Here is a 144,179-nt window from a genome sequence, read left to right as displayed (position 1 = left end):
CATATACATGCTGATCTTAGAGACCAATCCATAGGCCCAGAGGTCCCAGAGTTCGAGGTGCAGCCATGGACTTTGGACCATTTGAGATACTGCCCTCATACTCCCCTACTCATCTCTGAAAAGCTTTTCTCTTTATCACTCCTCCTTTGGAAATGAGAGAGGGGGAGAATGACCTGGGTGTATTGGTCAATCACAGGATGACTCTGAGCCACCAATGGGAGGGGGCTGTGAAAAAGATAAATGCAATCCCAGGATGGATCAGGCAAAGTATTTCCAGTAGAGATAGAGAAATGTTAATGCCATTGTACAAAGCAGTGCAACTGTGCACAGTTCTGGTCACTCTGACTCCAGGAAGATAAATTCAGACTTGAACAGGTTCAGAGAAGGGCTACTGAGATGATCTGGGGAATGGAGAGCTTCGCTTACACAGGAAGACCAAAAGGACTTGCCTTGTTTGGCCTAGCAAACAGCAAGGCGGAGAGGGGATTGAATTGCCGTCTATAATTACATCGGGGGGAGAAGAGCTATGTAAACTAAAAGACAATGTTGGTCCAAGAACAAATGGGGATAAACTGGCCATGAATAAATTGAGGGTGGAGCTTAGAAGAAGGTTTCTAACCATCAGAGGAGGGAGGGTCTGGAGCAGCCTCCCAATAGGAGTAGGCGGGCATGGAACCTAGCTAGTCTTAAGATGGAGCCTGATCAGTTCATGAATGGGATGATATGATGGGGCTGCCTGCAACAGCAGGGGACTGGACTCAGTAACTCAGGAGGTCTCTCCCAGTCCTATCTCCCTATGTTTGCTGGCTGCCTGTCAAAACTGAAACAGCCAATTTATCAGCATGATATTGTGCACATTGCGCTTGTATTTCTCTGCACTGTTTTCTATACTGGTACGGGTTTTTGAAGTGCTTTAGGAGTATGACCCATAGGTTTAGACCAAGGTATAAAAAGATTGGTTTGGTCCATATATGGTATAAAGAGGGGAAGCCAGTAGATGACAAGATAAGGAAAGGAAAGAAGGATGGAAAGAGATGAAGGAAGAAAGAAGAAAAGGAAAGAAAAAAGAGGGATGGAAGCAGATATGGGAAGAAATGGATAAAAGTAAACAAAAAAGGGATGGATGTAGACAAAGGGGGAAGAGATGAAAGAAAAGAGGGATGGCTGGAGACAAGGAAGGTGAAAAACAGCGTAAAGGCGTAATACAGAGATCTCCTGAGTGGCAGGTTTTGCAGGTGCATCTCAGCAGGTTGCCTACGAGCGGCTCTCTCAGGGACACAGCATGTTACCTGGACTAATTTATAAAGGAAATGAAAAGGAAATGGACTATTTATAATGAACGCCATTAATTCACCACTTCAGACTTCACTGTTTGAATTGAGTATCAAACGACTCAATTGTCATTTGTCTATTCCATCTTCTCTTTTGCCTGTTGAAAATGACCAGCGAGCAGATATTCACCCGAATGGCTGCACAGCCACTAATTAGCATATATATTGTTTGTCCTGGTATAAATTTATAGCAAACAGCAATATTTTACACTCCAGTAAAGTTAATAAATGAAGCTTTGGGCTATAAAAATTTCATGTTCTTTTGCGCAAAGGTCAATTATAAATAGTTAAGCACATATTCATCCAAAAGCTTGGGGATCCAACACTGGGTGAATGAAATATATTCTGGTCAATTTACACTCTAGCTGGACAGCCTCTTATTTCATAGCTCTCAAGAAGACAACCCTCTCCACCCAACCACTATGGACTGCAGAGCAAGTCTGAACATGAGACAGTTGAGGGTAGCGGAGGCTTCATCGTATCATTGGGCAGGGGGCAGGATAGGGCAGATAAGTCTTTAAAGATGAGAAATAGAGGGATTGGCCATGCTGTGTCGGCAGGAGGGCTGCAGTTAGAGAAACAGAGACACACATACCACTGACCCCCTACCCATCAAGAGACAAACGGACAGAAGGGCACTGAAGATTAGTGGAAGAGAGAATCCTCTTCCAGTGCAGGACAGAAAGGACTTTGGTTGTTAGAGTTTTATTTTAGTCTTTGTAATGTAGTAACACCTAGGAGCCTCCATCATGGACCAGGACCCCATTGTGCTAGGTGCTGTACAAACACAGAAAAAAAAGATGACCTTGCCCCCAAAAGCTTACAGCCTAAGTATGAGTTATATGGGAATGAAGCCTTGGAGCTGATAACTCCCTGACAGAAGCTGTGAGACATGTACATTACTATCGGGTTTGTCAGAATTCCATTTTCTTTTCTTTTCATTTTATGGATTATATGGACGTTTATTTTTAAGCATTTTCTTCACGTTTTACTGATTTCAATTTTCGCAGTTGCAAGAAATTATGGGGAGGGGCAAGACACTAAAAAGACGTCAGACAATAATTATTGTTGTTATCGATGTTGAGATCAAACAATGGAAGTTTGATAACCATTAAAACACAAACTGTCAACATGGCCTGTCACAATATAAAAGGTACAGATCCTTAAATCAAACCCCAGTAAGTTCTCAAACAGCACTCTCCTTATTTTGCCTATCTATACATGTTGATTATCGTTACTGGAGACATTTTTTCATCAGTTTGGGTGTGTACAGCGAAATCAGTGTTTACTGACATTCACTGATAAAAATCGAAGCCTTCCTATGATTATTATTCATTTCTATTACAGTAGTGACGAGGGACCCAATGAGGACGGGAGCCCGCCTGTTATGGGTGCTGTACGAACACAGATAAAAGACATGCCTTGCTCAGGAGTAGGAGGCCATTGTGTTGGGCCTCAGAGGTACCATGAGACAGCAGCAGGGGAGAAAAAGAAATCAGGTGCTCCAGAAGAACCCTCCTGCCATGAGACAACTGGGACCTGCAGTATTTGGGAGTGATCTAGTCCATGATACTGTGACCAGCCATTCAAGCCGAGGAAGGTGGAGGCCACAGAAACTACTTGACTCAACACATGAAGCAAGAGGCCAGTTGCAGGGAACATACTGGGAACAGAAGAGTCTGAAGACAATGCTGGGGAGATGAAAGGCAACAGGCTGGCCATGAGGAAAGCTAGAGACTGGATGTTGGGCGCAGCAGTTTTCAACCCACTGTCATCCAGCATTTGTCATCAATATGAACCTGGTAACCAGGCAACTGAAAGATTTGTAAAGAGCTCACAGCATCATCCAGAGTGAAGGGATGTGTTCGGAGGGGATGAGGATGGGTTTAAGAGCTCTGTGATTTACGGGATCAGCCGTTCGTCATTGGGCGCTGTCAGGCTCATGTCTCCAGAGAGAGACGGCCGTTAGAGGATAGATCGGGGGGGGGGGGCGGGCAGGTGGGAAGGTATGGAAATGAAGGAGCAATCAGCACAGATGGGAGCTGTAGCAAGGAGCCTAAGCTTTAATTATTACCATCCCTTGATACCTCTGAGAAATCCCGGGAGTTAGCCCAAAAGCTGTATCTCGCTGCAGCTTAATCCTGTCTGTCTGGGACCCAGGCATCCTGTATATCACTAAGACTCACACTCACACATAGGGTCAGACATAGCCTCCCTCAGCTGCCTGGGGACCATGTCAGAGAGTGCCAGCTTCCACAGAGGGGGAGGAGAGTCATCTAACTCCATCTGACTTTCCCAGATGGGCAGTGGGAGGTGAGATCGTGAGTTATCCCAGGGGACTGTGGGAGTCTGGAGACCTCTCCCTGTTTCGAGCTAACAGTTTTTGCTGGTCTGTAGCAAACACAAGGGTAAAGACCCATCTCTGTTTCACCCTTACTTTGGATACAGTCTGGGTTTTGTGGTGTTCGGGCAGTCCTTGAAACACAACCCATTGTGTATTCTGGGGCCAAGCTAAGATCAATGTTTGCCTGATACTCTGCCTGAGCCCTGTTACACCATCTAGCTAGGGGAAGAGATTGTCCCCACTGAAAACAGGGCTAGAGTAACTATTGTCAGGGGAAGAGGCTAGCATGGGGTGTTCTATGCAGGAGGGTTTGCTCATGTCCAAGGGGACGTGGGGCTGAGGAAGGGAGGCTGCAGGAGCTGAAAGCTAGGAGATGAGGCAAAAGGGGCTTGTCATACAGGGATGTGCAGAAGGGCTTTGGCAATGAAAGAGTGAAGAGGGGCCTGGCATGGGTAAAGGCTGATGTGTCTCAAGTGTCCTGCTCCGAATGGGCTAGGTTTTGGGTGAAACCTGACATGGAATTTTCAGGGACTGTGTTTCCTTTGGTTATCCTAAAGCCCCACCGGGATCTGTCCAGGACATTATGCTTCTGTCTTGTCTCACTGGGCACGCTCTCTCTCTGTGTTTCAATCGTCTCTCCATCACTATCTCCAGCTCCTCAACACTGAAAGCTTCGGGGAACGTCATGCTATGTAAAGGTTAATTTCAAGTCAATGCAAAATACTGGGATTCAGGCTCCTCCCCTCCCAACAATTTAAATAAAAACAGAGGGCCAAATTTGCATCGATCCTTTCCTCATCCATTGATGTCAATGGGAGTCTTTTCCTTTATTTCAATGGGCTTTGGGTCAGGCTGTATATGTGCACCCAGCATCTGTTGGCACGGGTAAAATGGCCAGCTGCGCATGCAAATAAGAGCGCGTGCACTTTCAACGAGAGGTGCTTACAAATGTAGCTAGTGCATTTAGGTGCAGGCGACAGGGGACACAGCTGGAAAAGCGGCTCGTCTGGTGTATGAATCCTTTGGACACCACAGGCCCAAATCTCCACTGCCCTGCACCTTGTATAGTCGTGAACACCGATGCAAAGTGGGAGTGACACTGCTACAACCCGGATTTGGCAACCTTTGCAATCAGCTTGCGCTGGGGTAAACAACCGCACAGGGGTCAGGGCTATACAGAAATACGCCCTACGCCTTTGCGAGAATCGAAGTCTTGAAGCATAAATGAAACTTCACACCCACACACACACACACACACACACCCACACACACACACACACTTTATTAACTATTTGCTTGGATTCACTAATCTCCATTCATTACATGAAGTAACGCACTCTAAACACATGTTGGTTGTGCAGAGCAGCGCACGTCCGAAGAAGGGAATGAAAATGAGTCACAGAGCACGAAGAGTTAATGCCATGCACAGCTGCAGGAGGAGACAGCTGGGATGTGGCATCATATACAGCATAAGCTATTGGGATTTTTCTTTCTCCACCCAGGGTAAAATGAGAAGGGGAGGGGAATATGGCTCACACCAAAGAGCGTTAATAATATTCTGCAGGGATCCAGGAGAGCCGTGTGGAGCAGCACTGCCTCCAACACGCAACCTGCAGAGTGAAATGGGAGGCTGAACGTGTCTCGGAGGGTGAAGAGTTAATAGCATGCCGCGCTCCAGAAGGAGAAATGGCGAGGAGGCCTCCCATATATACCACAGCCGCCTATTAAGGATTTAATGCTAAAGTTGACTGAAGTTAAACTATTTCCATTATAATAGCTTTGGAATTCATTTCCCTGCATTTCAGTGCAATCCATTTTTTTCTGCTTGACATTAAGGGAGTTTTGCTGCAGCAGGCAATCCAGCAGAGTGCGATAACGGGATTGGAAAGGAGAAGGCGTCGCCCAAGGTCAGCAGAGGCCTTCGGTTGCTAGTGCCAGGGTGGTTTGGCAAAAGTCACTGTCAAGTGGGCACAGACGTCTGCTCTGACAAGGGCCAGTTCGCATAAAAAAACAGCCTTGTTTGGAGCTGGATTATTGCATTGGGGGAGGGGGACATCAGGGAGGAGTCTGGCATCCAGAGAGGCAGGAGACGCTTATGTCAGCACTCCGCAAGGAGGAAAGGAGGCTCAGCGAGGAAGACAATCCAGCTGTGACTGTCATGTTGGGTTTGTGTCATTTACGGCTCCCGTCAGTTCCTTCCCATTGATGTTGTGAATTGGACTAGACTCCAGCTGGCTGAGTCCCTCCCCCCTATGTCCTTTGTCTGCATATGTTGGTTCTGGTGTGTGACCAAATAGCGCGTCTTCCCGGTATTAAGTTCCTCCCATTGAGCTAGAAGGGCAGCATAGACACTTATTTACTGATTCTTTCCTTGCAAGAATCTCACGTGTGTGTGTGTGTGTGTGTGTGTGTGTGTGCTGGAACTGGTTCTGATATGCAAGTATGAACCAGTACAGGGTCATGAGGTCCAAGAGAGGCTAGATGAGATGCGTGCCATCTGGCCTTTTCCTAACGGAGTGTTTTTGAGTGTGCTGGCACCAGTTCTGATTCTGACGGTGTGATCTATCAATTTTAGGTTTAGCTAATGAAACAATTTCATTCCATTTGCCACCAGGAAGGCACACCGCCCCCAGGAATGTGCAGAGATCATTTTCCGAGTCAAGACATTTTGCAGGTCCAGGAGTCTTGAAGAGCAGGAGTTTTCTAGATCCAGATGGTTTTAGATCCAGCTGTTCCCAGCTGCAGATGGTTTAGACTAGTATTGAGCTTCCTCATTTCTCAGTCATTATGAGTTTTCAACCCAGCGGGTGTGTCTACACTGCAAAGACAAACCACAGCACTGACTCTCAGAACCCTGTGTCAACTGATTCAGGCTTGCAGGGCTGGGGCAGTGGGGATAAAAATAGCAGTGTGGGTATTCAGGCTTGGGCTGGAGCCCAGGCTCTGAAACCCAGCGAGGGGAGAGATTCTCAGATGCCAAGCTCCAGCCTGAGACTCAACATCTACACTGGTATTTTTAGCTCTGCAGACCAAGCCCTGAGTCAATTGATTCAGGCTCCCAGACTTGGTGCTGCAGGTTTTTCTTTGCAGTGTAGACGTACTCTCCATGCTTGGGGTAAATGCCAAAGCTGCTCAGGACGGATGATGGAAGTGGCAGGAAAAGACACAGCTAGACCTATGTTACTCTACTTTCCCCTTCCTCAATGCTGCGCTCACTCAAACATCTGTCCCTATGCCTTTGGGGATCCTTTTGCCAACTCTTTCACTCCCCATCCAAATTAAAATTAATGGGTTAGAACATAAGAACAGCCATACTGGGTCAGACCAAAGGTCCATCTAGCCCAGTATCCTGTCTTCCAACAGTGGCCAGTTCCAGGTGCCCCAGGGGGAATGAACAGAACAGGTAATCATGAAGTGATCCATCCCCTGTCGCTCATTCCCAGCTTCTGGCAGACACAGGCTAGGGACACCATCCCTGCCCATCCTGGCTAATAGCCATTGATGGACCTACCCTCCATGAATTTATCTAGTTCTTTTTTGAACCCTGTTATAGTCTTGGCCTTCACAACATCCTCTGGCAAGGAGTTCCACAGGTCGACTGTGCATTGTGTGAAGAAATACTTCCTTTTGTTTGTTTTAAACCTGCTGCCAATTAATTTCATTTGGTGCCCCCTAGCTCTCGTGTTATGAGAAGGAGTAAATAACACTGAGAATCATAGAATATCAGGGTTGGAAGGGACCTCAGGAGGTCATCTAGTCCAACCCCCTGCTCAAAGCAGGACCAATTCCCAACTAAATCATCCCAGCCAGGGCTTTGTCAAGCCTGACCTTAAAAACCTCCAAGGAAGGAGATTCCATCACCTCCCTAGATAACACATTCCAGTGCTTCACCACCCTCCTAGTGAAAAAGTTTTTCCTAATATCCAACCTAAACCTCTCCAACTGCAACTTGAGACCATTACTCCTTGTTCTGTCATCAGGTACCACTGAGAACAGTCTAGATCCATCCTATTTGGAACCCCCTTTCAGGTAGTTGAAAGCAGCTATCAAATCCCCCCTCATTCTTCTCTTCTGCAGACTAAACAATGCCAGTTCCCTCAGCCTCTCCTCATAAGTCATGTGCTCCAGCCCCCTAATCAGTTTTGTTGCCCTCCGCTGGACTCTTTCCAATTTTTCCACATCCTTCTTGTAGTGTGGGGCCCAAAACTGGACACAGTACTCCAGATGAGGCCTCACCAATGTCGAATAGAGGGGAACGATCACGTCCCTCGATCTGCTGGCAATGCTCCTACTTATACAGCCCAAAATGCTGTTAGCCTTCTTGGCACAAGGGCACACTGTTGACTCATATCCAGCTTCTCGTCCACTGTATCCCCTAGGTCCTTTTCTGCAGAACTGTTTCCTAGCCATTCGGTCCCTAGTCTGTAGCAGTGCATGGGATTCTTCCGTCCTAAGTGCAGGACTCTGCACTTGTCCTTGTTGAACCTCATCAGGTTTCTTTTGACCCAATCCTCTAATTTGTCTAGGAACATCCTTATTTACTTTCTCCACACCAGTCATGATTTTATAGACCTCTATCATATCCCCGCTCAGTCGTCTCTTTTCCAAGCTGAAAAGTCCCAGTCTTATTAATCTCTCCTCATATGGAAGCCGTTCCATTCCCCTAAATCATTTTTGTTTAGTATCACCTTGCTGTGCCCACTGCGTTTTTCTAGCTGGAACCAGACAAGGCAGGTAATCTTTATCAGTGACAAAGATGGGGAGATGGACCAGGTGGGTTCATTAATCTGGGCCCACTGATCAAAGGTGAGATAAACAGAGTGAGATCCTATTCCCTCTGAGGTCACTAGCCAAGCTCTCGTTGACTTTGATGGGAGCAGAACAGGCTTTCAGACAGAAAATGTGCCACCATCTCAACGATCCAAAGGAAGTTCCTAATTTGGGGGTACAGCATCCTGCATCTCTGCAGCATGGTTAGTACTGCAACCCACTTAGGGTGACCAGACAGCAAATGTGAAAAATCGGGACAGGTTGTGGGGGCTAATAGGAGCCTATATAAGAAAAAAGATCCAAAAATCAGGACTGTCCCTATAAAATCGGGACATCTGGTCGCCCTATGCCCCTGGCACTGATCTGTTGTACTCCTTCACTGCTGATGCACAAATAACAAGAGCCTAGTCCGGAGGAAAAAAACAAGCCTTCTTGTGATTGGTCAGCCACTGGAAGCCAAGTCAAATACTGTGGTCTAGTGGCAAGGGATGGCCCACTGTAGCAATGTCAGCAAATGCTATTGGTTGCTGCTGTCCAGAGAAGGGATGGTATTGGATAGGGAAGTGTGCCAATCAAAGGCTGTATTACACATCTGTCATGGGTCAGCAGGCAAGATGAGGGGTCACCTGAGCCCCACAGGGAAGTGCCAATTGTCCTTTTGAGACGCTGATTATCACAGTTCCCCCTTCACATCCACCCGGACCTTGGCCAGGAGTAATGCTTTCCATCACCTCTGCTTGGCTTCATCCCATCCTGTTTGACGAAGACCTGGCCTCAGTTATACGTGCCTTTGTCACCTCTCGGCTGGACTACAGCAATGTGACCCACCTGGGCATGACACCTGGAGCGTTCAGAAGACTTCAACTAGTAGAGAACGCTGCAGTCCATCTCCTCGGCATCACAGGCTACCACAAGCACATCACACCTGTCCTCCCCTCCCTACACTGGCTTCCCATAGAATATCGAATCAAGTTCAAGGTTTTGGTCCTTACCTGCAAAGCACTTCCTGGCCTGGGCCCAGGATACCTAAAAGACTGTCTGCTGCTTTGGGGTAGGACTGTGGTTGGCAGCTTGGATCCTCTGGGCCCAGTGGAACTCTCAACAATAAGGGTAAAGATTGCCTGTGGGGCAGACAGGGGGTGGTCCCAGACTGTGGAATGAACTCCCCCAGGAACAAAGGACCATCACAAACCTCACCACTTTCCCTTCCAACTGCAAGGCGCATTTGCTTGACCTGTCCTTCTCTCATATAAACACAAGAGCAACAGATATGTTTAAAATACCCTCCAAAAAACAACAGCAATCAGCAACCCACACAAGCAAACAAAAAAACAAAACCCAACAAACCACAACCCTACCAAACCCAGACACTCCATTGCATACACTTCTCCTACTGGGGAGAGGATGGACGGACAAACAACCCAGGACCGGTGTGTAGTCACATTGCTTAATTCACTACTGGAAGGCGCTTAGTTACTATGGGGATGAGTATTGTATAAAAACCTATATACCATGGGATTGGATTCTGCTGCAGCTGCTGAAGTCAATGGCAAAACTCCCATTGATTCGGTGGAACAGGAGCAGGCCTGCGCTGGCTTATTTCCAACAGCTACATGCAGAGCAACAGCAGACTGTCTCAGAGCCTCAGGCATCTTTCAGTGCACTCAGGCCTCTTTGACCAGAGATGAAAGCAGCTAGAGACAGTTTCTATACTTAAACAGGCTTCCTTCCCCAGCAAGCAGCACTGGGATAACGTAGGAGGAATTTGGGATGAGGACCTGATCCAAGCCCCATAAAAGTCAACTGAGGGACGCCCATTGACTCCAATGGACTTTGGATCAGATCCGAAATAGCTACAGGTTTGTGTTTTCCCCCAGCTGCTCTTTGTAACTCAAAGCAACTAACCCCCCCTTTTGTGAGCCATTTAAATGAGCTGTTCTTGGAGGGTTGGTCTTTTTTTTTAAATTCACTTAAAAACAACTCTTTGCACTTCTCCAACACATTCCTGCTGAGGATCCTGAAGGGCTTCATCCAGGTTAATGAACTCCGCCTCCCCCATGTGACACAGAAGGGAGGTGCAGAGAAATTGCATGACTTGACTAAGGTCACCCAGCAAACCGGTGGCAGACTTAGAGCTAGGCCCCAGGTCTCCCATAGCCTATTGTCCTGCCCCAGATTCCCACATGGTGAAGAACAAACAGCCTGTAAAGGGATCTGTTTTATTCTTTATTCTGATTCTTAAGATATTGTGTTTTGAAACCTCCTTTCCTTGGGAATGAGACTATGGGTTTCCACCTCCCCCTACTCCAAAAGGCACTTCTTACCACTGGAAAAGGAGCCTAATTTTGAGCTAAAAAATTGTGAAATGTTTGACAAAATAAGCCTGGGGTGGAAGGGAAAATTCCAGTTTGGGCTTTTCCCCCTTAATATTATGTAAGCTGTATCATGGCAGCTTTTCCTATTTTAATGATGAACATATTGGGCAAGATTTAAACCTGGTATAAGCAGCTGGTACTTCTTTGTCTTCAGTGGAGCTGCACTCGCTTCCCCCAGCTCTGACGTTGGGCCATTATTTCCATATGCTGCAGCATGTATTCACTGTGAAGTACCTGGGTGCATGAAGGCCCTAGGACACCAGGTGCAGGCTAGAGGACGGCGTCTGGACCTGTGATGTAATTTATTGCCATCTATAGAGAGGGAGCGTCTCTCTGACCTCAATTTCATTCCTTGTTTTTATTGACCTATTTCATGCCACTGAAGTCAGTTTTCAAGGCCCGATAGGGGCAAGGGCAGTCCCTGGTCCTTGTGAAATAGCCACACTCAGGCAGCCTCTGAAGAGCACAATCGTACTTCAGCACCTAATGTTCAATATTCACTCTCATCAGCCGGGCTGCTTGTCACAGGGTCCCTTTAAGAGGGAGCAGTTCCAATTGGGCTTCAAAAAGGGGTTCCTGGGCCCTACAGGGAGAGAGCCTGTGAAAGAGAGACCTAGTGAGCCAGGGCTGCCTGGGAGCAAGGAGTGAAGTAGCAAGGACAGAGGCAGATGAGAGCTGCCTGGGAAAGACATATTCTGCAGAGTGGAAAGCTCTGCAGGCCCTGCCTTGGAAGAAGAAGGATATTGGTTTGGAGGCCCACTGAGGGGCTAGCTGTCTGTCCTGAGTTAGTGCCGAGCAGTGCAGGGAGGCTGAAAAGGACCAAGAGTTGGAAGCCAGCAGAAGGGGCCCACCTGCAGACCTTCCTGATCTGACACGTCCATGCCAAGAGGCGGAAAAGGTCTGAGTTGATGGACCATGTTTTAGGTAGAAGAGATGTGGGACTGATCTCTCTCAGGGGGCTGGCCTGGAGGATGGAGCCCTGGAACAAGGGCAGAAAGGAACTGGGAACGGAGTGCTGGTGGACTCATGGGTGAGGGGCATGGAAAATCGGTGTGCATTTCAAAGTCTTACTGTGGGAATCTTTTTACTGTGCAGGCTCTATGGATTATTGTAGGTGTAGCTGAATAATTTATGCCCAAAGGTGGGGTTTTGAGTGGGCACTGTGTTCTTTTTATGGCCGGACTGATGGGAAACTGAGGCAGGTGCATCTGTCATGCTGCAGCCTTCACACTCTTAAACTGCTGCTCTCCTGCTACTCAGAATCCAAACTGCAGGTTCCCCAAGCGGACACTAAGAGAACCGGTCTGACTAGAACAAAGAATGAATCTGAGGGGTGCCATGTACCCAATGGTGTGTTGGAGGGTGGAGGAGGGACAGAGACTGAGATAGGGGAGAAAAGGGAGAGGAGAATGAGACCAAAAGAAGGTGAGAGAATGATTAAGTATGGCAGAGCAACATGGTTTGGCCCAAAGGCAGAATAGGAGAGAAAAGAGGGAGTAGGGTACAAATCGGGAAGAAGAGAGACAAAGCCAGCGAGGTCGGGGAAGGGGGAATGAAAGAGGGACAGAGGGAAAGGAAATATCAAGAGGAAAGACGTGGGAAGAAAACCACAATGAAAAATGAATCCATGAATAACAGAGAGAGAGCAAAGGCTGGAAACATGGCAAAGAGATTATGCCTCCAGGAGCTCATGTGTCCAATCCGGATATACCTCCGGCAGCCTGGCCATGCCTTCAGGTTGGGACCATCTTCCCTGGAATCTGAGCATTATCTATTCACCCGCAACAGCCTTCTGAGCTCTGAGTTTTGATGGTGGCCTGAATGATGACACCAATTATCAGAATGGCCTCTCCTGCCTTGTCCTCCAGTGGCAAGATGTCCTCCTCACAGGGGTGAGCACTTCCTCATGAGCAGACTGAGAAACTGCTTTAAGCAGGAGTGGGAAGCTCTGTCTCTTAATGCTAGACCTCCTTCCTCCGGCGCAGTTGGTCCACTTCCAACTCTGAGTCCCACCAGCAACAGGCATCTGGCTTATCTCATTAAGGGCTCGGTCCTGCAAATTGCCAAGCAACCTGACCCCACTCCTGCATGGCTCTTAAGGATGTGTTTAAAGCTGAGTACATCCTTAAGTGTATTGCCGAATTGGGGCCAGAGTGTTACAGGATCAACTCCTAAAGTAGCAGTGGGCGGGGAGTTTCATGTATTTACCCAGAGCAAAGGTGTTTGCGTTACAGACACTGACGAGGAATGTAGATGTAAAACAGACAAACTCACTTCTGGGGGTCGGGGGGGAGGAGTAAAAATTATTTTTCAAATTGTTAATATTAGGTCAAATCCTGCAGTTCTTACTGAGTCATTACTCAGCCCTCATTTAGGCAAAACTGTCTTTGAGTCAATGGCGATTTTGTCTCAGGAAGGACTTCTGTGTTTGACCTATCAGATTCTGCAAAACTTTGGGGGTCGTTCTCTACTCCCTTTTATAGAATCATAGAATATCAGGGTTGGAAGGGACCTCAGGAGGTCATCTAGTCCAACCCCCTGCTCAAAGCAGGACCAATCCCCAACTAAATCATCCCAGTCAGGGCTTTGTCAAGCCTGACCTTAAAAACATCTAAAGAAGGAGATTCGCCACCACCTCTCTAGGTAACTCATTCGGGTGCTTCAACACCCTCCTAGTGAAAAAGTTTTTCCTAATATCCATCCTAAACCTCCTCCACTGCAACTTGAGACCATTACTCCTTGTTCTGTCATCTGCCACCACTGAGAACACTCTAGATCCATCTTCTTGGAACCCCCTTTCAGGTAGTTGAAAGCAGCTATCAAATCCCTCCTCATTCTTCTCTTCTGCAGAGTAAATAATCCCAGTTCCCTCAGCCTCTCCTCATAAGTCACGTGCTCCAGCCCCCTAATCATTTTTGTTGCCCTCCACTGGACTCTTCCCAATTTTTCCTCATCCTTCTTGTAGTGGGGGGCCCAAAACTGGACACAGTACTCCAGATGAAGCCTCACCAATGCCAAATAGAGGGGAATGATCACGTCCCTCGATCTGCTGGCAATGCTCCTACTTATACAGCCCAAAATGCCATTAGCCTTCTTAGTAACAAGGGCACACTGCTGACTCATATCCAGCTTCTTGTCCACTGTATCCCCTAGGTCCTTTTCTGCAGAACTGCTGCCTAGCCACTCGGTCCCTAGTCTGTAGCAGTGCATGGGATTCTTCCATCCTAAGTGCAGGACTCTGCACTTGTCCTTGTTGAACCTCATCAGATTTCTTTCGGCCCAATCCTCTAATTTGTCTAGGTCCCTCTGTATCCTATCCCTACCCTCCAGTGTAGCTACCACTCCTCCCAGTTTAGTGTCATCTGCAAACTTGCTGAGGGTGCAATCCACGCCATCCTCCAGATCATTAATGAAGATATTGAACAAAACCGGCCCCAGGACCGACCCTTGGGGGAATCCGCTTGATACCGGCTGTTGGCAGATGTGATTGCGGAGCCATTGGCCATCATCTTTGAAAACTCATGGCGATCGGGGGAGGTCCCGGATGACTGGAAAAAGGCTAATGTAGTGCCCATCTTTAAAAAAGGGAAGAAGGAGGATCCGGGGAACTACAGGCCAATCAGCCTCACCTCAGTCCCTGGAAAAATCATGGAGCAGGTCCTCAAGGAATCAATTATGAAGCACTTAGAGGAGAGGAAAGTGATCAGGAACAGTCAGCATGGATTCACCAAGGGGAAGTCGTGCCTGACTAACCTAATTGCCTTCTATGATGAGATAACTGGCTCTGTGGATGAGGGGAAAGCAGTGGATGTGTTATTCCTTGACTTTAGCAAAGCTTTTGATACGGTCTCCCACAGTATTCTTGCCGCCAAGTTAAAGACAAATGGGCTGGATGAATGGACTGTAAGGTGGATAGAAAGCTGGCTAGATTGTCGGGCTCAACGGGTAGTGATCAATGGCTCCATGTCTAGTTGGCAGCCGGTTTCAAGCGGAGTGCCCCAAGGGTTGGTCCTGGGGCTGGTTTTGTTTAATATCTTTATTAATGATCTGGAGGATGGTGTGGACTGCTCTCTCAGCAAGTTTGCAGATGACACTAAACTGGGAGGTGTGGTAGATACGCTGGAGGGTAGGGATCAGATACAGAGGGACCTAGACAAATTAGAGGATTGGGCCAAAAAAAACCTGATGAGGTTCAACAAGGACAAGTGCAGAGTCCTGCACTTAGGACGGAAGAATCCTATGCACTGCTACAGTCTAGAGACCGAATGGCTAGGTAGCAGTTCTGCAGAAAAGGACCTAGGGGTCACAGTGGACGAGAAGCTGGATATGAGTCAACAGTGTGCTCTTGTTGCCAAGAAGGCTAATGGCATTTTGGGCTGTATGAGTAGGGGCATTGCCAGCAGATCAAGGAACGTGATCGTTCCCATTTATTCGACATTGGTGAGGCCTCATATGGAGTACTGTGTCCAGTTTTGGGCCCCACACTACAAGAAGGATGAGGAAAAATTGGAAAGAGTCCAGCGGAGGGCAACAAAAATGATTAGGGGGCTGGAGCACATGACTGATGAGGAGAGGCTGAGGGAACTGGGATTGTTTAGTCTCCAGAAGAGAAGAATGAGGGGGGATTTGATAGCTGCTTTCAACTACCTGAGGGGGGTTCCAAAGAGGATGGAGCTCGGCTGTTCTCAGTGGTGGCAGATGACAGAACAAGGAGCAATGGTCTCAAGTTGCAGTGGGGGACATCTAAGTCAGATATTAGTAAACACCATTTCACTAGGAGGGTGGTGAAGCACTGGAATGCTTTACCTAGGGAGGTGGTGGAATCTCCTTCCTTGGAGGTTTTTAAAGCCCGGCTTGACAAAGCCCTGGCTGGGATGATTTAGTTGGGAATTGGTCCTGCTATGAGCAGGGGGTTGGACTAGATGACCTCCTGAGTTCCCTTCCAATCCTGATATTCTATGATTCTATGATTCTATGGCCTAGGGACAACTGAGTTTAGGTGCCAGACTCTCACCCAGTGTTCCATTGACTTTAATAGAGATTCACTGATTTACAGCCTCTGAGGAATTGGCCCTGGATCTAAAGGGTCCATAATACCTGAATAACCCATAACTCAGTTCATTGTGCAGTCACAGGAGCGTAGTTGTGGTAAACTAAACCTGGGCTGATGGTTTCATGAAGATGAAACTTACTCTTTTTGAGTGAATTTCGCTCTGAGTCACATTTGGTTCATCTGAGCTGTTAGACACACTGCTCTGCATATTAGATGTTTTCTTGTTTCCATTAACTGTCCGGAGGTGAATTTCACTCTGATGAGATTTTTACCCGCCATGAGACTGGATGAGCCTTAAAGAGGTGACTGGTGTGAACAGGTAGATACCTGAGTGCTTGTAGTGACATCAGTGCAAATCCTATTCATTGTCTTTATGGACATAACGGAGGATGTGTGTGGAATGGGAGGACTCCACCCTTTCCCTCTTGGATCTGGTTTCCTAGGATCTCACCAACTTGGCACAAGGAGATATAAAAGAAGACCCAACTTTGGGTGAAATTCTGTTCTCACTACTTTAAATCAGAATGGATTCCATTTAACCCAGTGTGGTCAAAATAAAACCTGGTGGCCTTTGCTCCTTATACTGTACAATAACATTTTTGCACAAATGACCTCTATGCTCTACAATGGCTTCTCCTAGTGCAGCAGTGTTAACAATGGCCTATAGAATAATGGTGTTCAAATATTTATTTCTTCCCCGAAAGGTAAAGGTCTTTTTTGTCTGAGTGATAAAATGTCATCTTGACTCTGCAAGTGTCAGTTTGGAGGTCTGCTAAAAAGTCAGGGATGGCGGTGAGATTGTTAGGCCGGGTCACCGGGCCACAGCGTTCAGCAGAAGGAACAAAGGAAAGATGAGAGAATACTTCAAAACATCTTCAAGAAATACTGACACAATTCATATTGAATCTGTCTGCACTCCTTTTGTGTCCTCTTTCTACCCATATTTCTACGAGTGAGTTTGCTGGCAGTAACGATGACTGAAACAGCATTTTTTAAGTGACTACTAGAAAATATTGGCAGGAAATGAGTTTTGTTTGTAAACAGGGATATTTGCACTGAAAACCTGCTTCAGAAGAGTAATGCTCATCCAATCAGGGGGAAAAGACACATACAACATGATCTACATGCTATATTGCTACTAACGAACACAACTTGAATTTAGGATACTGAATATTCACAAGCCGCCCACAGGGGAGCTGCTTCTTTATTACTTGCATTGCAGTAGAAACTAGGAGTCCCAGTTATAGCCCAGGACAGTGTTGCTAAGTGCTGTCCCAACACAGAAAAAGAAGTAGTTCCTGCCCCAAAGAGCATACAATCCAAATAAACTATGGACCAAAAATCATTCCTGGAAAATAGCTGACAAACAATTTCAAATAACAAATACTTTCAGTTATTGATGGACGATTTGCAAAGAGAAAGAGGCAGAATGAGTCCAAGGAACCATTTGCTCTGAAATAGCAATTCAGTTTCAGCACATAGGTACCATTCTGCTGTCCAGTGGATGAGCTCAAGCATATTGGGCTGTATTAGTAGGAGCATTGCCAACAGATTGAGGGAAGTGATTATTCCCCTCTATTCGGCACTACAGAAGGGATGTGGACAAATTGGAGCGAGTCCAGCAGAGGGTAAAGGAAATTATTAGGGGTTTGGGGCACATGATTTACGATGAGAGGCTGAGGGAACTTGGGTTATTTAGTCTGCAGAAGAGAAGAGTGAGGGGGGATTTGATAGTAGCCTTCAACTACCTGAAGGGGGGTTCCAAAGAGGATGGAGCTCGGCTGTTCTCAGTGGTGGCAGATGACAGAACAAGAAGCAATGGTCTCAAGTTGCAGTGGGGGAGGTCTAGGTCAGATATTAGGAAACACTATTTCACAGGGAGGGTGGTGAAGCACTGGAATGGGTTACCTAGGGAGGTGGTGGAATCTCCATCCTTATTGGTTTTTAAGGCCTGGCTTGACAAAGCCCTGGCTGGGATGATTTAGTTGTGGATTGGTCCTGCTTTGAGCAGGGGGTTGGACTAGATGACCTCCTGAGGTCTCTTCCAACCCTACTCTTCTATGATTCTATGAATATTGGTTCCATGTGGACATTTTGAACTTACTAGACAGGTTTTTCATTCATAAAGGAAACTATTGTAACCGTCTGGTCTGGTCTGCCTGTGTTACAGATCCCATCTGTGTCTGGTCCATTAAGGTTACGCATCTGTTACGTGTCTGTTACGCAGATATAGAGCCTGGCTCTTTAGGTCAAGATATTGAGATTCTCATGCTCATAGCACTGGAGGTCCCTGGTTCAATCTGTGGTGATGGCAGACAGCACACTATCATTTCTCTAGTGCTCTTCGGAGACCTCCAGTTACCCAACAGCTTGGATGCATGGTAATGTCATGGAACAGACCATATGCAAGCGGAGGTAGCACTGTGCTCAAAGAAACCATCCCCCCGTGCTGCTTACAGTATCAAAAAGCAGGACCCCACTTTTGCATCCCATAAAGCTAAACTTGTCCTTTTAGCAGCACAGCAATCCTGCAAAAACAGGCTGGGGTGTTGATACGTGGAGCAAGCCAAGGTTCCCAAAGGCAGAACTTGCAGTAGCACAGTTCCATCTGCTGCTGTGATGAGGGGTTAGCAAATAGAACATGTCAAGGTCAGCACCTGGGTTTTGAAGCTGAGACCTACTGAGTCTGTGGGAAGAACAATGTCCCCAGACATGTGCCCAGGTCTTATCAGCTCCTACAATAGGACGTTTTCTGTGTATCCTGAAAGCCAGGTGGGAAAGACTGAAGTGCCGTCAAACTCTGAGTTGCCTAACCCTCAGCAGCTGCCCAAGGACACTAGTTTGCTTAATTGCCGTTTCAGTACATCCAAACATACTCTCTATCTCACTATCAGCCCTAGCGAAACAATGTATTATCCATCTGTCCTTGAAGCCAGTGAGCTCCCTGCAAACTGATTAAAGCAGTCTCGTGCTGGATGAACTGCACACAGCCTTTTTCCGAAAGCCATCATCCCCCCGCCCCTGTCCTTACGAGTCACGGCAGAGCATCTCCGTTGCCATTTATTATGTTAGCACTCATTTGTTTTCCTCCAGACAATCTTTGAGACACTGTATCCAGTGACCTCTGGCAAAGAAATGGGAACAGCACACACTTTTTTCCTGGCATTATGCAGAGGCAGTGACAAATTGGTTTACTTTTTATGCCAGACAGTGGGGCTGGGGACGGGGTTGGGGAAGGGGGATTATTAGCTCAGAGAACCTCCTGCCATTGCATCCTGTAGTCTAGGATTTGGGGTTCTTTTTTAAGCTCTCTTCTCTGATGCTATTTGAAAATATTATTTCTGTCTCTCTAGAACAGAGAGGGAGGGTGGCAAGTTTCCCCAAAGGGATAGCCAATTCCAGTGGAAAAGAAATTCTCTTCATCCGGCAGTGCTGAAAATTCTCTTCTACAGACACAACTAACCCCATCCATGTACAGCCGCATATCCAATATTGCAAACACGCTTATCCAACATGAAAAAAAACCCAGCTGCAGTAACATGTAGAGCAAACACATTCACAGCCATGCTCTCACAAGCACAAAAACATATCGCCAGGAACAGATGAAAAGAGATTACCAAAGAAAGAGGCATGCACAGCCATAAATGTTAACTAAAAGTACTTCGAGATCTTTGGCTATAAAGTGCCATATATAGGCCCAAACTTGCTCCCATTAAAGTAAATGGAAAGAATCCTATAGACTTAAAAGATTGATATTTAAAAGTGCATACTAAAATAGTGATTGCTGTTTGAGTCTTACATGCCATCCTATCCCTACCAGCACTGTATACACATACATTCTTTACGGAAGAGTCTTATGGAATTGAACAGGAATTAAACCACCAAGGTTAATATCCTGTGGAATTTAATTGAGAATCATATCCCTGATTGACTTAAAAACTCGAAGGAAAGGTTATAATTCTCGAGGACTTTCCCAGAAGGGTCTGCCTAGCTATTGCTATAGGAATATTTTCCTTCCTGCCCTATCTTTCTTCTGTTCTGGCTGTACTAGTTGTGATTGTTCTGAGCAGGATTGTGCAGCACATTGTTCATCTCATTTTATAGCATTATCAGCATAGCATTTTCACTGTTCCCACGACGCTGCCATGTCCTGACCTCAAAGGGTCGATCTCAATGCAGCTTACTCAGAAAACGACAGTGGCACTTTTTCTTTCTTTTTTTGTGGCCGATGTTATCTCGTGTTATCTTAATTACATGCTTTAAGGAGGCATGCTGAACAAATCACTGATGGAGTCTGATGTTTGTTAATATCACGCTGAGTTATGGAAATCTGGTACTTGAAGACCTGGGTGTATTTTCATAACATTTTGGAAGTGTACAAATAACTGATAGCTACTCACTTTAAAAAAAAAAAAAAAGGACTTCCTCCCTTCCCAGCCACTGCCCCCCCCCCCAAAATCTTTGCCTTATTAACTCATAAGATCTGATGTTGTTTAAATGAATCCTCCTCATTCAGAGCTGGGATTAAGGGTCAGGATTAGGAGTAGTATGAATGGTTATGCAAAACCATTTGTGGTCCTATTTAACAAACCTCTCTGCTTGTATTTAATTTTTTTCCCAAACCAGTGATTTGTTTTGAAGTCCTAACACTTAGCTGAATCAGGTGCAGATGGCTGTTTTTATCAAACGGATGCTGTTTTATCATTTTAAAAGCTTTTGTTTTTAGTCAAGTGAAGGAAGTGGGCAGCCCTCCCTTTTATTTGAAAGACAAAAAGCATATGCTTTTTAATTTGAAATGTATGACTAATAGTATTATCCACAGGGGAATAGGCTGTGCTATTGTGGATAATACATTTATGCTCAAATATCCCTTATTCCCTCCTGAGTGAAAGAATTTAGCAGCATATTGTATTACCTTAGCAGGGAGAATCTAGTTTATCCTGAGTGAATTTTCTGACAGCTTCAACTATATCTTTGTATTTGTTTTATTAATTTTAGGGGATAGCTGATGAATTTGCAATGTTCATGTACCAGTAAGTGAAAAGTCGATAGTGTTGATGTGGGACTCAGAGATAGTACAGACAGGAGACGTGTAAATTTCCACACACAACCCCCTTGACGTACCCCAGTCTTTCCTTCTTGCATCTCCGAATCTCTGCCCACCTCTGATCATGCTGCATCATGCCAAACTGGTGATTTGGCGATGTGGACAGATGTCCAGCTGAGACCACCAAACTCAGTTCACTCTTGATTACATCCAGGTTAGAACTCCTTTCACCCCAGGCGCAGAAGACAAATGGTTTAAAAGCCCATTGTGCCATTGACTTTGCTCCAGGGAAGTTGAAATTCCTCATTCAGTCTTGCTTACAGGTCCATCTGACAACCACCTGGGAAAACTCTGAACAAAGATCAAGGCTTTAAGCCCCTGGGATGCAATTGCATTGTTTGGCTTTTATTGTAAGGCTTATCATGCCAGGTCATATGGTTAAAATCAGGAGTCCTGCCTCCAAGATACCAGGGGGGAGTCAAGAAAAGCTTGTGTGCATTTGTCTTCAGGTCAGTTTTGTAAATGAATGTGCTGGTGCAGTACAGAGAGAGGTCCATCCTCCTCCCTGCTGTGTGGCATTCTAGAAATGAAAAGTCTGCAAGCAGCCCTAGACTTAAGTCACCAGAGCGCTGATTTGGCCCCCATGTTCTTGCTAAGCACTGGGATGGGTGCTCTCACATTCAGACCCTGATGCGTCAAGTATGGGCAGGTGACTCAACCTGGTAGCACCTAGGAGGCCCAGTCATGGTCCAGGACCCCATTACACTGGGCTCTGTATGGACACAGAACAAAAAGACAGTCCTTACCCCAAAGAACTTATAATCTAAGGCCAACGGATGGATACAGACAGACTGGTAGAACCATTCCCTCTTGGTCAATAGTTCCATTGGTTTTGTGGAATGTGATTGTCATGAGGAAACAATGAGAGGACAGTGGTCAGTATGATAGGCATTGAGCTTAGCACACCAGCAGCCTAGCCTCATCAAGATTTTTTTTTTATAGGCCTCTCAGCAAAGGAAAATTTTGAAAGAGGATAGTAGGTTAGTTTTGCAGGTGTTTCTGGGAGGCTTCTCCCAGGCACAAGTGTCAGGATGGGAGAAAGCCCAAAGGATTGTGGCCCACGCTTACTTCCTGTGGGTGTGAGGGGACTGTCAGTGACAGTGAGGCAATGCTTTAGGAAACACTGCCCCTGGGTGATGGGGATAGGTGACTGCTGCTCAGTGGGAAGGAAGCATTGTAGGGCATGTGGTTACCCAGAGTCAGATGGGGGAGACAAAGGGTCTCCAGAAGAGAAAGAAGAGAGGACTTGGAGGAGGGTCTGGACTGAGGTAGCTCACGCTGTGTCTGCCCACCACCATTCAGGTGTGGAGGGGGTATGGGGATTGTCTTTTCTCCCTTCCTATAAGGGGGTGCAAGAACCACTGCTGCCACACCCTGCTATGGCACTGTTGGGCCTACCTGCCTCGGTGCTTGGCCTGCCCTCCTCGTGGGGGAGGTTGAGTGTCTCGGATCATGCCCCATTGTGTATATCAGGGTAGTGTGCTCAATTCATAAGAGGCAACAGAGGGCTGCTGGGGCCCCCACCAAAATTGCCACGACCTGGATCCCATTATCTCCAGTGGTGCCTCCCAACCTAATGGAACTAAATCCCCTTGGACCCTGAAACCACAGTCGTCCAGGACTCAGATCTGAAGTTCAATGGGACCTGTGCTTAATAGGACCCTACTTGGAAGAGTCCTGGTGTCTCTCAAGAAATTCCCTGCCGCCCAGCAGGCCACTCTGAGCCTAGGGTTGCCAGTTGGTTTGGGGCATTTATTTGTACATCTGTGATTAGAACAAGGTGGGATCCCTCTGGAACAGCGTCTAGCAGTGTTGGAGGGAGGGAGGAAGCTTGGCAGTGATGCATTGATGTCCCACAATGCAGCAGCCCATTGGTAACACTAGTGCCATCTTCAGGGGGTGTTATTCGCCCAATGCACTTTGCTGCCAGTGTCACTAGGTCCTATTGTAACTTGACCATAACAACAATCCTATCTCTCACTATCTTGTACAAGGCTCAAAGCTAAGCCTGGACTGGTCCCTTCTATTTCAGCCAGTTAGCTCCTTGGTTTCCAGTAGGTGGCCTTCTTTTCCAGCGCAAGGCCCATCGTAGTGTTCCTCAGTGCACAAGGGAATTGGTTCATGGTCCAAAAGCTGACCGGGTAGCAGTTTGAATGCCACCCTCACTCCCTATTGACTTATGGGGTCCAGGTGCTGAACAGCCCTTCTGCAGCGTCTGCACAAAGGTTGCTGGCCATGGTTCTGGGGAAGCAGTATGGACAATGTGTGTAAGGCTACATTTGTCACATGCTGTAAGGTACTTGCTACAAGTAGTTGGATCAGCTCTACTCCTGAGTGAGCCACTGTGCCAGAAGAATGGATGGAGACAGACAGACAGATTGGCAGGAGAGTACAAGAAAATCATGAGAGGGTATTGGTCAGAATGATAGGCATTTATCTTAACACACCAGGGGCCCAGGGAATAGTGTGGAAGGGTTAATCGCTGTATAGATGCCCCAAGATTCATGGGATTTCCATGCACATTTCAGGCTATCCATGTGGTTACCTAGCCACCTCCTGCCTCCTACAGAGACCTGCGCACCCTTGTCCCTAGAAGGGATGGTGAGGTGGGATTTTCAAGGTTTCGAAGCCATGGTTTTGAGGATTTTTTTGCACTGGGAAGGGGCATGTCATAGGCCAGGGGACTGATCCCATTCAAGTCAACAGGGAGGCTCTTGTTGTTTTCAATGGGTTTTGGATAAGGCCCAAAGAGAGCAACAAAGAGGAAACTGGGATGCAGAGAGAAATCGACAGGTGAAAGGTAGTAACAGGGAGCAAACAGTGCAGAAGTAACTGAGGCAGGAAGAGTGTGGGAAAAGTGGGAAAGAGATGGATGCATTAGAGAGTGTACAATGAAGAGGCTCAGACCGGGTGCCCAGTGGAGAGATCTAGTCAGAAGAAACAGAAGCAATAAACATCCCTTAAATGTTGCAACATCACTTACATTTAAAAATGCCTACACACGCTTCAACTTCATCATGGCTGCACTTTTGGGGATAAGATTAATAATTAAGCTTGGGAATAGAATACAGAAAACTGTTAGTAGGGCAGAATGCACTGAGAAGTCCTTTCAGAAAGCAGCGCTTGCAGCTTGGAGCTGTTGCTGTGTCTGTGTCCCTGACTGCGAAAGCGGGGAGAGCAAAATGATGACACGAAATGACCTGTATCTGTGCTCATCCTGCCGGACCTTACTGCAGCATTTTATACTGTTGCTTGCCACGTACTGGCCTACCTCCAATAGAGGGTGAACAGCATCCTTCCTTTCAAACCAGACCCGGGGCTCTGCATGGGTAGTTGCTCCTCCAAAGTCCTCATGTGTGGAGTCCCACAAGATTTCTTCCTCTCCCTAACGCTATTGACACCTAGTTGAAGCCACTGAGAGAGCTGATGAGATGGCAGGAACCCAAGTACGAGCATTATGCAGGTGGCACCTCCCCCTCATCATCACATGGGAGCCATGTCATTTTCCAGCTTTCACAATGCGCAGTTGAAATCAACACCTGGATGAAGAGCAGCTGAAGCCAGGTAAGATGCAGGTGATACTGTTAAGAAGAGGGAACTGCTTCAGAGAAGTCACCTCCTATACAAAATCCCCCACTACCAAGGGAATATGTCCTCACATAGTTTAATTGGTCCATAACTTTGGGGGTCCCTTTGGACTCCTCAGGGTGACTGGATGTTACAAAAATAATCCCTCTTCCATCTGTGACAGGCCAGAAGGCAGAACCCTTCTTTTCAGTCACTGACCTAGCCATGGTGACCCAGGCACTAGTGATCTCTAGGCTTGGATGTTGTATAAAATTTAGGAAAGAAGCTACACCATGAAAAATCTCTAATCAGTGTAAAATTTATCAGTCAGTTCAGCAACACAGGTAGCAGCAGACACATCACCCCAATGCTCCACTCTGCACACTGGTTCCCCAAAGTCCAGTTCAAGGCTAGTTTCCCGTAGTCAAAGCCCAGGCTGCATGAGTGAGTGTCTCTCTCTCTACGACCACAGCGTCTCATGACACTCACATTCCACAAAACCAGTGAAACTATTGACCAAGAGGGAATGGTTCTGCATTAGCCAGAGCGTACTCAATAGCTATACATCAACTACGTAACTCCCTCCGGCAAGAAATAAGAATGATCTACCTGGGTCCATCTACCTGCTCTCAGAACTACATGAAAAGCTCAATGCTTTGTCATAGTTCTCCACACACAAAAAACTAAAAAGCCCTGTAAACTGACCAAGCTATTTCTCCAAGAGGCTGGCAAGGAAGAATGAGTAAGAGAGTGTCTGTTTTTAAGTCCTTAGGAGGTGCCCAGGAGCGGGAAAGGAGACATAGATCAGATATGGGATGGATAAATAGATGGATATTACTTATTTTTAACTTTTGCTATTGAGGTATTCTTGGAGCGCTTTTCTGAAACCTCCTTGCACTCTGGGGGGTGATAAGCACTGCTCTGAGTACAGACTGCAGCAGCTGTAACAGGAGTTGTGAGCAGTTCCAGGCCTGTGTCCCCTTGCTGCTTTCAAGTCAGCTCTCACTGGAGTGATTCCTCCCTCTCCCCAACTTCCACCGGTACCTCTTTCACTGAGGGGACTTCAACTGGCTAAGCTCTAGCATGGAGCTGTGAAAGAGATTTCACATTTGGCTTCTCTCCTCTCACCTCAGCACTGAGAGAAGGAGAGAGAGTTGAGTCTCCATGGGCAGGCATGTGTGAAAAGAGGCCAGAGGTTAAGTTCCAAGGGGCTGGCAAATTTGCAGGCTAATGGCTGCTTCTCTTGCTGAGGGGATTACCTGGCCAGCTGAAGTATTTCTGAGGTGGGGAGGAAAGGGGTGCACTGAGCGGGTGACAGGAATACTGCAGGAGGGAAGCGACTTTCGCTGAAGCACCTCGGGTTGTGGCTGAGTCTGTGTGTACATACAGGGCGTAGTTGCTTTCACTGCCTCCCTGTTAATACAAGCCAGTCGATTCCCAAGGGCTTTGCACAGGGCAGAACCAATTCTGGGAGGGGTCTCGCACCTTCCTGAAAGACACCAAAGTCAATAGGAATTGAAGCTCTGCACCTTTCAGGAGGCACTCAGCACTTTTTAGGATCAGACCAGAGATGACCCGTAACTGCCGATAGTGGGGGGGGAGGGCAGATTGAGGGTAGCGGCTTCAGCAGATGTTACTGAGCACTCTCAGTCCATGTGAGCATGCTCAGTACAAGCTCGGGGGGGGGCACATGACCCTGCGTGCCCTCCCCCCTGCCCATCCCATCTGGATGAGACACTGGGGAAGCAGCCACCACCAGTCCCTATGGCTCATTCCCTCTCCCCAACTACAGTAGAAAACAATAATTAGCACAATTAGAACAGTAATTCATAATTTTAATAGCAAAAAATGAAATCAACCCCTAACCTCCTCTAGGTCAAGTGCCTGCTACAGGTGGGGCCCGCAGATGGGACGGGGCTGCATGGTCACAGGTGTAGAACATGAGTGATCTTGGGCTTCTAGGAGATCTGCTGATTTTAAAACTAAACCTAATTCATCCCTGGTTTACCTCTGTCACAGTCATGTGTAACAAATCCCCATGCTGGAGGCAGAGGACAGTTATTATTAGAGCTCAAATGTGGGGGGAAATAGTAGCATTTCCTGCCCCCCAATATACCAAGCTGCTCTGATTATTATGCTCCCTATTTCTAATAGGGCACTTTTATCAGCAGACTTCTAAGCTCGTCACTATCTTTCTAATGTATTTATCCTCACAACATCCCTGTGAGGTAGGGAAGTATTATCCCTAGTATTATTGTTTTTTACAGATGGGGAAACAGAGGCAGGTAGAGGTTAAGTGACTTGCCCAAGGTCACCCAAGAAGGCTGCAACAGAGGAGAGAATTGAACCTGAGTCTCCCAAGCTCAAGGCCCTGACCAGTGGGCCACTACTTCAAGCCCACCTTAGTGAGGGGCCAGAACTAGAACCTTCATCTTTCATCTCCCAAAATACTAGCCCCGATCGACTGAGCTAAAGCAGAACTCCCTCAGCTGGTGATGAATCTAAAAGATGGCTTACACAGGTTTACCACCTCCGCATAACTATGCGCCATTCCATTCATGAGAAAATACTGAATCTCAATACCAACTTTGCAGATGAAATCTCCTTATGTACTCGTAGTATATGGAGACACAAAACAGATTAGAACTGAAAAAAAAAGAGAGAGATTTTATTCCAGTACCAGTTCACATAAAAAACTAATCAGCCTCTGTCTTGGGAAAACTTCGTTGCACTGCCAACCCTCCCAGAGCCTTGTGGCTTCCAACGGTACATAGCTATTCTCACACTGGCCGCCTGGTGGCAATTAGCATAACAAAAATGCCGACAACATGACAGTATGTCTCATAGATGGCACAATGTATAGTATGCTTTTCTAGTCTTAGTATATCTATAATGGGCCCGATCCTCAGCTGGTGTCATTTGGCATAACTCTGCCAACCTCTGCCAAATTATACCAGTTGAGGATCTGACACAAATATTTTTAAAGCAATTTTTAAAGGGCTAAATTCAACTACATGAGCGGGCTGGAACTAATTCTACTTTAAGATGAGATTCCACTCACTGAGCTCCCCCAGAGGATGTCAAGTGACAAGACACTCAATCAGTGAAATATGAAAGAGCATTATAACACCCACAGAGCAACAGCTCCTTGGCTGAAAGCATCTAAAAGTCAGTGCAATGTTATCTAGCAGCTTCGGAAAGCGGTTAACCCTTTCATGTCTCATTCATGTTCCTGCTACAGTCTGCTGCCTCTAGTGCCCTATCCTCGTCATGCTGCCAGTTCCGTGTGTTGCCTTCCACTTCCTTTGGTGCTTGTTTCAGGACCAAGGAGCCTTTGCTCTTGGACCCATGCATAGGTGGGGGAGGTGGGAATTGATTTTTCTTTCTTCAGAGGATCAAAGAGAAATAAAGAAGATGCCAAATGATAAATATTGGACTTTCAAACATGCGAAAGAGAAGGAGGAGCAGCAGCAGGGGGAACAAATCTCTTGGGATATCCTTCCGTCTGAATGTACACTGTCTATTGCAAAGACAGGGGTTGGGGATACAGTCTATAGAGATGTGGGTTTTACAAACAGAATCAACATGAAGACCTCTGGGAAATCACAGAATGTGTGTTTGCTTTACGGTTTGGATAATACAAAATGTAATTTTTTTTTTCCTTAAAGAAATTGATCCTTCTTCATTTTTTTAGCTCTGGTTTCATTTTCCATATTCCCGTCCTTCAGGTCCCCGGTTTGAATTACTCCTGTTTATGTGAAAGAGGCTGATAACACTCATCTCGTCTCTGTCTCTCAATAATTATAGGCCTCCCAGGAAAGTTGGTTTTACCGTGGAAATTTGATAAAGATTTTAAAAGATTTTATTAGAAAGGATTTGGCTCCTGCACAATTATCGACTGTAAAAGGTGCTTTGCCCACCTCCTCTAGGGAAAGTGCTATTGATCATCATACAAAAGGAAGACGTACGCACACAGAGAAAAAAATGTTAAGGCTTCATTGCCTTTTAAACTTTGATGATCAAATTGCATCTAAAGTGTCCCTTGATCGCCTTAACTCCGCTGGTCTGCACTAATTAGGATGGAGCAAACTGTACCACTGGCGAGAGAAACATGGCTCGTAATTCCACCTGTGCTGGGCAGAGACTGGAACAAGGGAAAGATCTGATAGCTGATTTATAGAGTGAGCTTTGATTAAGAGGAACAACCTGACCCTTTTGTTTGCTGATTGCACCAGATACCTTATAAAGCTCTGTTGTAGTCAACAAATCAGGCACGGGCCTTTAAAAATAGCAGCCCTTTTAAAGTTGAGTTATAGTTTCTAAAGCCCTACTTTAAAATATTCCATGGGATCATCATCATTTTGCTGGTCCTAGAGAGCTTACTCTTGGCTATCTGAGTCCGTCTCCTTAAGTGTGCTTTGGTCCCAACCGAGATTGGGGCCCTATTGTGCTGGGCACTGATCATATACTCCAGTACACAGCCCCCCTCTAAACTCTAGGGTACACATGTGGGGACCCACATGAAAGACCCCCTAAGCTTATTTTTACCAGCTTAGGTTAAAAACTTTCCCAAGGCACAAATTCCACCTTGTCCTTGAAAAGTATTCTGCCACCACCAAGTGAGTTAAACAAAGATTCAGGAAAAGGACCACTTGGAGTTCCTGTTTCCCCAAAATACCCCCCCCCCAAGCCCTTCACCCCTTTCCTGGGGAGGCTTGAGAATACTCTACCAACCAGATACATAACAAGGTGAGCACAGACCTAGGCTGACCAGACAGCAAATGTGAAAAATCAGGACAGGGGGTGGGGGGTAATAGGAGCCTATATAAGAAAAAGCCCCAAATATCAGGACTGTCCCTATAAAATCGGGACATCTGGTCACCCTAGCACAGACCAGACCCTTGGGACACTAAAACCCAATCAGATTCTAAAAAACCCAGACTTTATTATAAAGAAAGAAAAAGTAAAAGAATCACCTCTGTAAAATCAGGATGGTAAGTACTTTACAGAATAACAAAAGATTCAAAAACACAGAGGATTTCCCCTCTAGGCAAAACTTTAAAGTTACAAAAGCAGGGATAAACCTCCCTCTTAGCACAGGGAAAATTCACAAGCTAAAACAAAAGATAATCTAACTCATTTCTTTGCTATTACTTACTATTTCTGCAATACTAGATGCTTAGTCCAGATATGCTTAAGGAGATGTATTTTTCCTGCCCTGGTTCCTTGCTGATTCAAAGAGAACAAAACAAAGACATAAACAAAAAACTTCCCCCACAGATTTGAAAGTATTTAAAGAGTGCAATCATATCCCCCCTCAACCTTCGTTAGTCTGACAAAACGAAGGTTGAGGGGGGATATGATTGCACTCTTTAAATATATCAGAGGGATAAATACAAGGGAGGGAGAGGAATTATTCCAGCTTAGTACTAATGTGGACACAAGAACGAATGGATATAAACTGGCCGTGGGGAAGTTTAGGCTTGAAATTAGACGAAGGTTTCTGACCGTCAGAGGGGTGAAATATTGGAATGGCCTTCCGAGGGAAACGGTGGGGGCGAGGGACCTGTCTGGTTTTAAGATTAAGTTAGACAAGTTTATGGAGGGAATGGTTTAATGGTAAAACATATTAGCTGAGGAATACCAAGCAATGGTAGGCAAACAGTATAATGGCTAACAAGGGTTAGACCGGAGACTCTTGCCTACATGTTCAGGGTCTTACTGATCGCCATATTTGGGGTCGGGAAGGAATTTTCCTCCAAGGTAGATTGGCTGAGGCCCTGGAGGTTTTTCGCCTTCCTCCGCAGCATGGGGCAGGGATCTCTAGCAGGAGGGTTCTCTGCCAATTGAAGTCACTAAGACACAGGATTTGGGGACTTCATCAGCAGAGTCAAGGAAAGGGTAGGGATGGTTTTGTGGCCTGCAGCATGCAGGGGGTCAGACCAGATGATCATAATGGTCCCTTCTGACCTTAAAGTCTATGAGTCTATGAGTCTATCTTCTCCCCTTATTGGTCCTTTTGGTCAGGTGCCAACCAGGTTTTCTGAGCTTCTTAACACTTTACAGGTAAAAGAGGAATTAACCCTTTACAGGGTAAAGAGGGATTTTATGCTACTCTCAGGCTACATCTACACTACAGGGGGGGGTCGATTTAAGATATGCAAATTCAGCTACGCGAATAGCGTAGCTGAATTCGACGTATCGCAGCCGACTTTCCCCGCTCTAGGGACGGCGGCAAAATCGACCTCTGCGGCTTCCCGTCGACGGCGCTTACTCCCACCTCCGCTGGTGGAATAAGAGCGTCGATTCAGGGATCGATTGTCGCGTCCCAATGGGACGCGATAAATCGATCCCCGAGAGGTCGATTTCTACCCGCCGATTCAGGCGGGTAGTGTAGACCCAGCCTTAGCTGTATGTTTATGACAGGGCCCTGTTGTGCTGGGCACTGATCATACACACCAGTACACAGTCCATCCTAAACCACATGAAACTTACACCATTGAGCACTACCTAGATCTTATTCCATAGGCAGGGTACACATAAGGTGAAGACCTGGCCCCTCTGAAGTCAATGGGGTCAGGATTTCACCCACAGTGTTTATGTCAAGCCACTGGGCAGCATTCACTATTTTACAAGGGAAACCAAGGGCAAGTTCCCAGCTGCAGCCAAAGATTGAACAGAGTGGGAGTGCAAAGGAGTGTGTGCACTGGGCTGCCCCCCGGAGTAATTGGGAGTATCTAGCTTGCCAGTAACTCCTAAGGATCAGTGTATCAATTGGGGGTCAGTGCAGTGCAAGGAAGCCCCAATCATAATTTCTTCCTCCCCAGCCCCATACACTATTCAAGCCATTGGGAAGTAGGTACATTACTGGAGGATCACAGTACGTTGGGATAAGTCTCGCCCACGGCCAGCTTTATGAGTAGAGCTGGTCAGCAATTTTCGGTTGGAACATTTTTCCATTGGAAAACGCTGATTTGATTAAACATTTCCTGGGAACTTAGCAATTTTGTTGAAATTTGCAATGGGAAATGAATGAAACATTTTATCATTTGCACTTTAATATAATAGTATATAACCTAATAAACATAAACATCTAAATGTTTTGACCTTATCAACATATAACATCTTGATAAGACGGTTTCGATGGTTCTGAAACAAAATATTTTGGAATTTTTGTTTTGTGGTATATTTTGAAATTTTAACTTTGCATTCCTCTTTCAGTCAAAAGGCAATATCAAAACATTGGAATTTCGTGTCGAACAGAAATTTTGTTTTCCTACCAGCTCTATTTGTGGATGTTGGGTGCCCATTGCACCAACAATGCAGAGCAGGTCAGAATACGGCCCAATGCTTTTAAAGCATCAAAAAAGGCCAGGATGAATTCCCTCATAGGCAGCCAAGTCAGTGCACAAGAGTGGATAGAGTGTTAGGTGCTTTTTATAGTGACAGGATTCTCGGCATACGGTATTTTGGATGATGTTTCAGTTTTATTCTGTACTTATCTGATGTCAGAAAAGTACATATTAAGTCTTCACAAAAAGGGGGGATTTTTTAATCAGCTTATTATAGGCTTCCATGTATAATAAAGCATTTATCTGGCAGTAAACCCTGAATCCTAAAGGAGTTCATTGTAAAGTGACAGATTCAGGTCAGGGACATTAATGAACAACCGATTGATGTGTGATGCATAATGATTGGGGAAGGTGGCGTTTCTGTTTTACAGAAGAACACCGGAACGTAGGAGTTGCCAGGCCCGATATCCTGCCACTGGCAGTGGCCAACACCTGATGTTTCAGAGAAATAGGAAAGAAATTCTATAATCAAGGTACTCCATTGAGCCAACAGTGCACTGGGTAGAGAAATGCCTTCCTTAGCCCCCCTCCTCCACACGATCAGCTTGCACCCTGAGGCATGAGACCTGATTTCACCCTATGACCTTAGCTCCTGTAGCTGTAAATGCAGAAAGGCAGGGTGGTCCATTGGATAGGGGACTTAAAAAAGGAGACCTCTTTTTTTTCCCCCACCCACAGCTCTACCACTGATCTCCTAGGTGACGTTAAGCAAGTTTCCCATAACATTACATGTCTAGATCGTATATTCCTTGGAGCAGGGATTGTCTCTCACTATGTGTATGTTGAGTGTCTATCACAATGAGTCCCAAAGGTGGCTCCCTCCAAACTCAGTGACCTTTAATGTCATTGACTGACCCCCTTATTTTCCCCTGCAAAATATTGATATGACTCTGCCCTGGAAAACCACTCAGATAGTGCAGAAGGCAGCTGCCCCTTTATTAATGCTTTTCTAAGCAGCAACGCGAGGCAGAGACCTTGTTTTCTTATGTGTCCATACAGCACCTAGCACAGGGGTTCTCAAACTGGGGGTCGGGACCCCTCAGGGGGCCGCGAGGTTATTACATGGGGGGGTCGCGAGCTGTCAGCCTCCACCCCAAACCCCGCTTTGCCTCCAGCATTTATAATGGCGTTAAATATATAAAAAAGTGTTTTTAATGTATAAGGGGGGGTCACACTCAGAGGCTAGCTATGTGAACGGGGTCACCAGGACAAAAGTCTGAGAACCCCTGACCTACCACAACGGGTTCCTGGCCTATGACTGAGCTCCCGTGGTACTACTGCAATACAAATAACCATAATGAAATGATCATTAATACCCTGCACATGCTCTGTAAACTTCACTGGCTACCAGTTTGTTTCTGGGTGCGATGCACAGTGTCTGTCTTGATCTATAAAGCCCTATATGCTTTGGGTCCTCACTGCCTTGGAGTCTCATCTCATTATGCACCGTCCCAGCAGTTGAGATTAGCAGGGAAATTCACGCTAATGGGCCTAATTTTAAACTCTGGGCTCTCGAGGCATAGCCTCCTAAGCGCAGGAATTCGTATAGGGCTCAGACCTACAAGGGGCTGAGCACTCTGGCCCTGATCTGGAAAAGCACTTAACTTTAAGCACAGGGAAAGCAGTAGGTTCTGTGTATGCTTAAGCATGTGCTTAATGCTTTGCTGGATTGGGGCCAGAGTGTTCAGCATCTTGCAGGCCTGAGCCCTGAACTGATCCACCTAAGCCCAATTATCTTGACTTTCAGAGCAAACTGCTGGGCTTTCTTATCTACATAGGCAATTTCCTGAGTGAGCTGCCAGCTTACTCTGAGCTTTTTGCATCAGTCTTCACCTCAGAAATGAAGGTGAATGTAAAACCACCGCAGAGTGGACAATGAAAATGATTAGGTTTCCATATGAAGAGAGAGGAAAAACACTGGGACTGGTTAGTATATAGAGAAGTGAAGAAGGGTATACGAAACAGGTATACAAATCAAAGAATGGCATAGAGAAGCCAAATCAGGTGCCCCATCTACTCTTTCTTGTTATTACAGGAAAAAGGGAATAGTCCGTTTAAAATGAAAGACAACACATGTAATATTGATTGAAGGAAAATTTCTTTTTTAAACAGTACATAATTAAACTGTGGAACTCACTGCCACAAGACAGCATTGAGGATAAGAAGTTAGCAAGATTCAAAATAGGCTTTGATGAGGTGTGCCAGGTGTTTGTTGTCCCTTTCCTGTGGCCCAGATGCCCTGGCACACCCCACTCTCAGAAGGTGACCTGCTGTAAGGGAAGAGCAGCAAGTTTGGACCTCCAGGGTTTGCCTTGACAGTGTCGGAGAAAAACAGAGTTCTCATTCTCAGTTTGGGTGCAGCTTCTGCAAATTTCGCGTTATTAGGGTTACAGCTAGCCTGACTCTTGCTCACATAAGGGGACTGTTCGGATCTGAAATCCCCTTCAAATCCCTGTCAGTTCTTTCTCTACTTCCACGAGAGGCTTCCCACGATCAGATGCTGGCACAACCAAAGAGAGTTGGTCCTCCAGTGCCTAGAAGGGCTGTGTTCAGGTAGAAGCCAATCCGGGCCCAGTAGGCTAGATAAAAAATGGCTGGCTGCTTCTATTAGAGGCCAGTTCTGCTTGAAGCAAGGACAGGGAAGTGTGTCCCTTTCAGTCCTAACTTGGCCTGGTCAGGGCCCAACCTTGACAACATCGGCCTTGGGTCTCTATGAAAGGTTATTTTTTTATGTTTTGGACTTCAGTATCTGACCTAGACCTAGTATTCCCAGCTACATTAGACGGGACATTATATTTAAGAAGAGATCTAAAACCCTTATGCTTCAGGGGATAAGCCAGGCACTAAATGACAGGGGTTAGGAAGAAATACACTACAGGCAAGTAATTCCAAAATTGTCCTGTACAGAGTTTCCTGTACCTTCCTCTGAGGCACCTATCACGGTAGACTGTCAGAAACATGATACTAGAAGACCTCTGGTTTGAGCTGGCATGGCAATTCCTATTTGTATAGAGCCCTTTTTTTTTTTTTTTTTTACTACTAGTGTAGTTACTCTCCGTTTGCAATGGCTTTACATGTGTTTGTAAATATGCTTGATGAACAAATTAACGAATTAATTAGGTCAATAGTATGGAACAGTTCTTTCTCAGACAAAAGGCTTGATCCAGCTCTCAAATGCACTAGTGTAAATTAGGATTTAACTCAGTTGAAATTAGTAGACTTTTCACTAGTGCAAGATCCAAATTAGAGCCATAATGAACAGAAATTAGTCCTGGATCAAAATCCTGGTTTCAAACTCCATCTTAGCTTTTGTGGGAGGGTCAGAATCTAAATCGAAACCCAGATTCAGGTCTTTGGCCCCTGCTTGGTTAATGAATCAAAACAAAACCCTGGAGCCTAATGCCTCAAAGGAAAGGTTTCAAATCCAGGTCTGAATTTCGCGGTTCAGGGCACATCATAACCCTCTGTGAATGACAAAATAATATGTAATTGTGCCATGTCATTACTAAAAACATAGAGCCAAGTCCCAGCTTTCCTTACACCTCCATGCACTATATTAACTGGAGTTGTGCTCCAGTAACCAGGTGGTAACTGAGATCAAGGTTTGATCCCGTTTCCAAAAACAAAACTGGAATAAGTCTGTCTTTATTTGTTGCAAATTTCTGTTGTGTTTTCTCCCTCCACCAGAACCAGCAAACACTTCCCCCACTATCCCCAGCTCTTCGGTCCCTTGGGAGGGAGTCAGGATTGTAAATGAAAGTTTGGTTTTCACAGGACTGCAACAGCAGCAATTAATGTCATGGCAAAGCTCTTTACTGCTTTCCATATGTTGCTAAGCAACTTGCAGGGAAATGGGACCGATCCTGACACCCGGGTTTGTCAGAGAAGGTAGACGAAAGCTTGTCCTTTTTCTTGCTGTCCTTTCAGAGTTTGGTCTTGAGGACTGAAGCACTGGATGGGGTCTGAAGACATGAAGGTTCCATTCCTGGCTTTGTGTAAACTCCCTGTATATGACGGGCAAGTCACTTAATTGGCCTTGTGTCCGTATTCCCCACCTGCAAAATGGGGGTGATAATAATCCTTTGTTGGTCATGTCTATCTAGACTGTAAGCTCTTATTAATTATGCGACTGTATAGCCCTGAACTCCATTGTGGCCTCTAGGTGCTACTGTAATATAATAATAGTAAGAATCATTTCTGTCTCTCTGGCCACACTGCACCTCTGCCTCTTGAATTTGCCAGCCCCAGGGTCCTTTGGCAGCACTTCCTCTCACGTCAGTGCCCCTCAGTTTGTTGACCTTCAGTTCCACTCAGTACAAACTGCTCTTCCATTAGCAGAACTTAGCCACTGAGACATGTTTGTGCTCTTGGGCCCTCACTGGGCTTTTTTTCCACTTCCAAAAACCAACCCTGTAAACGGTGTTGGCGGAGCGTGTTCAGAACACAGGTAGCGGAGGTACCAAAGAGGAGTGTGCATATCACATGTTTGCTCGGAAACTCTGATCGTGAAACCACTTCATTAGAGCTGGTTGAAAATCTTTGGATGAAACTAAAAGAAACTTTGAAATGTCAGAATTTCCCATGGAACAGAAATTCTATTTTCCAACCAACTGTACCTCTGATTTGTCCTCACATGCTGTTAACAGACCCCACAGCTTCTTTTCTCTACTTAGTGACTGTTACAGTGAATGACCAATTATTAATGAATAATTAGTTTATTTTTGTTATTCCATAACACACCTAGCAGCCATCTTTCCCATATGGAACATTCAGGTACCAGGTGGGACCAGACAGATTTCTACTCTCGGTTACGTTTCTGGCCCTGAGTCTCATTTGCACTAAGACCCTTTTATGCTCTAGTGTAAATTGTAGGCTGACCAAAATATTTGCATGAAAAAATTTTCTGCCAAAAAAAATGGTCTTTTAATAAAAACAGAACATTTTTTGCCCAAAAAATTGTTGATGTTGAAATTTTCCCATCATTTATGAAATTTTCTGTGTTTCTTTTTAAGCGAGATTTTTATTATAATAGGTTTCCATTTTATTTATTTATTGTTACTGGAAACTCAATTTTCTTGCTGAAAACCTTCATTCTGGCAAATGAAATTTTTGCAACAGTACTACAATAAAAATTTCAGTAAAAAAAAAATCTTAGGCCTGGTCTACACTGGGGGGGATTGACCTAAGATACGCAACTTCAGCTACATGAATAGCGTAGCTGAAGTCGACGTATCTTAGTTCGACTTACCTCTCGTCCTCATGTCGCGAGATTGACGGCCGCCGCTCCCCCGTTGACTCCACTTCCGCCTCTCGCCACGGTGGAGTTCTGGAGTCGACAGCAGAGCGATCGGGGATCGATTTATCATGTCTACACTAGACTCGATAAATCGATCCCCAATAGATCGATCACCATCCCGTGGGTAGTGAAGACGGACCCTTAGAACATTTCACAAAAAAGGAGAAAAGGGGCCAATTTGGACACTGCAAAGTAGAAACAATTTTGAAATTTCAAACATTTCTGTGAACTCCCGATCTCATTTTTGACCAGATCTGGTTAAATTATATTTACACTGACTTTAAGCCCCCTCCTTTACACGGGGCACAAAGATTGTATTTCCCCCCAGTCTAAAGCCCATCCAGCTATCATGTCTTCAGATGAGTTGGCTTGCATCTTGTCAAGGTTTCTCAGTTGCATTAAGCTAACTCAACTGAGATAACATGATTGAAAAATACTTCCTGTTTTTCCTTAGTGTTACTGAGAACCTGACCCTTGGCATATGAGAAATGGGTAGACTCATCCCTGACCTGAATTTACAATCTCACTGTTACTTTTTCTCTTTCTTCCCACTCCTTCCATTGCCCTGGGCAAGCCTGATACCAGTCCCCTACATATGAAAGCCTCTTACAGCAAGAGGTTCCGCTTCTGACCAGTCCATCCCTGACGATTATACACAAGTGGCCAGACCTCCCTCATCAGTGGTGTTCTCGCTCTTTGAGCCACCTTCACCTTGGATTTCCCATCTCTCAAACTGCTGCTTGTGTTTATGAGAGAGAAAGGGAGGAGGGAGTGAGGCAGGGATGAAAGAAGTAAGACAGACAGGAAGAGAGGGAGAGATGGGTAAAGAGGAAGACTACAGGGAGAAAAGGAGGAAATGGGATGAGCCTAGTGCCAAGGGACCATGTGGACTGACCTCTGACCTATGCACTGAGACAATTTAACATGGAAAGAACTTTATAACCCAGAACAACGGGTGAATTCCCAGATGGGCGGGTGATGAGAAGAAACTCCTGGTCCCTGAACAACTCCTTGGACGGGTGGAATTAGATACCATGCCTCAAACACCCAGTGTTTCCATGACTTCTTTATCAATGGAAGGTGCTGGGGTTTTGGTCCCTGACATCAAATGGCCTGGGTCAAATCCCAGTCTGGTTGAAGTCAATGGGAGTAGGATCTGGACCCCAGTTATTGCATGGCTCCTCTGTCCATGCGGGACTATTGGCTGGAAGGTTTTTTTGAGGAAGTCACTACTCCTGGAGTGTTCATGTGTGTATCCCCATGCATCTCCATTTCTTCCCAAGTACCAGTCCAGCCCAGGCTGAAAAAGACTGAGGGTTCAGCACCCTGCTGTAATCCACTGGCGGTCTAAATCCATCCCACAGCAGACAGGAGCCCACATCATAAAACCCACTGGGCATTAACTGGAATCCTTGTTGACACTCAGCTGAGAGGCCAACGATGGAATTGAGCATGAAGACTGACCATCCGTCTCACCCTGACAGGTCAGGATTCAGGCAGGCTGGAGTGTGGGGAAGTTTGTATTGTTGCTGCCCAGACAGAACCTTATCTTCTGTGCATAAACAAGAGGTCTTGGGCATTCAATATAACACTATACTAGCACAAAACTCACTCAGAAAATAAATCAGGAGAAAGTGGCCCTGCTGATTACATTTTCTGTTCCTGACCTAGCTCCTCTCTTTCTGAATGCTGCTCCAGATATTCAAGGGGCACATGCTGGTTTGGTTTCCTAAGAGAGCTGGTTGATGTTTTTCACACACAAACGGGAGGGGAACGGTGTTTACATTTAAAAAAATGGCCCTTTCTGAAACACAAACCTTTTCATGAAAACGTCTCAGCATTATCAAAACGCTCTGGGATGGGGGTTGTGAAATTTCCCATTATATTTTTTTTCACTCATTTTTTCCATTTAAATCATTTCCCCCTTTTTTTAAATCTGGGTTTTGGTACAAAAAGGCAGTTTTTGATAAAGAAAAAGAAATGAAAAAGATTATTGGCAAAAATGATGGCAGAAAATGTTAGGAAAAACAATAAATGGGTCCATTTTGAGCCTTGCACAATGGAAACAACTCTGAAATTTAATGAAATTATTTTCCAGTTTAATTCCTAATCCTCCACCCTCCAGCTGGACACATTCCAGATCAACCCTTGTGCTTCTCAGCTTTCAGGCACCAGGCAGCAGTGTCTTATGCCTGTGCCATTTTTCCTTTTCACCAACCACCAAGGGGTGGATTCATCAAGAAAAATGCATTAGTGTGAGACAGGAGTAAACAACTCGCGTCACCGCTGCCGCGTCTCTTTCCTAGTAGCGGGTGCGGAGAATCGGAGCTGATGGTCCCCTGTGCACCAGACACCATCTGCAGAATGCTCTCATAAGTGCTTTTCGGCAAGTGGGTGAAAGGAACGGCTTGTTTGTGATGGCAGTGAAACACAGCACTTAAGACCAGCGCAGCTGTCACAAAGACATGCACACACAAATTGGCCTGAAGGTGGATGATGGCTCAGTAGGTAGGAATGAAGTGTGGTAATTGAACAATAAACTCTTATTCCTCTCTCATATTTCCTGGACCCTTTGAGGGAGAGAAGGTTCCATCATTGGCTTCCAGGGGGACAACCAGCCACTGGGCCTGGGAGCGAGAGCACCAAGGGACATTGGCATCAGAGCACTGGTATCAGCTCAGCCGCACAAGAACCAGCATTATGAACCCAGCTACTAACAGCCCCACTCTCATGCTTTGTGCCTGATCCTGACCCCACTGAAGTCAATGGCAAAACGCCTGTTGACTTAAACAGCAGCAGGCCCCTTGCACATATTTTACAGGAATAAAATTGGACCCTGGCATGAAAGGTTTCCACCTTGTGTTCCCTGCTCTCATTTTCCCTCATCCATCCATTCTTACCCCACCTCTGCAAAAAGCTGTTTTGCTCCAAGTCTTATGCCTTGCTCCGGTTGCCATTGAACTTGCTGAAGGGAGACTGGCTGGCGGGGTGACTAGGGTCATGTCCTTTGCCGCTCATGAGGGCAGAGATGTGAAGGTCCAGACTCTTCCCAGTGATTTCATTTGATAGCTAATTAATGGCCTCCCCTCGTTTCCATGGCAACCCCGTGCTTTGCTCCGAGCCCTGATCCAAATGGGCACTCTGTATGCTCCCAGTGCCTTAGCATCAGCATATTAATAAGACATGCTGACGTTATCCGCTTGCTGCCACATCAGGCTGGCAAGGCTGAAATTGAATTTACAAAGTTTCCCAGCAAGCTCGCGGCTGCTCCTCCCCTCTGTCCATGAGCAATAGGTCTCAGCAGTGCTCTCCCCACCCCCACCCCCATGGCTGCTCCTCTCCTCTGTCCATGAGCAATGGGTCTCAGCAGTGCTCTCCCCACCCCTCACCCCTGCCCCTTGCTGGAAGGAGTGTAACGAAGACCCATCAAGCTTGGTCCCTTCCGTGCTTTGCCTCTGAGAAGAGGAGGTTTTGCTTTTGTTTTTACTTTGGATCCCTAATGTAAATACAAGGGAAAATCAAGCACTAGGGACTATATTGTAAGGGGCAATCCTGCACTGCATTCAATGGAGAGGTTAGACTAGATGTAGCCTTAAAGCTTGTCCCCCCAATTCCCTACAGTGAAGGGAGAGGTAGCTGAGGATATGGCTATAACAATGTCACACTTGTGCGGTCAGACACGTTGGGTGCGTCTAGTTTTCTGGGTGGAGGGACCTTCTGGAGTACCCCTATTTCTTCCCCATTAGTGACCCTTCCCTCCTAGACCTTGGGTCATGGTGAGCCTACTTCTGGCCAAGGACTGCTGGTTGGACATGGTTCTCTCCAAAGCCAATCAAAGCTGTTTTGAGTACTGATGTGGGCCCCTCTAGAGGGATACAGGGCACTTCCTCCCTCTGCCACCTGGAGATGTGACATGCCTCTACACCTGTCGCAGCTTGCAGAGCAAAGGACCTAAACATGAGCTAGTACAACTGGCTTTCCCTGTATGTTGGATGAGATTGTCATATGTGCTTCTTCACAGAGCATATGGAGCTGAGTAGAGGAAACAGAGAGCACAAAACACTGTACAAAACCAGGCACATTTCCCATTAGTAAACCAGACCCTGAAATCTTCCTCGCTCCATAAACCTGGTTGTTTCTTTCCCAGCTGCCCTAGGGGAGCAAAACATGGTGCAAGTGCCACCTCTATCAAGTCTCCTCTAATGAACCCAACCTGTGTTTATTTCTTTTTCTTGTGAGTCTGAGACTCGGTTCAAGCCCAATATGCTGGCTGAGCTGCCAGAGAGTTGTAATTTTTTTTTATCCTGAAGGACAAAATAATTGATCCACAACATTTTGTCTTCATTTCACAATGCACTGACACCCTGCCATGTTGCAACATCATTCCATGTTGATGCCAGACAAAGATTCTCCACGGTATTGATGTGGCATTCCATAATGATGCCATGTAATAACATCATGACTCATTCAAAAAGTTTTGGACACCAAGGGGGTGTCTATATTAGACTTTTTCCAAATAAAACTTCCCTCTTTTTCTACTCAGGGTCCAGCTTCAACAGTGGTAGCAGTTCCTGACGTGCTAGTGGTCATCATCAGTGACTGACATTTTAACCCCTGTGTTCTCTAAATGGGCTAGAGCAGGTCTAGACAACAGTGATTGAAAACTCTGGTGGCTGCCAGTGCCATGTCTAAGCTAAAGTTCCCACTTTGGTACCACCAGTTTCAGCCTAACGTAAATAAAACTATAGGGATTGAGCACCCCATGAAGTCAATAGGAGATGTATGCATACCCTAACTATTCTGCAAACAGAGGACAGGCTTTGGAAAATGAATCTGCTGATGACCCTATAGATTTCTGGTTGAGTGGCAACTCCTCCTGCTATTGGTGACTAGACCTGGGTGAATAATTCGTAAGGAATAATTATCTGATGAATTTCATTTCTTTTTCTGCTAGCAAATTTCACTCTTCCAGATTATTCACCAAATCATATCAGTGAATCCTTCTTGGTCTGTAGGTTGTTCAAGAACAATATTTGGTATTTTAAATGTATTACTATTATTCCTTAACTTTCAGCTCTTTTGATTGGTCGGGTAGATTACATGGTATGTCCCTGGTCCTTGACTGGATGGATGTAATTCTTAGAAACACAGTTTCCACTGCAAATACTCATAATTACAAATGTGAAATTGGCTTCTCACGAATACTCTCCAGTATTTGCTTAAAAGTGACTGCTTTCTAATGTGAGCATGTTCCCTGGCAGGAATATGCATGGAAACAAACACAAGAGGTGTCACAAATGTAACTGACTCCCCATCATACCCACAACATGGGCTGACTGCCGGATTTTACTCTTTCTTCTCTTGGTAGCAGCTCAGAGTAGTTTGGGTATAGCCTCCCCCTAGCTAGTTTGCTTGTGGCTTTCTCTAAATGAGTGTATGTTTCTTTCAAGGTTAGCTAATCCTCTTCCCTCCACTTTGGTGCACAGTAGAGATGAGCCTGAACCAAAACCTTGCAAACTGAACTCTGAGTCTGAATCCAGATTTAATTGTCTAACTTGATGCCTGGTATCAATGCACTCCATGGACAAAATTTTCAAAAACACCTACGTTACAAAATTTAACCCCATATCTTTGCCGTGGGCCTATCCAAAACCATAGATCCAAACACATCTGAATATCAGAGTTCGGGTTCAAATCTGAACTTTTTTGAGCTGAAATATTAAACCACAAACCAGATCAGGACCCATGGCTTAGGTTCAGGTTTGGCTCAAGGTCTCAGTTCCAGCTTGTACGAAAAAAGAACAGGAGTACTTGTGGCACCTTAGAGACTAACAAATTTATTAGAGCATAAGCTTTCGTGGGCTACAGCCCACTTCTTGTAGCCCACGAAAGCTTATGCTCTAATAAATTTGTTAGTCTCTAAGGTGCCACAAGTACTCCTGTTCTTTTTGCGGATACAGACTAACACGGCTGCTACTCTGAAGCTTGTACGAAGATACTGCTTTATTGCCTGAATTGACCAGGTCAAGTAGCTGTATTTCTCCTGTTAGGTACTACACCTCCTTATTTTTTATTGATTCCTCACCAAAACCTGTTGAAATCAATCAAGAGTCCCCCTCACCCTGTCTTCAGTAGGTTGTGGATTGCGCCCTAAATCTTCAATTATATGCTCTATGGATTTTTGAAAAATAATAGAAGTATATATTCCCAGTGCACAACTTTACTTAGCTTGGTTACATTTTGATAATTCAACCTATTTTACTTCTACTTTGCTGTAGTGATTTTGGGAGATTGGGAGGTCTGTTCTTTTTGTGTGTGTCTGTGTGCAAATGTTGTGGTCATTTTGATGAACTTTTGCAACAATCTGTTTCTTTCGTATGGGGCAAAGAGTTTAGTGTCTGCAGATGAAACCTGGATTTTGTTTGTAGAGATCGTTTGTGTGTGTACACGTGTGTGTGTATAGTATATGTGAAAAAAACTCAACTTGTATATTTTCCAAAGTGACATGATCTGGAGTGCCTCTGTTCTTTGGTCCTTGACTTGAGACACCTTACATTTGTGTAGCTGCAGTTGTGAAGCTGGGGTAAATTGTCATAGCTCCATTGACTCCAATGGAGCTATGACCAATGGTGTCAATGGAGCACTGACCATTTGAAGCAGCTAGGGATCTGCTCCAGTAGAGGTCCTGGTCCTTCAAAGGGGCTGATTTTCAGAAAGTGCTGAGCATCGGCCCACTGGTAAGATGTTTCCAGTTGGGCGCCGAAAGATGGAGATACACCAAGTTCCTAGTCTCTTTGGAAAATGTAGTCCTTCACTCCTCCTTGTGTGTGCAAGCCATAGATATTACTCTCAAAGGACTGCCATCACCTCCCTTCCAGAGACAAAGTTCATCACAGGAGGGGTGAATAATTAAACATCAGGCTGATATAAATCTCAACAGAAGAAATATCTTTTATCTTTTGACCATTTACTCCCACTAGGAATAATGGCAGTTCTTTTACATTGATATATAATTCTTTGTTGGTTTGTTTGTTGATTTGTTTGTCTTGGCACCTGCATAGCAGAAATCTTTACAATTCATTACCGAAACGTCCCTCCCCCCAGCTCTGATCCTCCCTCTGATTTATTTTTGCAGCACCTGAGTCCTAACAAGCAACACCCTCAAGGTCGAGAGAGAGTAAGATGTGACCCATTTATGATGGATTATAGAAATAACAAACATGCCTGACAGTTTTATACAGCTGCTAGAACGGGTTTAGTTTCCAACAAATGAAGAATTTCCTCTTTTTTTCCCCCCTTTTTTTTTTGTATATTAATTACATTTTACAAATTTTCTTTTCTTTTCTTTCCCCTTTCCTTGTTTCCTTTTTCTTTTCATTTTTTTTATACAGCGAAAGGATCAGTTACTGATGTGTCCACAGAAGAGTCTGGGTTAGCAGAGTTTGGCTGTCATCTGGTCTGACTGTTTGAGGATCTCGGTGTTGTACAGGTCTAGTGCATGGTTCACGCGGATGATCTCGCTGTTGGTTAATTTCAGGCGGTGCTTGAGCATACAGGAGAACAGATCCAGCTGAGGCTTACCCGGTGCCACAGGGGGGGCCAGTCTGTTGATTCGGTCCCGAATGTCCAGCAGCAAGAGCATGACAGAGGACGAGGAATAGAACTGCCCACCTTGGGTGTATGACTGGTTGACCTGCTGCACAGCACTGCGCAGCAGGTCGGCGTTAAAACGCAGGCTGTAGCCGTACACCTGCACGTCAGAGATCTTGATGTAGAACTGACGCTTGCTGGGGTCAGAAAGGTCCACGGGCCCTTGGCCAGTCTCATTGCGCAGCAGGGAGGGCAGCCGAGTCCGGCTGCGTAGGTAGATGTGGACAGTCTCAAAAAAGGTTTTCCATCGGTTGCCCAGCAGCAAGGTCCAGTTGTAGCACTGGCTGTTCTGGAGGCGGATTTTCTCCCAGCGCGGGTAGCCGAACTCCCCAAAGGGCATGTTCCAGCCCTCGGAGTGGCTCCCGCTGAAGGGGTTGACGTAGACAAAGAACATGGGGTCCAGGCTGCTGTTGCGCATCTGGCATATGCGCATGGAGATGCCGATCACCATGTGGATAAAGTCCATCCGGTTCTTGTTGCTCTTCAGGGTGAGGGACATGCGCTTGCGCCACCTGGGGTCGAAGAAGGTGTCCAGGCGGATCTCGTTGCTGATGAAGGTGGTGTGCACGTAGAGGCGCGAGTCCATTTTCTGCAGCAGATACTTCAGCTCCAGATCCTGGAAATCCAAGTCTGTCTCAAAGCTGATGAACTGCTCGCTGCGCTCCGAGTCCACGTTCTGCGGCTCGCAGCGGCCCCGGTACAGCTTGTAGCCCTTGTTGCACGAGCCGCAGAGGGAGATGTTGGCCAGACTACACATGGCGCAGCTGTTGTTGCCCCCGATGATGCACGGGATGGGGCGCTGGCACAGGCTGGTGCTGCTGTGGCACACGCAGCTCCGTTGGCTCTCCAGAAAGGTCCCCCAGAACCCATTCTCATTGCAGTAAAGCAGGGACTGAACCCGGGTAAGCCACTGCTGTATTGTCCTGCAAACAGGAAAACAAGAACTTTAGCCTCAAGTATACAGATGGGCTCTTACCCACCCTACCCTTAATAGGGGCCCAGTTTCAATTGTATGTGAGGCAGGGTTTCAGAAGCTGCATGTTCTGGTGTCTGGCATTTGATACATCCTGGTCCAGTCTTTCCCTATCCTGCATCACTCCCTTTGCGCTGCACGGACCATGCAAAAGAAAGGCCAGCTGGCCTCAATTTCTTGCTGGGGCTTCATCAGTGCTGATGAGTCGCTAGTGGGAGCGGAACTGACAAACCCAGCAAGGGGTTGCAGGGAAAGGCCCCTTTGACTATCCCCCGCTGGCAGCTGGTTCCTTGGGGAGCATTACCAACCGCTGCAGGTTATAAGAGCTTCTCTAGGCTGAGACTGGGCAGTGACTCAGGGCGTCCTCCTAGCCAGCCCTCTCTTCCCCCCCCAAAAATGAGCTCATGATGTAATGAGCCAAACCCGGGAACCTTGATCAGCTGATGGTGCACAGGTCAGTGAAGACAGACAAGAAGCCAGAGGCTTGGGTGTGTGGTGATAGTTCTGTTGTAATACCCTCATTCTTAAACCACCCCACTATCTCAGTGGCTGCCCCTATTACTCTATATTGCAGTAACCCCATATATGGCTTCTCCAACTCCCCTGTAATGTTGCCTTTCTGACTGGCCACCACTTAGCACCTCCATGCAGTATTTCCTTTCTAACCAGCCCCCCCCCCCCCAACTCCCTGCACAGCTGCCCCTCCCCCCTCACTAATGAATACTTCATTGTCTCCTCTGGGCAAAAAAGGTCTTGGTAGCGCTGTAGTGAGAGGACTGGCTAATGACAAATTAGGATTCAGTCCCTGCAGAACAGGAGGAGTGATTATGGACAGAGGCTCTCAGAGCTGGATTAGTGAAATTCATGGCACCTGCATAGCCTGACCGCGGAAGAACCATTAAGCTGTGAGCTGTATCAAAGAAGGCATTAAATGATACAGCAGCAAAGAACAGCAAGAGGACTCAAGGAAGAGAAGAGAAGGGAGGGGTGAGAGAGAGGGGTGAAGGAGACAGAGACATGGAAGGGAAGAAATAAATAAGGAAGAGGGAAGAGATGTGGAAAAGAATTGGAAGCAGAGATGGAAGGAGGGAGAGATTAAGGGGGAGTGTGAAATAAAACAGAGGAGAGAAAAAAGCAAATGGAAAGAGAGAAACTGACAAAAGGAGAGAAAGAAGCAGGGAGAGGGTGGTAAGAAAGGAGAACTGTGCAAAGGGAGGGAAAATAGAAAGCAGAAAGAAAGGGAGTGAAAGGCTCAAACTGAGAGGGACAGGAGAGCGAAATGAATTAACAGGAAAATGCTGAAGGCTGAGAAGTGTGAAGGGACCATTAGCACATCCCTCATTTGGCATGAAGCTGCCAGGGTCTTTCTCCCCCATAACAGCTCACCAGATCTGTCCTGCGAGTGGGAAAAGGCAGAGAGAGGCTAGGGAACTTGGAAACAAGACACTGACATCTATAAATATCCGGACTGGAAAGTAAGACACTAAGGGAAGGAGTTAGCATCCATGTCCCCCTTGTCCTGAAGTGCTCTAACCACTAGGCCCCCTGACTACAGTATGGACGGATCACCTTCCCCTCGAGGGACGCACAATTCCTTGCTTCTGCTGTACGTGGCGATCTAAATATAAAACTGCAGCATTAGAGCAGGTGCATGGGAAATAAAACAACCCGCCCATCTGCCAAATTGTTTTTTTGGCTGCATGGGTGAAAGGCTCATTGATGAAGCATGAGGCTCCGGTGATGGAGCTCCCTGCTCAATGGCAACAATGGGAAATCACAGGTTGCCAGGCTCACAGCAGCTATTGTGTCTTAAAGCTACATTCCAAGCTCCCACCTACACTGCAATTTCCACCACGACAGTTACAACAGAGGAGCCCCCTGGCAGCAAGATGAACTCAGGGACGAGGCACAGGGCTGGGGCTTGAAAGACGGGGGTTCAAGTCTTGGCTCTGCCATATCATCTCTTTGCATCTCAGTTCCCTGTCTGAACAATGGGGATATTCCTTCCTTAGGCTTGCTGGGAGAACACATGTATTACTCTTCGCAAGGGACTGGGGCCATATAGATGGAAAGCGGATGTGGTTTGGTCCTGGCGCTGAATTGTGTCCCTGCTCTGTGCTAGAGCTGGGTCAAGGCTCCAGGGAGTGACCCCTTTGGGAACCGGCAAAGGAAAGCGAATCCTACCCAGGTTTTACACTGACCCCAGTGCACAGCTGCCTGGTGTAGGGAGCATTCCAGGATAGGGGTATGGCTAGAGTGTTCTTCTGCCCAGCGATTCTGTAAGCCACCTTGCACTGGCCTCAGCGCCAGAAGAGGGATAAAGCTGACCTGTCACGAGTAACGCTCATAGGCATATATCTTGCTATGGAGACTCATTGGTGTGGTAGGAGCTGGGGACACATCCTGCAATGAAATTGCACTGCCAGTACCGGTCGCTCAGCCCCCCAGAGCAGGAAGAAATTTGCCCACTGGAGAAGAAGCTGAAACCAGCCTCTTGGCAGGTTGGTAAAGAGTAATTGCCTGAGTGAATTTGATCTGGCAATGAAGAGAAGAGCATTAACATGGAGAGAGAGGCAAGGGGCTTCTGCTGAAGCTAAGTATCGATGACTCCCCAGCTCCAGTGATAGCCACCATGCAGCACGAGCTACGAACACATGAGCAAGAAAGAGGAATTGAGAGGCCAAAGGGCTGCATTGACATAGGAACAAGGCCAGGGCGACGGGCGAGACTATCGTTTATATCGTGGGTGTATGTGTATAGGTGGGGTTCATTGGGTAGTTATGGGTGTTTGTAGAGTGAGTGTGTGCGCACGTGTGTATGTGCCAACATACATTTCATACTGTATCTCTGGGTTTTCTATATACATAAACACACACATTGCACATAAACTTAAATAACCACCATGCACACTCTCATATACAAAGAATAGAGAGAAATACACTACACATGATTTAACAGATACATATGCCTATACCTTAACATCAGGGGCCAGTTTTAGCTCTGGTGTAAGCACAACTCTATTGATTTCCTTATGCCAGGGCTGAATTTGGCCTTCCATGTGCATCATGCACTCAAAGATTTCCTGTGGCTTGATTCTCCGCTCCTTTCCACTGGGGATACATGGAGGTAACTCCACTGACGTATTGAGCGTTTCAGTGATGTAAAGCTGGTGGAGCAGAGTGTGGGATCAGGCCCTTTGTGTCTAATTCTGAGCTCGCTTACACCGGTGTAAATCAGCAGTAACTTCACTGAAGTCAAGTATCAGGGGGTAGCCGTGTTAGTCTGTATCGACAAAAACAACAAGGAGTCCAGTGGCACCTTAAAGACTAACAGATTTATTTGGGCATAAGCTTTCGTGGGTAAAAACCTCACTTCTTCAGATGCATCCACTGAAGTCAGTGGAATTAGATTACTGTCCAACCACTCTAGTGAGTGCAAGAGACTAAGAGGGGAAGGAGGTTGGTTGTGTGTGACCCGGCACATTTCAGAAGATGATCTACACGGATATCCGTCTGGGCTACAAATGGCTCAGTGCAATGAAAAGACGAATTTACAGCGGCCACACATGCCAGATAAACAGAAATAAGCCAGAATAGTACGAGTTGACCTGATAGGAATTAGAGAAACATGACAGGCCTGTTCCCCACACCATGGCAATTACAGAATCAGATCATTATGTCCTAGTCCAGCCTCGATGCTGGTTGGATTGTACAAATGCAGACTACCCTTCTTCCCACCCACTCGTTCGCTGAGCATCCCATCCAAGAGGAGGCCGTGAAGAACAGGAAAGGCGGCTCAGCCAAGATCTAGAAACTAGCAATTTTCCTCTTCCCCAAATCAGCATTGTGAAGCGGTGATGGGAAGGGAGCAGAGGATGGTACCGTGTTTTCTGTGTCTCAGCGCTATGGAGATGCAAGCAGGACAGGGGAAAAAATACCATCTGCTGATGGCTGCACTAAATAGATAAATAAATAAAATAAGAAGCAAAACCCAGAGCATGCCTAGGGACAAGCTATAGGCATGAAAGAAAGAGGTGCAATGAAAGACAGACACCATCTGAAAGCAAATGTCAGAGTAAACCAGTATGTTTTAGATGGGTGTCTCTTGCTCCCTCCCCCCCAAAAAAGGTTATAAGTGGGAGTTAAATTTCCATGTTTTTTTGTTGTCAGATTCAAACAATCCCTCTGTAATGCTGTGAACACTAAACACGTTGTGCTGGCACATTAGAACCAGAAAATGAGATGGACGATAAACTGACCAACCTAGTATTTTCTCTTCAAGCCCTGTGAAATGCAAACTGCAAACCACAAACAACATGCATGGTGAAGACGCCATTAGCTCTTTACATTTCTGTCAGTTCTGTCTATTTGTGTCACCAGGCTGCAGTTGAAACCAGTGGATGACCCATCACCAGAGATAAAGGGAGCTGCAGGCAGAGTGGTCTCTTTGAGGGACCTTTGACTTTGGAATGATTCGCTCTCGTCCCTCTGGTTTAAAAGAGTTCAGATTTGTTGACCTTCTGGAGTCACTCCAAAGTTCATTTCTTTGGGCAAGGCTGAAGGGCAGGTTTGGGGGAAATGTGAAGGGAAATGAGATTTTCATCTGGATGGTAGCTATGTACGCTAGTTAAAATGTGAACTTAAACATTTAATTTCACATTTGTGTCAACAGTTCATTGAAAAATAAAGGGGATGGGGGATTTTTAATATTTTTGTGAATCAGCCCCCTATTTCTCATCAAGCGATAGTTGCCATGATGGCTTGATGCCGTAGTGAAGTGAAAGTGTGTGCTACTATTTTCATTCTTAAAGACTGTGAAATGTATTCTTAGCTAATGTCAATAAGACTAGAGGCCGGGAGAGATGGTCCTCTGTGTGTATTCTTTATTAACTCTAAAACTTATGTGTGCCCATTCAGTTTTCAAATTTAAATAAATTACGACATGCTTTAATATAGGCTACGAGAATTAAGGAGTCATTTCTTTTTTAAAACCTATGAACTTGATATGGACAATGTACTTTTAAGAAAAAGCAAATCAATGCAAATCTTTACAGTTTCTTTCTTCCTTTCTTTCTTTCTTTCTCCACTATTGACAAAGGTCATAGTAGTATCATTCCAATTACAAAAATCTCTACCCTCTCTTTTTCATGGAAACACTTCCTCTTCTTTTTCCTGGAGGGCAGTGAATGACAATTCTATTTCTCTCTCCTTTAGGTTGCTATTGAATATATAATGTACTTTTCTATTATGCTTTTGTGCACAAGAGAGAGAAAGAGAGAGAGACGTGCTGTTAATATAACCCCTCCATCCTTTCAAAGCCAGTGGCATGAATGATAAGCATCTGTCTCTATGTAATATATACAATTAGAAAATTAGAATGTTTCCTAGCCCCAATAAAAAGAACACTGAAATACATACCTCTCTCTCCATATCTGTCTACCGAGCCAGTCCCCCAACTTACTACAAATGCGGAATGACACATAAGAGTGGAAATGATAATATGCCTGGTGGTGTTGACTTAAACAAATCAAACACATCAGTCAGTTAAAAACTCAGCTGCCAGCATCCATTTCATCCTCCCTCACCCAGCTTTTATAGTGCTTGTTGGAGGCTCCCTTTCTGCCTGGCTGGCTTTTTAAAATAGAAGCGAAATGCTAACGACATATTTATATAAAGCTTTGTATCAGCGCGGTTGGCTGCATATTTGCTAGGTGCTGTTTTCTGCTTTTGGTGGTGGTGATGATGCACGATTCAAAGATAATATATGAATGTCTATGTTACTTCTGCAGAAGCCAGGTTCGTTTGTAACGACTTAGCCAACCGTCTAGAGGGGTCAGTTTGAAAATGTTCTCCAGAAGAAAATAAAAATCCGTTAACCTTGAACTATCCCTGGTCTCCTCAATGGGATATTGTTCACCTGCACAACAATCCTCTGTGATTAAAGAGGCCTTAAGGACCTGGAAGCATGACATTGACTGCATATGGCTACGTGAAAGCTCAGAATGCTCATTGCCCTATGGATAAAATGGTTACAAGAGCCTCTAGTTAGCCAATTAATTATCTCTCGAAATAGAACAGACAGCTGATCAAGCTGGTGAAAAAAAGCAGCTCATCTACAAATGCTAACTTGGCCCATCCGCTCCCAGAGCGGCTTGGAAGAGGAGATACCAGCCGCTCATTATTTCCAGGGTTTCAAGCAACACTCCTCAGTTCCAGACAAGAGCTACGATAGGGTGAGAAATGTTCATTAAAACCATGGAGACAGAACTCCAAAAATGGTGGGAGACAGCTCTGAATCCTGCCACCCGGAAAGGCTGTGAGGAGTCAGCGATTACTATATAATATCTACAGCTGCTATAGCTGTGACAGGACACCCATTTCCTCAATAACTCTGAGCATGCCTCTTTCCTTCTTTCACGCTCTCATTGGTAGCTATGTCACCGGGGCCTGAATCACTCCAGGTCCACAGTTTTCTCTGCATTGCTCTGAGCTTTGTAAAAGAAGAAAGAGGCACCAAGTATTCAAAAAATAAAATAAAACAACCCCCCTGCCTAGTGCTTCTCACTGAGGCCATCGGCACGGACCTGCCATGGATGCAGAAGGTGGGGGTATAAGTACCTTTCTCTAGGCAGCTGGTGGTTAGGGTTGTGCCGGCACCGGACACTGAGGCCAAAGAGTTTGCGGGCAGTACGTTGGATCTTCTGCCGTTGGGCTTCCATGGAGCTCTGCAGGAGTTTGTATCGGTTCTGAAGATCCCAGTCATTGCCCCAGTGCTGGTGGATGCTCCCGATGGTCAGGAAGTGGTTGTTAGGTAGCCTTTTCATGAAGGATTTAAACTCATCTAGGAACACACAACCAAAGTGGCAGGCTTTGAGTGACTCATGCATTAGTGCGGGCACAAGGCCTAATACTAGCTATTGAAGCAATAACAGTCAAGGTGCAGTAGGGCCTTAATGACCAGCTGAAAGAAGCTGATGAGCATTAATCCCCAGGTTTGTCATTATTCCCCAGGAAACACCCTAATTCTGTGGTTGTCATTGCTGTTATAAGGGGGGATTTATAGCCAACGCATGTTATGGGTGAGATATTTTCCATGTATACTTGCAGCAGAAGAACACAGATGGAGAATTAATACTCCAGGGCATGGGATCTTAACCTGGACGGGTCACCAAAGGCATCGTGGGGTTGTACCCACCCTGCTATTGCTAAATGGGAAGGGTGTCCCAGCAAGGACCCAGTTATATGGGATCGGGGATTCCACTAGGGAAAATGTAGAGATTAGAGCGGTTTAAAAATGTATTGAAGTGAAACATGTTTCCATTTAAAAATGGCCTTTCTTTCAAATTCAGAAATTGCCATGAACAAATTTGGTTTGTTTGAAATTTTCCATTTTTTGCACCACCACACCAGAAAATTAAAAACATTGTCACTTTTTTCTGGCTTTCAGTTTATTGTTTTCATGTCCTCCCCATTCCCTTTCTCTCTTTTGGTGGCAAAATAAAAAAAAAAAAAAAGTGGGGGGGGAGGGGAGAGGGAGAAAAAAAGCAAAAAGTGAAAAATCCAAGCAAAATTTTTCTAGAGAGATTTTCCTGAAATTTTTCATATAACTGAAAAATTATTCCCTTTTGGACCGGTGGTATGAAAATTCCTTATAAATGATCAATGTTGGTTTTTTTTACTACACATTTCCTATTGTTCAACCTCTAACTCAAAACTAGCAGCCTAATAGAGAAAGTCTATGTATTAGCCAAGTAGGTAGTTAGGGAGGTAGACAGATATTCATCACCATACAATCTGAGCACCTAATAAAAAAATAATCACTACCACCACACTATAAAGACCATAGGACATCTGGTTTCCTACATTCCTTCCCCAAAGGCAGCTGGGAGATTTTCTTTTTTTAGTCATCTGCAATCCACTCCATTTATAATGTGGCATTCAGTCCCTTTCTCCTCCTCCCCTCAAAACGACTCCCTCCCATTCCCCTGTCCTCTGAAACTATCATCATGTATAATTGCTTCTGTGGACCGCACTGATTATACCTAGTACCTTTTAGCAATAAAAGCTCTGCATTTGCTTCCCGCCCCTTACAAATCAATTTCCTCCAAAGCCTGTTTGTGTGAAAGGCCGAGCTCTTTTCTCTCTGATGATGGACGTGCCGTGATTTTGTAGAGACTAGGGGTTGAAATTTGAGTTCATTGTGTGTATTTTGATACCGGCAGCACAAAACAAAGCCAGCAAACTAAAAGCTGCAGGGTGTTGGTTCCCAAAGCTAAGGTTGACTTTAAGAAAACCAGTTTCTTAGTTAATATTTATATATATTAAAATGGCACCTAGAAACTCCAGCTGGGGCCAGTATCCCATTGTGCCAGGCACTGAACACACATAATAGAAAGACCCTGCTCCAAACAGTTTGGATTCTAAGTAGTAGAGCTGGCTGGAATTTTATTCCTCCCTCCCCTCGCAGAAATTTTTCCACAATGTACCACAGTCTTCTCTTTTGAGTCACACAGTGTATCATGGGAATTCTGCAGCTCTGGTTCATCTTGGGAGATGTTGTCTGGCTGGGGAGCCCAGCCTACAGAGGAGAATGGAGGCATAAGGTACCTGTACTACAACTCCCATGAGGCACCATGGTAACATTTCCAAATATTTTTTTTTTAGATTTCAGCCAAAATGTTTGCGGTTTTCAGGTGTTCAGTCTTTCAATGAAAAGTTGGAATTTTCCAGGGAAAGTAGAGACTGTTACACACACACACACACACCCCCCGCACCCTCCCCACATTTACTCAAAACCCAATTTTTCTTCCAAAATAGATTTGAAGGAAAATTGTCCAGCTCTACTAATTAGACAAGACAGAAATAGGCTGTGTTATTGTGCCCATTTTTCAGATGGGAAACTAAGGCACACAGCAATTATGGGGCATACTCTCAGCTGGTGTAAATCAGTATGGTTTCATTGGCTTTAAAGAAACCACACCAGTTTTCACCAGCAGAGGATCTGCCCTCATATGATTTTGTGAGATCACACTGAGAGTCTGTGGCAGAAGCAGGAACTGATGTTAGATTTTTTGAGTTGCACTCCACTGCCATTAGCTGATGTGCATCTTAAATTCACAGTTACATCCCTGTTCCCATTTTGGTTAAGAAGGCCTAAGAGATAATATTGGAGATTTTCATCAAAATGTTTTTCCATGGATGAAGACTAACTAAATAAGGACGTTTTATTAGCACAGTGAAGCAAAATGCTAATTAAACCTTAGATTTAATGACACTTTTCACTCCAAGGAATACTTTATATGGAATGTAACAAATTGATGACTGAAATGTACCAATTGGATATACAAAGTACAAATAGGTGTCACTTCAGCCATCATTGAAAGGCATCCACCTCTGGGAAGGAACATGGCAGCAGTTTAAGTGTGCACTGCAACACAACATGAAGTGAGAAACTCCCTATTCAAATGAGACTGCAAGAGGAATTTAGGGAGGCAGAATATAGTGAACTCTGATGACTCTGGCCAGTTTTAACACCTCTACACTTGCAAAATATGCCTGGGGTCTGTAATGGCAACAATGGTTAGGATGTGAGATTCTGATTCTCCTCTTATCCCAATTCAAATCAGGAACAGCTCCATTTAAGTCACTGGGTCAGCTCCCCAGGAAACGTAAATTGGCAGCTCCATTGACCATGCTGATTTGCACCAACTGAGGATCTGTCTCAATGGTTCCTCAGGTGTAAAATCGGAGTGGGAGCAGAACCACTTGGAGCAACAGTGAATGCAGTTTCCAGGCACTGAAATATAGATGGCAGATCATTTGAGGTCCACTGTAGGGCACCTAAGTTAGACCATCAAGGGGTCAGGAGGCTACAAAACAATGAGTAACAAAGGACCGGCTGAGAAGCGTGGCTGTGATGCTGTGAAGGCTCCCCCAGGGAGGTTTTCATTAAAAGCATTTTATCCAAGGTCTAGCGCCATTTCCTCATGGGACAAAGGAGCATTTGTCAATTCAGAGCCTGAATAGAGCAGTTACGACTTAAGCACCAAATTGCACGAAACACCATTAATTTCAAACCCACAGCAGAGCTGGCCAAAAGCCAAATGTGCTCTGAATTTGCTTCGGGTGCATGTCGTGTCACACAACTCCAAAAGGAAAACCCCCTAGGAGGGCAGCCCCTTCCTGACAACTTGCATTCCCATGCCGGAGGCAGGTATAATTTGGCTGCAAGCACTAACAAGTGCATGTAGTGCAGGGAGGAGGGGACTAGCTAGCGCTTCATGGATTAATTCCCACTTCAAAAGGGGTGTGTCCAGGCAGGAGCAGTAACTCCACCCCTCTAGGGCTCAGGGGACTGCTGGGTGGAGCATTTATTGTACCTTCCCCACAGGCGTAACAAGGGCCAATGCTCCTGCATCCCACCTAGAGCCCCGGAAAGCATTATGCTTTATGAAAGCTTAATAATGGGCCCGATTCAGATCTAGGTTACGCCAACATCATGCAGACAAAACGCCAATAAAGCCAGCAGACTAAACCACACGAAAATCAGGAACTTCAAGCCACCAGACACCAGCACTCAGAGCTTCCCCCCGCCCCCATCTCCCCACAGCACATCTCTGTCATAAAGGGGCTTAATCTGCCCTGTGATATTTGCACATGAGCTGCCAGTACACCGATAAGGAGTGTGTCATTCTGGGAGAGCTAAAGGTACGTTCTGCACCATTTACATTGTGGCTAATCTATAACGAAGCTAAATATCGCTCCTGTTTAATGATGAAATAGATTGTTTGGAATGCTAGCAGGCCCGGTAGAGAATTTTCCATCAAAACTGGTTTTAGATATAACATTGGGTTTTCTGTGAAACAACATTCATCATGAAAAGTGTCTGCTTCACATACAAATTTTCAAATTTTTGTCCAAAAAAAAAGAACATCTGAAAAACAAAAGCTTCTAGATATTAGGCCAAAAATATTTAGGTTTTTTTTTTCAGTGTGGGAGGGGGGTGTTTAATGAAAAGTCAAAATGTTTTCTGGAAGAGAAACTCATTTGCCTAACAACCCTTGCTCTGATCATTATTAAAACAACAACATCAAGACCACAGAAGCTGGAAAACAGCCCTTCTTCCTGGTTACCTGAATTCTCCAGATCTTTATAAGCTTCCGTCCAGGACTTGCCCATGTTTGCCAGCGTGTACTCCATGATCTGAATGTCGGTGATGGGACAGTTGCATTGTGGGAATTCTTCAGCGCACTGGCAGCCGCACTGGCTGTTCCGACACACATACTCCCCCTCTCCATTGCACATGATGTAACTCAACGCAGACTGGACAAATTTCTCTTGTAAATACTGAGGGAAGATGATCTGGAGACCTGGTGCGGAGACAAGAGCAGGGAATGTGAAAATAAATGTTGTGGGTTGCTGTTCCTTTTTTTAAACTTGTTTCATTAACAGCTTGGGAAGGTGACACAGACGAATTAAAAGTTGCTATAAGATTTCTTCCCTAGTTGTCAGGAGCAAGGAATTTGGGGTACAAGATTTATGCCTCAAGCACATTGCAACTGCTCAGCTGAGATCAGATTGCATCTGCTGGCCTTAAGGAGGTCATGGTGTGGGGTATCAGCTCACAAGCCTTGGAAAATACACCACAGTGTGTTCTGCAAGAAGAGACATAAGGAGGGAGTCCTTTAGGTGAAATTGACATTGTTATACTATTAGGTGCTAGAAAAAGCCTGCTAAAAACCTGTAGCCCCACAGAGCTGCCTGGGAGGGGCTGCCTCTTTAGCCCAACCCCAGAGTCCCCTCTATCCCACACTGGGTGGAGATTGTCTCTATTCAACTAGGCCCCAGACTCCACTACAATATGTTCCACCCTGGTACACAGTGCTGGCCTTTATACCTTTTCCTCGAATGGACTTTTTCAGCCTCATTCACCGAGTGCTAGTTCAGATATAATGAGCATTATGCCATTCTGACCTATTTTGTTGGAGACTAAATATCTCTCATGGTGTGGAAACGTCGGACCTACGCAAGAAAGACGAAAGAAAGACAGAAAGAAGGAAAGGCTAGAGAGTGGTAGACAGAAAGAATTACCATAGACAAGAAAGAAAAAGAATATAGGGGGAAATTTGTACTGGTGATTAGGGATTTTGGAGCCCATGTCCCACAGGATTTCAATGAGAGCTGGGTGTCTAACTCCCTTCATCTCATTTGAAAATCCCAACATAAAGAGTAGGTGCCACATTCTTACTAATGGAGACTGGCATGGTTCCACTGACCTCAATGTAGCTTTGATACTTTACACATGCTGAGAATCTAGCCCTACATACATACCCCCTCCCACACACACACACACACACACACACACACACACACACACAGACTATAGATATTTTTTTGTGCTCTCCTGTTAAAGCCCAAGTCTGTGGGCTCCCTACAGACGGCCTGGGGCCCTATAGGATTCACAGCTGTTTCCTTGTACCTGATAAGTTCTGCTTGTCAGACTCTGTCAGTTTCTGAAGTGCATGAGGCAGGGGAGAACAATAACTGAGTGAAGAAGCTGGGCCTGATCGCCTTTCCTCATAAAAGGCCCAGGGATTTCAGACTGGCAGATAAAGGAGTTTATGGCTTGAACAGCAGTGCTGAACTGCAGTGTAATGAAGGCACGCGGGTCAATTACCCATCTGTTTGTGTTTCTATTGCTCTGAATTACAGTATCCATCGCTGACAGCTCATTGGAGTGGAATGAAAATAAGACAATAATTCACAGGGTGAAACTGTGGAGAAAGGGCAGGAGGGCTGTGATCTCATTCAGGAGTTGAGCCCCCATCTTCGTGATGAGTCATTTGCACTCTCGGCGATAGAAAGGTGGTTGGGAGCTCCTGAGAACCCACCTCAGTGCTCGTTTTAATGAACACCCTTCCCTTCTCTGGTGCAGGACAGAGTAGCTCAGATACTGGAGAATAACCAAGGCAAAGGGGACATCCCAAACCTCCTTTTCTTACCCCCTTGTGCACAAGACATAGTTTATGCAGAATGCCATGTCCACTGGCAGTGAGCTGTCCAATTGTCTGACCTAATTCTCAATCAAGCGCAGAGCAGTGGCAGCTGCCAGGCAGAATAAATATAGTGCTGTCTTCAGCCAGAGGTAATATTTGGGACACATGCATGAGGAAAAGGTTTGGGGCCTGGTTTTCAGAGGCACTGAGCATTTGTAGCCACTACCAACTACCCTGGAAGTTATGGGTTCTCCACACTTATGAAAACCATGTCCGTCATGCATACTCTGTGAGAATCAGGGGTGGGGTGTGGTGGCAGGGGGAGCTCCATCAAACAATGGGGCACATACAAAAGGAGGGTGAGCCCCTGCATGTCCTACTGATCTCTCCTGGGATGGGTCTCAAGAAGAACCTCAGGACTCCTCCTTTTGACTCCAAAAGGGATTGCAGTTGCTCAGCACCTTGCTGGATTTTGCCATGCACTATCATCTTATCCATCTATAGAAGGGAGTTTCCTTTTCAAACCTCAATACTCGAGGTAGGTGAAGATCTCCAGTTGCCAGGCTCCAAGACTTGACTCCACTTGCCTTGGCAATGGAAAGTGAGTATGGAGCGGCTAAGGATTTTGAGATTTTCAAAGCACCTGGAGAAAGATCTTTGAGACCCTGAGGGCTCCTAGATTCAGAGGATCTGGGGCAATAGCTAGCCATGAACTGGACTCATCAGCTTCCATGGACCCTAAAGGAATGGTCTAGGTTCCATGGACTTGACTCAGTCCTTTGTCTACACTCTACAGGAATGGCCTATCCTGGCCTCTGAGATGCAAAGCCTAAAATGTTGTTATGCTTTTCAGTTCACCAAACTTTCTTTTTTAACCTTAGTTGGACAGCAGCACCAACACGCTTCCCCATCCCGGCTAATGGGGACTGTTTTCTGATGCATAACAGCCCAGCTAACCTGTGGGGAGCCACCCTGTCCATTTGCATACGTAGCTAGACACATGGTGCGCACTTCTGATTGGCACTCATCTCCCCCTCACATACAGACCACAAATGCCCACTCCTACACACTCCCATGCATGTCCGCAATGTATACTGCATGTATAATGCATGGCCAAAGATGCAGAAACCCTTTTCAAACAAACACCCCCTCACATACAATACATGCACACTCCTATATTCACACACCCCCACAGAAATATGTGTCCCCTCACAGATGTGCACTAGCAGGTCCTAACGCTCATTTATACTAAGACTGCTTTACACTGCATAAACGGATTTACCCTTGGTTTAAGGCCAGGTGCTGGGGTGCCTACCCCACACAGGTGGTGAAAGGGTTCATGTGGGCCTGAGAGCCCAATTAACCCACCCGGTTGCTCCTAGAGGGTAGGCCAGACTTAATTGAAGATGAAGCCTAGCTGGAGAGGAGCTGGGTAGCGGTACAAAGAGAAGCAGTGTGGAGCAGAAGGCAGAGTGTGAAGAACTCTGCAGTCACTTGTGTGGTAGTAGAGAGACCTGAGGAAACAGGGAGGCCATGCATGGTGAGAAGGAAATCTGAGTGGGGGAGGGAAGGTCTCTGGAGGACACAGGAATGAAGCAAGCCTAAGGCAGACCCTGGCTAGAGGGCTGAGTGACAAAGAAGAGAAACCACTGCAGGGCTAGAGCAACCATCGGCAGGGGGTTCTAGATGAGGGGGGCCTACACCCAGCCGTGAGTGTGTGCTGGATGAGGAAAAGCCGCACACTCGGCCATGAGGGGTTCATCAGCAGTCCATTCACCCTTCTACAGGTCCCTTCACAATGTCAGTGTGGTATAAAGGGAGCTTAGTGAGTAAGTACGGGCCTGATTATCAGTTAGACTAAGACTCAATCTATCAAGGCACTTAAGTATGTGTTTGCGTTTAAACACATGAGCAGTCCTATTGATTTCAATGCAGCTACTAATGGGGCTTAAAGATGAGCACATGTTTAAATGCTTGGCTGGCTCAGGGACTCATGCACTCATTCTTCCAAAACATGGACTTGGATGCAAGAAATACAGCTCTGCAGCTTAAAAATTCCACCCATCCTGCAGAAGATGTATGCCTTTCTACAGGGACTCCATGCTATGCACAAAGATTACCGTCCAGGCTAGGAAATCCCCGATGGGGGGGTTGAATGTTAAGGTTGTAGGAATATAATCACACACACCTACACTCCTATTCCCATTCACATGTAAACACACAGAGGTACACATACACACTCAGACCAGAGACAGGCATGCACACCTGTGCTTTCTCACCCACCATGCTTCTGGAAGACTGCACACCTTAATTGGTAACCCATTGGTCAGGATCAATCATAGGATGAATGTCTGACACAAAAAAGTGCAAAGGCCCTCTTTAAAGTCTGGAGGGAGCAGAGGTTTGGTCAAACTGAGGTAGGAGCAGAGAGAGGATATGGGAGCTGGTGAGAAGGGACGTGAATTCACTTAGGAAGGGTTCTTGGAGAGGTGTTTTGGCCTTGGCCTGGAGATATCTAAAAAGCAGATTGCACACCTTCCCACAGCCCCACAATTAGAGCTGAGTGACAAAAATGTTGATGGAACAGTTTTCCCTTGAAAAATGCAGTTTTGTTGCGATCCAAATGTGTTGTGGGAAATATCTGGATGGGGAGAAAATGTAAACGAATTGTTTTGACTTTCTCATTTCATTAAGGTGATGCTGAAATGTTTCATTTCAACTTTCTCATTTCAATTCCTTTCGTTTTGACTTTTTCCCTTATATTAACTATTTGCATAGATCTAATATACAAATACAGTATAATAGTGTTTCGGGTTACTGTGCTGACGTTATCAAAAGGAAACATGGTTCCCATATTGAAGCAAAAAGATTTGATGCTGTCAAAGAAAAGCATTTTGATATTTCAGAATGGAATGGTTTGGGGAACCTTTTGTTTTGCTGGAGATTTAGAAATTCTGGTTCCGTTTCGGAATGAAAATCAATTTTGAAATGTCAGAATTTTCCACGGAATGGACATTCCATTTTCTAGCCAGCTCTGCTTGCAATCTCCAGCATTGCCACACAGAGCCAAACACCTCCAACAGCCAATTCCTTTCCAATCAGCAACAGAATCAGCCAGTGCTCAACTCCTTACAGCCTACAATGAAGGTGGGCAAGAATGCCTAGGGCAGGCCAAAGAGATAAGAAGAACGCGGACATACATGAATGCATACGTGCTGACGCCCAGCCACGCAAACACACATGCTCTTTCATCAGTGAATGTTTCTACTCAGTTCACGTACTCTGATGTTTGAGGACATTTAGACCCAGTTCTAAATCTTGCAGCAGATCCTTATATCTTATAAAGGGCCTAATCAAAGCCTTCAGATGACCTTTGAGGTATTTTGACTCTGGATCTGAACATTACATCTTGGGCCTATGACTGCCAGGGGCTTGGGCTCTTCCTTGAGAATGAGATGCTCTCACGTGTAGGCTTCAGTCAAGGTCTGGCTCCGGCCGGCTGTTTGGGAATCAGAAATCTTCCCTGTCATGAAGACACTGTTCTTTTATTGAACTGGCCTCCGAGCAGAGCGACATGAAGGCAGGAACACGGATTTCTGTCAGCAGCTCATGCTTGGCTGCTAATCAGATCAAAGTAGACTAAGTCACGATTCATTACCTGCAGCCCTGTGACTAATTCTTAATGAGCTCTCACAAAGCAGCTGGAGAGGAGAGAAAAGAGCCTAAATAATTATTCAGCGAACCACCCTCCAGATTGGATGGATAACATTAAGGTGTAGCTTTAAAGGTCACTTTGCTTTATTAAAAGGAGACCATTTCTCCCTGCCCCTATGTCTTTCCCTTAGCTCTGGGTTGGCAAGTGTTGGGTTTGCCCTGTGTTGTAGCAGTTAAACCGTGTGTGCTGGTTATCTTGTTATTCCACAGGCTCTCACCATGAGTATTCACTGAACCAGTTCACACAGCTGAGATGCAGCCAGCAGCGAGCACTTGTCTGAAGTCCCATCGCAACCAGTACCTTCCTCCTTCCCTGTCTGGACTCTCAACCTTTCCTCTTCTCTTTCTGTCAGCCTTCTCCTGTCCTCTCCATCCCAACCACTACCTTTTGGTTCCCCCTCCCTCTGTTCCTCCTTTTCCGTTCAGACCATCACAATCTCCCCCAACCATCTCCCCCTTTTCCTCCCCTCCCCCATCTCTCTCTCTCTAGGGATTATGGGAGTTTCTGAGTGAGACTGTGTTCATTATTCATAGATTCTAAGGCCAGAAGGCATCACCATGATCGTCTAGTGCAGTGGTTCTCAAACTAGGGCCGCCACTTGTTCAGGGAAAGCCCCTGGTGGGCTGGAGAGGTTTGTTTACTGCCGCATCCGCAAGTTCAGCCGATCGCGGCTCCCACTGGCCGCAGTTCGCTGGTCAAGGCCAATGGGGTCTGCGGGAAGCGGTGGCCAGCACATCTCTCGGCCCGCACCACTTCCCGCAGCTCCCATTGGCCTGGAGCGGTGAACCATGGCCACTGGGATCCGCGATCGGCTGGACCCGTGGACGCGGCAGGTAAACAAACCAGCCTGGCCCGCCACGGGCTTTCCCTGAACAAGCGGAGGCCCTAGTTTGAGAACCGCTGGTCTAATGGGACTTCCTGCATAACACAGACCAGAGAACTTCCCCCCAATAAGTCCTAGGGCAGATCTGTTAGAAAAAACATCCAATCTGGATTTAAAAATTCTACGTGATGGAGAATCCACCATGGCCCTTGGTAAATTGTTTCAATGGTTAATTACTTTCACCATTAAAAATGTATGTTTTATTCCCAGTCTGAATTTGTCTAGCTTCCACTTCCAGCCATTGGATCACGCTGTACCTTTCTCTGCTAGATTGAAGAGCCCATTACTAAATATTTTTCCCATGTAGGTAGTTATAGATTGTAATCAAGTAATGCCTTAACATTCTCTTTGTTAAGCTAAATAGGTTGAGCTCCTTGAGTCTATCATTATAAGACCCATTTTCTAATCCTTTAATAATTCTTGTGGCTTTTCAACCCTCTCCAATTTATCAGCACCCTTCTTGAATTGTGGCACCAGATCTGGACACAGTATTCCAGCAGTGGTCACACGAATGCCGAATGCAGAGGTAAAATAACTTCTCTACTCCTGTGCAAGATTCCCCTGTTTATGCATCCCAGGATTGCATTAGCTCTGTTGGCCACAGCATCACACTGAGAGTTCATGTTCAGCTGATTATCCACCTCGACCCCCAAATCTTTTTTTCAGAGTCACTGCTTCCCAAGATAGAGTCCCCCATTCTGTAAGCATGGCCTATATTCTTCGTTCCTAGATGTATACATTTACATTTAGCCATATAAAAATGCACATTGCTTGCATCCAGTTTACCAAGTGATCCAGATCTCTCTGTGTCAGTGACTTGTCCTCGTCATTATTTACCATTCCCCCAATTTTTGTGTCATCTGAAAGCTTTATGAGTGATAATTTTATGTTCTCTTCCAGGTCATTGGTAAAATATGTTAAATAGTGTAGGGCCAAGAACCAATCCCTGTGGGATCTCACTGGAAACAGACCCACTCAGTTATGACCTATGAAGGAAGGCTGAAAGAATTGGGTTTGTTTAGTTCGGAAAAGAGAAGACTGAGAGGGAACATGATAGCAGTTTTCAGGTATTTAAAAGGGTGTCATAAGGAGGAGGGAGAAAACTTGTTCACCTTAGTCTCTAAGGATAGAACCAGAAGCAATGGGTTTAAACTGCAGCAAGGGAGGTCTAGGTTGGACATTAGGAAAAAGTTCCTAACTGTCAGGGTGGTTAAACACTGGAATAAATTGCCTAGGGAGGTTGTGGAATCTCCATCTCTGGAGATATTTAAGAGTAGGTTAGATAAATGTCTATCAGGGATGGTCTAGATGGTATTTGGTCCTGCCATGCGGGCAGGAGACTGGACTCGATGACCTCTTGAGGTCCCTTCCAGTCCTAGAATCTATGAATCTATGAATCTATGATTGCCTGTTTACAGATACATTTTGAGACCTATCAGTTAGCCAGTTTTTGATCCATTTAATGTGTGCCATGTTAATTTTATATTTATCTTATTCTTTAACCAAAATGTCATGCATTCCAAGTCAAATGCCTTACAAAAGCCTAAGTATATTACATCAACACTATTACCTTTATCAACCAAACATGTAACTCATCAAACAAATATATCAAGTTAATTTGACAGGTTCTATTTTCCATTACCCCACGTTGATTTGCATTAATTACATTGCCCTCCTTTTAGTTCTTTACTAATTGAGTCCCATATCAGCCACTCCATTATCTTGCCAGAGATCAATGTCAGGCTGACAGGCCTATAATTACCTGGGTCATCCTGTTTACCCTTTTTAAAAATTGGCACAACATAGCTTTCTTCCAGTCTTCTGAAACTTCCCCAGTGCTCCAAGATGTATTAAAAATCAACATTATCAGTCCAGTGAGTTCCTCAGCCAGCTCTTTTAAAACTCTTGGATCCAAGTTCTCTGGACCTGCTGATTTAAAAATGTCTAACTTTAGTAGCTTCTGCTTAACATCCTCCAGAGCTACTAATGGAACGGAAAGCATGTTGTCATCACCAGATAATGAGACTACATCAGCTGTTTTCCCCAAATACAGAATAGAAATATTTATTGAACACTTCTGATTTTTCTGCATTATTACTGATAATTCTACCATCTACATCTAGTAATGGACCAACAGCATTGTTAGGATTCATTTTGTTCCTAATATATATATATTTTTAAATGCCTTTTTACTGAAATTGCGCGGAGACTGTTCCGGGCGACAAGACGCTACATAGCGCGCATCTTTCCAGGTGCCCCCCACTTCCACTGTTTCTCTTGCTCTTTGGCTTTCTCTTTTTAGCTCCATGGTGCTGTTCAACCTTGGCTTTCTGAATAGCAGTGACTACCGGGATGGTCAGAAAGGGTGCAGTTTTCTGAATTTCTCAGCCCGACAAACTCCCACCATCCCCATTCTTTTCTGACAGAGACTGATTCAGATCCTGATAATCATGGGGACTGGCTGAAGGAGTGGTAAGGGGAAACTTTCTTTCTATTCCTTCCCCCTTCCCTCTCACACACTGTGTCCTCCTCTCTTTCCCTTTGCTCTTTATTTTCTCTCTCTCTCTCTTACTCTTTCTTTGTTCACTCTCTCCCCCCTTCCATTGAGTCAGCTCCATGAAAGCCATGATGAAGTTCCCATTTCCAAATGCTCTTTCACTGACATTCTGTTTCTGCCTTTATTTCCCCTGGTTGCATTGTCCCTTCAAACCCCACTTGGAAGCTCTCCTCCCATCATAGCTAACCCTAACTCTGAACAAGTGAAAGGCAAAAATCGGAATTTGTGCCATACTGGAAATTATGATATTCCTTTTCTTTGGGCCCACATAAGAACTAACATTTGAAATATTTTTTTTTAAATTGAATATAAAGTTCCCAATAACTATGAATTGGAAATGTCAAAATGAGATATTTCCTTTCTATTTTCCTTTGGGAAAATCAAAAAATGAAAACAACAAGATTTTGTGGAAACCTCAGTTTCCATAAAACAACAACAACAACAACAACAGAACACTTTGATGATAAATTCTTGGCCAGCTCTAATAGCAATGCAAGGCTTCCCTCTTTCCCTTCCCTTGATTGGTCATACATATCCTAATCAACCATAATTTATTATACAACAGAGGTATCTGCTGCAGGTATACATATCTGAAGATTGGCCACATTATCATGAAATCAGAGTAATAGGTCAAACCTAAGACCTTATTGTAAATCTAGAGGATATTACTTACAAAAATCTAGGATAACCCCTTCCCTGGTATTTTCAAAAGAGCCAGAGGACAATATGCACCCATTGGTTTTCAGCCAATGTCTTTGAAAATCCCATTCTTAATAACCTTGGATGACTTTAAGCATTATTGTTCATTGGCGCCTGATCCCAAGTCCTTTGAACTCAATGGGAGCCTTTCCATTCATCCAGTCTTTGGATCAGGTCCTTAGATCTATCTATCTATCTATCTATCTAAAGGGTTTTGATTAGTGATCATTCTTATAGTATATATAAGAAGCCCTACATTATATATTACTATCTATATAAATTATGGGAAGGTACATTTCAGTGATCACCAATACATTTAAAGCAACATGACTATTATTTAAAAAAAAAAACATTTTTTTAAAAAAAATCCACGATATGACCTAATAAATGAAACCCAATTTCCATGAAACATCCCATGTTTCACTAAAATTAAAACATTGCCAATTTACACTGAAAACCAAAAACATAATATAGCCTGTCTTCTGCAAAATTTAAAATTTAAATCTATATAAAAATTGGACAAAGTGAACTGTTAAAATTCCTATTTCCTATTTTGTTAAACATTGAGTATAATCACAACAAAGTTCATGCACAATACATTTCCTGCTCCATTGAAGTCAATGCAAAGACTCCTGTTGACTTCAGTGGAACCAGGACTGGTCATTACGTTAATTAATGTACTTGGCCCATGACCTCCAGTTCCAAAATACAGGTGTCTATGACTTGAACTAAAGGATTAGGTATACTAGGTAGCAGCTGTAGCTGACTGACACACCTCTGATCAGCCACCAGAGAGGGACAAGGGGACATTTGGCCAGTATGTTACTTAAATATCATTGGATATGTTGGTATTTCTTTACGTTGATGTATAAACAACAATAAAAAAGCATCATGCCCATTTATTCTCTGGTGCCTTTGGGTTTGTTTTAGAACACAGTCAATATGAATAACAAACCCAGCAGCATAGATTCACCCTTGTAATCAAGATACTAATCAAAAAATGAATCTCAAAAGGCATAATATTCCACCCTCATTCAGTTCTCTCTCATTTCCCAAGCCCCTCTTCCCCCCCTGCCAAAAAAAAGTAGTTGCACCTCACAGCTTGTCCTGGATGCCAACAGACTCAGACTACTTCAGACAAGCAGAGAGCATGGCAAGGTCAAGTTTACATAGGTTAAAACCTTAAACTCTGCCTGAAAACCAATAGGAGCCAATACAAATCATAGAGCACTGGTGTAATGATATAGGGACCAATCCAAAGGCCAGTAAAATCAGAGGAAAAACTCCCATTGACCTCAGTGGGCTTTGGGTCAGGTCCATAGCCCTGCCATAAATATCTTTCTCGCTCTCTCTCTCCCCCACTCTTAGTCCCTCTCTGTTTCTCCTTCTCCCTGTTTCAACCATTGTTACTGTTTACTACTATTTGAACTGCAGTAGCACGCAGAGGACTCAGGGCCAAAATGGCAAAGGCCTCTAGGCACGTAAAGCTGCATCTAGGCACCTATGTAGGATTTACCAAAACATCTGAGCAGGTTAGGTGCCTAACTCCCATTGAAAGCCAATGGGATTCAGGCACCTACATTATGTAGGCACTTTTGGAAATTCCACTCTGTTCCTAATTACATCTTTAGGCACCTGAATGCCTTTGCAGTTCTGGTCCCATTGTGCTAGGCACTGTACATATAAATAAGAAGACACTGTCCCTGCTCGAAGGAGCTTACAATGTAACTGAAGACAAGGCAAGTGAGTGTAACAAACACCAGAAAAGGAAGAAGAAGGAGGAGGAGGAGGGTATGAGCTTTAATTTCCTCTTGTCATTCCTTCCCTCCCACCCCCCCGACATTCACTCATTCCTTTCTTCTGTTTCCTACCTTGCAGGTGGAGTTTGCTCTCAGTGCTTTGCAGAAGGACAGAACTCACAGAGTCCAGATTGTCGTAGCTGTTACAGCCCAGGGGGCCAGTCCGAGTTTCTGTTACCTAGAGCAGGGTGCAAAAAAAAAAGGAAACATGCCATTTGTTTGCGGCATTTCCAGGACGGTCCAGTCCCTGACATCTCCACTGGCTGACAGACACCCACATCCATCCCACCCTCACGAAAATACAACCTACATGACGTGGGTAAGAGCCAAATATCCCCAATGACCAGGTTAGAAATGCAAACTTGAAAGAAGATCCACCTCCCAGACCCTGTCCAGCTGCAAACTGTCCCTTGTTTTATGTTATTGCATCTGAATCTGGGCCTGGTGAGGGGAGGCCTGCAGGCTGATCCAGGGGGGATCTCTGCTGGCTTAGACCAGAAGCCAGGAGAGGAATTATCCCGTTTTCTCTCCATGGAAATCTAGAGCACATGGATTGAGAAACAGATATGGTGAACGACGTCCTGCCCCCCACCACACAAGCACATACTACGGATAGATGGAGACACAGAAAATCTTCCCGCTGCGTGTAGCGTAGCTGTTGTTATTGTTGGTATCTAGCTGCCGAGGAGACCTGCCCTTTCTGAGTTCACAAAGAGTGGTTATGTGCTGTCAGGGCTTCAATATCTCAATCCAGTTTCCCATCCTTGAGGGAATAGGCTGGGCCAGGAGACATCACAGAACAATAACACAAGCCGGAGCCTTTCAGTGTGATGGCTAAGAGTGATGTCTCCATCCCGACTGCCTTCCCTGCAGCACGTTCCCTGACAATGGAATCCTTCCCCAATGGAGACTGAGTGCTTTCAAAGGAGGAGGCCGTTGTTTGTGGATCCATTTTCATTTCCTTTGTATCCTCCTCCCAGTAGCTTCCCCCGCTCCCCCTCCAGCTCTCTATCTCTAACCGGAAGCCTTTGTAAAGCCTCATTGTGGGCTTTTCTCATTCCCTTGTAATCAATTCACCTGAGAGCTGTTCAGTAGAAACTGTACTAATACCTGCTGCAGGAAGACCTGCAGTGGCAGCCTCACTCCACCCTTGTATAACTGCTTGCCCATTTCCATTGTCGCTGCTGACCTGCCGTGGCCAGGCCCTCCCCAATACCACTGCTACACGGCAAGGACCATGATCTCTTTAACATCAATGCCACACTGCGTGTCCCTTTCACAAAAATCACTTTCACGCCGGAATGGTCTGTGCCTACCCAAAATGAGGGACACAAAAGAATGACTTTTCCCATCTAACATCTGTACCACAGGGCAATAACTTGCCTTTTCCTGGGACGAATGCCACGTTGGAATGGCTGGTGCCTACCCAGCGACAATACCATATTAAAGGCCAAGCCCTGACTGGCATCACTATTGCATTGGAATGGCTGTCATTCCCCAGGCCATGTCTCTCCCTGGAATCTCCATAGCAACAGAGGCAATACCTTGATTGCTCCGGTAGAGATCTGGATCTCATGGAGTCTCCTCATGGTGCCATCGCGGTCTACAAAGTAGGAGGAAGCAAGCTGGTGCAGCGCCTCAACGCTTTGGGTGGCGTTTCCTGACTTCCTGTCAAGCCGGCTTTTGTCCATGTACATGGTCAAGGCCTCCTCCCCTGCAGTGAAAGGAAACAGATTGCTACATTGGAAGGTTTGCTGCTACCACACAGGTACCGATGGTATCACACGCTGAACCTGTGCAGTCCAAACTCTGCCCCCCTGGAGATGCCTTGTGCAACAAATCCAGTCCCATTCTTCTGTACAATGGGCCAGATTCAAAATCTTAGTATAGTTCCATTGAGGCCAATGGTGCAGATCCCCAGCTGCTGTAAATTGGAATAACTTCACTAAAGACCATGCTGATTTAAACCAACTGAGAAACTAGCCCATTATACAGAACAATACCAACAAGGCCTGTCATTTTGGGGGTACATTTGGAGTGATGGGGCCAATATTTAGACTTGGTGGAAGAAGATGCAACGCTCCTGGAAGTTTCTTTTCTTAATTCAATGGCATAAATGATGGTTTAAGTTACATTTAGCTCATGAGTGAATGGATCTGTGTTTAAAGGGTAAACGAGTGTCATCTGGCATCCAGTAGCTATGCAAGATGAGTGGTTGAGAAGAATGGGGAGTAGGAGGGATGAGATGACAAGCAGAAGAAAAGCAAAGAGAAGTAGCATAAACAACCACTTGCTCTTCCTACAGTCCTGGAGAGCACAGGTGATGCGTGTTGTGTGGGTACAAGAAAAAAGGGATAAGGTGTTGAACAGGACAAGGGAGTGCGGGGAAATCAGGCCCGGTATTAACAAGAGCACTGCTGCCCTGGAAATGACAGAGAATCAGGAAGTACAGACGTTCGAGCCCCAAGAGGCAACAAACGTTAATGAACAATAGAACATTCTGAATGAAAAGAAAAGAAAGATGAAAAGAAGACAGAACAAAGTTTATAACCACAGTTTATTGTTAAAAACATCTATTCATGATGTCTGAGCCAGAATACAACCCAGCTGACTTTCTCTGAGTTCTGCTAGCATTGCAAGACTCAAAGGAGTGACAGACAAAACCAACACATTTTCCTCACTGAGGTCAGGAAATCTGATTTTGAATGTACACACGGAGCAGAAGGTGCCATTTTTATGTAGTTAGCTTTAAGAGAAGAATCAAAGTTTAATTAGGGTGGAAGTAAGTAGCACCTGCCTTAATCCAACCTGTGTATCCAACAGATGAATTGATATTTATGCTGCTGATGATCATTATAATACTAGGGTTGTATGAAAAAAATTGCATCACTACCGTTTTGATGGATAAATATTTTACTATAGGGACATTTGATTATTTTAAGGGAAAAAACTGATTTTTTTTCTGTGGAAAGCAGACACTTTCTGTGACAAACTTTGATTTGAAAAATTAAAAAAATTATATGAAATGTGTCTCCACATTTTTTATTTAAAAACCAAACCCCAGAATATTTTGATTTGGCAAGACTACTGTGGTGCCTAATGGGAATTGTAGTTCAGTTTCCCCACGGCCTTATTCTCCTCGATGGGCCAGACTCCTTAGCTGACCCACATATCCCATGATGCACCATGGCCAGGGTCTCCCACGACACACCAAGAGGGAAGACTCTGGTGCATCATGGCAAACAGTCTGACCAGGGAACCCAATCTAAGCCACAGAAAATGGGAGCTTCCAGCACCCAACTACAACTCCCTTGAGGCAAGCTGTGGCATTTTCAAATCAAAATATTTTGATTTTTTGCCAGGATGTCAAAATTTTCTACGGAAAATTCTGACTAAAAACATCGTTTTCCTCAAAATTTTCCATGGGAAAAAAAACAACCCAGATTCTGACCAGCTCTAAATAAGAACAACAATAATAATTAATAATAATCAACAATTAATCTGTTGACAGGGATGCCTAGAGGCCCAAGCTGGGGATCAAGGCTTCACCATGTTAGGCCTTGTACACATACATAACAGAGAAGATGTTTCCTGCCCCAAAGGGTTTACAATCTAAGCATATGATGGGAGACAACAGGTGGATACAACAAACAGATGGGGGAAGCACAAGGTAATGAGACGAATGTGATTAACATGATAAGCAGCGGTCACAGCACACCAGCTGCTTAGCTGCTGTCAAGTGTTTTGCCGGCGTCACAACGCAGGTGAGTTTTCAGGAGAGCTTTGAAGGAAGATAAAGTAGTGACTTTGTGGACGTTTACAGGGAGTGCCTCTGTATGAGGGGGAAAGCTTGGGAGAAAATGCAAAGGTGCTTGTGGGGAAATGTGATTAATAGGCAATAAAGGCTGTAACTTGGGCCAAATGTATCCTTGATGTACTGTACTGAACTCAGTGGAGTTGCACCAGAGATCAAGGTGGTCTTCTGTGTCCATTTCAGACTAGACTACTGTACCTAGCAGAACGTGGCACCTGGAAGCCCTGGACGGGTATCTCCCGGATGGCAGTTAGACACCCAGCTCCTGTTGAGTTCTAGTGGGATTTGGAAACTCCCTTGGGTTCTTGTGCAAAGCCCACACCTTGTTTTTGCTTCCTAGGCAGAAAGATCAAGGCCTTTGTCAGTCCCTGGCTCAACAATCACTAGTGGAATGCTGAGCTGGGACAACGCTTTGAACTGGGGATGCTCTTGTACACTATGAACTTGCACTGGGATAAATATAATGATCAGGAGTGTGAAAAATCCTCCCCCATCCCCCCCGAGCGATGTAGTTCTATCGGCCTAACCCCGGTGTAGACAGGGCTATGTTGATGGGAGGGCTTCTCCCTGCAACAGAGTTACCGCCTCTCATGGAGGTGAATTAACTACGTGGCCGGGAGAAGCTCTCCCGTAATAGCGTCTTCACTGAAGTGCTACCGTGGCGCAGCTGCACCAGCGTTCTAAGTGTAGACCTGCCCCGGCACTGCTGTCATCAAGGTAGTGTGAATATAGACATCCAGTGTAGCTCCAGAAGCGTGGGGAGCGGCAGTGGAGGAACGACCAAGCCATGCTGAGTATATATCCACTGATTTCAGGCACTTTTGTACTTGACACGGCTCAGCCATGCCTCTGCTGCCGCTCCCCATACTACCACGGCTACCCTGCTACTTGTATTCATGCTAACTCTCAGGAGATAGCACAAATATGTGTACATGAGTTGGGGACTCACACCCCTAGCTCGTCGTGTAGACACAGCCGTGGAGACCTGGCAGAAAGCAAAACGTCCTGGTTTAATCCCCACCTGGTAAAGCTACTGGGCAGTAACCAAAGGTGCTAGGATGTTAAATACTGATCCACAAATGGAATCTACATTGACAGGGCTGAGGGATAGGAACAAGGGTTCCAGACCGGCATGTAAGTAGGGTATTTGAAGCTAGCACCTAGGCAGTAGTTGGAGAACCCAAAGCTTTTATGGCACCTGGAGATCTGTGTTCTATTCCCAAAGAAGCCGTTGTTTGCCCCTCCAAAGTGTTTCAGTCTCACCACAGGGAGGATGAGGGGGAAAAAAAGAGAAACCTCTCTGTGCTTCATTCAATGCACATCCTGGGAGACAAGCCCCGTTCCTGAGATGTGAGATGAGAGGGCAGGGAGAGACCGCTGCTTGAAACCCACGCTGTGTGCATGTGCCTAAGACTGGGAAAAGCCCAACATCCCCATGGAAAGAGAGCCAGCGAAAGCAGCCCATAGATCAAGAGGGGTTAATAGACTTTTGCTGCATTATTAAGTCTTAATTTCTTGTTTATTAAGCGAATGCTATGTTCAAAGTTGTCTTCCCTTCAGGGCTTTCCCTGCAAATTAGCTCTCGGCTCTGTGTACTCCATCCCTGAGCGTGGATGCCCTAGAAATGACCCTGCACCAATCCCTTTGTCAGAACTAAACTGGAGCAGGGCTGGCTCTCTATCGGGCTCTGGGGGAAACCAGCTGTTCGGCAACAGGAAGGCATCAGAAATCCTCCTCTTGTGGAAGGTGTCTAGGCAGCAACAGTGCTGGACGCAGGATGGTCTGCTCCATCTCTCAGACCTCCTTGAGCCCCTCCCAACAGCTGCTACGCAAACAGGTAGTCTTGCACATTTGTCTCTCGTTCTGTAGCTGGTTAAATGTCAGGCTGAGATTTGAATTAATAAAAAGCACAATTCTCTGGGTAGCTGCTTTTTTATGTGGTCCAAGGTCTTAAAGCGACTCCTAAGCAACGATCGACTTGAGGTCACAGGGATCTGGATTAGCCTGCAAACTCTGAGCGGAACATGTCCCCCTCCGTGCACAATGCACACTGTGTGGCAGGTCTAAAGCTCCTTCATCTTCATCACGGTCATTGGCAAGATGAATCCTTCATTCCTCTTGCCCTGCCTGCCCCAACCCCACTGCTCTGGGCTGATTGAACACTTCGCACTTCTGTCCAACACCAGCTCTCGTTACAAGCTTCTGCATATTTAAAAATGTTGCGTTGTAAAAACAGGAGACGGAACAAGCCACTGTGAATAATTCACAACCTCGCCCGGGTGAAATTAAAAATATATTTCACCGTTGAAGGTCTTTGTTATTTGGAATTTCCAGGGACGTGGAAGAGAAAAAGGCTGCCAATGGAAAGAAAAATAAAACCACAAATAAAACTCCATTCACTTCCATGGTTTCTTCCTTCACTGCCTTGCCCTGTGTACCACTGAACTATCCTGGGGGGAGGGATAGCTCAGTGGTTTGAGCATTGGCCTGCTAACCCCAGAATTGTGAGCTCAATCCTTGAGGGGGGCCATTTAGGGAACTGGGGTAAAAATCTATCTGGGGATTGGTCCTACTTTGAGCAGGGGGTTGGACTAGATGACCTCCTGAGGTCCCTTCCAACGCTGATATTCTATGGTTCCAAGGAGATGTTTCCTCAACAGAAATGAGCTCTCTCTGTACAGAGTTATTTTAGGCCCTGATTCAACACATCATCTCTACCCAGCAAATCACTTAATCACTTTGCTGTATTGGAACATTTCATGTGATTGAGGTGGTGGAATTTGATTGGATGCATTGAACCGGCAGTTTTGGACTAAGGGTTCTTTTAGGGCTGCATTCAGTAATGGCTAGGACCACATGACTTCAATGGACCTACACCAGTTTAGCCCATCTGAGGATCTGGCACCTACGTTGTGCATGAAATATATGCAGGCAGGGATGCAAATCAATCTAATCTTGTCTACATAGCTGATCATTTACAGTATGTTTAAAGAGCTTTCCATAGCCCCCAGAGAAACAAGAGCCAGAAATCCTAGGAATTTCACTAAGGATTTTGCTATTGCCAGTCTATTTTATGTGGACAGTGCTAAGATAATATGATGAGCAGCAGCACAAAACGTTAAGATAAGATGCCTTCTTTGTCACTGCAGTATTCTCAGTGCAACTACTGATACATGCCATACATGCTATTTAACTCTCTGTACAAAACGGATAATAGCTACAAGCGGTAAAAAGACAAACAGAAGCAAAAAATGTCCATGAGAAATGTACTTCCACTTTTTAATTTTCAAAATATTTGAAATTTTCTACCCAGCTCCAGTAACCGGGCATGCAAATTGGTGACTGCACCTGCAGTTCTCCATCTTATTGATCTCCTGGCGTATGCTGCCCATACCGGGACCTGTCTGCAGTCCCTGGGTATATATTTTGCACTGAATTTAATTATTATTCTTTTTTTTTTAAATATGGCCCATATTTTTTCCTTTCACTGTTGTATCCAGTTCAGGCCACTCTCTGTCCCCCATCATTGTCTCCATCCCTGCCTAATGCCTTGATATGCTACTTCATAGAGCACTCCAAGATTTTTCCAAGTCCAGTGAGTTTTCCCTGTGGGAGAAGATTGTTTTCCTTCTGTATTGAGTTTGTTTCAGAGAGAGAGAGAGCATCTGGTTTCAAGAAACAAGGCAGGGTGTGAAGGTTAGGGGGGACTGGTATTATAGGCACTATACCAGCCACGCTGCTATTCTATCTATTCCAAGAGAGAAAATCACCTAGGCAGAATATCCAATTCACATGGTTCTTTCAAATGTTGCCTGTGCACTTATTTGGAGTTTGGCTTTAACATATTTAATCTGGAATGATTATCATCACACAGGCATCACACACACATGCCCATATGCACCCTCTCAAAACTGCAGCATGTCCACATCGTCTTAAAACTAGGGTGACCAGAGAGCAAATGTGAAAAATCGGGACAGGAGTTGGGGGTAATAGGAGCTTGTATAAGAAAAAGACCCCAAAATCAGGACTGTCCCTATAAAATCGGGACATCTGGTCACCCTATCTTAAAACTCACATACTCAGATAATGGTATTTGCATACTCAGGGTCAGACTGTGAGTCTCTCACACATAGCAGGACCTAAGGCCACACGGAGTACTCTGTCCTGTTAAAAGTACTAAGACATAGGGCTCAGTTCACCCCCATCATGTGGCATTGCCTTTTAAGATCTTGGGAGGTCTGATATATATAAGGGCCTAGGAAATAGGAGATACTGGTGGAAAGGAAGTGGTCCTAGAAGTAAGTACTATTTTGGGAGGAAATCCAATTATTGTTTCTTTAAGGGCTTGTGACAGGAGCTTTGCAGGGTGGGTGGAGCCAGGGCTCCCCTTGTTCCCAGCCAATTGGGATGAACTTTAGGAAGGGGATCAGCATATATGCTGCCTTCTCCTTCATAGCATGGCAGACAGCAACAGGAGACGGCTGGGCTGCTGACCCTGAGGACTAATTGGAGGAAGGGGCCCGGTGAAGGAGAAACTTGCTAAAGCTCCACAACCCGCCTAAGTTACCACCCTCGCTCCAGGGAGGAGAGCTGGGGGAGTCGGGCCTTAAAGAGAGAGGGAGGGGACGTTCTGAATTACAATCCCTCTGCTGCCAGAGAGACTGGCAGTGGCCTGGAAGTCATGCCACAGCGGTGGGCAGGGAGGAAGCTGTAGGAGGAGATGGAGTGAGAGTAGTGGAGACAGTCCTGAAAGAGCTAAGGACAAAATAGGAGCATCCCAAGGAAGCAGTGAGGGATTAGAAGGATCAATCCTTAGCTGGCTAACATGGTGTCCCTCGGCTGGAAAACCAAGAGGAGAGGTCAGTCCTCCTACAGGCTTCAGGACTGAAAGAACAAAGATAGGTATGCCCAGATCATAGAATTATAGAAGATTTGGGTTGGAAGAGACCTCAGGAGGTCATCTAGTCCAACACCCTGCTCAAAGCAGGACCAACCCCAACTAAATCATCCCACCCAGGGCTTTGTCAAGCCAGGCCTTAAAAACCTCTAAGGAAGGAGATTCCACCACCTCCCTAGGTAGCCCATTCCAGTGCTTCACCACCCTCCTAGTGAAATAGTTTTTTCCTAATATCCAACCTAGACCTCCCCCATTGCTCTTTGTTCTGTCATCTGCCACCACTGAGAACGGCGGAGCTCCATCCTCTTTGGAATCCCCCCTCAGGTAATTGAAGGCTGCTATCAAATCCCCCCTCACTCTTCTCTTCTGCAGACTAAATAACCCCAGTTCCCTCAGCCTCTCCTCATAAGTCATGTGCCCCAGCCTCCTAATCATTTTTGTTGCCCTCCGCTGGACTCTCTCCAATTTGTCCATATCCTTTGTGTACTGGGGGGCAGGAAGTGGGGGCAGAAACTGGACATAATACTCCAGATATGACTTCACCAGTGCCGAATAGAGGGGAATAATCACTTCCCTTGATCTGCTACCAATGCTCCTACTAATGCAGCCCAATAGGCCATTAGCCTTCTTGGCAACAAGGGCACACTGCTGACTCATATCCAGCTTCTTGTCCACTGTAATACCCAGGTCCTTTTCTGCAGAACTGCTGCTTAGCCAGTTGGTCCCCAGCCTGTGGTGGTGCATGGGATTCTTCCTTCCTAAGTGCAGGACTCTGCACTTGTCCTTGTTGAACCTCATCAGATTTCTTTTGGCCCAATCCTCCAATTTGTCTAGGTCACACTGGACCCTCTCCCTACCCTCCAGTGTATCTATCTCTCCCCCCCCAGCTTAGTGTCATCCGCGAACTTGCTGAGGGTGCAATCCATCCCATCATCCAGATCATTAATGAAGATGTTTAACAAAACCGGCCCCAGGACCGACCCTTGGGGCACTCCACTTGATACCGGCTGCCAGCTAGACATGGAGCCATTGATCACTATCCGTTGAGCCCGATAATCTAGCCAGCTTTCTATCCACCTTATAGTCCATTCATCCAGATGGGGGCCAAAGGCCTGGCATAAAGGCCATTAGACTCTGAGTTTTCTGTTTGGACTTTTCTGTTACCCCCGGACGGGGGCTGAGCTGAAAGGTGACCTGGCTGGAGGGCCGGGCCACAGAAGCTGCAGACGGTTGCAGAACCAGAATGATGAATAAGGGGATGCTGCAGTGGAAGAACCCCTTGCAATGCCTTGTCCTAGCACCAGGGGGAGCAATGACAGTGGGTTTGCCTCAGCCGAGAGCACTTGCGCTACTCAATTTAACTTCGGGCACCACTAGGGCTGCAAAATATTTCCAAGGCCTTCCACCTGAGCCCTCAGCAGGTGTGTGGACACATGTATATTGTCAGGGATGAGGGCTTCGGGTGGGGGAAATGTGACGACCCTGACTCATCACCATACCAACCGACCTACATCCTTCCTCGGGCCTGAAGAAAGGCTCTGGGTAGCTCAAACACTTGCACCTTCCACCAACAGAAGTTGGTCCAATAAAAGATATTTACCTCGCCCACCTTGTCTCTCTTACATTCAAAGTGACACAGAGCTGGAAGAGCATGCTTCATCCCCTCTCCCCACCGTCCCAGTGACTGTGTAAGAAAATACCCCGGTGGCCACCTACCTCCAAGGGTGGCAGAGATGAGGATGTGGGTGCCGTACTTTTTGATGATGGTATCAATGAACTGTTGCGTGGTGGGTCTCCTGCCCAGCAAGCGGATGCTTCTCTGGAATTCAGGCATCAGGGGCACTGGATTGCGGACCAGGTCCCTCCGTTCGATGGCTGTGTTCCTCACCTTCCAACGGGCAAACTCCCTATGCGACAACACAGGAACACAACACAGGTGAGGCACTAAGTCTGGACAGGAGGGGAGAACCACCAAGGAAGGGGAAAGGTGAAGGCAAAGGGGAAAATACTGGAGGACATCCCCACATAGATACACAGGTGAGGCTCTGAGGAGGGGGAGGAAGAAGAGGAGAAGCAAGACGTTACTGCACAATGCAGGAGCAGGGTCTGAGCTGGTGCTGGGGGAACCTCAACAAGTTCAGAGGTACATTTCAGATGAGTTTCCGGAAGTATGGCTGCCCCACATCTGCCTACCGCAGGGCTCCTGCACCTTCCTCTAAAGCAGCTGGCTTGGGCCGTTCTTAGCAACAGGATACTGGAGCAGACAGCTCTTGGTTCTGATCCAGTCTGGCAATTCCCATGTCCATGTGTTTCCATCCTATCTAAACTCTCTGACTGCGCAAAACCCAGCTAAAAAGTTGGAGAGCACAAGCTTGCTCATGATGTCCTGATTTTCCAGCCCCCGGAGTGCAGGGGAATGTGATCCTTGACCAACAACATGGACAGAAGCTGCTCAGCACCTGCCCTCTGAAAATCAGGCCCCTTTAAGGTATGTCAGGTTGGGCAACCAAAAACCGAGGCACTTGACATTACTAGCCTCTTTTGCAAAATCTTGGAGAAGGCCTAAGAAGAAAACCAGTATTTACAACGCTCCTGCAATACGCACAGCACTATCTTAAGCCATGTCCAATTGAGTCACAAGCTGCTGTTCCTTTTCGTTCATTTATTCCAGTAAATCAGATCAAACATTCATTTAAATAATAGGAATAACAATACGGGGCATTTTCTATCTCAATAAGTATTGGCATCCCCCTGTACAGGTGGAGCAACTGACGTGCCGGGAGATGATTTAGTGCACTCAGCGGCAAAGCCGTGATCAGACCTGGGGCTCTTGCCTCCCAGTCTGGTTCTCTAGCCACAGGGCCTTGCTGCCTTTTAGATTATTTTAATGAATGTAATTACGCATGTGTTTATTTTGACTGGGTCCCATCATAACTCACCAGGGTGACTTACAGCAATAATATCAGCAACATACCAGCCTTTTAACTTCAAATGCAAACTCCAGAGCTAATTCCCACTTGTTAATCCTCAGACTTTCAAAAACCTAACCAAAAATTCCATTGACAGTGTGCCCTAAAACTCACTACACTCAGGCTATGGAAAGAGCAGATCCCAGAAACACGGTCCTTTCACTGAAAATATTCTGCCACCAGTCTTGGAGTGTTTCCTCCCAGCAACCAGTAACGAGAACAACCCAATGGATCAGTTATGCCTATGATGGGACACATTGGGAGTCAGATTCTTGGTTCCAAAACTATTTCCAAATAACGAGTACCTTGAATAGCCCCCAGAAATGCACAGGTGTTCATTGCATGGAGCACAAAGTATGGCTGTCACATGCTCATACTGCATAGAGTACAAGCCTCAGGTGTTCATGGCGCTCACAGTGCCATATTGGTGTGATGTGCTGTGAATGTGGTGCCTGATCTGACCCCACTAACATCAGTGAGTTTTGGAGCAGGCCCCTGGAGCCTGCGATGGAAATGCAAGATGTCTCGTGCAGCTAATGCCACTCACGACATGAGACTGCACTAGTTGATGCAACTGGGTTCTTTTCAAGGGTAGCTTAAGTATAACTCAACGGGGCAGACCGAACTAGCAAGGCCATGGAACAGTGTTGTGAGTCCATGTTAAAGAGACGCTAATGCCTGATGGGGGAAAGGGAGTGGAGAGCCAGTAAGGACCAAGACTGGTGGCATAATATTTTCAGTGAAAGGACTTTCACTCTATCTATCCATCCTTGCCCCAGTAACGATAGATAGAGAGAGGGGTGGGGGTGTATGGGAATAGATAGATAGATAGATAGATAGATAGATAGATAGATAGATAGATAGATAGATAGAGGGAGTGTCTGGAGATGAGATAGATAGATAGATAGATAGATAGATTCACCCCTTCTGAGCTAGCACTAATGAGTGAGCAGTCCACATTGTGTGTCAGAGAGATGGAGGGAGTCGCTGGGGACAGTCTCAACACTCGTTAGTGGTACATTCCCTCCAGGGGAAAAACAAAAGGGAAAAATGCTGAGGAGGGAGGCAGAGTTGAAAGCACAGACCGGGGACATCACACAGAGCTCCCACTGAGTCTCTACAGATAGAAGAATCCAAGGGCACGTACATCTCTATCTGGGGAGAGGCATCTGAAAAGGAGAGGCCGTCGGAGCAAATTAAATTCTCCATCTTCAAACCCCCTTGCGACCAAAGGACATAAGCGGAGAAACAAGTTCAGTGCAGACCTTGGGGGCTGTGGTTTCAAACCAGAATGAAATGCAGCAACCAAGGAGCAGGACTGAATATGTTAAAGAAACAGAGCAGAAAGGTTCCGAATGAAGCCCAGAAGTACCACGCTAACGAAGCCGCTTCCCCACCTCACTCTCCTCCTCCCCGGGGATACTGCTGCCTATGGGCCTTGCAGGACAACCAGGGGATGCCATGCACAACATATGCTCCAGCAACGAGGCCCAGCCACGTGGGCTAAGGGCAGAGTCACTCCTTTTGGAGCTGTCGCCATAGCCAGGTTGAACTTCCCCGCCTCCCTTCCAGCTTGCTCACTCCCCCTCTCCTTGTAAAGCACGGCTTAAAAGCCACCAGCTGCTGCATGCTGCCCACAGCCGATGAGCTGTCAGCCCGTGCCCCTCCCACACAACCCCAAGCCCCAGGACTTGCAATTACCAGCCAGCCTCCTGTGCCCCCCAACACCTCAGCGTTGCTGTTCTTATTTACTGGGTGACATTAATGTGATCAAAGGAATGAGCCAAATACCCTGCTCCAAAGGTCTGACTTTCTAAGAGCCGGATTGTATAGTTCTGCATGCGTAGGCGAGAGACCGCTACGGAGGTGCTTATCTGCCTCCCTCCCCGTCTCCACAGTGTCCAAGCACCTCACAAGCATTCCTGCCTGCATCCTCATGGCAGCCCTGAGGTATAGGAAGTATTATCAGCCCCATAGGACAGATGGGGAACTGAGGCACAGAGAGTCTCATTGAGTTGCCCAAGGTCGCTCACAGAGTCTGTGGCACAACCAGGAATACACCCCGAGGTCTCCTGTGTCCCAGTCCAGTGTCTTTACACAAGACCACTCTTTCCCTCCCCGGCCTCCCCCCCGATCCGGGGCTGGATACATGCATAGTCCTCCTGGCTCCTGAGTGCAAGACTCCTTGAGATTGCTGCAGGCACTAGATACCCCCAAAGGCTCTGGTGAGGGGCAGGATCGCAGCAGGACCATGGCACTGAGCTGGCCTGACACAGAGTGAGAGGTCTCCCTGCCCCCTTTCAAAGGGTGGTAGAGGTGCTTTTCCAGCTGCCCCTCCCTGAAATACCCAGGACAAATCCAGGCTGAGCAGTTTGTCTAGGGATTTCCTCTGCAGCACGGCCTCTCCCCCGTCCATGACAGCATTAGGCCATTAAAGGCTGAGATTTTTAAAGGGGCACGAGGGAATTAAGTTCTCAGAAGAGTTCTAGAACCTTGTCGGGTCCTACAGCCCAGCCTCCAGCCCGAGCCCAGACATCTACACAGCTGTGAAACAGCCCCGCAGCCCAAGTGCTGCGATCTCAAGTCAGCTGGCACGGGCCAGCCATGGGTTTATAACTGCAGTGCAGACATACCCCTTGTCTTCTTTGACCATTCAGCCCATAGCCTCTGGATTAGATACGCAATACAGCTCAGGTTAGCGCACCAAGAAAAAATCTAATTCCAGAGCAACGTTTAAAAAGAAAAACAGTGCAAGCCAAAAGTGATCAGACATGATAGCTGGAGTTCACTTGCCAGTGAGAGAGACAGACAGATACATGACAGCTAACTGGCTAGACGGATGTTAGAGCTACTGATCAGGGCAGTAAACAGCACTCTGTTACCCTTGGGGTGTTCTGCAGGGCAAGGCTGCACGTGAGGGCTGGCTGCTGCCACAGAATTATAAGCCTTTGAAGTAACCCCCCTACTTTCCTCCCCCCCCACACACTAAATTATCTAGTCTATCCCCCATTAACCCTGGCCAAGAGAGGATTGCCCCCCGCCAGTGGTGTGTTCTCTAGCCCTGTCTAGTCTAGTCTTAAGTGTTTCAAGCAGCAAGTCCTCCTATTTCCCTGGGCAATTCTTCCACCGTCTCTTGGATGTCACTGTTAGGAAGCATTTTTGTTGTTGTTTTGTTTTTCTCTCACTGATATTTTGTGGAAAACAGCATTTGTTTTGAGGGGGGGGGGGAATGCCAAGAACAACATGGATTTTGCAAACAGTGCTGAGAAATAAATGACTTCAAAGTTGGGTAGATCTTGTGTGACCTTGAGAGTACCTCGGTAAGTGGATTGTTCCAGCACTAAATTAAAACACAATCAAACAAGCATGACTCCGAGTCTAGTGCTGTCTGTTTGGACAGCGAGCGAGCCTCCCTCTGTTTATGAGTGAGACCTAATTATTGGGTGATGGAAAGATCAATTTAAAAAAAAAAGAGAGAAGAAAGTGGAATACATTTTTATTGAGCCAAAGCCTAGGGAGGGTAGGAAAGATGATTTAGTGGATAGGGCATTAGGATGAGCGGCAGAAGACAAGGGTTTGGTTCCCAGCTCAGATTTCTAGTGTGACCTTGACTAAGTCATGTAATCTACTCTGTGGTTCAGTTTCTTATCAGTAAAATGGGGATCATTTCCCCCCTACTTCACAGGGGTAAAGTCCACTGATGACTGCGAAGCTCTCAAAAATGGGGGCTGTATAAGTCATAAGATAGACTGTGGGTTCCAGATGCTCAAATCTTCTTCAAGGATGCTGAATCTTCCTCCAACTGAAGACAACGGCAAAACTCTCAGGACAGAGGGCCGCATGTTTTCAAAGCAGCCACTGATTTTGTGTGTCTCCATTTTGGGGGGGTTCCCAATTTGAGACACATTCAATAGGCCTGACCGAAAAAAGTGCTGAGTACCATAGTCCATCTGATGTCCATGGCGGGGTGCTCAGCCCCCCTGAAAACCAGGGGCCATGCAGTGTCCTAAACTGGGCACCCAAACATTGTGAGACAGTGAGAATCAGAAGCTGTTTTTGGAAATTCGGCTGCACGACTTTAAAAGTGAGTTAAAATGTGTTGTCACTTGGCGGCGTCCTCTTTTTTGTTTGAGAAAGAAAACAGGAAGAGCAGAAGGTGCTAGGCCGTGTGGCAGAAAATGGATCAATCTGCTGGAACACATTTCGTTTAGCTCTGGGGGATGCCAGATCCTCAGGTGGTGCAAACCTGTCAAAGCTCCTCTGACGTCAGCAAAGGTACACTGAATTACAGCACCCGGATCTGGCAAATTTTGCTGGAATCCATTCTCTCTGACCACAGGGATCTGGTCATAGTGAGATCGCCTTCTGGGCTATTTAAACTTGTCAACTCATCCCCTCATGTTTTTATGTGATATTCTTTGTGCACCTTTCATCCCCAGCAGCACTGGATTTACCCTTTCTAACTCCAACCTTCACCATATCCTTGTCCACACTGGATAATTTTTGCAAATAGTTCCCATTACTGCTAACAGCCATTCAGCTGTTTGCAGCATCATTCTGGAGTGATCTGGAATGAAAAAAGTTTGACTTGAGTCAGAGGTTCCCCCATGCCAGGCCAACCCCCTAGGCACCAGGCGCTACACACCTATGGGAATCGAAAAGCCCAGATTTTGATCCAAAAATGGGTGTTTTGATACAATTCCATTTGGGGGGAAATGTTTGAAAGGTTTCCGGGATTGTTCCAATATGAAACAAAACCCAAATTTTGAAACCTTGCAAAAAAGTTACCACAAAATGGAATTCTCCTCCTCCATTGGGCGCCGGCCCAGTTTCACTCCCAACACAGTCCTCTCTTTAGCAAAGAAAACTTGACATTCCCCCAATTTATCAGTCCAAAACTACACCTCAGCAAAAATCAGTTTTTCTTTCAGAGCCCTGATATTTCAAAAGTTTGCATGTTTGTGGCTGTCTCCATTTTTGGGTTAGTAACATGACACACCTGAAAGGAGCTTGATTTCCAAGCATAGGTGCTCAGAACTTTCTGAAAAATCAAGCCACTTCAAATCAATGGAAAAAGACTCATGAAGTCTATTTGATGGGGAAACTGAGGCACAGAGCGATGAAACCATTTGTTCTACATAACACAGACATGGTGGAGACAGGAATAGAACCTACATACATCTCTTCATAGCCAGCTCATTGCACTATTCATCAGGCCACACCGCTGCCTATGTTTTTCCTACTGACTCAAATGATGTGAAAGGCTGATACAGCCCAGTGCAGTTAAGAGTGGACAGAGGCAGATGACAGCTGTAATAAGGTCCCTTTAAGACCAGCATTCAGCTGTATCTCAAGAATCGCAGTTCTCATGGGATGACTAGGCAGCAGTGATCAAGCTCCAGAAGAGCGTGAAGCAGAATCTGCTGGAGTTCTGCTAATGGAAAGGTGCTGGATTTATTTTTCTATCCACGCGAGGAAGAGGTGATGCAAATGCACACCAGCATTTAGTTACCACCAAGAAATCCCCAAACAAACCACAACAAAAACACCCCAGAAGCTGAGAAATCAGTCTAATGAAACTCAAACCACTTCCTTTGGGAAAGCTATATTGACCCCATCCTGTTCTTGTGCTCAGGAAGTGGAGGGGGGATTTTGTGAGGTTAGGGTGTGGGACAGAGTTGCTTATAGCTGAATCTATATGAATGTATAGTCTCCTGTATTTGTTTCTCTTAATCTTTAAGATGTGTATTTTTATGAATAGATTATTATCGTCATGATATTTTAGCCATCACAAGTGCCCTTCATCTGAGGATCACAAGAAGTGAGGTTCTTACCCACGAAAGCTTATGCTCCCAATACTTCTGTTAGTCTTAAAGGTGCCACAGGACCCTCTGTTGCTTTCACAGATTCAGACTAACACGGCTACCCCTCTGATACTTTATTAACCAGCTAAGTCTTATGGTATCCTTGTGATGGCAGAGAGATATTATAATACCCATTTTGCAGGTGGAAAAACTGAGGCACAAGGAGGTTAAAGGCAAGCTTTTCAATGCTCCTTGCACTAGGATTGCAGTGCATGCAAAATGCAAGCTAACAGACTGTGCACACAAAGCCCCACAAGCACCTCTTTACATGAATCACTTTGGTCATTTCAGCTGTAAAGAAAAAAAAGTCATACCCTCACTGACATCCAGGAGTGAAATCCAGTCCCCCACTGAACTCAATGGCAAATTTCCCATTGGCCTCAGTGGAGCCAGGATTTCACTATAGGTGTGCAAATGCAGAGAACCTAAAAAGGGCAGCAGGATCACAGGCAGTACAGAAAGCTATCCCATAGTGATAATGGCAATGGTCTCAAGTTGCAGTGGGGGAGGTTTAGGTTGGATATTAGGAAAAACTATTTCACTAGGAGGATGGTGAAGCACTGGAATGGGTTACCTAGGGAGGTGGTGGAATCTCTATCCATAGAGGTTTTTAAGGTCAGGCTTGACAAAGCCCTGGCTGGGATGATTTAGTTGGGGACTGGTCTTGCTTTGAGCAGGGAGTTGGACTAGATGACCTCCTGAGGTCCCTTCCACCCTGAGATTCTATGATAGGAAGTACAGGCCCTGTGCAGAAGGCAGAGTGAACTATCTGCTTCTGCAAGAGGAATGAACAGTTGCCTACCCTGATTGCTGGGCTTTGCATGTGTGAGCAGGGTTGGGGCAGTTGGGAGCAATTAATTAATCAATTATACACCCAGCCTTGCCCAGCACACTATAAAAGGGATGTGCAGTAAGGTAGTACTGGGGGTTGTGTTTGTTAGTGGGAAATGGTCTTGAGAAAGGGTGGGGGGTGTGGGGCACCTTTTCCTCTGTTAAATGACCCATATTTCAGACCGTTGGTTTGGGTTGGGCTGGGGTGAGCCATCTCGTGTTGTTGCTTAGCTGAAGAAAGCCCTGCTGTGCTTGGTTTGGGATTGAAAGAGGCAGGATAATGTTTCCCCCCTATGCTTGTACAGGATTCTTCTTTGCTCACATGAAGCTTTGGCCTAGAAACTGCATAAGGGCTAAAGCCAAAGCATTGCACATCTCTGGGCTAAGGAGAGTACAGCCACTGAGAACTGACTACTCACGAGGGGTGATCCAAAGAGGGCAGAACAGAGACAGTTATGGTTCTGCCTTCCCCCACCCATATGCCCACCCACATAGCTGGGCAGGCTACCCAGAGAGAAGTAGGCTGCTGAGATGTCTATATGCACAGCTGTATTCCCAACCCCATCTGTTCAAAAACCATGAGTCAGGCCCCAAAAAATCATGAGATCTTACAAAAAATAGAACACGTTTTGGGTTCTTTTTATTTCTCTTCTGGGTTTTGAGCCTTTTAGGGATCCTCTTTAAGGCTTTTCTCTGCAGCTATGAGAGACTTATTATTATTATTATTATTATAATGAAAGCTGAGAAACAAGCATGTGACTCCAGGAGCTGGGGCTTAAAGACAAAAACAAACCAACACCCACAGGATTCACAATAATAAATAGATCTCACTGCCTCCATCCTCATAACCAAATCCCTACCAAATCCAGCTGCTGGGGTATTTACCTATCTTTAGTTCCTTCTGTGATGCAATTACCCCAGAATAGGGTGACCAGATGTCCCGATTTCATAGGGACAGTCCCAATTTTTGGGTCTTTCTTCTATAGACTCCTATTACCCCCCACCTCCATCTTGATTTTTTTTTTCACACTTGCTGTCTGATCACCCTCCCCCAGAATCCAGTATTGAAAGTGTGTTTCTGGCTCCGATCCTGCTCCAGTTGTAGTTAATGCCAAAACGCCGATTGACTTTCAAGAGGAGCAGTATCAGGTGCTCTGTCTTTCTCATCTTTCCATCTGTCCGTCTGTCTGCTTTCCCGTGGATGCCAGTACTTTAAAGGGCAGGTGGTGGCTGTATTTAGAGCCTCAGTTTTCCTGAGCACTGAAACATTCTGAGTCGCACATTCATCGCTGGAGCTGAGTTTCTCTGACTGATTGTTTTCCGATTTTGTTTGGCATTGTATTTGGGCTGCATTTAAATCTTATTATAAAATCATTTTCATGTCCATGGATTATAGCTGTGACTCGCTCCAGTGGGAGCGCTAAAGGGAGGGCAAGAACACAGCATAGGGCATGCAAAGTTCTAAGGGACTTTTAGAGGTGGTATGATACTATCTCTAACAGGGGCTAGCTTGTAACAGGGGCTCGCTGAGCAGACATTGTGTGTGGTGGACAGGTACCAGTTATCAGCTCCATATCATCCCAGGGGTGGCTTTCCTCATGTCAGTAATCCATTTCTCCTCCTCACCCCTCTTACTATTAGATTAACAGATTTTAATGACAGAAGGGACCATTGTGATGACCTACTCTGATCTTCTGCATAACCTCAGCCACAGAATTCACCCAGTGATGCCTGCATTGAGCATAACTTCTTGGGGTTGAGCTAGAGTGTATCGTTATCATCTGTTTGTTTATTATTTGTATTCTGGTAGCAGCCATCATGTGCTAGGTGCTGTCTGCACAGAGAAAGACACGTTCCCTGCCTCCAAGGGCTTATGATCTAAGTCCCCGATCTGGCAAGTGAGGTCAAATGGGGGGACTGCAACTCTCACACGGGGCCATGCTGAAGCCACGGGGCCTCCATACAGTCCCCCTGAATTGTTGTCATCTGCAGTATAGGGGCCTAAGAACACAAGCAGACTAACAGCCCCCATGGGAGAGGAGAGGGATATAGCCCAACTGTGCCGTATATATTACAATCAATACACCTCCATGTGCCTGCCATCCCTTCACCCCACCCTGACCAGCTTCTTCTGAGCATCAAAGCAGAACTAGGTCCTGAGGAGAGATTTGGAGGAAAGGGTAGGGATTAGAGTTGGTCTTTTAAAAGGGGGGGGGGGAAGCTGGGAGAGAATTCACAGATTTCTTTTTCATTCCTTTTCCCCCCCAAAATGTGAAAAGATTCCAACCAGCCCTGGCAGTGACCTGGCAAGGCTGAAAAGGGAGAGTGCGCCATTCATTATGGACAGTGGGGTAAAAGGCACTGAGGTGATTATAGGAAAAGCCGATGTGGGTAGTTAAGGCTCCCATGATGAGCTGTGAGAGGTGGAGTCAGCTAATACCGTGCATAGTTTGGTCCTTCTGAAACTGGACAGGAGGGGAACTACAGAGAACAGGCAAGGCTTCAGTTGCCTTGTGAGAACAGCTAGGAATAGTAGGGATCTTGGGGTGGGAGGATCCTCTTCTGTTGGTTACATTGTATATGTCAACACAAGCTATTCTCTTCTCTTCTCTTTTCATGCCACCCTCATCACCCTAGGATCTGATCCCCTTCCAGCAGCGCGTTGTGCAACATGACTAATATCCTTCCCGTCTGGTTTGATCTCTCCTCCTCCTCTCTCCTGGAGGAGAACTGTGTGTGCAGCCTAGTTTTCTGTGGAATGTTTGACACACACATTTCCAGAACATTCTGTCTAGTGGAAAAAGCCAAATCAAGAGACAAGAGAAAGCAACCCCCTAGTAAGCTACCAGACACGGACAGACGAACAGGCTTGATGGCATTAGGTCAAAGTCTCTCCACAGCGAAGCTACTTCTCATGTCCAGGCCATGTGCCTTCCCAAAGGGTTCTCCAATGTCATGCCCCTCTTCTTTCTCTCTCACTAATCATGCTCAGATTTCTGCTCCTTTCCCCCATGCCTGCTCCTCATCTAAGCACCACCTTCCTCCCCCTTCACACGTTGTTAGAGCGAGATGCTTCACCTCAGCAGATCTGGCCGTTTGGAATCACCCTTCACATGTCTCTCCGTCTCATTGATCCCCCATCTCATTTCAATCTCAGCTGAAATCATATCTTTTTTTCCCTCCTTCCTGGTGTTCCCTCTGCTATTATTTATGATTTATCTCTGCAAGTGTCCTAGTTAGTGCTGCAGAGTGGTCAGGGATGCGGTTTGTATGAACAATGCGTAGGAAATAAAGTAGTATTGCATGGTATCTGTCAATCCAACCAAACTCAGCCGCACTCCGTGTTACACAGAAGGCTTGTCCCTCACTCCTAGGCCACTAGATTCTTCCTTCACTGCCTAGGGAGTCCAAGAGAATTCCAGAGAGTGCAGCCACCAATGAAATGATCCCCACACATTGTATGCAACTCCCTGAGGAAACGGCCAGTGAAAAGCCTTTATACACGTCAGTCGAAAAGCAAAACAAGCCTTTAAGATCCAGCCAAGACCCCCTTTCCTGGCACCTGGCTTTTGCTGCTACGTTACTCTAACATGAATGAACCCCCCTTCCTTGGGGACAGACCAAGGTGCTCAAACTGTGCCCAAGTGGGAGTTTTGCTAGCAGCTTGCCAGGAAACCAATGGTGGCCCCTAATTTCCATCAAATGGAAGACATTGGAGATATTCTCATCTTTAATACAGAGCCATGGCCCATATAAACTACATATCTCAGCATGTAGTGTGGTGGAGCCACTTGGATCAAAATGGAGCATGAATGCTGGGACCCAGCAGTGTTTGATAGAGGGGGCAAGCCATATTGTAGAGTTCCATGGATGCCTTTTGTCTATGGTCCACCACTTTGGCCATTCCTAGCCTAGAAGCTATTGCTTTTATTACTGTGAAAGTACCAATAGAGAGACATGCTGATGATATCTCCCATACACCGACCTTCTGGACCTGGGCTGAGAGTCATCCTTGGAGTATAAAGTTCTGTGAGGACTTAGATGTACTAGAAAGTCCATTAAATGAGAACTTGTCCGGGCCATGTTGAAGAGATTTCCACCTGGCCCTTTCCCAGTTCTGGAAAACCAGGAATTATCAGGAAACAGTCAAACTATTCCCAGTAAGACTCTCTGAGTCCGTGGACTCGTTTTTCTACATGCATACTTCTTCCTACTGGGATTTTCCATGAGGCAAACTCCATGGTGCAGCTGGTCATGGGAAGGCTTCTGCCTACACAGTAAATACATTCTAATGTGATGCTCTGTTTCTCTATGGAAACTGCACCCTGCGTTTCTCTCCATGAGTTTTTTCTCATTTCAGGCTCCATAATAAATTAACGACAAGATGTTTTCTTTACACCAACCATAGGACAGACTTTTTTCTGTACTCGATGAATCTTTAGTGATCTATATTAAATATTTATCTGAAGAAACGAGCCCTGTATTGCAGCAACATTTTCTATTACGAGACTTTATCATATCAAGCAATATTTTTTCCAGTGCTGACTCGCTCGTATATATTAAGCCAGAATTTCCGAGGGAATGACACATTTTTTCTCTCCAAATGACCTTTTCTCTTCGTAACAAGCTGCTGATATGTTGGAATTTACAGGGTTATAAACACTTTTTATTGTGTGGGAGGAGGCTGGGTAATTCGGCATCAGCTTTCCTAATAAAACCCGAGGGAGAGGTTGTGATATTTGACACCAGTAAAGGCATGAAAGGCCTTCTGGGATTGCTGGACACAAATGTCAGTGGAAGTCAGAAGGAGTGTGAGCCTTGTGCTTTCTCTCTGCTGATGTTCCTTTCAAATGACACCAGCTTACAGGAGTTTGCTGTCCCAGGAGACAGAAAGAAAGGGATCTAGAAAGGGTCTGGGTTTCAGGATTCCTGGGTTCTCTTCCGAACACTGAGAAGAGAGTGTAATCTAGCAATTAGACCAGGGGACTGGGAGTCAGGATTCCCAGGTTCTCTCTCTGGCCCGGGGAGATGAGTGTGATTGAATAGGTGATGAGGAGCCAGGACACCTGGGTTCTCTTCTTGGCTCTGCAAGGAGAGTGTGGTCTAGTAGTTAGAGCAGGAAAATGGAAATAACAATTCCTGTGTCCTCTTTTGGCTCTGCCACTTAATTTCTCTGTGACTATGGGCAAGTCGTCTGACCTCTCTCCACCTAAGTTAAACCTTGTGTAAAATAAGGATAATATTTATTTATTATTATTGTTGTTAATTTGTATTGTTGTAGTACCTAAAGGGGGACCCACTCATGGAACAGAACCCCATTGTGCCAGGCACTATTCAAACACAGAATAAAAAGACAGAGCCAGCCTCAAAGAGTTTATAACCTAATACTTCCCTGCTTCACAGGGGGATTGTGAGTTAAGCTGGTTAATAATCATCAGTGAATAGCTTATTCTACACATTTCAAAGTAGTTTTGTATAAATTGTTTGAGGAATATATGCACATTATAAATGATTTACCTAGCAATACAACCAAGCTGCTATGTTTTGACGAATATATCCATGAATAATAAATATGATGAATTTCATTATATTTTACTAGTAAATTATTCATTTAAAAATCCTTCCCTCAGCTATCATTAGGAGACTTAATTAACACTTGTTAAGTGCTTTGAGATCCTCAGATGAAAGATCCTATTGATAGGCTTGTCTGAATTCTATTTTTTTTTAAATAATGTCAGTGGATAATATCAATGTTTATTTTAAAGCTTTGTTTTTTTTATTTAAGTTTTCACAGTTATGGATTTTAAGCATTTTTTTTCCCATTTGTATTTATTTAAACTTTCACAGTTGTGGGCATTAATGTGGGAGAAGGGGGTCAGGCAGTAATTATCAAATGTCAACAGACATTGAGATTCAAAAAGTTACAGCGTTATAACGGTTAAAATGCCAATTGTCAACATCACATGTCAAAATATACAAAGTAAAGATCCTTAAATCAGAATGCAATAAATTCTCAAGGAGCATGTTTTCTTACTTGGTCTCTCTCTGTACATTTTGATTATTATCGATGGAAATATAGCTATTTTGTCTGTTCCTGCCTGCACGGTGAAATTGACAGTTACCGACATTTGCCGACAAAAATCTAATCCTTCCAATCCTAGTTATACAAGTGCTTGTTGTTATTCCTTTCTGGATGAGTATGTCCCTGGTGATTTATTGATATTATTAGGAGTAAATATTTATATTATGGTGGCGCCCAAAGGTTTTATTTAGTAGTGGAGTCTCATTGTGATGAGTGCTGTACAGACACAGAAAGGAGACATCTTCATGGCCTGAAGGGTTTACAGTTCTCCAGAAGTGGAGTCCGAACCCTTAATATTTCTCTTACTTGGGTGTTTTTCTAGGACAGCAACACATCATGCATATGTTGATGAAGTGATGGCTGTCATTTTTGAAAACAAAAGTGGAAGATCAATGTCCTAAGGACCAGATTTGAAAGATATTTAGGCACCTAAAGATGCAGATAGGTGCCTAGTGCGATTTTCAAGTGCTGCTAAGCATCTAACTCCCATTGAAAGATATACGATGTAGGCACATGGGCACTTCTGAAAATTACTATTATTATTAATTATTTGTATTACCATAGCCTGGTCCTAATCCCCAACCAGGACCCCGATGTGCTTGGTCCTGACCAAGCATGGAACACACACATAGTCCCTACCCCAAAGAGCTGACAAACTAAATAGAAAACAAGAGACAACAGATGGATTCAAACAGACGCAGGAATGTATGGAAACAATGAGACAATGAAAAAAAAATCCCTCTGCGTCTTTAGGCTCTTAAATACCATTAAAAATCTGGCCGTATGTACATTTACATGTGATTTGCTTCCTTTCTCTATAAGCCCATATTGTGTTGTGTTGTTCTGAAGACTTTTTATAGGGTTAGCGCTAACAACAAGGCAGTTTGCAGGGTTTAGGCAGGCGGTGTGCTGGCTGCATATTCTGTCTCTCTCTCTCTCCTCCATTCAGAAATATATTAACTTCTGTGAGCTCACAAGGAAGATAAAGGTTCCCACAAAGCAAGAGAGCTTCCTTGTATCTCTTCCGCTATGGTGGCTGATTGATTGCAGATTGGAAGCAGCTCCAACTTTCCTTCCCAAATGAAAAATGAAGAGCTCTTAAAAATTGAATAAAATCTATCATGCTAAGAGAAGGATTTCCACTAGCACAGACCGAAGAAGAGGCAGCATAGAGCCATTAAAAATTTCTACACACGCTGGCTGATCCTTTACACTCCTGCCCGCTCGCACACATATCCGGCTACACTTTAGGATAACAAATCTGTGGCTTACCTATGACTTCATACCGACGCTGCATACCACGGAGCATCTCCCCCACTACACCATGGCCTCTTTGCACCAGCTAGGCTGGCTGTCGGAAGTGGACCATGGTGCAGGTGTGAGTCCTATCCTGGAGAATACCACAGCGGAGTGCTATCTCCAGAACAGTTCTGGATGCAGAAAGATGGGCCAAGTGAGGTGGCTTGAGGCCACTAGGGGGTTGTACGATTCTACATCCCCCTAATGGTCTGTGGGGGCCATTGAAACTAGGTGCAAATTAGGGTAGCCCTAGCCTATACGGGTGCTGAACACGCCCTAGTGGTCCCTTCGTAGACTATTCCTCCTTGTCCATGTGCTAGCACCTGTGTCAGAGGAGGGATGTGTTGGCAGGGTGACATCAAGGACAGAGGCAGATCCTCTGGTGGCCAAAGCATGGGCCCCTACTACTTGAGTTCCATTTCCCAAGTATAGTAATGATAATAATCTATTATCACGTCAACACATCAAAACACAAACACATTGCAATCAAAGCAACAAAAGGTGGAATTATGGGTAAACAATAGTATAATTCAAGTGAATGAAGCTGGCCAGAGCTGGCTTTTTCCCCTTCTCCCCAACAGAGGGAGCAGAGAGCACCATCTGTTCAGGTCTTCTAGCCCTGGAGTTTATACTGTTAACAGCTTAGGGCCTAATGGGGCTAAGCAGTCCCAATTCCACCCAGTAGAGGGCAGCATACACATGCACACTGGATGGTTCATTGCCTATTACCATAGCTAGACAAAGCTCGAGAGTCTGGCAAGCAGAAAAGTTCAAATATTGATTGTGACTGGTGCTGTCCAAAGGATGAGAATTTTGGTTTGCAGCAACTTTCAAGGTTTTGTTATTTGTTTTCCTTCTGCACTGGAACAAAAACATTTTTGGAAACATTGAAACAGCTGTTTCAGCACTCACTCCCTCTCTGCCTCTGGTCAAAAGTGACCAGAAAGTCTTCAAAACCATTTCCAATGACAACTTCATTGGAACCAGTACATCTCTGCAAAACATTTTGGTTCTCACGAAACAGCATGGTTTGACAAAATGTGATTGAGCTGAAAATGTTCCATCCAGCTGCAACTGTGACAATAGTGCAAGAACTCTGCAGCCACCTAGAACGTCATGTTCCCTCACCAGGTCCATCTAGAACTTCACAGTGATGACACAGCCTTCCTTCCCTTGTATTCGCAACTCTAATGGTCGCTTTGAGGTTGGCATAAGAACAAATCCAAAAACTCAAAATGAAGCTTGTTACAGGAGTGCTCTTGTGTCTGTATACATGTAAATAATTAGACAATAGATAAGGTGCCAGTAGATGGCACTCAGAAACATGTAGCATAGTTCCTAGATTTTGCAGGACCCGTAAAACTAGTTGTGAATGCAAATAAATGGCTTCCTTTGTGCAGCTGTTTACATTGTCTCTTTACAAAGCTTAGCCTAATCTGGTGTTCACCCAAGATCATGTACGGTTCATCTGAAGTTGAATGGTAGAAGTGACTTGCTCTGGGAGTTAGCTAGATGGCGCTAGAGTATTTTTATGTGTTTCCACGATAATGTGACTGTTTGGTGAAAAATATGATGGTAGGTTGGAAGTTGCTAGAATAAATGAATGTTTAATTGTATGTGGATGTTCTACGGTTTGCTTTTTCATGCACATTCAATGCTTTTAAGGCTACAGAGGCTACTTTTAAACTCAAACTATTACCAATATTATTATGATCAATATTATTGATGTTGTTACTTATATTATTTCTGTGAATATAATTTTATATAATATTTATGCTGCGGTAGCATCCTTGATAAAGATGAAGGCCCAACTGGGCGAGGTGCTGTGCAAACACAAAGCAAGACAGTGCTACTCTGAGGCGTTTACACTTGTGATTGAATTGTATGTCTGCATGCGATATTCAAAATTTGGAATCTTTGCTGGCTTTGTTAGTTTATGGAAGACATCCAATTAGATAACAAAAATGGCATCATAAGCGTTATAGCACTATCGCCAGCATCAAGAGTTAAAAAATCATGGGATTCACTTAAAATTCATGACATTTGTAAAAGATAAATATAATTGGGGGTTTTACTTGCCTCCTGCTTTCTGAATATTTTGGAGCCACATTTTCAAGTTTTTCTCTGCAACCATGAGGGCTAGAAACCTACTGCAAAAATAAATTATCTGAGATTCTCACATAATCACAGGACTCCAGGTGCTGGGGCTTCCAGAAAAAACACCAGGCACAATGAGAGTCTCATTAAAATTTCCAGAATTGGCAACACTGAAATCTGTGCTGTGTTGGTTCATTATACCAAATCTCAAATGCTTGCCTTTCATCGAGAGGGAAACATAACTGCAAAGAAATTGGCGTGTCATTGTGCCGCGTGAATACATCTCAGAATTTCACATTCTGCTAATGAAAAACAAGATGCAAAATGAAGGAGTACATTATATTTGTTTAGGGATTATTCTTTCAGCTTGAACGAGGGATGAACGGAACAAACCTCCTTCTCTTTCCCTTCCTCTCTCCATCAACCCTGCAACTTATATTTCCCTCTCTCCCCACAGCTCTCTTATTAGTGCTGATCAGACTAGGAGTGCGGACTCCCCAAGGAGAACCCAGACATTTGGAGGGAAGTAAAAAGTAATGTTCTTTTTGGTATTTCTCAAGAGCTGGAAGCCAATACTGAAATATTAAATGCTGAATACTCAGCAGAGGGGCTCTCATTTGCTGAGCGGGAAGGAAACAGTAAGATAGAAAAAAAAATGGGAACAGGCTGTGCTGGATGCATGACTGAAAAACAACTGTCCAAATTTACCTTCTCGCCCCCACATAGGGTTGAATTGTGGTTGGTCTTTACTTACACCTCCATGCAGTGGTGGGGGACAGGGGAGGAGTAAGTGTAACCTATTGGTCCATGTGTGTTGTGTGTCTTCCTCTGCGAGTCAGTCACAGCTGCCAGCTACAGAGTCTGCCTGTTTAGCTCAAGCCGTAGCAGCTCCTGCTTTCAGCTCAGAAGATCCCCGCTTTGATGGCCAAGATGGTGGCCGTGACATACAGGAACGTTTTCTCTTCCCCAGAAGTCCTGCCCAGAATAGCATCCCTTGAGTGTGAGAGGATCCAGGGCTGGTTCCTAGATGCTCTGCCTTGGGAAGAATAGCTAGGATCCTCCCTGAACCTTCCTGAACGGGATAGCTGGGAGTTGGGGGAGCCACCTCTCCATCACTTCTCTGACTCCTGATCAGCAGGCGGTGAGGAGAGTATGTTGTAGCCTTTCCAGGGGCATAAACAGTCAGTCCCCTTGCTATGCAGCTAGGGAGTTCCAGGAGGCAGAATAGAGCTGTGGACCTCCACTTTGCCCCTTACAACGGGCACCGTTTAGCCCTTAAGAATTGATTAGGTCCAGGCAGAGAGTGGAATCTCTAAGGAAGGGCAAAACATTAGCAGAAGCTGTATTAGCAAAGGCCCTTTGGCCCAGCACAGCAGGCTGAGAACCAGTGACAGGTGGGGTAGGGTTGTGCTTCGAGGCTGAATGCTATGGCAAAGTGTGGGGAGCTGACTGTGCCCTCACTGGGTGAGTTGCTCAAGGAGAGCTGATTGGCCGCTGTCACACCACACTCCTCCACACAGAGCCGATCAGTTTGAAGATAAGGAATCAGGTGTGTGAGTGAATCCACTTGAAAGATGGAAAAGGCCTATTGGACATGGCATACATTTCCCTCCCGACTCCTGGCCAAGGCAGGATTGTTCTGTAAAGTATATTCTCCAGTGCTTTGTCCACACTACTTTTAAATGACTTCCCTTAGGAGAGGGACCCAAGAGGCTCTCGATTACAGGTGTGTTTAGTTTGGAAAAGAGGAGATTAAGGGGGGACATGATAGCAGTCTTCAAATACCTGAAAGGTTGCCATAAAAAAGATGGAGAAAATTGTTTTCTCTTGCCACAGAGGGCAAGACAAGTGGCAACGGTTTCAAAAAGAGGCTGGATAGCCACCTAGCTTGGATGGTTTAGGCACAACAAATCCTGCAACTTGGCAGGGGGGTAGACTAGACGTCCCGTCTAACCCTATGGCTCTATTACAAAGGGAGGCTGGGTTTTTTTTTTTCTTACACACCTGTTGGAGGACTCACAGTCAGGCATGGGAGGTCCAGCAGAATGTGGACCAGTGGCGGGGGCTCTGCCCACTCCAGCAGTAGCAGGAGTGGTCACAGGGCCCTCACTTCCCCCCACAAGACGCATAAGGGGGAGCATCCAGGACAGTTGGAGGCTCGGTCTGCTCTGGTGGCAGGTTTGGGGGCCAAATGGCTTCCCTGCTGGTTCTGGAGGTTGCTGCTCCTCCCTCTGCTGGGGCCTGTCTGCAGACTCAGGCAGACTTCACTGCCTGGGTCATGTTTTCAAGTTTTCCTTTGCTACTACAAGCCCTAGGGCTTGGGTTTGTTCGTTTAATGGAAGCTCAGATTCTGATGTCATCCTCGAACTCCAGGAGCAGGGACCATCGGCCGGCACGCACTGTGGCAGATTTTCAGTGGGACGTGTGCTTCTAAATCCATCAGGCACTTTTGACAATCCCATCCCCTTAATCTGGCCCCATTCACAGCTGCCTTCATTTATCCCAGACCACGAGGAATGCCTACCAAGAGGCAGCAGGAGCAGGTCAAGGAAGAGGAGAATTTCCCAGGCCGGATGAAGATGGGGTCATCCCTTCTCCATTTAACAGTGTGGGTGAAGCCTCAGCTGCAAGGACCTAGCATCCCCCCTGCAGTCTGATTCTACACCAGGCAGGCTCATGGAATGCCAATGCGCTGAGATCTGTCAGCTCTGGCTTTTCCTCCCCCAGCCACAGGCCTCACCTGATGGGAGAAGTTATTTAACCAGGACAAATTACTCCCCTGTGAAGTCGGCTTCATTGCAGCTTCCTGTAAATATTTTATTGTAAATGACTTGTGTCCGGGTGGAGCTCTGTGAAGCGAGGTGTATGGGAAATAGTCTCCAAGGGCTGGAGAAGGAGAGAGATGCCTGCGCGCGATCAGTTACAGAGCACGGTCACCAACTAGCAATGGCCCTGAAGCGTGATCATGGCATCAGATACTTGGTATCACCTGCGCCACCATTCAGAGATGACACCTTTGCTACTGCCGGCTGCAGAAGCCCTGATATACCTGTATAATCAGCTCTTTAAGAGCAGTGCAGGCGGCTACATGACATCTCCTGTGTGCACACATAAGCCACTGCATATTGCACGACCTGCCCTGAAGGAGTATGTAATGGATCTCTCATTGCCTGCAGAAGAATCCCTGTCACCCGAGGCTTGCCAAAATCCCTCTCCCTCCTACTCTATCTCCAGGGGCTGCCGATTCCCTTATACCTTCTTGCAATCATGCTTTTTCAGGAGACCGGCCCTTGGTTTCTGACTGAACTTGCATTGTCCAACAGTGGGTCCGTAAGATGCGCATGGGAAATCAGCATGGATGTTTCCAATTGCTGTTGCAAATGGGGCTTATCTTGCTGCACTTACAGAGGTCAGTGGGCGGGAGTCAGACAGAATAAAAGAAGAAGAAGTAAGACATGGAACACAGGGGAAAAAATTATAGGGGGATCCAGAAATAGAAAAAGCTATAAAAGGTAGAGTCATGGCATCTCCCTATGCGCTACTGGTGCCAGAACAAAATTATTCCTTGCATCAAACATCTGATGACTCCTTTTTTACATAACTGCTTCTGCAGAAATAAGCATCTGCCTGTTTTACAAGTGGAATTAAAAGCCTACCCACAAGGTTGAGTGACGGCTTCTCCTTGGCTTGTTAACCTTTAAACGGCTCTTAAACCACAAGGCCTCAGTCTGCCTGCCTTCAGACATCTGCAATGAACATGGAAAGCCCAGCTAAGTGCTAGAGAGATCCACTACGGAGCAGTGTGGAGGAGACCGGTGGGTGGAGCACTGTGAATAATCCCAAAACTTAATGTACGTAGAGGAGAATGGATCCCTCATCACTCCATAAGAAAGGGACTCATGCAGGTGAGAAATGAGAGGGGACAGAATTCCCTTCGAGGCCCAAGAGCATGTGGTGTCTCCTGTCCTATGCTCCTGAAGACATGGGTTTGAACTGCTAAATTCAAAGGAGGACCTGACCTTTCCCAAAGTTTGGAGAGATGGTTGGCTCTAAGATGTTAGCCTGGAATGATTTCTAAGCTTATTAATTTTCAGGGCAATTTATGCTTTCCTCGGTCAGCGCCCCTCAAGATTATTAAAGATGAGGAGGGATGTCTGATATCACAGCTGCCACTGATATGCTGAAACCCTGACCATCTGAATCCAAATGCAGCCAGAACAGCTGCTCATCAAACCCAGATGAAGGCCAAACTCCTTGGCTGTATGACCTAGCAACCGCCAGGATTTTGCAGAGTATTAAACATGCCCCAGCAAGCCCCATCATCCTCCATCCCTGCCTTTGTTCTCCTTTATGCAAATATATGAACGGTTATCCATATTCATGGAGATTCATTATGCAGGGAATGTAACAACACTGGTCCCTGAACTGCATGAAAAATGAAGGTTGTGGGTAAACGAGTAACTACGTGATGTAATTGGCTGGTTTACGCCAGTCTCCTGAATGTGTCATCTTTGCCAAGCTGCAGTGTGAGAGCAGTGAGATGGGAATGTAAATTTTGCATCTCTCTCATAAAGTTGCGTAAACTTGTGTTAGTGTCATTTTCAGATGAACGTTTACATTGAGGAGCACACTGGAAGGTTTCATTGTTTACACACATTATGTAAATTGATTTAAATTCCTGGTTTACACACATTTATTTACAAGGTGTTTACTGATTACCAACCAATGTACATCACTAGTTTACATGCATAATGTAAACTATGTAAATTTCTTTTTTTTTTACATGCAGTGATCTGTAGCATCCCATTGCTTATTCCACACAGTCAACAAGAACTTCCTTTCATCTCTTCTCCTTCAGTCCTTCAACTGCTACATTACTGCTGAAAATCATCTCACCTCCAGCTTAGAAACATAAAAGAGGATGTCTTCTTTACACTGAGAGAGTAAAACCCTCATATGAAAACGTACTGGCTGTCACCAGAATTGCAGTGTGACTAAAAAACCAAACCAAAGCAGAGAATAAGAAATATAAAGGAGCCTGTCCATTTATACAAGAGGAAAGAGGTTCCTGAATGCAGTGGAGAGGAGTCTTGGAAATATTTTTGGTAATATTCCTTCAGATGTTATTGGCATCCAAGCTACAATAGTTGGACAGCAGCAAAGAGTCCTGTGGCACCGATAGACTAACAGACGTATAGGAGCATGAGCTTTCGTGGGTGAATACCTACTTCTTCAGATGCAGATGGCATCTCCCTATGCGCTACTGGTGCCAGAACAAAATGCAGAAGTGGGTATTCACCCACGAAAGCTCATGCTCCTATACGTCTGTTAGTCTATAGGTGCCACAGGACTCTTTAGTCTGGATCTGTAAAAGCAGCAAAGAGTCCTGTGGCACCTATAGACTAACAGACGTATAGGAGCATGAGCTTTCGTGGGTGAATACCCACTTCTGCATTTTGTTCTGGCACCAGTAGCGCATAGGGAGATGCCATCTGCATCTGAAGAAGTGGGTATTCACCCACGAAAGCTCATGCTCCTATACGTCTGTTAGTCTATCGGTGCCACAGGACTCTTTGCTGCTTTTACAGATCCAGACTAACACGGCTACCCCTTTTATAGTTGGACAGAAAGCTTGCCATGGGGTATAAGTGAGAGACAGAGAGACTTTAAGATAAGGCATAGTTAAGAATAGGAGTTCCAGGTTTCATCACAGAGGCAATGAAGAGACTACACCAAACTCCTAACCTGTAATTTGAGAAGGCAGCTAATTGGTAGGTAGGTAGTGGGTTATTTTCTAAACTATCCATTTGGGGAGTGTCCATATTTTGTTTTGGGGTCTAAAAAGTCAGTGTAAAATCAATTTCCTTTCAACTTCTGAGAATTCCCACCAGAGTCATGCACGTTGTGCGGTACTGTACTGGGCAAGGAGTCTGTGAGGTTGGGTAAGTGATACAGGACACAGCCTACAGTGTGAAGTGGATAATTAGACCTGGGCTGGGCTGGGGTGAGTAGCTCATTGCAGGCACCTCTCTGCTAATGCTGATAAATGCTCTCAATGTAGAACGACAGCTTGATCTTCTCTGCAGCTTTCTTAGTGGGAAGAAATGTCACCGTTGCTCACACGATAGGGAACTTGCTGGAAAAAAAAGCTGGGGTAGGGGGGGAAGGTGTCTGACTTGACAAGTGTTATTTTGCAGACTGACCTGGGGTGTGACTCTCCTCCCTGGCACGCAGACGCTCTGTTCTGCAGTCTTTATTTAATGATTTCTGCAAATCCAGATGGGTTGTGAACGAGAGTGAAAACGAAACCTAACAATAGCCTGGTGAAGTGGCACTGGGAAGGGGCATACTCTGAATGGAGAAGATTTTAGCTTTGGCTTTCGTCGTCTCTCTCTCTCTCACTCACACACACACACACACACACACACGCATGCACCATTTCAAGAATTAGCACTTGATTCTCATATACACTCTGGCCTCTTTACACCTCTCTGGCATCATAAAGGGACTAAAAGTGGGACTATGTTACATTTATGCTCACTTTAAAGTCCCTTTGCACATCAGGAGTGGCATAAAGGGGCTTCAGTGTAAATGTGAATCAAGTTCTCACTGGTTGGCTAGAAAATGGTCCTTAGCCCTATGAACGGACATAGAGCAGGCATCACACCCCTGTCACTGCTGTCCAGGCACATAAACCTGCACTCCAGGCTGAAAATGAAGGATAGAATTAATGCTACCTCACTCCTATGGCACCTGTCACTCACGGAGCTCACATTGCATTACAGAGTTGGGTTTTGTTAACCCTTTACCATGTAGAGGGTCAACAGCTGTGGGGACTGAATGTGGGGCCTCTCATTTTAAAAGACCCTGTTCTGTTAGGCAAGGCTATAGCAGGCTCAACAAACTCTCTCTCTCTCTGTGGACAGCCACCACTAGAGAGGGCCAGAGTTACATTGGGGTTACATACAGATGGGGAAACTGAGTCAGAGGGCAGTGAGGTGACTCACCCAAAGAGACCCAGGGCGTTGATGATTGTTCTGTTTGTTTGTGGCAGCACTCGTCATGAGCTAGAGACTTTTCTGACATAGAGGAAGAGTCAGACAGCCCCTGTCCCAAGGAACTGACTGTCTGAAGACGGCTGCACAGACAAGTAGACAGAGGTCGGGGATGTGGAGCAATACAGGGGATTTTCTATACAAATTCACGAGATGCTCTATAGACTGCACAGCAGAAGTGGGTTTTAAGAAGGACAGAGAGTAAAGGGGATAGGGCTTCGGGGATGACTCCAGGGATGTCGGATGATGCACACAGGGCTGTGTGGATGAAAGAAGGGAGGGGACTGATGGGGAGAGTGGCAGACAGGCTCAGAAGAATAGGAATATGAGCCAGGCAGGTGGCAGGGAGACCAACGTGTAACTCAACCCAAAGGAGGATAAAAATTATAGAGAGTCTTGAAGGAGGTGACCGATAGTTTAAATGTGATGCAATAGACAGTGAAGGGATTCAAAAAGAGGAGTGACATGAACAAACGAATGGGCCAGGAAGATGACAATAGCAAAATTGAACAGAACTCTGGTTTGTTGATTCCTTTTCCTCTAGCCACGGGCATGCATTGGCCAAAATGGAACCATGTTGAGGGCCTACCTAACATTAGATATATCAATTCCTATCGGATTTCAGAGTTGTTGAGCACCCACAATGCTCCCAGGGATTTTTAGGGCACATTTATGCCATTCCGGGCCTTTTACCCAGAGCAAAGGGGCCAGAACTGGAATGATTTTCTGGCCCATCTCAGGTTAACAATGAAACTATTTGATGAGCTATGGAAGATCTCAGATAAGTTGACTGTCTACATATCATTGGTATGACTTATTAATATTATAATATAGAGCTGGTTGAAATGTTGATCGTATTTCATACTGAGGGCATTTATAAATAGTCTATAAAGGGTTAATGCATTATTCATAGATATTTTAATGGTTAGTTGATTGTTATAGAGTCTAGAGATTTGCTTATAACCCTGCTTTACAGCCATATATAACACCATCTGTTGATATGCTTATAACTATCGTTATCACACACATTAGTGTCTGCAACGTGCATGTGGCATCTATGAATCATTTCTCAACTCTTTATAAACTATTTCCGAATCACATCTTGAATACAAAGGGTGGCTGAATATTTACATTTTTTTAAAATGAATTTTGAAATTTCAACAAAAATTAGGAATTCTTTTTTCAAATTTATTTTTGATTTGGGGGTTTTTTTGGCTTTCCTCCTCCTGACCAGCTCTAATTAATCTGTTCACTGTAACCCACAACTAATCCTGCATTTCTTCTTCTATATACTTGGTGCCCTCTTTGTAACTAGCTCATGTAACAAAATAGCTTTGTATTGTCACCCATTTAATTTGCCAGTGTTTATTGTATGGTGATGTATGTGATTTTAAGAGATGATAAAGTGTCTAGAGGTTGGAATGGACACTTTTTGTTTTTCTTTTTTCCTTAGGAACTGAAATAAATAAATGCATTTGGAAATTCCACTTTTCCTCTCCCAATTATGCCCCCCGCTTCCCCATCAAGCCAGTCCTTTATTAGCCACTCAGTAAAAGAATTATTCTTTGTTTTTCTATAGCACTGGACATCCAAAGATCTCAGAACAGTTTACAGACATTAATGAATTAAGCCTTGGAATGGCTCTGGGAAGTAGGCAAGTATTGTTATTTCCATTCTACAGGTGTGGAAACTGAGGCATAGAGCGGTGAAGTGACTTGCCCAAGGTCACATGGGGAATCTGTGGCAGAACCACAAACAGAACTCAGATTTTTCTTATTCCTGAGCTTTAAACATTAAACTGTGCTTCCAGTACTGTGTGCCCTTCCACCTAGATGACTATGCAGACAGCCCACAAATCAGCACTGCCATCCCATCCACATTATCACAGCTCATAGGACAGTCATCAGTGCAACATTTTCCATCCTCAACCGCACCATAAACCCGCCTCATTATCATGGAGTTGATTCTGAATAATGCTCATTCTTCATCTCTTGGCTCTATCTATACTGTCCATGACCCAACGCTCAGTACAAAACAGCTCTCCATATCTTCGCTCTACCTCTCAAGACCAAAGGTGAGATACAGACCTAAACTAAGGGGAACAAGCAAAATAATCATTTCAGGGTTCTAAGGAAATTACCCTAAAATCCTGTAGAACAGAATAAAGAGAGAGATCCGTTCTATCCACCTACAGAATGTAACAGAGAATTATGTCGCCAAGGTAGAATTCTAGAGGCTGGTTTAAAAATTCTATGGAAAGAATATCAGTGGCTAAACATTCTATGGAAAGAATATCAGTGGCTAAACATTCTATGGAAAGAATATCAGTGGCTGTTCAGTTCCATAGGAACTCTGCAGAAGGGAAAGAGTCCTTTTGCATTGGATGCCTTTGCCAACTGGAGTAAGGCGCTTGGCCTACTAGTAAATGTCTGAGCTTCAGCTGTGGCAGGAAAGGGGCGAACGAGGGGCTGGTTTTTGTGAGGTTGGCTGCAGACGCTAGAAAATCCTGTGTTTTGCTTGACGTCGCTGCGTAACATTGGCAGTGGCTTTATCTCTGAGGGTTTTCAATGTAAATGACACGGTTCTAATGTGCTGTGTCCATGTTTCCTCACAGCAAGACACTCTGGGGAAATCACCACTAAACAAGTTACAGTGTTCCAATTAGGGACGGGTGAGCTCCTTTTTGCCTAATTTCGAACCCACTCGAAATTCACGGGTCGGGATGGCTGATTCGGATTCTAGCGACACCGGGCTTTGGAGATGCAGTGGGAAAATCACCCTTGAGGAGGAAACTTGTCTTTAAACCAGAATTTGATACTTTGTGAACTCCAGCTTGCTTTGCAGACCTGTGCAGTAGATTGTGGAGCCTGCAAAATGAGATTTGCCCACCCCTAATGCTAACAACCCACTATGTTCTGGATGATTTGAGGGCTATGAGCCAGATCTTCAGCTGCTATAAACTGGCATAGCTCCATTGAATTTAAAAGGGCCGCACTGATTTATACCTGCTGAGGATTTGGAAATATGGGCCCGATTTTCTAGTGCTCGGCACCCACAATTGGAACCAGATTGTTAAAAAGTCCTCAGTACCCAGTTGAACAGCTAAATAAAGGCTTGATTCTGCTCCATTCAAATCAATGGCAGATTGTTTTGGGTTTTTGTTTTTTTTTCCCAGTGACTTGAGCGGGAGCAGAATCAAGGCCAAGCGGAGCAGATTTTCAAAAGGGAGCCGCTCCCAGCAACTCCAGTATTGTCACAGATGCCTGGATTTTCAAAAGAACTCAGCTTCTTCATTGGCTCCTAACCTAAACCAGAGGGTAGAATTCCAGAGCTCAGTGTCCTGCATGCAATATAGTGATTTACTATTATTGCTCATTCGGAAGAACTTGTCCTTGGGGTGATTTGTGTCTGATATTTGGGCAAGGGGAGAAGACTTAGCCACAACTCCAACTCTTTCATGTCCTTTCTTGACTCACACCGTCCAACTACTTCCATTGCCCATAACCGTGTCATTATCCCCTAGCTCTGAACTCTCTGACCCACCTCACGTTTTCTATGTCTTGTGAATCATGACATCATCCCAGCTCTCTAGATTCCAGCAGCTGCAGAATGTACTGCCCACATCCTCACATGTTCAAAGAAGCATCCCCATCCTTTGGGATACTATGGTGGCAGATGCCTTAGAAACATCACAGACAAACAGATCCATTACTGTTTTCCCTATGCATTTGCGGGTCTGGTTTGAAACTGCTCTCAGCTTCCTTAATCCTTTATGGATTTGTTGGGGTCTATCACAGAGATTCTCTGGCTACTCTCCACCCTGCCACGTCTCATCAACTCAGTCACACTATCTCACTGCTCTAGGTATGAGAGCCTTCTCCTCTGCAATCTCTGCCATCTGCAAAGGGCTTTCTTGTCTCTCGTGATCCCTCAATGAATTTCCATCTCATTTCCTATCTAATTTGAAAACATAACTTGTATCCCTTCCTTAGGTGCCTCTTAATACCTCCCCCATTCCGATGTTAACCCCACGCCCCCATTTAATGCCATTATTTAACTCCACAAAGTCAGTATATAAAATAATGTCGGAATGCATGGCACATTTCACCTGTACTTGTCTATGTGTATTTTATTGTGGGTGTTCACTGATTTATGCTCGTGCATATGTATAGACATACTTGGGGGTGTTTGAGCACATATCAGGCATAAAGTGGGAGGCATTCTCCTTCCCACCATGGACCCTCTATACCAGTGGGGTGGCCTACGGGGCCATAAAAGCCCCTTAGCTGGCCAGGGAGAGTTCTCCTGGAGCAGACACTGCATAGAAGAGTCATAAGCAGCCCTGCACCGTTCTCCTTGAAGCCCCTGATATACTTGGGGGTGCTGAAGGTGTCCCAAGAGCAGAAATGCAATCTCTGCAGCATACATGTGTTCTCTGCCGCAAGGAGATGTGGAGTTCGTGGGGGAAATGGGGCAGCAAAAACTAGAGCAGAGGGAGGCTGCTTCTTCCCTCAGAGAAGTTCTGAATGGGGAAGGTAGAACAGAGTCTGTAGGCTATGGGCCATACCTGCTGGAGGCGCAGTGCAGCGTCTCAGCCAGTAAATTGTGGGGTTATTCTACATCTGCAGATGCTTCTGGAATAATGCCTCCTAGGAAACATTGTGTGTGTGTGCACTCCATCTTTTTTGTTTTTACTGTGTGTGAGTGCAATGAGCTACCTTTACGTTCGTGTTACATTCCTACCTATTTGTTCGTATTGGCGTGTTTATTGGTGCCTTATGCAATTGTATACCAGGGCCTATCCACATGTGTGTATAGGAACCCTACCACCTCTCACGCATTTATCATAATATTTGGTGGGGTTGTTTCCTCAGCTTCTGTAAACAAGAGATTGCATAAGAATCTCAGCTTCCATTAATACAAATACGTTTTTTGCAGAGACAAGGTTGAAAACACACAGTGAATGAAGCCTAAAGGCTTAGAAAGCAGAAGGCAAATACAAAGAACCCAACACTTATTATTTCTGTTAAAAAAGAAGTCTCCTGATTTTGAAGCCAATCTCATGATTTGGGGGGGGGTCACTTGTTTCTGGAGTTCTTGGGGTGGGTAGTACTTCTAGAGGTAAATATTAGTTGTGTGAAAACTGGAATGTTGGTATGTGTCTGTACAAGGTATACTTAAACATAACGTGGGGAGATGGACCAGATGACCTTGTGTGGTCCCTCCTGCCCCGACATTTCTGTGATTGTATAGATTGATATGTCAGCTTGTGAATGCATGTACAATAGGCAGATGGCTGGGTTTGCATATAGAGTTGCATTCAAGTTCATGGGCACAGTGCTAGATGCGTTTTGATGTGCTCATTTGTGTGTCCATGTATTTCATCTTTGCCCATATATGACACATTCACATGCACATCGGACAGGTTCTCCCCTGAGCTCCTGTCTGTCTCTCTACATTGGTTTTATATTGTGGTAATCACCTGGGTACCCACACGCCTTCATTGCTTACGTCAGAGCTTTACATCTACTGTATCTGAGTCTTTGAAGCAGATGTCATTGCTAACGAAAGGCAGCAGATAGTCAAGTAGCACTCCCAGATTGAATGAGGGAATTGGCGGGTCTCAACCAATGACCAGCATCTACTGTGACTGAAAGAGTGACCCCTCAGAGTTCCCACTGTCTGCAAAGCAATGAGCTCTGTAAGAAACCAACATACCTGTATATTTTATATCTGGTTGTAAATCCTTGACGATGTCTTTCCACAAAGGATAAGTAGCTCCGTGAGTGGTGGAAAGGCCCCCTGTCTGAAATAAGCCAATCAAATTCCTTGGAGACATGTTGGTTGGTAACAGCTGGTTCCTGGTGGGAGGGCTGTACTATTATATGGTCCCATATAAACAGGAAGTAGAGGAACTCAACAAGCCTCCAGTTCATGCTTTTCTGTCTGCCTTTTTCCTCTCATTCTTGCTCCATTCTATGGAGTCCTGTGGAGGAAGAGAGGAAGGGAGGGGAAGAGGAAAGAAAGAGAGAGAGGAGAGCAAGAACAGAGGAAAGAAATAGAAGAAAAAAGAGAGAGAAGAAAGAAAAATGGTTACATATGTAATCATAGAAATGTTTTTTGTTGCTGTTAATTATTTCAAATATGTGGCACAACATGAAAACAAACTTTAAACCAGATTTTAAATGCCCTCAGTCTACTTGTATTGTGGTTCTGGGTATCTGATTGTATTTCACTGTTTGATATATACTTCTGTGGGGCTTTTATCCCTTCTCTCAGAGCACGCATTGCCCTGTGAAACAGCTAGGTCAGGACCCAAATGCACCTCACCCTGTTCCCCCAGTTACTTCTCTCAGGGAAGTTCTCTGCAATGCTGCAGTGGGGAGAGGAGGCCGGATGCACAAGGTGGCTGCACCCCAGGCTTCAATTACATGTTTATCATCCCTTTAATGCGGTGCCAGATAAATGTGTCTTCTACTTTCATCTATCTCCGATGATCTGTAATCCATACTCCATGCAACCTGAGCTCTTACTTTAAAGTCATGCCAAAAAACGAGAAATAAAATAAAATAATTATCCTGTTTTCAGAGACAACAACAAAAAACAATCCTGCAGAACTTTGAAGGATAAAGATCACACCAGGCAGCTGGCTTGACAGACTAGGCCTTTGAGGAGCAGGGGCAAATGAACCATTATTTGGTTATTTCTATTAAAGTAGTGCATAGAGGCTTCAATTAAGGTGAAGGCCCCATTGTTCTAGGCACTGCACATGCATGTAGTAAGGGACAGCTCTGCCCTGAAGAGCTTGAAGTCTAGGCAAGACACAGCAGGTCAGTGGCGGAACTTGCAACTCCCATCCTAGTGCTCTCACCATTAGATCTTGCTGCCTCCCCACTCACACCGTTGGTACTATGCCCCCTATTGGGTGATGCTTGGCTTTACGTTAGTGGAGAGTGAATGGTCCTTACCCTTTCAGTTTTGTGACAAAGATACAAGGGAGGAGGGCACAACAAGGTCCCAGATTGTATCAATTATCTATTCATCACTGACAAAGTCTTCTTTTCTAAATTCCAGCTGTATAAGCTTTTGTTGAAAGAGGGATATGTATGAGCGGGGCTGTATATGAGTGTGACATGTGTGCCATGCACAGGTACAACTCCCAGAATGTGTGTGTGTGTGTGTGAGAGAGAGAGAGAGAGAGAGAGATACAAAGTGCCTGTGTGTGTATGTGAGAGGGAGAGAGAGATCCAAAGTGTGTGTGTGTGTGTGTGAGAGAGAGAGAGAGAATGCCTGTGTGTGTGAGAGAGAGAGACACACACACACAAAGTGCCTGTGTGTGTGTGTGTGTGTGTGAGAGAGAGAGAGAGAGAGAGAGAGATCCAAAGTGCTGGTGTTTGTGTGTGTGTGTGACAGAGAGACACAAAGTGCGTGTGTGTGTGTGTGTGTGTGTGTGTGTGTGTGTGTGTGTGAGAAAGAGAGAGAGAGATCCAAAGTGATGGTGTTTGTGTGAATATGGATTTATGTCATCGGGAAGGCATGTGTTAGAGTGGCATGAGGCTACAGCATGTGATTGTGAGTGTGTATGTGTTTGCGCGGGTGCAGCAAAATCCAGCGTGTGACTGGGCGTTGGTGGCGGTGAGTGTGTGACGGGAGCATGTGGGAGTCTGCACGTGTGCACAGCATATGTTTGTGCTGCTGCAAGCGAGCTCCGCGGCACCGTAGAAAGCTAAACACTCCGTGTAGCCTGTTTAAAATGTTCTGTTGAACAATTCCCCACCAGCTAAAGTTACACCACATGAAAAATGAAGGCATTAAATATAAGAGAGGCAATGAATATCACCCTAGAACAGTCTCTTTTAGCTTTCTCCACTGGACAGGTTTGAACCTCCCTCCAGTTACTGTGGTGGAATATTACTATTAATTGTCTCGTGGTAGTGCCGAGCGGGCCTAGTGAGGAGGAAGGTTAAGTCTCTGGACTGGAGACCTGCAATCAATTCCTGCCTCTGCCTCTCCTGTCTCATTGTGTGACTTTAGACATGTCACTTGAACTACTTTGTGCCCCCAATTCCTCGTCTACAGAATGGGGCTAAATCTTCCCCGCCTCACAAAGATGTTGAGCATGAAGCGCTCCAATACTACAGAGATGTGCTCCATAGCCGTCCCGAGATAGATAGTGTTAGGCTTTGCACAAACCAATAGCAACAGACAGTCTGTGTGTCAGAGCTAGCAAACTACATCCACGAACCAATCAAGGGTGGAAGAGGAGACACAGGCATAGAGCGAGAGGTGAAGTGACTAATGGTGACACAGAAGGTCAATGGCACCGCTAGGACCAGAACCCAAGTCTCATGGCCACTAGACCATGCTGCTGCTCAATATCATGGGATGATTGAGTTGGGGATTGGTCCTGCTTTGAGCAGGGGATTGGACTAGATGACCTCCTGAGGTCTCTTCCAACCCTAAACTTCTATGATGCTATGAATATCATGGCTATCCTTAACATGTGTAATCTTCCAAATACTTTCCAGACAGCTCAGGACGCTCCTGTCAGGTAGGGGAGCATGGGGAAATCAAGGCAGATAGAGAAACAGAGGTGGGGGTAGGGAGAAGAAACAGAGCGACCGAGAGCAGTTGGGTACAGACTTTGGGTAGGCAGCTACACCGATGTATATAAAAATGGAAAAAGGGGTTTCAATAAAATATCACGGAAACACTATAGGCAGATGTTTAACAGGAAAAAAACAACCGAAATAGGCAGAGGTTAAAATAAATAGGCAAGAATGAGACAAATTAATAAACAGAATGTAGGAAGTGATTAAAATAAAGATGGAAATAATAATACAGCCCCAACGGGACGTACTCTGTACCACTTTGTACCAGAACTCAGGAGGTTATCCTTGTAACCTGTGTCCCGCTTTCTTCCTCTCTCCCGTCTTCCTTCTTCCTGTCCTGTCTCTTCCCAGAATGTAAATAGAGCTGGCTGAAAATTTCAAATTCAAATTTTTCCATTTCAAATTCAAAAATTATTATTTTTTTCAAAATTTCAATAAAAATGGCAAAATATTGTTTTGTTTTGTTTTCAAACATAATCTCCTCCTTCTTTTGCTTAACTATTTGAAAGTGCTCTGAGGCAGGGATCCTGGCTTCTGAGATGTTTCTACAGCACCAGGCACAATGGGCCCTGATCCTGATGGGCTGCTTTGTGCTCTGCACACAATAGTAATTAATAGTAAGACTAAAGACAGATGAATGATTTGCCCGGTGCCATTGAGAGAGTTAATGTCCGAGGCTGGATGAGAAGAACTCATATGTTCTTAGATATCTTCTGATCCTGGGTTCAGAGTCAGGATTAGAACTCAGGACGGAGTGCCTAGCTTCTTGTCATCTGTTCAGGCCACACCTCTGTTTCTCAGATTATGAGCACAAATGATACGCTTCAATCACACAATGAAAAGTTATAAGTTCACCCTCCTTCTCCATTAGATAAGCATCAGCATCTGTCTCCACTAATGATCAGCTGCACTGCACGCATAGACCTAACTATGCCTGTTTGGTTATTGAATCCCCCAGTAACTACCTCATTTGTCAGCCTCCCTGGATCAGTTCTTTAAGCCCTCTTCTTTCTACTGAATTCCTATTGTGCTGGGAGAATGGGCTTTTTGTATTAAAGTGGAGTGATACTTGACTTCCAGTCCCCTGTCCAGTTCATGTCCATTGTGGAATGCTAGGTGGAATGACTGTAATAGTCCTCAGTCACATCACCCATCTACTCTCTCCGATGTGGAGTTTCACGGTATTTTGGTTGTCTCTGTTCACAGCAGACCAAAGACAGGAACACACAGAGAATGATTATCTACCCTCCACCATGTTTGTTAAGGTCAGGCTTGGGGTAATGATGAAAAGAGCTTGGGTGATTCCTAACTGCATACAGATCTTCATCCAAACAGTCATCAGTTGCCAGACCTTAATCAACATGTGGACCAGATCCCCCCCAGACAGTAGGAAGAAGTGGGCAAACCTGGGTTCTGGATGAAACCAGGTAGGCTGGAAGAAAAAGCGTTCAGAGCAAGGAGCAGAAGTCGGGGCAAAGGAAGAAGAAATAACATGACTTTCACCACCAGTCTAGACAATTATATCACAATCAAGTTAAATTTTTTATTAGTGTCTTTTCTCCCCATAGCTGCTGAAAAGATGTTGCTTGGCATTAAACATTAATACGCACTACAGGGCTGGTCCCCGCGGAAGCCATAAAAACCTACTAAGTGGGATTATTTTGTGTTTAAGGCAATATTGCGAGGTCTATTAAATCTAACTGCTAACAAACCCAAGTCTCAAATTAATGTGTAATATGGCGTTCTGGATCTGCCCCTATCCTGGAACCATCCCAGAGACTTTGCAGAGATTGGGTGGGGGTCAAAAGAGGGGAGGGACATCCCCAGATTTATAGCCCTTGGGCCCGAATCCCAAATCTAACCCAAAATAACACCTGGCACAATAATAATGCCTTAGACTGAAGGATGGCCTTGTGGTTTGCCTGCCTGGCCTGTTTAGACAGTAAAAAGAAGAACAGGAGTACTTGTGGCACCTTAGAGACTAACAAATTTATTAGAGCATAAGCTTTCGTGGACTACAGCCCACTTCTTCGGATGCATATAGAATGGAACATATTTCCATTCTATATGCATCCGAAGAAGTGGGCTGTAGTCCACGAAAGCTTATGCTCTAATAAATTTGTTAGTCTCTAAGGTGCCACAAGTACTCCTGTTCTTCTTTTTGCGGATACAGACTAACACGGCTGTTACTCTGAAACCTGTTTAGACAGTAAGCTCTTTGGGGCAGGGACTGTCTCTTGCTGTATGTTTGTACCTCACTTAGGAAAATACAGCCCTGCAGTCAGTTGGGATCTCTAGGCACTGCTGTAATATAAATACTTAATAATAACTGGCACATAATACTTAACACAAAGAACCGGTGATCCCTGTTTATAATATAGCAGACGTATTCAGTAGAGAACATCCTGGCACAGAGGTCTGATACCAGGCCCTTATAAATTCATATATCCCATGTGAACATGCACAGTTTGCCAGAATAATGTACCTTAAAGAATCTGAGTGGAAGGTGAGTGGGATACTGATCAGAGTTAAGATGAACGGTCAACACAATATAAACAGCATGTTGAGGGCCGACTTCTCAGTTACAGTAAAGTTCCATCACACCATTTTGCTAATGTAAACTTGGCTTTAGTGAGTGTTAATTTACACCCAAATTACAGTCCCTTTGCACTGCCAGTCTTCGTGTACATGAGAATTCAGGCCTGAATGTTTAAAATTCGTCCCCTGCCTTGTAATTCTCTTTCTTTTAGAACTCTGAGGTTTTGTAGCAAAAAGAGGCCAATTCATTGTGTTAAATGGAAGTTACCTATGTTTGAATTTACATTTAATTTCATCATGACCGATAGCTGCACGTTTGCTAATTATATTCTATACTTCTGCTGCCCATAAGACAGCAGCTTTGATCCAAGGCGTTGGAATTGCATTGCACACATAAATGGAAGCTCTCAACGCCTCGGTGAGGTAGCTAAGCACCACTATCCCCATTTGTTTCTGAAATAAAGATAGCGAAAAATCAGGTGTGTACTTGACCGCTCCGAAGATAACGGTTGTAAGGTATTCAGATATGGGTGATAGATTTTACAGAGAACAAAATTGTTATTATCCCTATTTTGCAGAGGGACATTGACTTGCAAAGATGATAGTTGCAGAGGGGAAACAAGAATCCAGAGATTCTAACTCCCAATTACCAGCTCTAAACACCTTCTTTGGAATAGCAACAAGGCCTTTGTTCTAACCTCTTCACCTCCAATTTACCCCTTATATTTGATAAATTAGAGAGATCCTTCACACATACCCAGTGTTCCCTCACGCTCCTTCTTGTAAACTATTGCCATCAGAAATGCAGCCTCAAGAAAGAGAAATTACAGAACACATTGTTTGCAGTAAAGAAATGAGTCCCGTATCTCTTTTAGCTTCATGCACCAATAATTTTTCCTTGTGTCCCACATTTGGTTCTTGGCAGGTTGAGTGAGGTGTTTTGCCTGCTGCACTTTACCAGAGGGAAGGGAATAACAAATGCTATTTGTATCTGAAATACTTCTGTGCTGCAGCAACTTCACAGCTTGCCATAGGATGCTGATAAATTAGCAAAGGAGACAGTCACGGGAGACAATAGGACTAGATCCTGAAAGGGGCTAAACATTCTGGCCCCAATTCAGCAAACAGGTTAAGCCCATGCTTAACTTTAAGCATGGCACTCACCCCATTAAGTCCTGTTGAACTACCCCTGTGTTTAAATTTAAGCATGTGCTTAAGTGCTTTGCTAGATAGGGGCCACACCTTGCAGGATTACACCCTCAATATAACGGCTGCTGTATATGCATGCCACTGCCCTCAACTGGATGCAACTGGAGCTGCTCAACTCTTTGTCCTACACCCTAGGTAAGTATCAGATGTCCCTATATCTCAAATGATAGGGGAGCAGTGCATTTGGAGTACAGTAGAACCTCCAAGTTACGAACTCCAGAGTTATGAACTGACGAGTTAACCACACACCTCATAACCGGAAGTACACAATAGGCAGCAACAAAGACTACAAAAAAAAGCAAATACAGTACAGTTCTGTGTTAAACGTAAACTAGTAAAAACCAGGAAAGCAGCATTTTTCTTCTTCATAGTAAAGTTTCGAAGCTGTATGAAGTGAATGTTCAGTTGTAAACTTTTGAAAGAACAACCATAGCGTTTTGTTCCGAGTTACGAACACCCTCCATTGCCCAGGTGTTTGTAACTCTGAGGTTCTACTATAAAAGGATGGAAGGTGCAGCCCAGCTGTTGCCATGAATTTCTGAGTGGCTGTGGTATGCACCATAGTTACAAATGTGAAATCCCAGGAGACACCAATTACTTATATGCTGGAAATGAGGATTGACACCAGGCTCACTCATCTGTTCCATGTAGCGATAGGTGAACCTCAAAGGTCTCAGAAGTTCCATTCAGATAAGTCCCAACAGTTCCACTGCTTAACAGTTAGCTCTGCAATGCTGGCAGCCACATGGGAATAGCCTTTCTTATAAGAATGGCGGTACTTCCTGCTTCTATCTGGGTTGGAAACACTCTGACAACAACCTTGCATCCAGTATTTTGGCTCTTCTGTTTCTGGTGCCAGAGAGAGCCAGGGAGTGAAGTGGCAGCGATAAAATGAAAATAGATAATAATAACAACACTAAGTTAACCAAACTTTTCTGAGCCTCACAAAAGTCTGGTCTAGGTGGTTTTCAATCAAACATTGTCCTGAACCTGAAATTATTATTAATAATGTGAAATTATTATCTAAAATATTATCTAAATATTATCTAGTCCTCTCCTCCATAGTTTCATGATAAGTTAAGTTACACCAAAATAATAAGAGCTAGTATTTACATAGGATTTTTCAGCATCCATCTAGGCACTTATGTGCCCGCACATCACCAGAGTATCTGTCTCACAAACATTAATGGATTTTATCTTCACAACTTCCCTATGAGGTAGAGAAGTAGTTCTCTACCCATTTTACAGATAGGGAACTGAGACACAGAGAGAGTAAGGCCTGGTCTATACAAAAAACTTAGCCCTAGTCTACACTGGGGGGGGTCGCTCTAAGTTACGCAACTTCAGCTACGTGAATAACGTAGCTGAAGTCGACATACATAGATCGACTTACCACGGTGTCTTCACCACGGTGAATCGACTGCTGACGCGCCCCCGTCGACTCTGCCTGTGCCTCTCGCCGAGCTGGAGTACAGGAGTCGACGGGAGAGCGCTCGGGGGTCGATTTATCGCGTCTAGATTAGACGCGATAAATCGATCCCTGCTGGATCGATCGCTGCCCGCTGATCCGGCAGGTAGTGTAGACATACCCTTAGATCAACCTATGTCACTCCAGGGTGTGACAAATTCACACCCCGAAGAGACACAGTTAAGCCATCTAAGCCCCGGTGTAGACACCCACTAGGTTGATGGAAGATTTTTTCAGTCCATTTAGCTGCTGCCTCTCAAGGGAATGAGTTTACGGCAGTGACAGAAGAACCCCTTCCATCACTGTAGTTTCTACACTACAACTCTACAGGGGCACAGCTGCAGCAGCATTTCTAGTGTAGACATACCCGTAGTGACTTGTCCAAGGTCACACAGGGATCCAGTGACTGAGCCAGGAATTGAACTAGGTCACCTGAATCCCAGTCCAGTGCTCTGTCCATTAGATTATCTTTCCTTCATGCTGCTGTTCCAAAATTAACTTAGCCTCATTACTGCAGCTGATTGGACATTTTCTGATGAAACTTTTTTTTTTCATGACAAAATGCCAATTTGTCAAAAGCAGAAATGTTTCACAGAAACGTGTGAATTTTGACAAAATTCCAGTAGAAAGAAAGAAAGAAAGAAAGAGATTCTGATGAGAATGGAATGGAACGTTTTGTTGGAAATATCACAAGTGTGGGTCAGGTATAGTGAATGAGTCTGGACAAACCAGGGTAATATTTATGCTAACCTACCTGCGTTCAGCCTATTCTTTGCTTAGCATGAGCGTTGCTTGCTAAATTAATCTGCTATGTGGGATGAAGGTGATGTTTTGTACTGTGTTAAACGGCATAGATAAGAGGAAGTTAATCACTACAATAAATACACAAAAGGTGCTGACAAAAGGTCACCATATTGAAAGCAAGGAAGGTCCCTGTGTGGAGTGAGGTAACAGGGAAATAGCTTGGACAGCAAAAGTTATGTAAACGGAAGTTATGCAAGACACAATGCTTAATAATTGATTGGATGGTTGCTCTAATGTGAAAAAGGTATAAATATGCTAGAGCGTAAAGCAAAGTTGGAGCCTTGTAGGAGAAATCCATTGTGACGTGCCTATGCCCCAAGAGATGGTAATTGGCCAATATCTTTTTCTGTCCATCTGGCATTCATTGCTTTTATAGCAATTGTGAATGCAAGGCCATGCTTTTGGTTCAAATCAAGGTTTGCATTAATAAACCCAAGTATCTCCGCTCCTAGTGTATAGTATTCCAGACCCAACAGTTTCAAATTTGCTGTTTCAAAATGACTTTTGGCTTCAATGTTTTCAATTTTATATTATGTAATATAAACATCTTAAAAAGTCAAAATCAGAATGAAACATTTCAATTTTACTGAAACAAAATGTTATGATCAATACAAAATGTGGGGTTTTTTTTCAGAATTTTGTTTAGCTGGAAATTTCAGCATTTTTTTGTTTGGTTGGTCGGTGGTTTTTTTTGCTTTTGTTCCATTTTCAAATGGAAAAAAATAAAATAAAATTGTGGAATTTCCCACCAAATGGAAAATCTGGTTCCTGCCCAACTCTATTCACCATATACCATGAGCTAGGTAAAACTATATCACTATTTCACATTATTCAGCTGGGAAAACTGAGGCACAGAGTGTGTTTAAGTGATGTACCCAAGGTCACACGGAAACTGTGTTACAGCCCAGATTAGAGCTCAAGAGGTTTTTGGCTCCCACTATTGTGCTTGGTCCAGATAGTCTCAAAAGAAAAATACTCTGTCCTTTTGCACACCATTTCATTGCAACCACTTGGGCCGATGGGGAGTGGGTGTGGGAAGAGGAAAAACAGACCTGGCATTGCACCCAGCCGTGAGAATTGACTCTCTGCTCCAAAATGAACAATATGAAAACTGCAAACATTGTTTTGAGCCTGATATTCATAGTGACATTTCTTTTGTCCTGGTTTTCATTACTGCACAGACACGAAGACATGGTCCCTGCTCCAGAGCGGTTGGGGACTGTACCATGACACCACTAATATTGGCGTCCCAAGGGTTTGGAATAAATCGATGATCCCTTTAAATACAAGAGCTTCCTCATCTCCCAGCACTCAACTCCACCTTCCGGGTGGGCTACCTCGCTAAGCAATCACCAGGATCTTTCCTCTCTTCTCAGCTGTGGGTCAAGGAGCACAAAGGGTTCAAATCCACAGCCCATCACTTCTCCAGGTAGAGCTCCTGCTGCTTGGATAATGACAGGCCGGGCTGCTGGGGTGAAAAGCCCCGTTTAACTCAGCACTTCCTAAGGACATCAGGTTCTGTCACTATACACACTGGAAAATGCAAATGAACCCAGAGATAGATGGGGAGGGGGAGGGAAAAGGAGTCTGGACTGTTGGCTGATGTGAATTCTGGCCCAGGGCTGAACCGCCTGTGCTATTATATGGAATGACTGAATCATTTGCACTGGCTATAAAGTCTTCATATGAATTTAGACTCATGGGCTCCGCCAGCCGCTGCCTTTTCCCTGCGTGCAACATTCTTGTCAGGGTACTGGAAACAAGCTGAGGAAGCTTAAGCCGGTCCTCAATTGAGCCCTTTGCAGAAAGAACACAGAAATATTTCAGATCATGGAGACCAGGCTAGTGAGGGTCATTGGCACCTGTTTAATGTTCCCCTTGGTAACTGATCAGTGTTGAATACGATGCTTGCAAGAGTCATGATGTCTGGTACATCAAGCATCACAACACTCCTGTAAGGTGGGTAAGTAGGCGTGTAGGATGGGTGATCTAGTAAATAGGCAACTAGACTAGGCCTCAGGAGATTTGGATTCAGTTCCATGCTCTGCCACAGATTTCCAGTGTGGCCTTGCCTAAGTCACTTAGCCTCTCTGTGCCCCAATTCCCTTTGTGTCAAATGGGGATAATAGCCTGCTCTACTTCCCAGGGTGCTGGGAGGATAAATGCATTAAAGATTGTGCAGTGCTAGATAGCACAGAGATAGAAGCCAAACAAAGTATAATGTGTGTGTGTATATATATCAGTTATACCCATTTTACAGATGAAGAAACAGAAACACAGTGGGTTGCAATGTGGAACCCTTTTTCATTGGTGAACGCTTACTCATGGGAATAATCCCACTGAAGGGAGTAAAGGCTGATGAGGGTGAGTCAGGGTCCACAACATTGGCTTCCCCGGGAGCTCCAAATTCTCAGAACCTCTGAAATTCAGGCCACTTATTTAGGTGCCTACATACTGACAGAAGGGCCTTGCCTTAGGCACCCAGGTTTGAAAAGATTGGCCTTAGCCACTTGCCCAAAGTAACGCAAGTCCCAGTGGCAGATTATGGAATAGAAGCCCAGGAATCTTGATTGCCGGATCCCTGCTCTAGCCACAAGTCTGCACTGCCTAAATTACTGCTTCTAGTATTGTAGAGTCTGGCATAAAGATTATTAAAGTCAGTGGGCCTTGGTTTAGATCTAGCTGCAAGAATACAGTGGAATATTGTATTAAACATCATCCTAAATTAAATAAAAAGTTTGAATTAACCCAGGACCAGCAGAGGATTATTTAATTACTAGCAAAATATGTATCTGTTACTTTTCTACTCCTGCGGGCATTCTGCACCAAAAAAAACTAAAAATTCTGCACCAAAAAAAAAAAATATGTGCACAATAGTTTAAAATTCTGCAAATTGTATTTGTCAAATATATCTGGAGGCTCCAGCATGGCAGTGAAGAGAACCGGCCACTGGCTGCCCAGCGGTGGGAGATCACTGAGCAGCTGACCCCTGGGTTACGGACTCAGCCCTGAGGCTGCACCCAACCCTGACACAGCACAAGGACCAGGCCTGCCCCAGAAACACACCAGGGCCCTTCCCCTCCGTGCCAGGTGCACCAGGTGTGGGCAGGCAGGCTCAGTAAGGCAGGATCCAAGTGTGGAGGGGCTTAGTGTGGAGGGATCCAGGTGTGGATTGAGAGGGTTCTGTGTGGGGCAATCTGGGTGCAAGTGGCTCAGTGGGGTGATCCGGGTGTGTGTGGGGGATCTGGATACACAGGGGCTTGCTGGGGAATTCTGGATGCAACAGTAATGGGACTCTGCTGGGGGTCCAAATGAAGGTGGTTGGGACTCCGCAGGGGGGAGTCTGTGTGGGGGGGAGGGATAGAGCTTGGCAGGGGGTTCTGAGTGTGGGGGACTCAGTGGGTGGGTCCAGACTCTGGGGGAGCGGGGCTCATCGGGGTGGTCCGGGTGCAGGGGGAGTGGGGCTCATCGGGGGGTTCTAGGTGCTGGGAAGGTGAGGCTTGGCAGGAGGGTCTGGGTATGAAGGGGTCTGGATGCATGGGGGTTGGGCGGATGGGGGAGCAGCTCCCTATAGAGGGATCCATCTCCCTGCAGCTACGGAGCGATGGGCGCAGGAAGCAGGCGGGGTGCGTGCGGGGAAGGGGCAGGGGGGAGTTTGCAGAGCTTCCTGCAGATGTGGGAGAAATCTGGGGGTGGGTCTCACCCGGCCCCAGATGCCATGTAGGGGAAGAGGAAGTCCCATCCTCCCCAGCCCAGCTGGGACTAGCAGCTGAGACTGGCGCAGGGTAGGAGCCACCAGCCGTGTCTTCCCCAGTCCCGCCCCCTGACTCACAGTTATTTACCTCTCTGATGGCTGCCCTGGGTACCCGAAACATACTGCTGGGGAAAGTCACATGACCACTCTTGTGGCTTCCCTTTGCTTCCCCGTCAGAAAGTCGGTTTTCTGCCAGGAAGCAAAGAAATCTGCGGGGACATAAATTCTGCATATGTGCAGTGTCTCAAAATTCCCCCAAGAGTAAATCATTTCCTGGGAGACAGAAAGGAGAATCGGGTTGAAAAAAGGAGGGAGGTGTGAGAATTTCTGGCCAAGGGTGAGGGCACCTTCTCCATCCCCAGAAACCTGTAGCAAATCCTCCTGGAGTACAATTTTTGGAACTGTCTCCCAAGTATGTGATATGGACCCCAAAAGATGGAAAATAATACTGCCTTTTTCCTATCATCATGAATCTAACTTAGGAAAGTTGTTCCTAGAGATGGGTCCCAAACACAGCCAAGATCTGAAAAACCCAGTGGGTGTTCAAAATCTGTACCCCAGATCAAGATCTGAATTTTTAATAGCCCTAACCACAGGACTGATCCTGCAGTATAGATCCAGTGGGAGATTAGGGTAATTTTTCCAGGATCAGGACCCAAAACAACCAGATCTGAACACCCCTAACCTTGACTGTTTGATACAGTCTAGGCTCATCACTTGCTATGGCTTTTATTTATTCCCTTCCTTGAACCTGCTCTGCTCTGGGATAAATCCATCATCAGGCCACCTGGAGCGTTTTATTGTCTGTGCTGTGTTGCTTGTCTGTTTAGATAGATTGTAAGTAAAGCTGATAAAAAAAAAAATTAGTGAGAGTTTTCCTGTTCGAAAATACATTTTCCTCAAAATTGAAACGTGTCAATTTCAGTGAAATTTTCTCTGAGGAAAAATATCAAAACAAAATATTTAGTCTTTTTGTTCTGATAATGTCAAAACATTTCATTTGGACTTTCATGTCAAATTAAAATATTAATATTCCATTATATTTATACATGATTTTATACTATTATAGTGTTTTGACATTATCTAAATGAAACATTTCTGTAGTCCCGAATCAAAAATTTTCATTTTCAGAATTTTTGTTCTGTGGGAAATGTAGAAATATTGTCCTAACCTGGAATGAATTTTTGGTTAAATGGCAGAATTTCCTGCAGAAAGGAAATTCCATTTTCTAATCCACCCTAACTGTAAGCTCCTTGGGCATTTACCATACCCTCAGTATTCTTTGTCTAGGGTGAAGTATGCTTGACCACTCAGTATTCATATTCATTTTCACATGCCGTATTGAAAATGAGTGGGTAACATTGTCAGAAGCCTATGTGATTTAGGATCCTAAATCCCATTGACTTTCAATAGGATTTAGTTTCTTTTAAAATTTTTACCCAGTGTCTTTATCACAAATGATGTCTTTGTTTAATCTCTGTGTCATGATTGTTTGCCTGCAGTGCAGATACATGTGAATTTAGACCACCCTGTCTGTGTGGGGTGGAGGGGAGTATGGGGCTGAAAACAAGAACAGCAGACAGGCACAGGTGAAAGAGAGCAACAGCTCAGAGCAGAGGTGGTAACAAGGAAACTGTTTGGATTCTTTGTCTTCATGGAGGAAAATATCTCCAACAGTTTCTGTGTGTTCACTATGATTCGATAAGAGATTGAGGGCACCGGGGTCTCGGGACTGAGATCTATGCTCTATCGGGCTGCCAGCATCTGTGTTCAGGGCTTGAATTGTGTGTGAACAGGGACTCCATTTTAAATGAAAGTGTATAGCACAATGTATACAAAGAAAGGGCACTAATGCAACATGAAGGGCTAAATTGTGCATGGCACGGCGTGGATGCACTAGAGGGGAGAGAGGACACAGAGCATCCCTTCTTCCCACAGCACACAGGAGACAGCCGTGATCAGGCACAGAGATCTCTGGGGTGGGAAAGGCAAGCGAGGCATTGGTATTGAGACATGGAGGGGCTTGGCTATGCAGAGCAAAGGAGGTTGTCATGGCCACACTCCTCCCCACGGCACGTCATACAGTACCAGGAGGGCCAAAGAGGTTGTAAGGGCTGCCTCTTACCTGGAGGCTCCTACCAGCCTAGTCTTTAGCAAGGAGGTGTTTACATAGGGTTACCAACTTTCTACTTGCTCAAAACCGAACACCCTTGCCCTGCCCCTCCTCCGAGGCCCCACCCCTGCTCACTCCTCCCCCCCCCGTCGCTCGCTCTCCCCACCCTCACTCACTCGGACACCTGGCAACCCTAGGTTTACATGGCACCCAGAACAGACATCTGCACCTCTGCTTTGCTAACCAGGAAGGATGGATTGGCTGGTGCTCTCTACAAGCCAGTGAAAACCCAAGGCACTTGCTTACCCTTTACAGTGGATGACATACACCCTTTAATATTTTGGTTACTTTTGGATTGCAGCCTCTGTCTATGTTTGGCTCTTAGAGAGGCAGGGCCTTCTGGCCAATCATGTCCATTTCCAAAATAAATCACCCCACACATATGCTTAAACTCCACCTTGGCATACAGATTCTCTTCCCCCCCCCTCCCCCATTTGCTCTATCGCTGCTCCAGATGGCCTGGCACTATGGATTAAAGCTTTTTGTCCAAGTGAGGTCAAAGTAGCTAGAAAATTCCTCCACAGAGGGAGAGATTTCCACATTGGCTAGACTGTCTACCAGCCAGGACAGCCCTGCTGGTGGAGATGTGATGGGGACTGCAGCAGAGAAGGAGAAAACGTTCTTCCTCTCCAATCACAGCCCTCGCATAACATTAAAGAGATAGAATCATAGAATGTCAGGGGTGGAAGGGACCTCAGGAGGTCATCTAGTCCAACCCCTGCTCAAAGCAGGACCAATCCCCAGACAGATTTTTGCCCTAGATCCCTAAATGGCCCCCTCAAGGATTGAACTCACAACTCTGGGTTTAGCAGGCCAATGCTCAAACCACTGAGCTATGTCTCCCCCTGAAGTCTTTCACGATGGGGTGAATCAAATTCAGAACCCATATTCTGCCATCAGCCTTCTCTCGTGTGTACATAAAGGTGTCTTGTAAGGCTATCCCAAGAAAAGAGGGGTGCTTTGGAGCATTTATATCCATAGACAAGGACAAAAGTTGTCTATCACATTACAAGGCCATGTACAGAGTATTCCAAAGGTAATGGAGTAAGCTCTGTAACAGGCAGGTATGCAGCCGCCTCCGGACATTCACCTACCAACTTCATCCTTCCTTGTTTGGGGAACTGAAATTCCTTTCTAGGCAACACCTTCTTTCCAGCACTCTAAGCACTAAAGCAGGTGCTTGCCTCCAGCCCTCCTACATCACATCGGATATTTTTACAGTTCAGTTCTACAGATTGCTAACAGCAGCGAAAATATCTTAATCCGCCGGCCCTTTTGCCTGTCTGTCCCATAGATGTGTCTTATCCCAACATTCACATCCTTTTGTCCATATCAATCTATTAGCCAAATAATAACAAAAAAGTAATTTTGCAGAACTTCAGAAAGTCAGCAGGAATCAGAGCAGTGTCTTGGATTCAGGTACTAATCCTTTGATGTACATTGTGCAAACCAGATGGTAGTCTAATCCCCGCCAGCATGCAAAACCCAGTGAGCAGAGAGCACCGTAACCCCTGTGTCTGATTGAATATTCACACTCACGTCTGATTTTATTTTAGGATTGGAAGAAGTCCCCATGCAGAAACCCACACGGATGACTAAAATCCCGGACACACATTGTAGCCAAGTTCTAGATCTTTTCCCTGCATAGATAATATATGCTCTGCTTTCCCCTCTCCCGCCTCATAAAAAAAAATGTCTTGCATTCCCTCGTGCTTCGTTTGAACCTTTGCTTCCCCTTTGTCGGCTGTCTGCCCCCAGGAGATAAATCCCCCCAGCTTTCCAGCCACAGCCAAAGGCCATAAATCTGCTCCTTTCTTATTCCATTTGGATTCAGCTGCTTCCACTGTGAAGCTAGATGCTGCGCTGTAGCAGCTTCCAAGTATATGATTGGGCCCGTATCTTACCGCAGAGCCTCAGCTGGAATCCAGGGCCAGACGCTGAAATAAGTTCAGAGCCACCCACAAATCAGTTTCCTTCTCCTCCTCCATCCCCTCCCTCTCTCCCACTCTACCCACCACGGCCCGTTCCTCAACGCATCTTAGATGTTGCTGGCTAAGGCTCATTATTAACACATGCTAGAGCATTAATGAGCATCTGAAGGAGGAGAAGAGGAGGAGAGAGTGAAGAGAGGAAAGCAGGAGTGGAAAACAGGATGAAAAGGAGAGAAGAGGGGGACAGACGGTGATAAGGATGAATGGAGAGAAAGTGCAGGAAAGGGAGGACTGAAGGATGATAGAAAGTGCATATAATTAGCCTGTGGTTCAGTGGAGAGGGCACAAGCCTGGGAGTCAGAAAAAACAAGTAGGCTTTACCTGACTCTGCCACTGACCTGCTGTGTGACCTTGGTCAAATCACTTCCTCTCTGCCGTGTTTCTGTTCCCTCTCCCACCTGTTGTCTGTCTTGTCTATAGAGTGTAAGCAATTCTGGGCAGGGACTGTCTCTCACTGTGTGTTTGTACAGGGCATAGCAATCTGGTGCCCCCATTTTAGGTGGGGTTGCTAGGCACTATGATAAAACAGATAATAATAATAATAATAATTAATAATAAGAGCCCTTGTAAAAATTCATTGCCAGGCATAGGGAATCGCAGGGAGACTGAAGTTCTGTGAATCTGTTGAGCTGTTGAGTTCCTGAACCTATGTTTATTATCCAAGGGTGTGTCAATTAAAAAAAAAAAAAATCTACCCGGACCAGTGCCTTCTCTGAGGGATAGGAAAACCACAATAAAAGTGAGCTGGAATTCAAATTTGAAGGAGCTTTTCATTAGAATTTGCCCCGTTTCCCATCTCTGCTCTTTCCTTTTCCCTCCGAATTCCTTTCCTGTTCTGCTCCAGTCTCTGCTTCCTTTTCCACCCAATGTTTCCACTGGAGTCTGTCTCTTTCTTCCCCTATCTCTTTTGTCGGGCACTCCCCTCAATGGCACACGAGGCCAAGAATATTGGGATTCAAGTAAAAAATCGGAACCTGTGATGGCTGAGTGGGTTTGATGTGAAGCAAAGAGGGTCAGTGCCTCCCTGCTTTCAGCAATCAGACATCGCTGAGTTAAACAGTATTCCAAATGGAGGGCTGGACACCTATGGATAAGACTAGCGTAGGGGTAAGAATAGCATTTACAGGCGGTACCCACCCTTCAGTGGGCTAAGCCTCCCTCGCTATGCCTGATCCACACAGCGCATGAGCCTGCTATGGTTAGGGTGACCAGATGTCCCAATTTTATAGGGGCAGTCCCAATTTTGGGGTCTTTTTCTTATATAGGCTTCTATTACCCCCTACCCCCGTCCTGATTTTTCACACTTGCTGTCTGGTCACCCTACCTATGGTTCCCAGCGAGGAGAGTTAGGCATCTAAATATATTTAAGGACCTGGGCCTTAATCCTTTAGCAACAGCACAAGCTCTTAGCTCTGGAGTGCCAGGGTTTGGTCTCCAGTGATGACCAAGATGGAGAGTCATTTCACAGTAACAATCCCTCGCCTAAATGTTTAAGGGCCATCAAGCCTCATGCTTCAGGGCATGAGCTGATCAGCAGCCAGGGTGAGGAATGAATCCCTCCCTTGTCCCTTTCGTATATTTCAGTTAGGCTCAATAGAGTGGTATACGACCAAGAAGTTATGCTTTCCTCTAAGGCGCCGTCAGTCTTTAAACATCCCAGTCACCGAGACAAGGGGCAAATTTCTGATTTCATTTGTAGGGGGGTGTCACTGAAGCCTATGGAGTTACTCCCGCTTTACCATCCATGTGATTGAAATCTGAATCTGCCCCCACCCAGTCTGCAGTTACTACATTTGTACCAGTCCTTCAAGAAAAACAATGCAGAATTGCATAGATTCCCATTTTTGCCATCCCTGTCTGTAAATCCTCACTCCCTTCCGCCCTCTGCCTCCATCATCTGCAAACAAGCTTCCTGGAATGCAGGTAGAGGCCAATCTACCCAATGATTACTTTCTTGCCTGAATCTCTCCTATTAATTTTGCATGAGGAAAGCTTTTCCCGTTCACACCTCCCCTCCACCCTCCCCTTTCCATGAAAGCCTCTATAAACACAGTAATCATTCAAACCTACATAATACCTTATCGTTGGTTTTGCACCTGCCCATCGCATCTCCCCCTTATTTCCTATCCTATAAGCTGAGTAGTCACTCACCCCTAAACAGCAGCTTATCTCAGCATTTACATGTGCCTTGCCAATGAACTCCATGTCCTACCTGTCAGATCCCCCAGATCGCACGTCTCCTGTCGGCTGATTATTCCATCTAGCGCTCACGCGTTCTTTGCAGCTGCTTCCCTTTCATCCTTTCCACCTGCTCTGAAAAGTTACCCTGCCATCTTCCCTGGCTCCCTCACTGCTGTCGCTGTCTCTACAGCTGATTGCATGTCTATGTATCTTTTTTATACACCTGATGCTTGGTGCCACCTTTGCAGTGTAATCATCCACACTTGCCTTAAAAGAGTTGCAATGACAAAGGCAGAATCGCTATATATAGAGGCATCTGTAAGTAGTGGTGGGCCCAATCCAAAATCCCAGATCCAAAGGGTCCCCTGAATTTCAGCTCTGAGGAGAGGAAGGAGACTCTACACTGAGAGTCTGGAGATCTGGCTCTGCCACTGACTCCCTCTGTGACCTTTGGCAAGTCCCATAGAGCTCACTCTTTTAGAGATCTCCGGGACAGACTTTCAAGAACTGTGTCATTCCCACATTGACACCCCAATGCGCTGAAGACTCTTTAGAAAACCTGTCTGTCCCATGCAGCCAGATCCAATGCCCATTCAAGTGAGTGGAAAGACTTTTAGTGAACTTTAAAGGGAGTTTGATCGAGCCCTTGAGCTCTCTCTCACGTCCGTCCCTCATTTGTAAAAGAAGGGTGGTGGCAGACCCTTTCCCCCATTCTTGGCCTGTCTTGTCTGTTTAGGTTGTAACCTCTTCCTGGCAGGGGCTGTATGTTTCTATGTGTATGTACTGTGTCCAGCAGCATGTGTATGTACCGTGCCGGCACTTGAGGCCCTTACCATGATAATAATAATAATAATGATACCGTGGATTTGAGATTTGCAGCTCAGGTTCATTACAGCTACTTAGGAGCTCCCATTTTAGGACCTGCTCCAATCCCTATTGAAGTCAATGAGCGTGTCTCACATAGTAACATGGGAGCGGTCACATCAGATCAGACTGCTGGTCCATGTGGCCTGGTATCCTGCCTGTTTCAGTGGCTGAAACCTTCCTATAATGCCCAGAGCATGACCCTTTACTCAGAGATGTCAATTCCTAATCTCCCTTTGACTTCAATGGGAGCAGTCTCAAGTCCCTTACCAGTTGTGGAATGCTCTGTTCAGGGAGAGAAATTCCTTCCTAACCCCAGAAGATGATCAGTTCATGCTCTGAAAAATGAGATTTGATTCTCATTCTCTTCAATAGCGGAGTTGCAAATGCTATTCATTGCCACAACCCAACCTTTACATTTCAAATCCAGCCACGCACAATGACCCCCTGCAGCAGAGCATTATTTAGCTTGACTATTCACCGAAAAAAATATATTCTCTTTTCATTTGTTTTAAATGTTGTGCTCTTTGATATATGTCCCCTAATTCTTGTCGCATCACAGAGTACAAATATTTCTGATTGCTTTCTACTGTATCCTTCAAATAACTGTATATCATGTACCTCAATGCCATTCTTTTTCCAGACTAAATAACCCATTCTTTTCAGTCTCTTTCCTTTTTAATTGGTTAATATTTGTAAAGCAGTTTGAAAATGCATTAGTATCATTCAGTTATAATGTATTTTCTGTTATTTTCTATCCTTCCTTTTAATGCCTCAAGTATCCTCCTATAAGCTGCCATTCATCTCCACTGATTCTATCAGTGAGGATGCGTAGGTCTTTATAATGCCATGGGGAATTTCCTTTCCCCCTTCCTGACCGGGATTTTGGAACAACCAAAGAAACTGAACTCAACTCCAGTGGATCTTACACAGGGTTCACATGGAACCTAGTACATGCTAGGGCATGGGGACTTTCTTTGGGCCTTGACCCTGCAGTCAGCGCCTCGTGAAGTCTATTGGGCTCTGCATAGGGGTGAAGGGTCTGCCTGCATGGATCTGTCTGCAGGACTGCACCTTGAGTGAGCCCAGGGGTCCCAGTTCAAGAAAGCTCTGAAGCACCTATTCAAGTCAGTGGGACTTAAGTACATCACTAAAGGTGAGCTTTGATGCATGGGGACAGATTCAAGCAGCTGCATAAGCACTTTGCCGAATCAGGGTCTATCTGAATACCCGTGCAGTGAGCACTACTTATCATTATGTACCTTACTATGCAGTTTCAGTGCCTTAATTTAAGGGGCTCCCTTTAAGCTAGGACATAAATCTTTTTTCCTCAGAGGATCCTGCAAGCTAAGGTTATTTTCCCCCAAATCCATTAACTTTATATTCCTCCAAGTAAAATGTCATATTAAGCCTTTGGTTTGATCAGATTCTTCTTAAATTGCCCCGCAACCTCCTTGCTTTTAACTAGCCTTTTCCATCGTCACCCACTTGCTACTCACGTCCTCCTCCAAATCACAAACAAAAGTATTGAGCAATGCTGATCCAATATCGACCAATGGGTTTCCCCATTATTAACTTCCATCCCTCTGAGCAGCAATTATTCATGATGATTCCTTAATTCATAGTACTTGGCTACCTTTTAATTCACAGGAGGGATTAACTTCTCTAAAGAGGGACCTTTTTCAAAAGACATGTGAGACTGAGAGAAAATCAGATAAATTATAATCACCAGGTCCCTTTTTATTCTCTATTTTATGGACATTGTCAAAATTTTCTAAAAGGGTCGAAAGGCACCATTTCCCCTTTAACAAGAGGTGCTAGTTAGACCCAAACCCTTATGACTTATCCAAGTGTTGGGTTATTTTCTCCTTAAAAATATCCTCAGTTGGTTTGCCTGGAACTTGGGTGTAACTCATCACTCTATAATTTCCTAGACTGTCTTTAGGAAGATGCATACCCAGGGCCACATGTTATCGCGGTTTCTGTGCATAGAAACAGTGAAGCCAACGGGAGATATATATATATATATATATACATATCCTGCCTCTGATTTGCTTAAACAAATATATATATATTTTTAGTTTAAGCAAATCAGAGGCAGGATATGACTCCATGCCAGCAGCTCCAGGAACAGCTGTGCTCTGAAAGATACATTATACACACTCGGCAGCATTGCTGTGATTTCATATTTTATTTCTTTTTACAATTTTACCATGATCACTATCCAATTGTTGCAAGCTACTGCCCTTCATTGTCTCAGGGTGCTTCATGTAAACTTCAGCCTCTGCTAGTGTTACCCCACAATTGCCAGCAAAAAAGTGCCCCCCCTCGATATTTACAAGTCTCTCACAGTACAGACTGATGCAAAGAATCAATGGAATTTCTACACAACTTCAGCACCTCTTTCTACATTCCACATAAGGATCTCACTTGCTTCTGATGTTTCACTTATTTTCTCACCGTGTTTACATGCTCTAAAGAGAAGTAATGTGTTGATAATGATGTTGCAATTCCGGCACTCACAGCCTTCCCACTGCCATTTCCACTAATCGCAACTGTCTCATGGTGGCATCATTCACACCTGCTTCTTCCAGTGTCCATACCTGCCCTGCAGTCTCAAGACTCAACCTGCATCGCAATTCATCTCTTTGCCTACTTCTTTGACTAGTTTCCATTCCTTACCCCTGACTCTGAACTACTCTACGAGCTGTCTTGGTTTGTTCTTCTGTCCCTCCGCAAGCGTGATTGAAGCGCATGGGCTGCACTTGTAATGACAGCACATTTAGGGCAAGGTTTTTAAAACCCAGCCTCCCCACCATGGTTAGCCCTTCCCACCCCACCCCCCCGTGTGCAGGGACAAACGGCTGCAGACGTCAGTACCTGCTGTCAGTGGTATGTCTATCAACCTCACACGTGGTCCCAGTGGGGGTCCGTAGACATCTCAATGACATCACTTGGGCTCACACATAACTGCACCCAGAATCATTAAGGTCCTACAGAATTGCAGACTCCAGAAGGGGGGAGGGGTCAGAGTGATACTCAGTCCAAGTCAAACCTAAGGGACAGATCGTGAGCTGGCGTACATTGGCAACACTCCCCTGGCTGGGCCAGCACTCGAGGTTTTGTCATCCAGGGAGCAAAAAGAGTTTTCAGCACCCCACCCCCACCCAGCCAAAAGATGCAATAAATCAATAGAACTGACCTGTCAGGCATAACCCTCACTCCAGCCAAAAAAGGGGATTTCCTGAGTGGCCATCCTAAGGGCCTGTCCAGTGGCTCCATTGACACCAACTGAGATTCTAGCCCCTTTCTGAATATTCTCTATGCTACACCCATTAGCTGTACTGGGCCTAGTTCTAAAAGTGCAACCAATACTAATACTTTTCAGGCCTACAAGGCTTCCGCTTGTACTAGTTCAGATGACACAGCATGCAAAAGGGGACACGCTGTCCTCCGAACCACACCGAACACGTCACACGCTCCAAGGGACAGCATCCAATGTTGTTACCTGATGGCCAGTGCTGCTCTTACTCGGCCTGATTTCAAAGTGGAGTTGGCAGAGTGCTGATAAGATCAGCTGGTTTTATGCGAGCTGCATGACATGCCAGGCTCTCTGCAAAGCATGACTGCTAGAGACTAAGCATCCCAGCTGGAGAGTGCAGGTCAGCATGCGAGTATGAACAATGTCATGAAGTCTTTCTCCGTTCAGATATTATGTTTCACTTTTAAACAAAGAGAGCCAGATGAAATTGCTCTCTTCTATTTCTAGAGTTTCGTTTATGCACCAAACCGTCTTTTACTTCTGCTCTCGGGCTGTTGGGTAGCTGGTAAACAGCTGCTACATTTCACTCCAGGTTGGCTTCACAATAATCCAGGGATGGGTGACGTGATTTGTAGAGCGACCCTTTGAGATGAAAGGTACTGCATCAATATACGAGGGTCACTATTAGCGTTAGTGCCTCAGTAACCAGTGTCCAGCACTACAGCCTGTCCAGACAAGAGCACCCAGCCTTTGCCTAGCAGTCGGAAGCAGTAATAGGCCTCTTAATGTCTGGGCTTCCGTACCCTGTCAAGGATTTATCTCACCAGTATAAACAATATGTTTACACGTCTGAACAAGAGCACACAGCATGAACCCCAACTAACCAGTCACTGTCTGGACACCAGCAGTCAGAGCTGAAGCCAGCACCCACTGCTGCTCCCATTACTGTCATAGGGTCACATCCAGCAGCTCTTAAATTAGTAGTTTCTTTGAAGTCAATGGAACCAACCCTAGGAATAAGAGTTGAAGTACCGGGGCCTTAGAATCAACACCTGCCAGGGCTCCATTTTGCGTGCTATCAGACTGGAACAGTGCTCTTGTCAACATCGCCCAATCAACATAGTTGTGCTGTAGACACTGACCTGGCATCATTTTTCTCAGAAGGGTCAGAGGTCCAGACCCCTCAATAACATTGTTCCACATCTAAGCCCCATCGCCTGCCCACTACACCTGATAGACAACACTAAGTTCTGCCTACGGCACATGCTCCATTTGAACAAATAAAAAAGGACCCCTCCCTCCTTTGGTTCTGCTTCGTGAGATTTCTGCTCCATCGCTTGCTTCATCAGTGCACGAAAAGCTGTTTGTTGCAAAGGGAAGGTGCAAAGGGGTAGATATGTTGTATCTACCCTCCACGCAAGTAGCACGGAGACCCCAGTCTGTAGCCCCAGTCACTGTTCACAGAAACATGTCACAGATGATTCCGTCCTTGCATAGGCTCTGATCCAGTGCCCACTGAAGTCAATGGGAGTCCTTCCCCTGACTTCAGTGGGCAGTGAATCAGGCCCTTCTTTCTTTCTTTTTTCTAAGTATATTGACTCTCTTCCCTGATTAAAAGGGAAGAGCCCGGATTGTCATGTCACCGACTGTTTCTCTCTCTCATATACCAAACTGAAGTCGTCAGATTAACTCACTCTAACCCTGCCCACAAGGGCAAAACATAAACTAGATTCAATCTCAGCAGGGAAACCCAAGGGTCCCCACCACCAAAGTTACAACCTGCAGCCGTGCCAGACGGAGCTGCGTTCTTCTCAGATCTCATAAACAAAGCAATGCTGGGCCCATAAATAGCCACACTGGAGACCTCCACAGAAAACTCAGGACACTGCAGGAAGTGGCAAGTGTGACTCAGTAGGACGTGCCCTTTTCTCTGAGTCAACTCTGAACCAATCAGAGCATTGATATGGTGCTCACGGGAGAAGCCATCTTTCAGATGATTAAAAAAAAACAGTGGACCAGATTGTGCCCCATGAACCACTCCTGGACAGGACCTTCCATACCATGATCTTCCCCCCTCCAAAGAGAAAGCCAGCTCAACATCTGAATACCCGGGAGCCTCTGCATGGTCTGGGATGATCTGACACAAGGTCCTTACTGCTTAATCTAATTAAGATCCCACCCCTATTTTGTAAGAGTAGAGCTGTTAAGCAAGCCCCAGTGTCCTGGCCATGCCCAACTATGGGTGATTATATTCCATATCCCTAAATTCATCCCTTTCAATGTGAGAAGCTATTTTTTTTTCACTCCCCCTCTTAAAAGCTGTAGTGTTTCTGGCCCAGATTGGCTGTTGGCCTCCATCCCAGAAGTGGCTGCATTTCAGCACTGGGTAAGGGATTCCTTTATGCACAGGGCCGGATCCTCATCATAACCCCATTGATTTCAGCTGAGGGCTGCTGATTTACACCAACAAAGGGTTTGGCCCAGAGCCTGTTAGTGCACCTGGGATCCTTTCAGCCTAAAGACAGTGTATATGTCATTATTTATTATTATTACCTGCTCTTATTATTAGGTACTGGCTGCAACTGTGTGAGGAGTGACAACTCGTGAACCGAGAAGGGCAGTTCACGCAGGTCTTTTGCGTGCATCCCACCAAACCTATTCTAGGCAAACACAGTACGTCTAACCTGACTGGGAACCTAGCTGCTATGGAGCCAGCTAATCTCCTGCCTTGCAAAGCATTCCCACCACAACTGAAATGGAGTCAGAGCGCCCCCTTCTGGGAGTCACAATTCCATCCTGTGACACTGATTCCCTGTGTAAATGAAGATACTAGTGCAGGGACTCGGAGCTAGCAAATATCAGTGTTACCAGAAAGGTTTTAAATTGTATATGCATTTGTTTCTCACATACACACAAACACACACAAAGGACATTAGATATCACACACATATGTTGCTGCATGCTTTTCCCCCCCTGAAAATTGTTCAGCTGCTCTAATGTCTCATCTAGGGACTTGCATTTGTTTACTTGTTGGGTTATTTATTTATTTACTCTCCCCCCCCCCCCCCCCCGTTCCTTCAGGGTTTCTTTTTAAAATTTTTTGCTGATATTTGACATAAATCTAGGAGTTTTGATTTTCTCAACCCCAAATCTGATTTTTCATGCCTTTGCATCCTATGTGACTATACGAGTGAACATGTCTGGGTCACATCTGGAAATCCAAACTGATGTCTCAGTACGGCAGAGAGAGACAACCACACACACAGTTTTTCTCTGAGCCAAATTCTTCAGAGCTTCCTCAAGCCATGTTCTCGGGGAAGGCAATGGGAGTTTTGACTGAGTGAATACAACAAGATTTGTGTTATAAAGATCATCTCAGTAATAACTCTCAATGGTCATGTTCAGTTCCACCTAACACTCACCAGAAGCAGAATGCCATCTCTGTTCTATTTGGCCCTACACATACTTCCAAGGTATTAAACATGGTGGGGGAGGCAGGCAGGAGGGGAGACCACGGATAAGTTCACAATCCCTCTTGGAACCAGCTTTTAGAAGTAGCAGTACCCTCTCAATGTGTCCCTGAAATCAGAAGTTTTACCAGGACAGTCAGCTGGCCTCATTAGATTCCTGCCCTTAGGGAGATTACACAATCTCCTAACTAGGCCCTTGAAAAAGAGAGGAGGGAGGAGGGGTGGTGGTGGTTAGTGCATCTTAAACTAGTGACATCATCTTCCCCTCAAGCACCATACCAGTGTGTTCATCCCTGAACCAGGGGGGCAGCAAAGCAAAGGACTCTTGGTGAGGGATTGTGCTGCAAGGACGGGAGTGTTTTGATCTGACCCCAATAGGTAGAACTAGAGTAAAGTGGGATCTTGGAAAACTGTGTGTGTCTTGTGGACATACACAGAGATATTCTCTCTCTCTTTCTCTCTCTCTCACTGTCACACACACACACATAGAGTGATATACACAACTATAACAGGACAGGTGTAATTTCTGCAAGCCATCCTGCCAGTCTCTAGCCCGAAGTCTGTAGGGTGCAGGATGGTTCCCTCTCCTGGGAAGCCTGTCTGCCTTCACTGGGGTGAAGTAATCACCGAGTCCCGGGGCCATGCAAAGAGCAGGAAAACACAACAAATCATGCAAAGCATTTTCTTCTGAGTGGCAATGGGCTGTGGAAGCAGACAACCCCCAAATCAATGCCTGGAAGATAATCCAAAGCAAAACACGTTGCTTTCAAAGTGCGTTGCTTACCTAGAGATGTGCAAAGAGTAGTGTGTGTTGGGGGGGGGGGACAGGACACACACCAAACCTGCCTGGAGATTTGATTTGCACTAACAGTGAGAATGGCAATGCAGTGACAGTGGTGTGTGTGTAGATAGGTGCGGGAGACCAAGAATGGGGGTGGGAGATTATGTTAGTTCAAGATTGTGTGTGTGTGTGTGTGTGTGTGTGTGAGAGAGAGAGAGAGAGAGAGAGAGAGAGACCAAGATTGTGTGCATGTGCATGGGGTGGGGAGTTGTGTGTGTCCAAGATGGTGTGTGGCTTGTGTACAAGTAAGAGGGAGGGAAAGAGACCAAGTTTTGTGAGGTGTGGTGGGGGTGAGAGAGAGAGAATCACTAGAGACTAGGATACATATTTAAAAAAAAAACCTGCACCTTTCTTGCACCAACATCTTGGTTATCTTCTCTCCACTTGCCAGCCCCCACCCCCACACACACACACACTTCTCTGCAACTCTCTCGAAAGCAGCTTAACTCCCATTAACGAATTATTATTATAAACCCAGATGGAAAGCCAGGCTAACACAAGCAATCTTACTGTCGTATCCAGAGCATCGACTCCAGATGCCAATCACAAGGCTACATTCATCCATGAAGCTCGTCAGCATTTTGTCTGCGGTTTGTTTTCCCCTCTCCAGGGCTCCTGCACCCTTTCCCCCCAGAATTGTATCGAGGGACACCTCCCACGCCCCCAGACTCCTCCTGGCACCTCCAAAAAATGGAATCTGTGCTGGACCTTTCGGCGATGATGATGTAATGGTGTGAAAGTGCTTTCTCACTTGACCTCCCCAAATCCCCTATGGACAGGGAAAAGCAAACTTATGCTCCTTTACCAGGCAGCATTGCAAGCAGCCTTCACAACGGAGCGGCTTATCAATACATAAAAAATCCCCAGCCCAGATCTGTGGTCCTCTCTCCCTGCACATACAGACGTCCCACCCCCACCCAACTCCCCTTCATTCCTTGCTGTATTTCAGTTTCTTCCCATTCCCATTCGGGGTAGAGGCAATCAACCCAGTGTGGGATTTAAAGCGACAGACTTCTCCCTTCTACGGGATTTGCTTGTCACTTGCACAAATGGAGCAGTGGATTAAGTGGAGATGACACCATCTCTTTGGGGACGTTTTCCCGGGATGTATCAATGTTCTGCCATCCAGATAGAGCTGTAGATTTTCACCCCCCACCTCCTGCTCTAGCCGAAGGCTGCACCCTTCCTCCTGTACATTTTAGAAATGTACCTTGCCCTAGCTACGTGATCCCATTGCATGAAGCAACTCCCACCCCCTATGCGTGCAAATGTCCTGACAGCCACAGGCGTGTTACACACACACACACACACACACACACACACACACACGAAGCTAATTAGGTTACAGGACTTCTGCATTGAAACAGCACATTAACTTCGTGCAAACCCAAGGGGGAGGGAGAAGGGGAAAGAGACTGCCAGGCAAAGTGTGTGTGTGTGTGTGTGTGTGTGTGTGTGTGTGTGTGTGTGTTTTCAACGGCTCTGACTTCGGGGGGGGGGGGATGGGATTCAATAGGACACCCTAGAAAATGACATTACAGTAAGAAGGGATCAGGACGAAGGCATGAAACGCAGTTCAAAAGCGGGGCACCAAGACAAGGAGCTGGGGGGATTCGATGCCGATGAAACGAAACCCTCCCCTTACCTGAGGTTACTGTTCCTCTTTGGCCGAGAGCTGATCGCCGGTGGGTTTTATTGGGCTCGACGGGAAGTGGTGGGATCGCTTCTGTGTCCAGCTGGCATACTGGGTGCTGTGCTGATGATGCAGGCGTGGGAATACTGGAGCTCTAGCAGTACTTTTCATGCTCAGACAGAAAATCCCTTCCCTTGATCCAGATCGCCGGCATTAAGGGCAGAGGCAAATCCTTTTTTCTCTCCCTCCTTCTCTCTTTCTTTTTCTTTCTTTCTTTTTTTTTCTGTTCCTTCCTCCTTTTTTTCTCCCCTCCCCTCTCCTCTGCCGATCAGTCTGTAGCCATCGGGGAAGGAGCAGCCGAGGCAGCGGGGAGAATGGAGAGGGGGCTGGAAATGAAAATGAAAAGGGCTTCAGGAGAGAAGCGAGGGGCGGGGCTTTCCCGGAGGGGCGGGACTTCGAGCAGCCTGGATAAAATGAATGGGGGAGAAACGGGGAGGAGCCTAAACCCGGAGATTTTATTCTAAAAAGTGTTTTGTACATCATGGGGGAGGGGGGCTGAGAAGGGGACACGAGAGGAGGGACTGGCTCGGAGGACCTGGGCAGACAGAGCCAGGGACGTGTAAAAGGCGCATCAGACTGGAGCTGGGGCAGAGGTTGTGGGGTGGGCCCATCGAGAAGCGCAGGGGGTCGCTATGCGGGCCAGGGCCAGGGCCAGCCGTGGGTGGGTCTGCAGAGTTCGCTTGCATTGAATTTGGGGGGGGACATGGGGGAGAGAAGGGAGCGGGGGGGGGTGGATTTCTAATGAAAGTTCCCTTCCCTGGTCATTGTATTGTATTTGATTGGATTGTATTGCGAGCTTATGCTTCGGGAAGGAGCTGAAGCGCAGAGCAGAGGGGCTGGGGACTGCGGGCGCTCACTGCACTGGTGATTTGGTTGGATTCACATGTAAAGTCCTTCTTGCAAACTCCTTTGGGGCAGGGAGAGGGCAGCCTGGTCCTGGGCACAACCTGAGAGGGGGGGGCGATTGCAGGGCAATGCCCCCAGAGTACTGCGTGGTGTGTGTATGTGTGTGTGTGTGTGTGTCCCTGCAGCGATTGCAGGCAGCTTGATGCTCGCTGCGTTCTCCTCCTTTCGGTGACTGGAAGGCAGCAGAGGGCCGGGGTGGGCGGCAGGGCTGGATCCCGGATCGGCAGGGCTGGCCGGGTGGCCAGCACGCCCCATATCCCCCGCTGGAGGCGAGGAGCCCCGGCCGGCTCCCCGGGGCGCTTTGCATCGCGGCGGAGACCCGGGGACACCGTTCAGCACCCAGGAGAGCTCCGCAGGGGGCACGTCCCCGCTGGTTCAGCCCTCCGGCGCCCAGAGCCCGGCTGGAGACCTTGGTCCGTTCCGCAGCCCGTCCTCGTCGTCCTCCTCCTCCTCCAGCATCCGTCTGAATCCGGCTTGCTTTCGGTGCCCCAGCCTCGGCGGCGGATGCTTCTCCAGCTCTGCCCTGCCTCCCCGGGCAGCGGGAGGCACTCGCAGCCTGCTGGGGATGGAGCTTGGCAGTGCTAGGAATAGGTCTGAAGCACCCAGCAGCGTCAGGAGGCAGAAGGGAGGAGACAGCCCGAGCTGCAACCCTGCTGCCTTCAGGCTCGTCTGCTTTCCTGGCCAATCTCCCAAGATGGGCTAAGGTCCAAAGGCTGGAGCTGGGGAGGGGGAAATCTCTCTCTCTCCCTTCCTGGGTCTCTGGACAGCAAAAGGCAACTGCAGTTGTGCAATTTATCCCCCTCTTCCCCCCGCCACCCGCAAAAAAAAAGACAGGCAAACGGGGGTCAGCCGTGAGGTCAGGGCGCTCTGGTTCCAAGGGAGGGCACCGCATACACATAGACTGAGCAGCGACGGCTGCCCAAGCTGTAACTAGCCATTAATAATCCCTGTCCCTGTGGAGGTTCAGACCCAGTGAATTGTTCCTCCAGCCACCAGCTCATCTTGCCGCGGCAGAGAGAGCAACAATCAGATGCCTCTGCTAGAGACACGGGGAAGGAAAGCAGTGGTGCTGTTATCCACCCCACGTCCTCCCCCAGCCTGCAAGGACAGACTGTCCTAGCCTTCACCCACTACCTCCCAAGGCTACAAAGCATTGTCTTAAGCTAAATCTGCTGCAAATCTTCCCTCAGCAGAATTAAAAGCTGTTTGGTTCAACTCCAGGCTGGCCTGATAGGTTTGAGGCTTAGCTTATCACAATTACACTGTGCCCAAGCGCCAGAGTTTTACTTTTCCCCGTGATTGTTTCACTGCAAGACAATTGTTCTCTAAACATCCCCTGCTTCTGCCACAGGGAGTGGCGCCACTCACGAAATGAGTCCCACTGGTTTCAATGGGACAACTGGCAGAGGTGAGTGACTACTCACAGGGCTGCAGGGCCAGGACCCTAAACAAGCTGCATGTCTACAAAGCAACTGTTTCAAAAATAAACGAAAGCGCCTGATGACATTATTACTATGTTCTTTGATTGTTCCTGTTGTCATCTACTTGCAATCTAAGGTGGCGCCTTCTGTTTTATACTTGGTTGTTTTAAATTAAGAGAGGGCCCCAAGCGCATCTCCCCACCACCAATAATCATTTAGGAGTTGCTGTTTCAGACAATGCAAGTATGATAGGTTGTATTACTCAAGTGTAGACTGTAATGGCCTTTGGCCTAGGAGGCACCTGCTGGGAAACACCTACTCAATATTCTCTGACCCTGTTGGCCTAGGAGGGTGAAAAAGCCGACGGACAATAGTGAAGTGAGCTGGAATGGGCTACCAGAATCTGAATCCCAAACATCCAAAGGTCTCACAGGCCCCAGATCACTCTACACCTCCACCCAGCACACCAGCATTACCATCCCTCGTCCAAAGGGGTAGAATAAATACACTCAGAATGACAATGCTGCATGAAATGCTAGTTACCATTGATACTCTAAGGGTAATGTAAGAGCCACACACAGGCAAATACAGAGAAGCAGTAGGATTTGCCCAGCCATCCTCTGCCACAAATAGCCTTCACCAAAACGTTGACCAAACCCCACCCCATCCCCGCAAAAAAGCCTCCACTGTGTCTGTATCACAAGAGGATTACCTGGTGCATTGGGTATTCAGCCTGTTCTCTTGCAGCTGTGTTGTGAGCAGTGAGCTTTGCCCATTTGAATGGACACTCCATGCATAGTCTACTGCTTTAATCTGCTGCTTTGGAAACCTAAGCAGGTTACCGCATATTTAGCTATGTGCCTGTTCTTATGTGTCGAAGATAAGGTTTCTGGATGTGGTTTTTCAAAGCAAAATTATTTTACTCCAGTAGCTTCTTCTTTTCAATGGTCTCTTCTCTTTAGTCTTGGATATTTCAGCTTCTTGCCTTCTCTGTGCAATGAATGAGGGCCAGATTCCCAGCCAACATAAAGCAGCCTACTTCCATTAGGCCCTGAATTTTCCACCTCAGACCTTATTTCTGAGGTCCCAAAATTTTTGGTCTGTCCAGTCTTCCCTTTTGGTGTCAGTGTCTGAAGAGTTGTATTTGGATGAGCTCCTAGCCTGATTTTAGGAATAATATTAAAATATGCACAACAGGGCATAGCAGAGGGCAAGTGAATAGTTCATAGATCTATTGCTTCTGTGGTGGAGAAAACCTATTGAAGGCACATCTCTCTCTCCCGATGGAGAAAATGGAAACCAGTCAATCAACAGGAGCACAATGGGTATATGAATGCACAATGCACACAATGTAACAGTTTTTTGTTCACAGGCAGCGAGCAAAAGAAAAATAATGGAACAAAATATACCATGTTCTTTGCATTAGAAGTTTATAAGAACACAGTATGAAACAGAGATGATCCATGCAGCAGAAAAAGCCTCCAGATTGTTCACAAAACAGCTGACGAAGGAAGATTGGCAGATGGGATTCCATTGTGTACTATAAGTTCCCTTTTAAAACTTGAAAGGAGCCACATATGCCCACAATAAACTATAGATACTTTATTTGTATCTGAGATTCTACAGCAAAAGCTCACTTCAGAGTCCCATGGGTTATTGAATAAAATCAGACCTATCCCTGAGTTCTACTCATTGCTATCATGAAATCTTTTTTTTTCTACATATCCTCTTGTGTCTCCCTCCTTGAGGATGCAGAATGTATTATTGTCAAAGTTTTGCAGCTCTCATTGTTTATTACAGGCTAAAAATGGATTAAATGTGCTTTGTGAGTGCTGTGTTGATATTCTGGTGCTCTCTCGGTCTCTTGTGAAATATTTTTTTTCCCGTTTCTCCTCTGCAAACAATACTGCACTAAGTGTTGATCTTATTTAGATGGCATGATGTGTTCATTGCAGGGATATCTGTCTCTTTAGGACTAGCCGTATTTATTTGTTGATCATAAACCATTGCTTAAAAATGCATTTGGGTTCATTGCCATTTGCAAATCCAGATGGGTGGTGCTGAACTCTTGCCCTGGGCTTCAGCCTTGCACTGTTCCTAAATTTAATCTCCATCTGATATTTGGAATGGATCCCTTTCTAGGTAGTCACACTAGTGATGGGTGAAGCGCCAGAGATTCAAAACTCAACTTCAGTTTGAGTAAGCGCTCACATTTTATCTGCTACAGCTGAGCTACAGTACTTGAACCTCTAGGATTTGCAGAACTGGGATATAAAGCTTTTGAGAAAAGGCTTTCTTATCAGATTTCTGGCATTTCTACTGCTGATCCTGGCTGGGAACCAGAAGTTCAAAGGTGTGTGAAAAAGAAATAAAGACATCTGAAAATCACAGAGCCTTAAAAAAATGGGGCTTGGTGCCAGTTCAGTTCTAGGAAAGGGTGGAGTTTGGGTGGTGGATAGAAGGAAGGATCAGCACTTTTTTTCTGATCTGCTTGTTCTGTCTCAAACTTAAACTGATCTGATGGCCCTCAGAAAGGCTTTGCTGGTGACTGGTGCATCTTGTACCATGTATGTATATTGGGAAACCCAGTTATGAACTCAGTTGTAGTGAAACCATGGCTACAATAAAGTGGAGTGAAAGCCCTGGTTGTTTTTGATGCATTTCAGTGAACTTTCATTCCACTTACAGTTCAGCTTCACACAATTTAAAGTGGGAGCCATCTAATCTAATTATGCAGGGCTGGATCCTCAACGGGTGTAAATTGGTGTAGCTGAATTAACTTCACAGGAGTTATATTGGTTTACACCAGTTCAGGATCTGGCCCAGAGTGTGTTCTTTGTTTTCTGAGCTGAGGAGATGTTAAAAAGCCCCTTTAAATTGTGATTAATCTTATTATTCATTATAGTTGCACCTAGAGAATATACCCATGACTGGCCCCCATTGTGCAAGGCACTGTGCATACAAAGAGTAAGAGACAGTGCCTAACCCGAAGAGCTTTCAGGTTAGATAGACAAGACAGACAAAGAATGGAAGAACGGAAGTATTATTTCCCCACCATTACACAAAGGAAACTGAGGCACAGAGAAATTAAGAGCTTGATCCATATCTCACTGAAGTCAATGGGAGTTAGATCTGTCCTTAAGTCATTTGCAGGAAGAGTGGATTATCATTGACCCATGGTGTCTCATTTCTAGGTTAATTCCGAGCCAGGTCACAGGTGACTTGTGGTCAGCAGTGGGCCTTTTGTGGCTGTCTTTTTGATCTATGTCAGTCAGTTGGTGGAATTCTAGTGGGTGGGTGTCAAAGTCCCAAAACCAAACATCCTTGCTGTCTTTTTCATTCCCAGTCCCAGTAGGATGGAACCACAGCCAGCCCAAGGTCAAGGTATATTGGTGGATTGGTGTGTTTGTGTGTGTGTGTGTGTGTGTGTGTGTGTGTGTGTGTAGGAGGTGCTGCTGCCTGCGCTGTACTCAATGGTGCAATTCACCTCTGTGTGTAGGGGCAGCACAAGCATTGAAGTGGTCCTTAGATCTTCTGCTGGTCCACGTCACAGGGGTGAATTTCATCTCATGGGGATAGAAGATCCAAGTCTCCAGGGCAGTCAGTGTCCGGTTCTCAA

General features: G+C 45.6%; 1 protein-coding gene across 1 annotated transcript; it reads right to left on the bottom strand.

Annotated features, from left to right (window-relative positions):
- Window positions 1-44,122: 44,122 nt before the first annotated feature.
- BRINP1 (BMP/retinoic acid inducible neural specific 1) lies at window positions 44,123-138,559 on the bottom strand. Its single transcript, XM_054007965.1, has 8 exons — window positions 138,186-138,559; window positions 109,092-109,359; window positions 78,893-79,083; window positions 70,010-70,179; window positions 68,538-68,643; window positions 56,950-57,186; window positions 52,436-52,658; window positions 44,123-45,768 (listed from the first exon to the last, which is right to left on the bottom strand). The coding sequence occupies exons 2-8, from the start codon at window positions 109,307-109,309 to the stop codon at window positions 44,628-44,630; spliced, it is 2,286 nt and encodes a 761-aa protein (XP_053863940.1). The 5' UTR covers window positions 109,310-109,359; window positions 138,186-138,559; the 3' UTR covers window positions 44,123-44,627.
- Window positions 138,560-144,179: the final 5,620 nt, after the last annotated feature.

The sequence above is a fragment of the Malaclemys terrapin genome, chromosome 17 (genome assembly GCF_027887155.1).
Source record: "Malaclemys terrapin pileata isolate rMalTer1 chromosome 17, rMalTer1.hap1, whole genome shotgun sequence".
Classification (NCBI taxonomy): domain Eukaryota; kingdom Metazoa; phylum Chordata; order Testudines; family Emydidae; genus Malaclemys; species Malaclemys terrapin.
The sequence above is the reverse complement of the archived record's forward strand: the minus strand, read 5'-3'. Positions and strand labels throughout refer to the sequence as shown.

What these genes read in the sequence shown, in the direction of transcription:
- BRINP1 (XM_054007965.1), bottom strand. Translation starts at nt 109,309, where the DNA reads ATGAACTGGAGGCTTGTTGAGTTCCTCTACTTCCTGTTTATATGGGAC. An exon ending in ACCAGATATAAAATATACAG is followed by an intron (nt 79,084 to 109,091) that starts GTATGTTGGTTT and finishes GTTGTCGCATAG; the next exon opens with GGAGTTTGCCCGTTGGAAGG. An exon ending in CATCTCTGCCACCCTTGGAG is followed by an intron (nt 70,180 to 78,892) that starts GTAGGTGGCCAC and finishes CTTTCACTGCAG; the next exon opens with GGGAGGAGGCCTTGACCATG.